Below are 144179 nucleotides of genomic sequence, written 5' to 3'. Positions count from 1 at the left end.
AATGGTCAAGTTTGAGGCCACGCCCCCGCCACACCGTCAGACTTTTGTAAGAGTTTTTGAATGCGTCTATTCCCTATGGTGTCCTGAGTGGACACAGTGAGTTTTAGCTCATTTGGAGGAAGTATGCGAGGCGTGAAAAGTTTTGTAGGAGGGTCACAAATCGCCAAAAATTAACAGAAATTTCAAAATTGCGGACTTCCTGTTGGGTTTGGAGGGGGGGTCCAAGAGACTTTTTTGTGCATCTTGGGGTGATACACTTGTGTACCAATTTTCATGACCCTACTCAAAACAGGCCAGGGGGGCAGGCAGAAAAACCTATGAAAACACAACATTTTGTGTAGCCAGTAGGTGGCGCTCTGTCAAAGCCTCAATATTGTTGTATAGATGTGTTTAGGGTCAGACTCTGATCATACATGTGACATTTCGTACAGATCGGACAGAAAACGAAGAAGTTATAGAGACTTTCTGTGTCCTCAGAAATGGTCAAACTTTGAGGCCACGCCCCGGCCACACCGTAAGACTTTTGTAAGAGTTTTGGAATGCGTCTATTCCCTATGGTGTCCTGAGTGGACACGGCAAATTTCAGCTCGATCCGTTGAAGTATGCGAGGCGTGAAAAGTTTGGCAGCAGGGTCACACATCGCCAAAAATGGCCACAAACCTTCAAATGGCGGACTTCCTGTTGGGTTTGGAGGGGGGGTCCAAGAGACTTTTTTGTGCGTCTTGAGGTGATACATATGTGTGCCAATTTTCATAATCCTGTGTCAAACCGGCCAGAGGGGCTACGCGTTGGGGGCGCTATAGAGCCATTTTTATATGTGCATTTCAAAAGTCAGCAAATTTCAAAATTTTTCGGGCGAATGAATTTTTCTACCAAGTTTGGTGAGTTTTTGGGCATGTTAAGGCCTCCAAAAATGCGATCTCGGAGGGGGAAAAAAAAAAAAAAAAAAAAAAAAAAAAAAAAAAAAAAAAAAAATAATAATCCTAAGGGTTTCAATAGGGCTCTTGCACCATTCGGTGCTCGGGCCCTAATTAAAGCTGCAAGCAGCATTGCGGGCCCTCGTGCACCTTGCGATCCGCGGGGTCATCGCAGTCTTCTCTCCTATGCTCTTGTCTCCTATACTCTCCTGTCCTATGCTCTCCTCTTATTTCCACAGAGATACAACGAACACATGTTTACAACCAAACTTTCCTGCTACCAGTAGGTGGCGTTATGACCGTATCATCCCATTAGCATATATATCTGTTCAGACTCGGGTCCATAGCAGTACTGTAAGATTTTGTCCACATTGCATAAAGTATATGGGTAGTACTGCATAAAACACAGCGAGTTCCTTTGTAATGGCGAATGGTCAACTTTGAGGCCACGCCCCCACCACACCGTAAGACTTTTGTAAGAGTTTTGGAATGCGTCTATTCCCTGTGGTGTCCTGAGTGGACACAGTGAATTTCAGCTCAATTGCATGAAGTATGTGAGGCGTGAAAAGTTTTGAAGCAGGGTCACAAATAGGCAAAAAATGGCCACAAAAGTCAAAATGGTGGACTTCCTGTTGGGTTTGGAGGGGGGGTCCAAGAGACTTTTTTGTGCGTCTTGGGGTGATACACATGTGTGCTAATTCTCATGATCCTGTGTCAAACTGGCCAGCGGGGCTACGCATTAGGGCAATAAATACAGTGAGTTCCTTTGTAATGGCGAATGGTCAACTTTGAGGCCACGCCCCCGCCACACCGTCAGACTTTTGTAAGAGTTTTTGAATGCGTCTATTCCCTATGGTGTCCTGAGTGGACACGGCGAATTTCAGCTCAATCCGTTGAAGTATGCGAGGCGTGAAAAGTTTGGCAGCAGGGTCACACATCGCCAAAAATGGCCACAAACCTTCAAATGGCGGACTTCCTGTTGGGTTTGGAGGGGGGGTCCAAGAGACTTTTTTGTGCGTCTTGAGGTGATACATATGTGTGCCAATTTTCATAATCCTGTGTCAAACCGGCCAGAGGGGCTACGCGTTGGGGGCGCTATAGAGCCATTTTTATATGTGCATTTCAAAAGTCAGCAAATTTCAAAATTTTTCGGGCGAATGAATTTTTCTACCAAGTTTGGTGAGTTTTTGGGCATGTTAAGGCCTCCAAAAATGCGATCTCGGAGGGGGAAAAAAAAAAAATTAAAGCTGCAAGCAGCATTGCGGGCCCTCGCGCACCTTGCGATCCGCGGGGTCATCGCAGTCTTCTCTCCTATGCTCTCGTCTCCTATACTCTCCTGTGCTATGCTCTCCTCCTCTCATTTCCACAGATATAAAACTAACACATGTTTACAACCAAACTTTCCTGCTACCAGTAGGTGGCGCTATGACCGTATCATCCTATTAGCATATATATCTGTTTAGACTCGGCTCCATGGCAGTACTGTAAGATTTTGTCCACATTGCATAAAGTATATGGGTAGTACTGCATAAAACACAGCGAGTTCCTTTGTAATGGCGAATGGTCAACTTTGAGGCCACTCCCCCACCACACGGTAATACTTTTGAAAGAGTTTTGGAATGCGTCTATTCCCTATGGTGTCCTGAGTGGACACAGTGAATTTCAGCTCAATTGCATGAAGTATGCGAGGCGTGAAAAGTTTTGAAGCAGGGTCACAAATAGGCACAAAATGGCCACAAAAGTCAAAATGGCGGACTTCCTGTTGGGTTTGGAGGGGGGGTCCAAGAGACTTTTTTGTGCGTCTTGGGGTGATACACATGTGTGCTAATTTTCATGATCCTGTGTCAAACTGGCCAGCGGGGCTACGCATTAGGGCAATAAATACAGTGAGTTCCTTTGTAATGGCGAATGGTCAAGTTTGAGGCCACGCCCCCGCCACACCGTCAGACTTTTGTAAGAGTTTTTGAATGCGTCTATTCCCTATGGTGTCCTGAGTGGACACAGTGAGTTTTAGCTCATTTGGAGGAAGTATGCGAGGCGTGAAAAGTTTTGTAGGAGGGTCACAAATCGCCAAAAATTAACAGAAATTTCAAAATTGCGGACTTCCTGTTGGGTTTGGAGGGGGGGTCCAAGAGACTTTTTTGTGCATCTTGGGGTGATACACATGTGTACCAATTTTCATGACCCTACTCAAAACAGGCCAGGGGGGCAGGCAGAAAAACCTATGAAAACACAACATTTTGTGTAGCCAGTAGGTGGCGCTCTGTCAAAGCCTCAATATTGTTGTATAGATGTGTTTAGGGTCAGACTCTGATCATACATGTGACATTTCGTACAGATCGGACAGAAAACGAAGAAGTTATAGAGACTTTCTGTGTCCTCAGAAATGGTCAAACTTTGAGGCCACGCCCCGGCCACACCGTAAGACTTTTGTAAGAGTTTTGGAATGCGTCTATTCCCTATGGTGTCCTGAGTGGACACGGCAAATTTCAGCTCGATCCGTTGAAGTATGCGAGGCGTGAAAAGTTTGGCAGCAGGGTCACACATCGCCAAAAATGGCCACAAACCTTCAAATGGCGGACTTCCTGTTGGGTTTGGAGGGGGGGTCCAAGAGACTTTTTTGTGCGTCTTGAGGTGATACATATGTGTGCCAATTTTCATAATCCTGTGTCAAACCGGCCAGAGGGGCTACGCGTTGGGGGCGCTATAGAGCCATTTTTATATGTGCATTTCAAAAGTCAGCAAATTTCAAAATTTTTCGGGCGAATGAATTTTTCTACCAAGTTTGGTGAGTTTTTGGGCATGTTAAGGCCTCCAAAAATGCGATCTCGGAGGGGGGAAAAAAAAAAAAAAAAAAAAAAAAAAAAAATAATTAAAGCTGCAAGCAGCATTGCGGGCCCTCGCGCACCTTGCGATCCGCAGGGTCATCGCAGTCTTCTCTCCTATGCTCTCGTCTCCTATACTCTCCTGTGCTATGCTCTCCTCCTCTTATTTCCACAGAGATACAACGAACACATGTTTACAACCAAACTTTCCTGCTACCAGTAGGTGGCGCTATGACCGTATCATCCTATTAGCATATATATCTGTTCAGACTCGGGTCCATAGCAGTACTGTAAGATTTTGTCCACATTGCATAAAGTATATGGGTAGTACTGCATAAAACACAGCGAGTTCCTTTGTAATGGCGAACGGTCAACTTTGAGGCCACTCCCCCGCCACACGGTAATACTTTTGAAAGAGTTTTGGAATGCGTCTATTCCCTATGGTGTCCTGAGTAGACACAGTGAATTTCAGCTCAATTGCATGAAGTATGTGAGGCGTGAAAAGTTTTGAAGCAGGGTCAAAAATAGGCAAAAAATGGCCACAAAAGTCAAAATGGCGGACTTCCTGTTGGGTTTGGAGGGGGGGTCCAAGAGACTTTTTTGTGCGTCTTGGGGTGATACACATGTGTGCCAATTTTCATGATCCTGTGTCAAACTGGCCAGAGGGGCTACGCGATAGGGCAAAAAATACAGGGAGTTCTTTTGTAATGGCGAATGGTCAACTTTGAGGCCACGCCCCCACCACACCGTAAGACTTTTGTAAGAGTTTTGGAATGCGTCTATTCCCTATGGTGTCCTGAGTGGACACAGTGATTTTCAGCTTGATTGGATGAAGTATGCGAGGCGTGAAAAGTTTTGTAGCAGGGTCACAAATCGCCAAAAATTAACAGAAATTTCAAAATGGCGGACTTCCTGTTGGGTTTGGAGGGGGGGTCCAAGAGACTTTTTTGTGCATCTTGGGGTGATACACATGTGTGCCAATTTTCGTGACCCTACTCAAAACAGGCCACAGGGGCAGGCAGAAAAACCTATGAAAACACAACATTTTGTGTAGCCAGTAGGTGGCGCTCTGTCAAAGCCTCAATATTGTTGTATAGATGTGTTTAGGGTCAGACTCTGATCATACATGTGACATTTCGTACAGATCGGACAGAAAACGAAGAAGTTATAGTGACTTTCTGTGTCCTCAGAAATGGTCAAACTTTGAGGCCACGCCCCGGCCACACCGTCAGACTTTTGTAAGAGTTTTGGAATGCGTCTATTCCCTATGGTGTCCTGAGTGGACACGGCGAATTTCAGCTCAATCCGATGACGTATGCGAGGCGTGAAAAGTTTGGCAGCAGGGTCACACATCGCCAAAAATGGCCACAAACCTTCAAATGGCGGACTTCCTGTTGGGTTTGGAGGGGGGGTCCAAGAGACTTTTTTGTGCGTCTTGAGGTGATACATATGTGTGCCAATTTTCATAATCCTGTGTCAAACCGGCCAGAGGGGCTACGCGTTGGGGGCGCTATAGAGCCATTTTTATATGTGCGTTTCAAACGTCAGCAAATTTCAAAATTTTTCGGGCGAATGAATTTTTCTACCAAGTTTGGTGAGTTTTTGGGCATGTTAAGGCCTCCAAAAATGCGATCTTAGGGGGGGAAGGAAAAAAAAAAAAAATGAAAAATAATACTCCTAAGGGTTTCAATAGGGCTCTTGCACCATTCGGTGCTCGGGCCCTAATAATCCTAAGGGTTTCAATAGGGCTCTTGCACCATTCGGTGCTCGGGCCCTAATTAAAGCTGCAAGCAGCATTGCGGGCCCTCGTGCACCTTGCGATCCGCGGGGTCATCGCAGTCTTCTCTCCTATGCTCTTGTCTCCTATACTCTCCTGTCCTATGCTCTCCTCTTATTTCCACAGAGATACAACGAACACATGTTTACAACCAAACTTTCCTGCTACCAGTAGGTGGCGTTATGACCGTATCATCCCATTAGCATATATATCTGTTCAGACTCGGGTCCATAGCAGTACTGTAAGATTTTGTCCACATTGCATAAAGTATATGGGTAGTACTGCATAAAACACAGCGAGTTCCTTTGTAATGGCGAATGGTCAACTTTGAGGCCACGCCCCCACCACACCGTAAGACTTTTGTAAGAGTTTTGGAATGCGTCTATCCCCTGTGGTGTCCTGAGTGGACACAGTGAATTTCAGCTCAATTGCATGAAGTATGTGAGGCGTGAAAAGTTTTGAAGCAGGGTCACAAATAGGCAAAAAATGGCCACAAAAGTCAAAATGGTGGACTTCCTGTTGGGTTTGGAGGGGGGGTCCAAGAGACTTTTTTGTGCGTCTTGGGGTGATACACATGTGTGCTAATTCTCATGATCCTGTGTCAAACTGGCCAGCGGGGCTACGCATTAGGGCAATAAATACAGTGAGTTCCTTTGTAATGGCGAATGGTCAACTTTGAGGCCACGCCCCCGCCACACCGTCAGACTTTTGTAAGAGTTTTTGAATGCGTCTATTCCCTATGGTGTCCTGAGTGGACACAGTGAGTTTTAGCTCATTTGGATGAAGTATGCGAGGCGTGAAAAGTTTTGTAGGAGGGTCACAAATCACCAAAAATTAACAGAAATTTCAAAATTGCGGACTTCCTGTTGGGTTTGGAGGGGGGGTCCAAGAGACTTTTTTGTGCATCTTGTGGTGATACACATGTGTACCAATTTTCATGACCCTACTCAAAACAGGCCAGGGGGGCAGGCAGAAAAACCTATGAAAACACAACATTTTGTGTAGCCAGTAGGTGGCGCTCTGTCAAAGCCTCAATATTGTTGTATAGATGTGTTTAGGGTCAGACTCTGATCATACATGTGACATTTCGTACAGATCGGACAGAAAACAAAGAAGTTATAGAGACTTTCTGTGTCCTCAGAAATGGTCAAACTTTGAGGCCACGCCCCGGCCACACCGTCAGACTTTTGTAAGAGTTTTGGAATGCGTCTATTCCCTATGGTGTCCTGAGTGGACACGGCGACTTTCAGCTCAATCCGTTGAAGTATGCGAGGCGTGAAAAGTTTGGCAGCAGGGTCACACATCGCCAAAAATGGCCACAAACCTTCAAATGGCGGACTTCCTGTTGGGTTTGGAGGGGGGGTCCAAGAGACTTTTTTGTGCGTCTTGAGGTGATACATATGTGTGCCAATTTTCATAATCCTGTGTCAAACCGGCCAGAGGGGCTACGCGTTGGGGGCGCTATAGAGCCATTTTTATATGTGCATTTCAAAAGTCAGCAAATTTCAAAATTTTTCGGGCGAATGAATTTTTCTACCAAGTTTGGTGAGTTTTTGGGCATGTTAAGGCCTCCAAAAATGCGATCTCGGAGGGGGAAAAAAAAAAAAAATTAAAGCTGCAAGCAGCATTGCGGGCCCTCGCGCACCTTGCGATCCGTGGGGTCATCGCAGTCTTCTCTCCTATGCTCGCGTCTCCTATACTCTCCTGTGCTATGCTCTCCTCCTCTCATTTCCACAGATATACAACAAACACATGTTTACAACCAAACTTACCCGCTACCAGTAGGTGGCGCTATGACCGTATCATCCTATTAGCATATATATCTGTTTAGACTCGGCTCCATGGCAGTACTGTAAGATTTTGTCCACATTGCATAAAGTATATGGGTAGTACTGCATAAAACACAGCGAGTTCCTTTGTAATGGCGAATGGTCAACTTTGAGGCCACTCCCCGCCACACGGTAATACTTTTGAAAGAGTTTTGGAATGCGTCTATTCCCTATGGTGTCCTGAGTGGACACAGTGAATTTCAGCTCAATTGCATGAAGTATGTGAGGCGTGAAAAGTTTTGAAGCAGGGTCACAAATAGGCAAAAAATGGCCACAAAAGTCAAAATGGTGGACTTCCTGTTGGGTTTGGAGGGGGGGTCCAAGAGAGTTTTTTGTGCGTCTTGGGGTGATACACATGTGTGCTAATTCTCATGATCCTGTGTCAAACTGGCCAGCGGGGCTACGCATTAGGGCAATAAATACAGTGAGTTCCTTTGTAATGGCGAATGGTCAAGTTTGAGGCCACGCCCCCGCCACACCGTCAGACTTTTGTAAGAGTTTTTGAATGCGTCTATTCCCTATGGTGTCCTGAGTGGACACAGTGAGTTTTAGCTCATTTGGAGGAAGTATGCGAGGCGTGAAAAGTTTTGTAGGAGGGTCACAAATCGCCAAAAATTAACAGAAATTTCAAAATTGCGGACTTCCTGTTGGGTTTGGAGGGGGGGTCCAAGAGACTTTTTTGTGCATCTTGGGGTGATACACATGTGTACCAATTTTCATGACCCTACTCAAAACAGGCCAGGGGGGCAGGCAGAAAAACCTATGAAAACACAACATTTTGTGTAGCCAGTAGGTGGCGCTCTGTCAAAGCCTCAATATTGTTGTATAGATGTGTTTAGGGTCAGACTCTGATCATACATGTGACATTTCGTACAGATCGGACAGAAAACGAAGAAGTTATAGAGACTTTCTGTGTCCTCAGAAATGGTCAAACTTTGAGGCCACGCCCCGGCCACACCGTCAGACTTTTGTAAGAGTTTTGGAATGCGTCTATTCCCTATGGTGTCCTGAGTGGACACGGCGAATTTCAGCTCAATCCGTTGAAGTATGCGAGGCGTGAAAAGTTTGGCAGCAGGGTCACACATCGCCAAAAATGGCCACAAACCTTCAAATGGCGGACTTCCTGTTGGGTTTGGAGGGGGGGTCCAAGAGACTTTTTTGTGCGTCTTGAGGTGATACATATGTGTGCCAATTTTCATAATCCTGTGTCAAACCGGCCAGAGGGGCTACGCGTTGGGGGCGCTATAGAGCCATTTTTATATGTGCATTTCAAAAGTCAGCAAATTTCAAAATTTTTCGGGCGAATGAATTTTTCTACCAAGTTTGGTGAGTTTTTGGGCATGTTAAGGCCTCCAAAAATGCGATCTCGGAGGGGGAAAAAAAAAAAAAAAAAAAAAAAAAAATAATAATCCTAAGGGTTTCAATAGGGCTCTTGCACCATTCGGTGCTCGGGCCCTAATAATAATCCTAAGGGTTTCAATAGGGCTCTTGCACCATTCGGTGCTCGGGCCCTAATAATAATCCTAAGGGTTTCAATAGGGCTCTTGCACCATTCGGTGCTCGGGCCCTAATAATAATCCTAAGGGTTTCAATAGGGCTCTTGCACCATTCGGTGCTCGGGCCCTAATAATAATCCTAAGGGTTTCAATAGGGCTCTTGCACCATTCGGTGCTCGGGCCCTAAAAAAAATAATCCTAAGGGTTTCAATAGGGCTCTTGCACCATTCGGTGCTCGGGCCCTAATAATCCTAAGGGTTTCAATAGGGCTCTTGCACCATTCGGTGCTCGGGCCCTAATAATAATCCTAAGGGTTTCAATAGGGCTCTTGCACCATTCGGTGCTCGGGCCCTAATTACGGCCAATGTTGTCAAATGCAGATCTAGAGCTGATTATCCATGCTTTTATCTGGTTTCGTTTAGATTACTGCAATTCACTTTTTATTTGTTTTTTTACAATTCTGGACTCAAACGCCTGAAATTGGTTCAGAATGCTGCTGCAAGGATTTTAACAGGATCAAACAGATGGTCACACATTACCGCGAATTTATCTTCCTTACACTGGCTCCCCATTAAATTCAGAATTGATTTTAAAATTTTAACCCAAACTTTCAGAGCTTTAAATAGGCAAGCCCCCCAGTACATCACAGACACGCTGGTGTGTTACTCCCCTAGATGCACTCTTCGATCCTCCTGCCAGCACCTACATGTGGTTCCAAAAACCCACCTTAAAACTCAGGGCGCCCTGCCCCTCCCTATCCGTGAGTCTGTTGATTCTTTTAAACGCCAGCTGAAAAAACTTTTATTCAGACAAGCTTTTAGTTGACTGGGTTTTATTGTGCTGTTTTGTTGATGAAGATTCTCAGTCATCCAGGTCATCATACATAGAGAAGATTGAAGCAAGGCGTCTGGACTTGTAGAGTTTTCTAGAAGATGTTTCGCTGCTCATTCAAGCAGCTTCATCAGTTCTAACTGTTCTAACAGTAAGAACTAGAATTAAAACTAGAATCAGAACTAGAACTAACAGAACTGATGATCGACATACACACAAATCAACATGACAGATCTCAGTGTCAGCTGTCAGTTCACATTCAATAGTACACAGAAATAAAACCTACCAAGGAACATTAAACAAATGGTTCAGTTGGTCACACCTGTTTGGCAAACACTTGACTTATTTGTGTGGGTTCTCTTGTGGACAGTTAAACACTATTTTGTCTAAAACATTTCCACCATAATTTGCAAGAAAATGGCTTCTTATCTGTGAGTTCTCATATGGACAGTTAAGTTACTTTTATGACTGAAACATTTGTCACATGTTTTGCAAGAAAATGGTTTCTCACCTTTGTGGGTTCTCATGTGGGTAGTTAAAGTACCATTTTGAGTAAAACATTTCCCACACGTTTTGCAAGAATGTGGTTTCTCACCTGTGTGGGTTCTCATGTGAGTAGTTAAATGACTATATCGACTAAAACACCTGCCACATGTTTTGCAAGAAAATGGCTTTTCACCTGTGTGGGTTCTCATGTGAGTAGTTAAATGGTTATATTGACTGAAACACCTGCCACATGTTTTGCAAGAATGTGGTTTCTCACCTGTGTGGGTTCTCATGTGAATAGATAAATCATAATTTCGACAAAAGCATTTGCCACATGTGCTGCAAGAAAATGGCTTCTCACCTTTTCTACCAGGTTTACATTTTACAGATTTTTTTCCTGGAGGAGAGTTGTGAGAGACAATTCTGTCACAGCTTGGTTCTAGTTCAATATAGTTCCTTTCATTAGCAACAGTCAATATAGAGGGCTCAGTCTTCTCTCTCAGTTCATGCTGCTCTTCCTCATGACTGCTGCAGAGAACATGCGGTTCCTTTCTAACCTGTGGGAGTTCTGGTTCCTCCCAATCCAGGCTGCTGTTCCTGTTCTGGTTACAGAGCTGCTGGTCAGCTAGAATCAGCTCTTTCTCCTTAAAATTGTGTTGAGTGAGATCTAAAGGGTTAGAAGAAACAAGAAAACATGTTTCACAGTTTTGATCATTGAGCTTAATATAAACGTTGCACAGAACTGAGTAGGATCCTGCATGAGTCACTGGATTCACTGCTTGTTTGCAGTTTCACATACCTGCTCTGTGTAACTTTATCTCAGGTGTCAGCAGTGGGTCCTGATGGTTGATCAGACTGGATTTTTTTTCCTGGTTACAGAGCTGCTGGTCAGACAGGATCTCTTCCTCCTCACAGTCATGTTGTTGAGGGAGAACTGGAGGAACAAATGGACACAAAGCAGAGCTCTCAGGTTTTCAAGTTCAAGCTTAGAGTTTCCCAGTACCCCTTTGGTATACTGCTGCATCACCAACATTGTTATTTAATACTAATACTAACATCTCAAATACCATTGTGGTTGAAAATATCTATGATGTACTTTTTTTAGGGCTGCAACGAGTACTCGAGTAATATTCGAAGGCAAAATTCATTGACAACTAATTTAGCATTCGACAACTCGTTAGTGACGTCATTGAGAATGATTCTCTTGTGGCACAGCGGGATGATCAGTGTTTTGAGCAGTGTTAATTTTGTTGACGAATCATTTTCGTCATAGTTTTCGTTAACGACCTTTTTTTGCTGATAAAAACGAGACGATAACTAAATAAAAACTAACGCACGGTGCCAAAAACGAAGACGAAATGGATTGACACTTTCGTCAACGAATAAAAACGAGACGAAATTATTGATGGAGACGAGATCCAATCAGAGCAAATTTTGTTTGTGGAAAGGGAGGGACGAATCAGGAGACGGCGGCAGAGAGCCAATCAGAAGTGCTCTCTCTGTGTAAGGACGTTGCGCCGCGATGCTGGAAGAAGGCGTACTCATGCATGGTCACACAAAACAGGAGAACAGACACACAGACACGTTTAATTTCAAGACAATCAAGACGGTTTACAAACCGTGCGGAGCGACTATCAGCGGTAAAAACAATAAACCTGAAGCGACATTTGCAGACGAGTCATCTTAACTTCCGTTCAAAGATACACGTGACAAAATCTATAAATGAAGACACCGCTGCTGATGGTTTTACAGCATGCGACCTGTTTCTAAGTTGTCACTGAAGTGTTTTGCTGTAGTTATGGAGTATTCATGAAGAAGGTCATGACTGAACAGTGTATTCAGGGAGAGCAGCTCACTGTTCACTGCTGCTTTTGTGAAAAGGTAATAGCAATTAAATAAAGAGATGTTTGTTTCAAATAACACAAGTTAAAGCTGTGCCTGTTTTTATTGCACAATCAAACCTTAAATATTTCATGAAAAATATATATCATAGAATTTTACTCGACTAAATCCACGGCAGATTTAGTCGACTAAAATTATTTGATATTTAGTCGACTAAAACTAGACTAAAACTTTAAAAATGTTGATGACTAAAACGTGACTAAAATCAAATGACATTTTAGTCACAAGACTAAAATAAAAACTAAATCCGAAATTGCTGCCAAACTTAACACTGGTTTTGAGTGCAAGAGGTCCTGGGTTCAAAAGCGAGTGAGCAGTTTGCAGGTCGGACACATAGACACACGGTTTTGGCGCCGGGTATGGAAGAGTGACGGACTGAGTGATATGGCAAAAAATTTATCATGATCATTTATTTCCATATCAGCCACTATCGATAATTAACACGATATGTAAAATCTATATTTATTTCACATTTAGAGGGGAACAGTTTGTAGAAACCAGATGGTTAATTGTGGTGTTAAGCTTCTCTTTATTTGTCAAAACATGACATGACCAATTCTTCAAAAAAACTAAGGTGTATATCTCTTAATAAAAATCTCCATAAAATCAATATTACAATCTATATCTTTGTACTAAAATGTAGAACCATAACCCATACAAATTTATTACACTAAAAAATGTGCCATTCGCTCTATTGTCTTTGATGACATTCCAGCTGAGGTAACGGGCGGCTACGTGTCTATTATTGCATTCAGAGCTGCTTTTCAGCCGTGTAGACGACCCAGCTAGTCAGGGGTGATACGTCTCTTCAACCATCTTTGATATACCACGTGAGAGCAGAAAGCTCTACAATTGGAGTTTGAGCACCTTGTGATCTGGTTCAATCGTCCGATTGGACACTGACTTTCCCATAGACACAGCCTGTAAACAAGACAGAGACATGGCGGAGTATACTAATAGAAAGCCTAAAGTGTCCTCTTTTCGGAGAAAAATAAAGTTGAACTGTAAGCGACTTTGTAAAACATGCGTTTGTCGACTCCGAAGGGGCAATATTATAAAACACAAGTAACGTGGCTGCGTGTGCAAGTTCTAAGTGCTTTAGGTATAATTTAAACAAACAAAAACAAAATAGCCAAAATATCTCCACACTACAGACGTTTTGTGACCTTTCTTTCCATGTTGTCTGTGCCGTTAATTTTTCTCTCACCACTCCTCCAAGTCTCAGCTCCTCACAGTGATGGTGCAGCTCCACATGTAGCACTCGAGAGCCCAGCATGCAATGCACATGTGCAGCGTCACACAACGTGTACACATTTATTGAGCATTATCGAACTTTTGTCATGTTGTTATTGAAAAAAGTTATAAAGTTATATACTTATCAGATAATTTTCGTTATCGTTTTTATCGCCCAGCCCTAGACTGAAGCAATGACGCTGCAGCCGTTTCCATGAGAAAACTATGACATTTAAGTGTGATCCGAGTACTTGAATAATCGCTAAAATAATCGGCAAGTATCCGAGTACCAAAATACTGGTTTTTCCAGCCCTAACCTTTGATTACATTATGCCATCCCCAACCCAAAAATGTGTTCCGGTCCACCGGGCATTGCCCGGTATGCCAGTCCATACCTGCTCTCAAGAGCCCTGACTAATGTGTTGATGGATAGATCTAAAACCTTGAACAACCAAATGACCTAAACCAACATTAAAGTTCTAATAAACAGAAATAATAACAAACATTCAGGTTCTGACAAAGAAAAAAAACACTTTTAATCTGGTTATGGACAATATTTTCCACAAGTTTGACATTTTAGAGACGTTTTACCTTGAGGAGCGTTGTGAGAGAGAACCATGTCATGGTTTGGTTCTGGTCCATCATAAGCAGCAGTTACTATAGAGGGATCAGTCTCCTCTTTCAGTACATGCTGCTCTCCTTCATGACTGGTGCAGACTTCCTGCTGTTCCTCTTTAACCTGTGGAGGTTCTGGTTCCTCCTGGTCCAGAATGGAGTTCTTCTTCTGGTTACAGAGCTGCTGGTCAGCCAGAACATCCTCCAATTGTAAACTGTGTTGTTGAGGGAGATCTGCAGGTCAGAGGGTCAGAAGGTTCACAGCACACAGAGAGATGTATTTTCTATATATAGAGAATTCTAACATAGAAATACCATCAGCTTTTCAGTAATATCATGTCAACAGACATTCAGCAAGTCTAACTTAGGGTGCAGTAACAAAACATTAGGCTTCCCTGTGTGGGACATTCACACACTACTAACTACTGTTGTTACATCATATTCCACACTTACCAGTGTTTCCCTGCCATTATATAGGGAGCAGCTGTTTTCTATAGAGAGCAGATCATAACAGAAGTAATTTAAGGTCACCTTTCCTATAGAGCAGGTCTTTGTTCTTTTTATTAAACACAATAAATAGCTGCCCCATGCACGTACACGGCAGTAACAGTGAACGTAGTGATGTCGGCCAGCATGTGACAATTAGACAATTAGCACCTGCTAGCTGTGATCAGGTAGTTTATATGTGCTGTAATTGAGCGAGTCTTGATTCCTGACCCCCAGAAACCAAACCATGGACTTTGTTTAAATAATACTGCTGTCTGTGTCTGTCATTGGCAGACAGGAGGGTGTTAAGCTGTCACATCTGAACCTGGCTGTGGTCTGTGGAGGTGTGCACCACGGCACTGGTGGAATTCAGCTACCAGCCAACATGTAACGATCATATCAGTGCTGCACTGTTTACTTTTTAAACATGCAGGTTAAACCACAACTCAGCAGTGAACTACACAAACCATGACGATGATGACAACATATAATGATGTCCGCGCATTCTAAGCAGCTGTTGTCTGTATGGATTGTTTAGTGCTGCAGTATTTTGATCAGGCAGATGCGCGGACACCAAAAACCTCTGTTGACGCCGCTAAACTTTTGGTTGTGAACAAAAACTCATATTGTTGTTGTTCAGGTCACGTTTGAACGGATGAACCGCAATAAATGAAAACGTTTATCAACTCGGGCTACATCGATGATGCTCAGCTCAACGACTGATGACGTACACAGTGGTAATGAGCGAGCGTCTTCACCAGCTCAGCTCCAAGTCATGAAGTCAGTGTCCTCCTGTCAGAACCACTATGTGCTGAATGTCACTCTTTTCACACAGAGCCGTTGTTGTTCCGTGACATTGTCATGTTTACATACCTGTTCTGTGTAGCTTGATCTCAGGCTTCAGGAGCAGATCCAGCAGTTTGCGCTGACGGTCCAGCTCTCCCTCGTACTGGACGATAGTTTGTTCAAACACTCCCAATATTTCAGCAGCAGCAGCAGTTAGCCGCTCGCTGATAAAAGCTCTCAGAGACTCCGCAGCAGCCATTCAGATGATGAAACACTCACAGTAGTTACACTTCTGTTCAGCTAGCGAACAACAAACTCCTTCTTCACATGTGCTGTGGCTGTGCTCGTCTTTTTCTCTTCCCCCTCCTTCCTTCTTTTCTTCTTCTTCAGTTTATTGGTGGTGGGAGCCACCTTGTAAGGCGCATTACCGCCGTCTACCGGACTGGAGTGTTACAGCAGCAGAACAAATAAGACAATGCAGTGTGCTACTAGAGAAGCATAAAAACTAGAAACAGATAAGTAACAAATAACCTAGATTTAAAAATACAATTAAAAACAATGATAAAAATTATTTTATCTTTTAATTAAAATAGAATTACAAATAAAAGAATAAAAATGGAAAATTAAGAATAACAATGTTGGGCAATTAGAAGTCATTTGTTTGTATTTTGACTATATTTTGTTCTTTACTCAAATAAAGTGAGAAAGAATATTATTTTTTCCTATTTGTTTAAGGTTCATGGAGAAACCCTGGATGTCCTCATGAAGGGAATGACTGTTGGACTTCTGAGTGGGTATGAAGGCATCCTGCATGATGCTTTCCCTGTTGAAATCTTCAATGTAGCTGTGGTGCTAGAGGAGACGACCGTGACATCAGAGACCGTCTGGCTTTGCAGACTTTTTCTGGCTTTTTCCATGAAGTACACGTTTGAATTCCTGCAGAGGGTCAGCCTGAAGGTCAAAGCTGACCAGTGTTCAGCTAGGATACATGGACTCAGGAACAACTTTCAGATACTGATACTGATACTGATGTATCCTGTATAGACTGCTCTGTACGTTCTCTAACCTGCTAGTTAACTGGTTGGGGTGCTGAAAATGTTATAACAGATGGTAACTGATACTGTTGTTTGAAACATGATCAGGGAATGTGCATAGAAGTTTTGTTGTACTAATCCCACTTTGCATCATTTGTTGTTAAAGAAAGGCTTTGTTTTGTCTAGTCGTTTGTTTTACCCGATGTTGCTGCTCTTCTCACTGCAGGAATGGGCATATATGTAAGAATATATATGCCTGGAAGCTTTTATATTGTACCTCCTTCCTTGTAGTGAATGTTATTAAAAAACAGATTTTTTGTTTGAATAAATCATTTGAACATGAGTTGTAAAATCATTGTTGTAGAAACTACTGAAAAATATGAGTCCACATAATTTATAGTGACATTTTTATTATCTATAAGTGAAAATTATGAGTTGAAATAGTGTGGAGATCTTCATTAGTTTGACACATTAAAGTAAGTTCAATTACAAGAAAAATACACCAAGTAAGTTGTTGTAACTCACAGCATCAAGTTTTAAAAATGAACAAATATTAGTTTACCAGAATGTTCAATTTACACTTTTGAGTTGAAACCAAGCTTATCTGAAAGTTGTATTTACTCACATTTTTAACTTTTGAACTTTCATTTCTAAGTTGAACAGACTTGAAATTTATTACAGTGAAGAGCTTCTGTTATTCACACATACACTCTGACTGTGCTTGTGTTGCAGCTACGAACTGAACATGGCAGAAGAAGCTCCAGCTCCAGCCGCCGCTCCGGCCGAAGGGCAGAAGAAGAAGGTCTCCAAGCCGAACAAGTCCGGCCCCAGCGTCAGCGAGCTCATCGTGAAAGCTGTGGCCGCTTCCAAGGAGCGGAGCGGCGTGTCTGCAGCCGCCCTCCAGAAGGCTCTGGCTGCTGGAGGATACGATGTGGAGGCCATCAAGAGCCTGGTGGCTAAAGGGACCCTGGTCCAGACCATGTTCACTGTTGTTGGCAGAAAAGTCAGAGAGCAACAAACTGCTGTCTTACATTCATCCTTCAGCTCTGTGTTCTAAGAGTCTGAGAATATGTGGTTTCCTTTATTTACAGTGGTGCATGTCATGTGACTTTACTTATGCAACATGTATGATAATGTTCTGTCTCCTCTCATTTCCAGACGTGCAGCCAAAAACATGTGCAGTGATGATATGTGACGGTATCATCATGGTGTCAGAGAGAAGAGCTGAGTGTGTCTGTTCTGATCTGTGGATGCTTGTGTCTCTTCTCCCCTGTAGTTTCTGCTTGTTGCTCCGTCACACACCCTCTGCTGGTGATCCGCGTCATTACACACAACCGGTCATGTAATGAGGCGAATTTATAACTTTTGACTTTATGTGAGACTTTTGACTTTTAACTGAGGAACATGTGAGGGGACATATATTCACCTTCACATCTATGCTGTTGTTCAGTAAGTTGTTTTTATATGTGTTAACAGACCTATCTGACTTCTGTTAACATCACTGTGACATACACACAGAGGCACTACACTTCACAGACGAGCTTCAGTGGTACAGTGCACATCACATTTGAAACAAGAGCACTTACCATCACTGGTAGTGAAGGTGTCACGGGAAGAATTACTGTGATGTTTTACCTTTAGAGCCTTTTTATAGAACACACTCATTTGATTTAAATTAAGAATGTTTGTTGGTGCAGTAGCCAGCGTGAGCACTGTAGATGTCTTTATTTAAAGAAGAAAAAGAAAAAAGACCATATTTCATGTATACCTCTTTCTGAGCCTCGTTAGTGCAGTAGCGAGTCAGTCTCATAATCTGAAGATTGTGACTTCAACCTTCACAAGGGGCACTTGTTTTAGAGCCAGAATACAGATCACAAAGAGCACACTGTATGTTTACATGTCATCCAGGTCATATTCATAGAGACCACTGAAGCAAGGCGTCTGGACTTGTAGAGTTTTCTTGAAGACGTTTCTCTGCTCCTCCAAGCAGCTTCATCAGTTCTAACTGTTGGTGGGAAACATGGTTTATATGTGGTGGAGGACCTCAGTGGGTGGGTCTGGGTGACACTTACAAACAATAGCACTAAATGTTTCCATACTTACCTGTGATGTTCTGGCTGACTGGGCCAGGTGTGTCTAACGACTGGCTAACGACTATGAAACTGCCGGAGGGGGACTGGTAGACAGCCCTTTGTTCTTGCTGTGAGTATGTGCAAACTTCCTGGGAATGGATGGAATCACTGCATTGTATGTGGTAGAAAGATGATGTCTGAGGCCACCACCTCTGTTAAGGGAAGGTTCTTCCAGCTCAACATAGCTTCCTTGACTCTTTCAAACCACCTTTCCTCTCTGTCTAAGATGTGGACATTGTTGTCCTCAAAGGAGTGTCCTTTGTCTTTGAGGTGGAGGTGAACAGCTGAGTCTTGTCCTGAGGAGGTGGCCTATCAGCTGACAGGACTGATTCTGGTGTAAACACATGTTGCTTTAATCTACAAAGTGAAATTGTTATTTGTTGCCAGTCATACACTCTCAGACTCTGGATTCCATTTCAGGACAATGTGGACCTCATGACAGTGTTGTATGGAAAGCCAGTTCAGTTCATTTCTAGATATTAAATATTTTATTTCTCGCACTAGTAAGGCAAAACGTTGCACTAGTTAACTAGTGAATGCATTTAGACCTGGTTAGTGTTGGGTGTATGTGCTTCAGGGATGTTATTTTAGGTTTGTTGTTTGTATTCATGTTAGTAAACTTGATTAGTTTTTTTGTTGTGTCTCCTTTCTGTTGGCAACATGTGTTTGCAGATGGCTGAGGGATTAATTGACTAAAATAAAAACTAAATCAAAAATTGCTGCCAAAATTAACACTGATATGACTACACATACTTATAGGTATGCTTACAATGAAGGGTTAACTACCAAATAATGTAATTGTCAGAAACAGAACTCAGCCTCATAAATATACATTTTTACAGTGAGCTCCCAAGGAGCCATGCACAATCACTACCTTCACATAAAATAAACCACATCATAAAGTGCTGCTTACCTTTCAGAGGAATCAAACTTCTGAAAGCAATATGGCGCCCTGTACAAACTTCTCTCAGCAACTACGGTGTCACTGAAGAAAAGTGCAGCATGTGAGCTGTCACTGCAACCAAACCAACCGTGCCTCTGCGCCACCTGCTGGCCAACCGGAACAGACTTACATGTATATCTGCATATCTTGTGGTTGTTCTGTATCGTCTTTATTTTTACTTTATCTATTGTTATGCTGCTCAGGACCTTGTTTTAATGCTGCTGCAATGACTTCATGTTCCTCTGGGGTCAGTATCATCCTATCTGGTGGTAAAAGTCTTTCTGCCCGTCGGGGAATCGAACCCCAGTCTTCCACGTGACAGGCGGAGATACTATCCACTATACTAATGAGGAATGCTGACAACCACCATCTGTCATAGCAGCAGCCACCTGGTGCGGTCATGTGTCAGCTGGGGTGAGACGGAGTGGCTACGTGCACCCAGACACACACACCCGTGGCAGGTTTATTTAGTCCATGTTCAGGCAAACAAACAACAGACAATATTTGTCCGTGCTGTCTCTTAGAAACGCTCATTAGATGCTGCTCTATCAAACTTGTATTCAGAATTCACATATAATCGCATATTCTGCAGACTCAGAAAAACCTCATTAATCCCTGCAGATGCTGCTTTGTTCAGTCACTCAACATCATAAATTATACTGGATAGTATGAGAGATGGATGGATTTCTCATGTTCACAGTCCTCCCAACATCAACAGACAAGTGCCTCATAATGCACCTGTAGGGGCTACTGCTGTAATAAAAGGAATGACGCAAAAATGTGACATGCATCTTACACACACACATTTCCAAGAATCCGTCTGTATGTTATAATACAATAGGCGTATTTTATAAATGCTGTTGCCCAGAACATATACATTGGTTTGTGGTGAAACGGTGCCCTAGCTTCTATATCGTATGCTCACTCAGCTGTAGTTCCTCCTCTCAGTTCCATTGCAGTGTATTATTGTATCTGTCTCCTTCATATTTCATTTCCACTGTGTTTGGGGACTGCCAGGTGAATGCCTGTTTTGTCCATCTGCTGGTGTCGTATGTTACTAACAGTGTTGGGAAGAATACTTTTAAAAAAGTATTCAGTTACTGAATACAGATTACAGGCCCTAAAATGTAATGCTGAATACTTGGATTACTCACACATTGAGTTGTGTAGCATGTATATGATCTCTACAAATGTGGAAGTATTGAGTTGGACTAGTGGCTCGTGTAGTTTCTGGCTTGTATATGGAGTTCTAGGGAGTATTTTAGCACATAACTGTGTGTCTACACACTGTGTGTGTATGTTAGAGAGGAAGAGAGCCATTTGCACACTGACCTTGTTGTACACAGAGGACAGTGGTCCTATACACATACTTAATGAATGTATGTGTTTTTATAGAGGACTTCTACATATTGTCCGAACCTGAGGAGGAGGAGGGGGGGAGTCCTATTCATATCAGCTGACAGGACTGATTCTGGTGTAAGCACATGTTGCTTTAATCTACAAAGTGAAATTGTTATTTGTTGCCAGTCATACACTCTCAGACTCTGGATCAGTTCATTTCTTGATATTAAATTTTATTTATTGCACTAGTAAGGCAAAACGTTGCACTAGTTAACTAGTGAATGCATTTTAGAGCTGCTTAGCTAATTAGTTATTGTATGTTCTCATGGAGTCAGCTACTGCATCCCTGTTTCAAAGATATCGATGGTGCCACACTACTTAACAGTAATATAAATCTGTTTTTATAATAGGACCACCAAGCCTATTAGCCAGTTTACTGATGGACTGAATGCCTTTGGAAGGCTGTGGCATGTGGTGAAGACGAACTGGATGCCCGTCTTCACCAACATGCATGCACCTCCTTCAAAGGCAGCATTCTGAGACATAGTACAACTACAGTCCATCCAACCAGCGTAAAGACGAGGAGGACACAGTCTACAGCTGGGAGATGTTGATCAGCTTGATGTTCATATATGTGTTACACATTATTACCAGATGAGCTGCAGTGAAACATCCAAGCAACCACGTCCCAGCACATCAGAGATGCAGAACAGATGGAACAGTCTTATGGAGTGATGGAGGCCATGAAGCCTCCTAAAGCTTTGAATGGAGCTGAGGTCATGCACTGGTCTTTCTTATATGATGTCTCATAAGTATTTGTTATAATATTGCCCTAAAAAGTCAGTCACACTTGTGTGAAACCAGCCTGTCCAGTTAGTATCAATTGTGATTGATTGTGAATCAGTTTCTGTCAGGGGGTTGTCGTGGATGCGGACACAAATGCTCAGGCACAGAGCGGTTAAAAAATAACAACAGTCTTTAATTATGCTGACAAGGACAGTACCAGAGTCAGTTAACAAAAGATCACCACAAACTGTGGGAGCAAGAGCCAGGCTTGAGAAAGCAGGCTAATCAAAAATCACGAGAGCAAGGCATGATGCATATGAATTACCAGAGAACGAGGCTGAAAGCTATGGGCTGGCAAGGCATGAGAGACGAGACTAAGACTCACTAACATACCAAACAAACTGGCACCTAGTGAAAGGGGAACACACACTAAATACACAGGGAGTAGGGCAGACAAAGGGGCACAGGTGAGACACATTAGGGAGGAGCAGGTAATCACCAGGAGGGGGAGGGAGCACACGGGGAAGGGGAAGTCAAGACACCTGAAACGAGAGGAGGTTCAGTGATTTCAAAAATAAGACAGGAAGTAAAGCAGGAACTAAGGCAAAGCAATAAAATACCAAAATAAAAGCCCTGGCTCAACCTGACTTCCTGACAGTTTCAGCTGCTGTTGTGCAAATGGAACAGACAACAGGTGGAAATGAGGCAGTTATCAAGACAGCCCCTATAAAGGAGGTATGTGCTATAATACTTTAATAAATTATGTCTTCAGCTTTTAAAGGGGTTTTTACTGAAACTTATATATACTATAATATGAGCCGTTGTGTTTTTAAGGGTTTAATATGTGGTATTCTGATTGTTGTTTCTCTGTTTTAGATGACAAAGCCAAAGGACGAAGGAATGTGCCCACTTTGCAACAGAGATGCTGCACGTGGCCCGGCACCTCATGGCTGTGCATGACATTCAAAACATAGAGGAGAGGTGGCTCCTTAACGCCCTGTCATCAGGGTGCTATAAAATGGGGAGAGTAAACTGCCCTGTACTGAACTGCAAAAAAGCCATCACAGATCTGCCAAGGGCGGCAGGAGATGCTGAAATCCATGAGGAGGGCATGCATTCTGCACAATCTCTCTATTCTCAGAGCTAGCAACCCTCAGCCAGCCATGAGGTCCACACTGGACCTCACTGAAGAGGGGGCAGAAGAGGAGCCAGAGGAGGAGGCAGAGGTGGAGGCACAGACAGTCTGCCAAAAGTGCCCCCAAAGAAAGAGGACCATCAGGAAGCTGAAGGCCGAAGTGGAGCGCCTGAAAGCCCAAAACAGGCGCTTGAGGCGGGCGTACAAATCCTTTGTTGTGTAGTATGTGTTGTGTCGCTGCAGTGTTAATTTTGGCAGCAAATTTTAATTTAGTTTTTATTTTAGTCTTGTGACTAAAATGTCATTTAATTTTAGTCACATTTTAGTCATCAAGATTTTTCAACTTTTAGTCTAGTTTTAGTCGACTAAATATCATAGAATTTTAGTCGACTAAATCCAAGGCAGATTTAGTCGACTAAAATTCTATGATGTGTGTGTGTGTGTCATGAAATTAAGGTTTTATTGTGCAAAAAACACATACACAGCTTTAACTTTTGACACAAAATTTTTATTTAAGTGCCCTTATCTTTTATGAAAAGAATTTTTAAAAACGCAACAAAAAAATGTGACCTGCTCTCCCTGAATAAGATATACACTGTTCAGTGCATGACATTCTTCACTGTCAGTAGCTGGAAATGCAACAATTCCTTTTAAGGATCTTCAACTACAACATAACTGCAAACCTCCAGATCTTGTGGTGCATGGAGATAAAAAAAAATCTGTCAACATCAAAACACCTAACAAAAATATAACATTGCTTTCAGAATAATTATGCAACTTGTTGCTATAATTTCAGAAAACAGATTTATTTGGTTCGATTCATCTTAAGAAAAGCACTTCGCGCCAATGTGACCCTTGCTCGGTTGCGCCGACCTCGAGCGAGATCACCTGTGACACTAAATACCCTCTCTGCAAATGCTTGAGAAGCTGGCATAGCCAATATGTCTAATGCAAAAGGTTTTAAGTTGTGATATAAGGTGTCACTTTTTTCCAGCCAGAAGTCAGTCCCTGTGTCACATGTGATGGGCTGTGAAAGCTGTTCCTTATACTTTATGATCTGCTGCCTCATGCTGCTTGTGGAGGTCCTCTGTTTGCACTTTGTGCTGCATTTTGAAAGAAACCTGAAGACTGGCTGCTTTGATGAGGACGGTGCTGATTTGGAGTCCTCTGCTTCCTTCCTATTCTCCTCTCCATCATCTTCAGACAGATCCTCGTGTTGGGAATGTGACTGAGTGGACTGGACCAAGTACTCCTCTGCCTGTTTCAGAAGTTCCTGGATATTTTCATTATCCACATCAACAAGAGTTTCACAAACGGTAGGGTTGACAAAGCAGGCAGCCGCTACAAGTGGTAAGAACCTTTCATCAGTTGGATCCAAGATCCATGCAAAGCGCTGGTTCATACTTCCTGTCATTTTCCGTGCAAGAGCAGCAAGGTCTCGGTGACTAGTGCTTTTTCAAAGTCAGCAAGGTGGCTGAGGAGGTCAAAAAGAGCAGGAACCACAAGGGACATGGACATGGTGTCACTCTGAAGGGTTTGAGTGTGTTCTGCAAAAGGCAGCAGTAGTTCATGCAGTGACTTCAGCTTTTGCCACTCACTAGGGAGCAAGCTGTCCCATCCCATGTCATTTGCAATTTTGCAGACTGAGTCTTTAATTTTAAGGAGTCTTGCAACCATGTTTAATATGCTTGACCATCGTGTAAGGCAGTCATTTACAACAGTAAGGCCACATTCATCCAAAATCCTTTGTGTTGCAACAGAGGACTTGCGGAAAAGCTTCACCACTGACCGTGCTTTATCAAGGACTCTCTTGACACTTGCCTCCTTCTGTATTGTGTGGACGACGAGCTGTAATGTATGCACCACACATGGCATTCGTTGTATATCCATGTCAATATGTTGGTATCTAAAAAGGACGAACACAGACAAATGAGCATATTAATAAATAACATAAAAAGGCTTCCATTTACTGTAAATTACAAACACTTTATGGTGGATTACTTGTGGGATTAATAAAGTATTGTAATTTATTAAGTAATTATCTTAGATTACAGATCTTGTGGGGAAAATGCAATTCCCTTTCATGTAAATGTAATGAAAAAATGGGCTCACCGCATGTCATCAGTTTCAGGCTCACAGTCACTTTCAGCCATTGGGGAGTCTTCTGAATCCTCAGTGGTGGCTTCTCCCTCTGGTGTGATGCGTTTAAATGCTGCCACCATATTACTGCCATTGTCTGTGATCACAGTGATGATCTTCTCGTCTGATATGCCCCAATCTTGCATACATTGATCCACACATGCTTTGATGGATTGTGCAGTGTGTGGATGTGCCACTTGTTCCAGGGCCAACAATATATGTTCTGGCTTATTTTGTTCTACACAAAAGTAGCATGAACTAATAGCCAGGAAAGAAGCAGTCAGTCCTTTTTTCGTCCACAAGTCAATGCCAATAGCTATTCTTCGGGCAGCAGCCAATCTCCTTCTGAATTTTTGTACTTCACCTTCATAATATTTGTCTATCAGATTGCTTATTTTTGTTTTCTTTGGAACGGTGAGCTTCCTGTCCACTGTTTCCATCATAAGAACAAAGTCCTCATCTTCAACTGTAGTGACTGGTAATCCTGTGCAACCAATCCATTTTGCTATAGCCTCCTCCTTAGTCTGTTGCTCTTTAGAGTCACTTTTGTACTTTGCAGCACTTAAAAGAGCTGCTGAAATATGCTGCTGGGACACCCTCCCTTTCTTTGCACTCGGTGGTCCACTGTTATCTTCTGAGGTCTTCTGTAACTGTGACGTGATAACAGAAAAAAAATGTTCTCGTCAACTAAGCTAACAACTTTTTTTAATTCACATTAAACATGATTCAGATTCTTTTAAAAGTAGTGTTAACTTTACAGGACAGCAGTGATGTCTTAATTTATAGCAGAAACAGAGGCTTGCAATTAAAAGAAGACATTTTGTTATGTTTACCTTTGCATGGATGTCAGGATGACTCGCGTGCAAATGTCGCTTCAAATTTGTTGTATTCTTGCCGGTTATACTCGCTCCACGTGGTTTGCAAACGGTTTTATTTGTCTTCACATCAAACGTGAAATGCGTCCATATGTCTGTTCTTCTTTTTCTCCCAAGCGTTGTCATTTTTGGTCACCATTCACGAGAAACTGAGTACTGAGTCTTCCATGTGCTTTGTCTTGCATCGCGGGGTCACATCAGTGGGGGGCAAGGCGAAGGATGCAGACCCTGAATTGGAACACAGCTAGAGACACACAAGGAAACTACATCTTTCCACATAAAACAGGAAGCTAGAGACAGAGAGGAAATGAATCAAAGCATGTCAAAGCAAAAGCAGGAGAGGAACAAAAGCTGAACTAGGAAACAAAGAAGCAAAAGAGACTCATTATTTTCTACTAAAGGAACAAGAAAACACATCAGGTTTTCTAAAGGAGCAACAACAAGCAGCAGCCCTACTAACAAAAGGACAAATGTCCCTCTGTGTCTCATCTTCCCTCCTTTGTCCTTTGTCTCCTGATCAGCAAGTGGAAGCAGGTGAGCTCAGTCAGAGAGGAGGACTGGGAGTGCCTGGAGGAGCACAGGAGAAGAAGCAGCAACTACTCTTGTAACAATTCACCAGGAAAACGCCACAACGCACTATTCTCACGGGCGGGTCTTATTCTGCTGCTGCTGGTTTATCTGTTAATAAAAACCGCCAGGCTAGGCCACACACACCACACAAAATCCTAATAATATTTACAAAAACACAGGAGTCAGAAATCGATTGTTTAGAGTTCACGCTGTATTGCAGGCAGAGCTCAGGTGATCAGCTCGCACACACAAGCAGCGCGACACAACCGGTCTTTTTCCCACAAAGTTTGTCCCCTGTAACCCCCAGAGTTTAGTGCAACCCGATCAGTTCCCAAATAATATATACAGAATATTTATAGTTCAGAGTTCGAGAGAACGGTCCAAATGAACCCGTGTCCCTCCGTGAGGACTAGATCCGCAGTTCCTCGGTGAGACGTCGCTCCATTAAAAAAGAATAAAACTCCAGTCGTTCGGGTAAAATCCTTTTTTAGTCCTGGGGTAATCCACTGTCTTTGGTAAATCCACAATGTCCGTAGATTCCACTTAAATCGCGGTAAATCCAGCCAGGGAAAAGGCCCAAACGCTGCTCCACATGCCGGCGTCTTTCAGGAAAAGGTCCACTCGTCCACCTGTGTCTTCCGTGTGTCCTCCATAGAGACATTTAAATGTTCCGCACAGGGATCCCACACCTCCGCAGCGTAGATTGGCAGGTGACAAATATACATACATGACATTTATACGTGATGAGAAATAATATCCTCTTTTCTCTCATTTCTAACAGCCATGTAAAAAGGTGATTATGAGGCAACCTTTACACTCTCTAGGAAGCTTTGAAGTGTTCAACTTTTGCTGTTTGTGTTTCCTGCTTTTGGTTTATTCAGGCTTTTGCTGCACTTGTTGACTTGCTTTAGTTTGCTCTTTTATTTGGAACTGGATTGTCCTTGTGTGTCTCCATGTGTGTTACTTGCTCTGGTTTTCCCTCCTGTGTAATTGTTGGCCGCCCTGATCATTTTCACCTTTTTGTTTTTCTCCTTGTCCAGACAAGACGGTAATTTATACTAAAAACATGCTAATGATTAGAAACGGTTGCAGTTGTTTTCAGTCAGAAATGGTGTTTCTCCCTGTGTTGCAGTTTGTTCTTCTTGTGGGGGACTCCCATTTGCGATCCTCTGCAGATGGGATTGTGAATATGCCAGAGGGTTTGGTGTCATGTCCACACTAGGAGCATGTGCTGATATGCTCAGGACTGAGGTTGTGCATGCTGCGCTTCCTGCATTATGTGATACTCCTGCTAGAGCCTTCATATAAAAACACAAAGGCTCACAATGGATATCATGGATGTGACAAGTGTTGGCAGCCAGAGTTTTGTGACATCGCCAGATCTTCCTCTCGCACAGATAAGACTGTTATCAGAAGTTGAAAAACACAGTTCCATTCAAATGCCCTGTAAAGCAGCGGTCCCCAACCTTTTTTGCACCACGGACCGGTATCATGTAAAACAATATTTTTACGGACCGGCACAGAAAAAAATATACAAAATAAAAACAAAGTGCATACAAAGACAACTTACTCTTATGCTTAATTAGTGGGAGCCTTTGAGCTTTCTCAGCAATGAGGCGGTCCCATCTGGGGATAATGGGAGACAATGACACCCGAAGAGTGTTTCTTATGTCCAGTCCACTCCGTAGTTTTTTTGACCGTCATTAATTGCTTCTGTCCTTCTTGTTCACGTTTTCTTCTTTCAAAAATCGCTTGGTCTTAAGTGCCAAAGCAGTTTTGAAGGCTTCGTTGCCTCATTTGTGAGTCTGTCGCCACATATCACTCAGAGCGGACTTGGTGTGTGAGAATCACCTGATGCAATAAATCCGTATTTTAAATAGGACTCCTGATATAGTCTTTTAAATGCAGGTTTCTTTTTCTTTGAAGGGGAAGGCTCCTCTTCTTATGTGTCCTCGTTAGGCCTTTTCCCCTTTCCGAAGAAGCTCTCCAAAGACGTTTGTTTTTTATTCATTTTTGCTGCTTGTGGGCTTCATTTTGGGGGCCGTATCCTGTGACCGAGGCAAGCGTCTGGGCAGGTGCTTAAAGGCACAGGCGGATGAATCTGATCGATTTATAAATGAAAGATAATGAATAATATATTTTTTTGCTCAGTCTTTCTGTGCGGCCCGGTACCAAATGACCCACAGACCGGTACTGGTCCCCGGCCCGGTGGTTGGGGACCACTGCTGTAAAGCATTAAAACTGCAGCATTATGTTGGAACTGTTCCAGAGGGACTTACAGTACAGGGAGCTACAGACAGAACAGTGGTCAGTGAAAGTTTCCACAGGTGACAATGTTTCCTATAGGCAGATACATACATACACACTTCTATCAGCTCCCCCACTGGTCCACGTTTCTTTTTTTTCACCCAGTTATGTTTTTTTCTTTAACCATCCCATGCTGGATTATGTGCGCTGATCCTAACCTCTTCAAAACAGCATTTTGTGCATTGTCGTCTCATGCACTAGTCATTTTCAGTGCTGCAGCATGTTGATGATAGTAGTGTTGGAAGACTTGCTGTTGTGATTAATCCTCTCTTTGAAACAGTTGTAGTCTAAAGCCTCATGTTTCCATGTTGATGGCATACACAGGTGTTGTGATCAGTGATGTAGAATGGTTTGTATCTGATGAGCTGCCGGTCAGACATCCTGTGCATTTCATCACTGTTGCCATTATATGCTCTGTCAAGGTCTTGAAGAGTGCTTGTTTTTTGTTTTTTGGGTGCTCTGGGTCAAAAAGTGTTAACGGATTTTTCAGTAACTGTATTCAGTAGTTGTTCTTTCAGTTTATTGACAGATTCCTGATTCTGCCTTTAAACTTTCCTCTTCAGATTTTCATCCTGAACTATCCACTTGCTTGGGATAGACAGATGTACCTTTTCAGGGGGCTTCAGAATCAGAATCAGAAATACTTTAACAATCCCAGAAGGGACATTGCTTATGGCAGGGGCAGTGCTGGAGGCATGTGAAGAGACCGAAGGCTCTGGAGGTGTGGAGCTGTTTATTGGTGGTGCAATGTCATCATTTAATGAACCCTCAGGAGATGGAGGGGTCAAGTTTATTAAGGCATCAAGCTCACCTTTTCTGGAAAACCAGTCACACTAAAGCTGCAATCTGCAGCTTGGACAATATATGTCAATGAACTGGGAACAATAATGACCACAGTTTATGACAGAAGATGATAAGTTGTAGCTCAAAATGTTACACCACTGAAGAAAGTAGAGGAGTTCTTCATTCCTAAAACCTTCCCACACCTTATACCTGCAGTGAAGAAGGCAGCAGGATACGACCCCAAAACCAACACATATCAAACCCAAAGTCTTCAGTATTGTCAGTGACAGCAGCGCATCAAGTACATACTAAGTTTTGCATGTTTTCTTGGAAATGCTCTCATTGTGTTACAGATGATTATATTATTATCTATTATTATACCACTTGCTACATTTGTCATCCTTCTCCTGCTGCCCAGCTCATCCCACCAGCAGGAAGGGCAAGACCCCCCTCAAGGCCTGCATCCAGGCAGGATGGGGGCAGAACAAACCCACTTGTGCAGAGGTGTTGGGAGCCTGGGTCCTGTTAAAGTCACTCCCCCCAAAAATCCCAACATTGCACCCCGCACGAGTTTGGTGGATTTACCCGGTGGGCAGCAGGAAGTCATCCTGTTTGCAGCGCTAAGAATGTCCACACTGGTGATGAGCTGCTGTGGGACTATGGGGTGACTAGGAGGTGCTTTGGGGGGGAAGGGAATGATTTGTCCTGCTTCAGAGCTGAATTATTATAAATAATTATGACAAAAAAGACCTGACCTTCCAGCTCCAAGATATAACCAATAAAACAAGATAACTGAGCACATGTTAAAAATGAAGCACATGCACTCGCACCAGATCAAGTGAGCTGAACAATCTGAATACATAGCAGTTTCAACTTGGCCCACTAGATGGAGCCAATGGTTTCTCAGCCGGTGTGCCGCCAAGTGGAGAAAAGTGGTTCAGTACTGGAAGTGGCTGCTGTTGAACAGGCCTTTATGCATCTATATGAACACCTTCAGAGCCGAGGTTTCAAATAAAACAATTACGGTTAAAAAAAGAAACATTTTAAAAATGTCTGTGAATTAAACTGTTTTTTTTGGAGACTTAAAAGTGAGTTCATAAACTTCCACACCAAAAAAGAGAAACTCAAATAACAAAAGAAATAACATGGAAAAAAACTGTGAATCCAGGAGAACAACTGCAGACACACAGAGTGAGACGGGAACAAAGAGGACACACAGAGTGAGACGGGAACAAAGAGGACACACAGAGTGAGACAGGAACAAAGAGGACAGAGTGGAACAGACACACTGACCAAGGACCAGGAGAAGCTCGGGGATTATATACACATGGACACAGGTGAGAACAGCCGATCAACATGGAGTGGAAGCAGGTGAGCTCAGTCAGAGAGGAGGACTGGGAGTGTCTGCAGGAGCACAGGAGAAGAAGCAGCAACTACCAAGAGCCCTGAGCACAGTGTTCAAGAGTTCACAAGACACAGGTGACAACAATCATGGCGGAGCAGCTGACCAACAAGGAGGGACACACAAGAGGAAGGAAAGAGTCCTTTCACAATAAAACAGGATATCCAACAAAACAACAAAGTACATGAAGCAGGAAGATGGAGGACGTAAAGGGAGACAAAGCTGACACAGCTGGCGTCATGACATTAGTAACAGTTCAAATGCAGTAAACATGCTGCAGACATGTGTTCATAGATGAAGTCAAACATCAAATGTGCCGTCCCATTCACCTAAATGTTACTAAGAAGAGGACGTCCTGCTGCTCCTTAAACATGATGGTCTGCTGTGGGTCATGTCTTTGTTCTGCACATGTACAGCTAACATCTCCAGTGTTACACAAACACATCATGTGTTCCATTAGGAAAGCATGTGGAAGTCCCAAACCAGCTGTTTCCCATTCAGGGAATTGGAATCCTCTGGATGACGCAGCCTACTACCCTGCTACCCATTATTAATTATTTATTTAAAAACGAAGTAAATACCACACATTTGGCTCGTTGTATAATAGTCCGCTTTTAAGTCACATAATCACAATTTTTATGTTGTTTCAAGTAAAGATAATTGCATTGACTTTAGTTATTATGTTGTAACTTCAGCGCTGACATACCTGAACCAACACCTTGAGACACCAGAACAAGAAGGTGAGGTTACCTTGCATGTGCATCAGACGGATGGAGCTCCTTCACTCTGTTGGCTGTTGGTTTCTTGCTTCTCTCTTTAAACAGCTTGTAAACAGCAGCTTCCCTGTGGGGAAACTCAGGTAATAAGTGATGCTGCATCAGCTCTCACCTGTTTACAGCTCTGTCCCTTCATCCCTTCCTAGCAGACTTCACTCACATTCAATCTCTAACGATGGGCCGTCAACTAGTCCTGCACATGGCCCAGACACACTTTCTGGTTGTTAACTGACCATTAACCAACTATAGGGATCTTAGTCATGGTAGCTCCTGCAAGATCCACCCACAGAGGTCCTGAACACATAAAACTCAGATTCCAACGATGTGGACTTTGCTTCTTTAGGGAAAACATTGAGATGCATTTTCACACAGGTTGGTTTGGTCCACTGTCCTCTGCACTTAGGAGGCCAGTGCCTTATCCATTAGGCCACTGGGGCTAACATGTGCCTCCTCCATGTGTGTTAAGGTCTTCCCCTTCGTGGGTGATTCACAGGGGTGTGGGGTCAATCAGAGGTGCTGTAACACCGTTGTGATTTGGAAGATGTACTCCAGACATTGACAAGAATTCTTAAAATAGGCACAAAATTCTTGTCTCTGTAAGACTAAAATGCAACTTAAAACATGACAGAAAACCTTCAATTAATCAATTTTGTTCTAAAACCAGAAATGAAAAACCACTAATTTAAGATTAAGTAACTTAAAATTAGAATTTAAGTCTATCTACTAAAGTACCTTTAGGAAATGACACCTTAATCTGCACAAATGTAGTTAAAATAAGACATCATTTCTTAAAGCAGTATAACAAATATAAGTGAAGTTGTCTTAAATCAAGACACCAAAAGTTTTTCATTCAATATATTGTATTTAATTCAAAACAGGACCACTTCCACATTCCAAAAAACATCAACAACAAATGTGACGAGTGTGATGAACTTTTCTTTGAAAATCAAACACAAGCTTCTACAAACAAAGGGGCTCACTCACTCAGGGAAGGACTTCCACCCACCAATCGCTTCTTTGTAGTGGGAGGTCAAATCCTGCTTGTGGACTGAATGGTTGTGTACCTCTGTTTGCAGTACTGACAGGAGTGTAGAAATGCACTTTGGGTATGTGCAGGGCATAGTAATATGCCATGAGGTAGAGAAGTCCCTCATTAAGTCTGTCCATGGTGAAGGTGCTCACTGGAGTGTTTCCAACGGCGATCATGCAGTTGTCCTCAGAAACAAGCAGAACAGGAGAAGACAGGCCCCACTGCTGCATGAACCCATCAGGATCCTCAGAAGTCTGGATGACACAAATAAATGAAGAAGATTAGAAAAACAGAACTTTGACCTGGATGAGGACATTAGTGAAATTCTATGGTCACAATAAATCCCCTTAGCATTCAGCACTGCAAATGCTAAATGCAGCACAGCTAGAGCCAATGAAGTCAGTACTACATTAAGCACACTGTAGAAAACACTTCCCCTTCCCCTGGAACTTTGGAAATGATCAAAGTTTATCTCAAAGCAACTAAACTAAATATAAAATGTATGAAAAACAGGAATATATTATGAACAATCTTACCGAAAGGACATGGAAAAGAGCCTGGCTGCTTGAGCCCAGTTTCTTTGGTGGCATAGTGCTGGACGGACAGAGCAGTGGCAGGGCTCTGAAGACAGCTGTGATATGCTCCACTGGTTGAATGGAAAAGGCACAATACAACGTGGTACTATAAGTAACTGTAACATAAATAACTGAGACATTATTATGTAAAAAGACTAAATGTATCATGACTTCACCTCCATTCAAAGTTTTTGGAGGCTTCATGGCCTTCTTCATCACACCATAAAACTGGACCTTTGAGTAGAAGCTTTTCCATCTGTTCTGCATCTCTGATATGTGCTGGAAGTTGGTTGGTTGGAGAATTGGCTGCAGCTCGTCAAGCACCTGAAAAACAGATTCAGTGAAGAATTAAAAAAAAGTCTAACATTCTATCTAAGATGCTTCACCATCAGGCCAAACAAATCTATAATGTGCGAGACATATGAACATTATGCTATTTATGTCAGGCTACAAACTGAGTCATGTGAACTAAGTGGGACCAACATTACTTACGTGATCCAGTTCCCTGAAACAAGGGTAAGCCTCTAGAATCCTTTAAGACGTCAGAGGTGATGAAGCGTCTTCGAGACTCGGATTCAAGGTTCAGCAAATGAGTTACTGCAGCTTTGTTTGGCTTTTTGGACTTGTACATTTCTTGGAGGGTCTTGTAGTGTCCTGCTTGGATTTTCTGGCTGTCCAGACATCAACTGAACAAGCTGAAGACATTACAGGGACATTATGATGGAAAGAGGACATGAGATATCCAAACAAGCAAGTTGTCAGTATAATAAACTGAGTAAGTGGTAGCATTAATTCATTAATGTTTGTGTTACTTGATATAAAAGTAAAATATTGGCCCAGAGTACAGACACTCTTGGACACATAGTGAAACATTCCAAAGCTGCTGAATGTCCAGAATGTGCCATATGAATGAACTCAGCCACAATTATATTTAATACAATACATACATTCTTCATCACTGCTGTCCCGTTTTGCACTGGGGTGCTGGCTCTAGGTGACACTGGGATGCCCATAGAACTAACAGGTGAATGTTCCAGAATAATGGTGGATGCACTGGAATCTGCAGAACTGACTTCTTGCCGTGGTTTCTTGGAAGGTGGAACTTTGGTCTTCCTTGGACTTTTCACATTTGAGAGTCTCTTCATGAACTTTTTGGCAACATGCTCCTGCAAGGCATACATAGTAAATGAAGAAAAACTTATACTGATGGCATGCATCTCATGTTTGGCAGGGTATCTGGAGTCCTCTGTGGCTCTTGCGATGGAGATCATATCAGTCATAGTGTTTCTTATGAGTCAGATTTAACCATGTGCTGTTTATCAGTCCTGTTATACTGTGACAGACAGATCTGACCTTTTCATTTTGATATAGCCCGGCGCCTCCAGAAATGTTCAGGACCAGGAAAGAGGTCTTTAACGTCATCTCGGGAAAGCGATGGGATCAAGTCTTCTCCAATATTAGCAGCTGTAAAACAGAAAAGTTAGTCAGGGCCAAGAAACAGAGGTTATCATTAAATTCCTTCAGATTTTTACATAGTAGGTGAGGATATTTTGTCAGCACCTGTTTCCACATTTTTTATTTCTTGCTACTTCTACTTCAAGAGTAGTATGTGAACTTAACATCATGTATTCATGTCTTACAAATGACCAGTTGTTGCTGTATTTTCAGTGTTTACAGTCCTTGACATTGAGAAAATGGCCCTAAGCTCAATGAGACATAAGCTATTACTAGATTAGCCCGTTTTATGTGTTTTAGCTGCTAAACTTTAGCCGCGAATCCACAACTTGTTAAGCTAGGCTAACTACATTAACTCACCATTAACACCAGCACAACATCAAAGTAACCCTTGTAGCATACCTCTGACTGTGGCAGGTGTAACCTCGTCCAGTTTGTCCATTTTATGAGTCTGACATCCACAGTTTGTTGAGAATTATGATTTCACAGCAGCAGCAGGTAACCTCTAGCTTAAAGTTTAGCTTAACGGACTCCAAGTGGAAAAAAACGTGCCACAGGTGGAATGTACCATATTCCAAGAGGGAGCGGGGAGGGGCACTAAGCCTAAATACCTTTAATTTGCATTTTTACAAACTATATTCACGTAAATAAGGTCATATTGCTTCATAATATATCGGCATATCTGGATAATTGATAAATAGTAAGTGGTTTCTGTTGTTATAAGACATGGAATTGTGGTACGTACCTTCATCATGACGTGTCAGCAGGTCGGCTTCATGCAGAGCAGGCAGCTAGCTGCTAGCTAAGGCTAAAAACAGGGAATGATTTGGCGCTGTGTTATCTGCTTTGTGTTTGTAGCTCTCACTCTCAAGTCTTTACTGAGTCATATAAATACTGCTCATAGTCGTAGTCCGGACTTTGTTTGTGGAATTGATGGATGCACCAAAGAATATGGAGTCTACAACTCACTATGGTCACATTCGAAGAAACCACCGCGAACACCTTGAACATGGCAGCAACCATTCACAGGGAGAGAAGACAACAGCAGCTTCATCAGGTGAACAGAACCGTGTGGACATACAGTCCAGCTGAGCGACGGGGGAAACCAGTGAGCGAACGGATGAAGCAGTGCTGGAAACAGGGGGTCATGTCTTCCTGTAGACTCTCTGCATCAAGTCAGTCAGAGGTGAGGCCTGTCCAGTTTAATAACAGCATCATGTTTTGTGTGGAGGAACAGTGATTTTCTTTTTTAAGGAGGACATCAGGTGTAACCGTCTGACCAGACAAGCTACTGCTGTTATGTTGACTGCAAGAGAAAGCACCATCTTTCACAGGTCTGTCTACATACAACATTATTACATCTGTTTTGATTTGTGGCTCTGTTGATTATCTGCATGTCAAGGACAAGCCTAACTCTCACTGAATGGTGCACATCTGGGCTGATGCCTGCAATTGAAAACATTGTGTTTCAAATATTGTGTATATATATTGAAAATAAAACATACATTTACAGTGACCCTATTAGTCAATGAGCTGCAGCATATTTCTCTATGAGATGTGATGTTTAATAATTCCTTGTATTTGCTCTCTGCTATCTAATTAGGATCTGAATGTACTTTGAATGCCTTAATAATGAGTTAAATAGCATCATTGTGTGGATGTTAATATAATACACTTTGTAATAGAGATTGCATGCTAATAAATTAAAAACATGGACTGTTTGTATTTAATTTGCTCTTATTTCTTGTCTGTTCTGCAGAGGTGTGGATGATGTCTTGGCAGCAATGCAGCAATATCAAGCTCTGTTGGTGACTAGTCTGAGGAGTCAGCTACAAACTGTATTTCAACATCAGGGAAGTGAACTTGAAAAGGAAGCGTTGGCAGTATTGGACCGGATTGAGGATCCATTCACATCTGTTTGGACAGCATACAGGCAGGACAATGTGATTAAGAACAATGTCAAGTGTGTGGAGTCAGAGGAGCTTTCTGTTGGCTATACCGCCTGCAGCAGAAAAAAGGGACAAAAAGGGTTCTTGCCACAGTTCCTGAATGTTTTCATTACATACCTCTGATTACAAGTTCAGAACAGTTATTGTCCCATCCAAAAGTGTTAGAACTGATAGATGAGCCACAAAAATACAGAAGTGGCTCTCTCTATGACATCATAGATGGAGAGCTCATGAAATCACAGCCTTTATTTTCAGCCCCACCTTCTGCTTTACAGATCATTATTTGAAATCTGCAATGCACTTGGATCTCATGCTTCCCAGAATAAGTTGCTGATGTTTTATTACACATTAGGAAACATTCATCCAAAATATAGATCAAAACCTGCTGCAATCCGTCTACTGGCTGTTGCAAAGAAGAGTGAGTTGTCTGATTGTGGAGTGGATGGAATTTTGGGCAGGTTGTATGAGGACTTGAAAATGCTATATGATGGTGTCAATATTCAGACTGCAGCTGGTGAATGTGAAATATCTGGAGCATTAGTGTCGATGTGTGGAGACACCTTAGCACAACATGAGCTTTGTGGATTTAAAGAGGCTGTTGGTTTCGCCTAGAGTAAGTGCTGGCAGTGTGAATGTTCATTTAAGGACACGCAAATGTATTTTGACGAAGACAACTTTGAACTAAGGACACTAGAAAGACATGTTCGGCAGTGCAGTGACATTGAGAAGCAAATACAGAGGATCTTAGGAACAGTTTAAAGACTACATTTGGCATCAACAGGAAGAGCAAGCTGGTAGAATTTCCAGCCTTTAACTTGATTGAACAAACACCTCAGGATATGATGCATGTAATTCTTGAAGGCATTGCTCCATTAGAAATAAAGTGTGTGTTAAACATTCAGTTCTTTTAGGTCAACTAGACTTGGATGCCCTCAATACTGCATTAACCGGATTTCCCTACTCTCCGCTTGATGTCAGAGACAAACCAAGCCCTATAGCTTACAGCACATTAGCTTCAAGTGACAGTAAACTGAAGCAATCCTCAGGCCAAATGACTGTTCATTTATTATTGATACAGCTAAAGATACTGAGTACTACAAATTCATCCTTGAACTCATAGAAAGTGTTCAGATGTTGTTTGCTCCTGTCATTGGTCTACAGACAATTAGCAGGTTAAAGAGACTGAACAGCATTTAAAACATCTGAAATGTCTTTTCCCTGATAACAATATTTATATCTGATTCATGCTCCATCGCAGATAGAACTCCTGGGACCGATGGTCCGTCACATGTGCATGAGGTTTGAATCAATACATTGTTTTTTCAAACAGTGGGCTGCAAAGGTCTTTAGTAAGGCATAATCAAATGTATGAGTGTTGTCAAAATGTAAGTCATCCTGAACACCCAATGTTTTTCAATGAGTGTGCATCGGGACCAACTTCAGAAATACGCAGCATGTCATATTTGAAAGAAAAACAGGGGCTTTCCTCGGAAATGATGACACAAACAATGCAGTGTCTGTTGAATGGATTCATCTAAATGGTAATAAATATGTACGGAGAAGACATTACTTGTAACTGCTGTTAATTCCAGTGATTTACCTGAGTTTGGACTCGTGAGCAATATCTATGTAATGAACTGGTCGTTATATTGTTTTGAGCTGCAGCAGCATAATACTGTCTGCTATGATAGAAATTACATGGCATATTCAATAGAGAGGCCAAACATGGCACAAGCAACTGAACTCATAACATCTGAGGATCTGTTAGATTCCACTCCCTGTTATAGTTCTACTCACAAGGATGTGACATGTCCCCACAAAATATTACCTGGCAGCTACACAGAGCCTCATCTGAGAGGTTGTAACAGGTGCAGTTTTTAATCGGTTTGATTAAGAAGATTAAGATTAAGAAACCTTTATTAGTCCCACAATGGGGAAATTGCATTTTTGCAACGGCATACAGACAGCAAGGGATAAGTTAGGAAAAAGATATATACAATATAAAATAGGCTACCAATAAAAGATATATACATTATGAACAGTTTACATATTTAACAGTTATTGCACAGGTGAGTGGAGGTAGAAATGGTATATAAACTGTACATAGTGCAACTAAATAAATAACAGTAAAATAAAAGCACACTGTGGTGTGTAAGTATTGCTCCTATCAGAAGTGTTTATTATAGAGTCTGACAGCAGCAGGAAGGAAAGACCTTCTGTATCTCTCCTTCACACACCGAGGGTGGAGCAGTCTGCCACTGAAGCTGCTCTGCAGGGCTGACAGGGTGTCCTGCAGGGGGTGGGACTCATTGTCCAGCATGGATGTTAGTTTTGCCAGGACCCTCCTGTCACCCACCTCCTGCACTGAGTCCAGAGAGCAGCCCAGGACAGAGCTGGACTTCCTGATGACTCTGTCCAGCTTCTTCCTCTTCTTCCACCATCTCCTTGGTTTTCCCTGCATTGATCAGGAGGTGGTTTCGCTGACACCAGTCCACAAAGTTCTGCGTCAGTCCTCTGTACTCCGCGTCATCGTCATCACAGACCAACAATCGCAGTGTCATCAGAGAACTTCTGCAGCACACAGCCGTCAGTGTTGTGTCTGAAGTCCGACGTGTAGAGGGTGAAGAGAAAGGGGGCCAGGACGGTCCCCTGAGGGGCACCCGTGTTACAGGTGAGCAGGTCAGACACACAGTTCTGGGCTCTCACAAACTGTGGTCGGTTTATGAGGTAGTCCCTGATCCACTCTGACAGCAGGTGGTCCACCCCTGTCTGCTCCAGTTTGTCCTTCAGGATCGCCGGCTGGATGGTGTTGAAAGCACTGGAAAAATCAAAGAAGGTGATTCTCACAGTGCTGCCGGGCTTCTCCAGGTGAGAAAGAGCTCGGTGTAGCAGGAAGGTGACAGCATCCTCCACTCCAACATTAGGCCTGTAGGCTGTTGTGACCTGATCTGGTCACCCCGGATTCCCAGACTCCGTCCCCGATGCACAGAACATTGAATGAAAACCAGTACTGATCAGTTTCAGTTTCGCCTTTATATAAAGGGAGAATGCACAGCTCAATACAGACCCCTCGATCTGCTCCTGCAGCTGACCATTTGCATTCTGTCCGTCCCATGCATTAGGCTCGTTTTATTAATCTGACAACAAGGTGTGGTTACATTTACATAGAAAGGCATAAAAGGTAATGTTTTTCAGTGAAACATGCATATTCAATAATCACAAGGTGGAGGGCGTATACGAAACTCAAAAGACATTGAAGTTCTCCCACTCACATCTTTGATGTGAGTGTGTGTGTGTATTCTCACAGGTCCTCCTATTACGACCTTGAGTATATCTTATCTCTTTGGCAAGCTTGTGTTTTCATCTTTGGGTCAACTAAGGGGTTTGCAGTTCGAATTTCTAAACTAACCATTAAACATCAGAATACTTTATGGCCTCAGTCAGAGGTCTCGATCTATGAGCAACCATACACTTTTACCATATGTGCAAACAAACATATATTTTGACCAGGTTTGACCATATATTTCCACAATTCCCCCTTTTGGACTCTACTAAGAGTCCAACACTCAGAAATATAAGGAAAAAGAAACAATAAACGGTCACATCAGCAAATAGGAAAACACTGTGTGTAATCAAACAAAACTATGGGTAAAAGTGACATCTATATGTAACAACACTGTGAGTAAATGTCCAAACACCTGGTGTGTGCGTATGTGTGTCAAAACCATAAATGAAGGTGCAAAAAAGAAAAACTCTGTGAAAAATGTAGTGTATTAAAAAAAACATATCATGTGAGTACATAAAACGAAACATGTTATACATCATAGTATGTGGGGGTATTTTAATCGGTCGGTCTTTCACCGTTCCCGCCCCCAGATACTCCTAACAGCTCAAATATAATGACAATTGTCAGTTAGAATGTACAAAATTGTGTTTTTATCAGTTCATGTATGTGTTCCTGTCCGTCTGCCTCATCGTCCAGCCCCCCGCCTGGTTCTCTGGTCCTCTCGTCCTCAGGATGTGTCTTCTTTCTTCGGATCCCTGGGGTTAGACTACCCGGGATCCTTGATCTCTGTCAGGGGATTATTCTGCCCCTTTTGTGACAGGATCTGTGTCTGAATCAGCCGATTCAGACTTCTGTGCCCTCAGATCAGTTTGGACGTCCTGTAGAGAGCGTTGAGGCTCCTCTGCGCCTGCGCACTGGCTCCAGTGATACCAGGTGTCCCCCTTTCCTCTCAGCCGAACCGCGTGAGAGGTGCGTTCCGTCACCTGATAGGGACCGGTCCACCTTGGTTCCGACCACTTCCTTTTATCACCTTCAGGAGGACCCACTCAGCTGTGTGTGGCTCCTTCTGGACTCACCATCTCTCCTTTCTCCTGTAATACAAATTCTAACACCAAAGCTTCAAATTCATTATATTATGGTTAATATTAATACCATACTGCATGCTTCTTCAGTCTCAGCCGGCCAGCTGGTCCAGGAAACTGTCGACCTGTAAGAAGCTCATAGGGTGTGGATTATATGGCGTTATTACTAGAACATCAATACAATAGATAATACTTGAACCCATATAAATTTGGTCTGTGCACAGATTTTAGCCAATTTTTGTTTTAGGTTTGATTCATCCTTTCCACCTTTCCTTGAGACTGTGAATGATAAACAGTACCAAAAGCATGCTTCTTTTTTTTTTTCGGTTAACCATGTCTAGGGATGTAGGTGTTAATCAGAAATTTAATGACAGTTTGTCACGACACCCCACATGGCCTACCCCATGTGCTTCTTCCATGGCAGTTTGTCTCAGTCCAGCTGGCAGTATGGGGCGTCCGTCAGGCCCTCTCCATACTCCTCCTGTGTCAGTCGCCCCTCTGGCTTTCCACAGTGTTTTTTCCTGTGGAGAGGCTTTGTTTTGCAATTGCATCAAATCAGTCCAATCAACAGGGGGAGGCAAGTCTGTTTCTGAACACATAAAAATCATTCGCTCAACATAGCCTGCTGCCTGTTTTGCTGCCTGATCTGCTGCATTGTTTCCTCTTGTGACCCTGTCAGTTCCTGCTCCATGACCTTTGCACTTAATCACAGCCACTTTGCTAGGCAACAACAGAGCTTCAGCAAGCTCTCTCATTTCAGCCTCATGCCGTATAGGTTTGTTAGTTGCAGTGAGAAAACCTGCTCTCAGCCATTGCCCTAATTCCACATGCACTGCTCCTGCCGCATATGCTGAGTCAGTAAAAACATTGATGTCCTGTCCTTGACCTATCTTTAGTGCCTCAATCACTGCCCTCACCTCGGCTCTCTGCGCTGACTGCTGTCCCTCCAGTCTTTCTGCTTTCAGTGTTCTCATTTCTTCCCCTGTGTCTTCAACAACTGCGTATGCTGCTCTGAGTCCTTCTGTGTCATGTCTAAAACAGCACCCATCTGTGAACAGATTTCTGGCCTGTGAAAGAGGTGTGGCTTGTAAATCCATTCTGACTTTTTCTTCTCTGGTTACCCTCTCTACACATGTGTGTGGCTCTCCAGCTCCTATCTGCTCTGCCATGTTTATACCATCATGTGTGAAGGTGATGTTTGGTGCTTCTAAAATCTTGCTCAACCTCCTCTGTCTCAATGAGGTGAGTGTGAATGTCTCTGAGTTCACGTATGCCACTACACTATGTGTTGTCAGTACATACAGCTGGTGTCCCATGACCATGTGTGCGGTTTTTTGAATTAGCTTAGCTATTCCTGCTGCGTGTTGTGTGCACTGAGGGTGTCTTTTCTCCATGTTGTCCAGGGGGACACTGATGTACATCAGTATTAGTCTCTCTCCCCCTTTTCTCTGGAACAGGATGCCATTGATGCAGGCATCCGTTCCAGAGACATCCAAATAGAAAGGTAAAGTGTAGTCAGGTGTGGCTAGTTCTGCTGCAGTGGCCAAAGATTGTTTAAGAGTAATGAATGCTTGTTCCGCGGCCTGCGTCCAATTTAGGCGATCTGACACATTACGCATGCCATGTTCTTTGACAAGGTCTCTGAGAGGTTGTGTGAGGCCAGTGTAGTTAGCAACAAAGTTTCTACTGTAGCCAGTCAGACCGAGAAATGAGAGCATGTCCTTCACTTTATCAGGACGCGGATGATGCAAAATGGTAGATTTGTGCGAAGGCGATATGCTGACCCCCTTTTGTGAAACAATGCGTCCTAAGAAAGCAACTTGTTTCCTGACTAATTGGAGTTTAGATTTGCTGACCTTAAAACCAGCTGTGGCCAGATGTTGCAAAACAGCCTGCGTGGCATCCAGGCAGATTGCTGCCGTTGGAGCTGCGATAAGAAGGTCATCAACGTACTGAATGAGTGTAGTGTTTTCTGGGAGGGTGCAGTGACTGAGTATCTGTTTCAAAACCTGATTAAAAATTCCGGGGGAGAGCGCAAAACCTTGAGGTAGCCTGGTGTAGCGATACTGCGTTCCCTGATATGTGAATGAGAAAATGTCTCTGCATTCAGGTGCCAGAGGGAGACAAAAGAAAGCATTAGCTAAATCTATGCAGGTGAACCAGCTCTGTGAAGGATCCAGTTGGGCCAATGCCACGTATGGATTCGGAACTGGTACCGTGGGGGTTGACAGTGCAGCGTTAATGTCCCTCAGATCATGTGCCATGCGATATTTACCTGTCCCTTTCTTTTCTACAGGTAGGATGGGAGTATTCCAATCTGAGTGAGAGAGTTCCAGCACGCCGTTTTCAAAGAGTCCATGAATAGTATCTGCAATGCCAGCTCCGGCTGCTGGCTTGTGGGGATACTGTGGTATCCATAAAGGGCCTGGTGTGTTAATCTGAAACGTCACAGGTTCACAGTCCACCAGACCCACATCAGTGGGACCGTCTGCCCATAAATGTGGTGGCAAGCTGTCAATCACAGCCTGTGCCAGAGGATGATCAGTTTTCTCTCTACCATGATGTCTAGCAAGCAGTTCATGTGCCAGAGTGACAGTGTTCGTAGTTGAAACAGTTATTTTGTATGCTTTAGCAGATGGAGAATACATGATTTGAGGTAAAGGTGTGGGTTGCCAGTCTGATTGCCCCATGGCACGTTTAACCATGCCACCTAGTTCTTTGGCCTGGTGGTTTGGATGTACAGCTAATGAGACGTGGGGATGCCCTTCGTCACTCATCATGTACCAAGACATTTGTTCTGGAGTGAGGTCCACACAGGCTGCCACGCCCTCAGGTGCCACAAAAATGTCTCGGACTGTAATAGACCAGTCCTGTCCCTCTAGGGAGTGCGCAAACTTCTCATGGTACCAATCAGTTTGCTGCCTGTCATAAAATAGAGTCACATGAGGGGGGTCAGGGGGAGAAACATATGGTTCGACCTGCGCTATCCAGGGCTTCCACTGCAGGTAGGCAGAAAGGATTCCTGGGTTCTGGGGAGTTTCAGGATGTAACATGCCCCAGTAGATGTCAGCACATGGGTCAGTCACAGGTCTCATCAGATATTGTCCACCTGTGTCTGCAACATTACAGTGGAACATGGTGCCGTCCGGCAGTGTCACTGTCAGCCCGTCTGGGCCACACAAAATAGATGCTCCAAACTTAATCAGCAAGTCTCTCCCCAGTATATTCAGAGGCAGAAGAGGTGAGTGTACAAAACAGTGTGAAACAGTCTGATGTCCCAACTGAGCAGTCATGGGAGTGGTTATAGGCAGAGTCTGTTTATCCCCAGAGAAGCCCATCACAGTGATAGAGTTGCTGGACAATTCCATAGAAGATGAGTGAAACAATGTAGAACAGGTGGCGCCAGTATCCACCAGAAAAGGCAGTGTCTCATCCTCTACTTGCATAGATAACATCGGATCTGCCGTAACGATGTAATCTGAGCTGCTCTGTGGGGTGTGTCATTGTTGTGAGAAGTCACAATCCCACTGTTCCCAGCCGGAAACAGGAAACTGTCCAGTGAATGGAGGTCCTGGGGGGCGGGAGGAAGCCCTCCGTGGACCAGACGCTGCACGTCCTCGGGCATACTGTCCCTGTCTGTGTGGACAGTCTTTGGCCCAGTGTCCCAACTCCTCACAGTAATAGCAGCGGTCACGACCTGGGTCTCCCCTCGGCTGTCCCCTAAGTGTTCCACCCCTTCCGCGCCTGCCTCTCCATCTGCCCCTTCCTGATCCGTACCCCCTGTAGGACCCCGTAGGCTGCTGATAATCAGGAGAATAAGGTGGTGGAGGCACCCAAGGTGTGACAGGAGGTGCGTCAGAGCTTTCAGTGACAACCATGACTTTATTATTTTTATCTTTCTTTTTGTCACTGGCCTTCTGTCTGGCCTCAGTCAATTGCAGTTTCAATAATTGTGCTTGCAAATCCTGGACATCCTTACTGTCAGCTTGTGCTGCCTCTTGGGCACGAGCCAAATGATGCACTAGATGTCTCTCCCACACACTGGAATCACACCCTGCCATGTCTGGGTTATTATCCATGGCAGTTTTTACGGTCTCAGGAACCCCGTTTAGGACGGCGGTCCTGTACCACACCCTCTGAATGCCTGGGTTACCAGGGTGGCACCCGGTGTGTTTGATCCATGTGTCTTTGCTTTGATTAAGATATTCTCTTGGACTCTGTTTGGGGTCCCATTTCAAAGTGGGAACGGCGGCTCCAGCAGGCAGAGGATATTTATTTCTTAGTGCTCTGCCTATTTCAGTGCTGACCTGAGTGAAAAGTGTGTCATCTCTCTGTCTAGTAGTGGCGGCGTCCTCCTCTATGTCCCTCACTTCTGAAGCTGTAAGACACCTAGAAATAACGGCCCGAAAATCACCTAGAGCGAGTCTGTGGCCTACTGTCAGACTGTCAAGTTGACTCAGCCACATTGCTCCACCTTCGGCCACTGGAGGTAATTTATCCACTAGTGCCTGTACATCACCTAGTGGGAATGGACGATATTTGATCTGGTGTTCAGTTTGAATCAGTGGTAACTGATGGTTGAGTGTCTGTGTATTATCATGTCCTTGAGATCTAGTTGTCATGCGGTGTGTTCTGCTTCTGTGTGCTAAGTGTTCAGCTTCATGTGTTTTCAACCACTCCTCAGTAGCCTTGGCCTGTCTCTGTAATAAATCAAACATGTCTCCCTGCTCCGCGGACCAAACACCCTCGACCTGCATCTGTAACTCAGCAACTCCAGCTGTCCTCCCTTCCTGTGATCCATCTTTCCACATGCCTCCCACCTGAAGTGTAGCGTCTCCCAATTGGGGGTTAGCATGTGCATATGTGTGTGGTGTTAAGTCCTGAGCTATAGCAGCCCGCAACTCCTTTAATTCTTCCTGCAACTGTTGCACCTTGTCTATTTCTCCCTGCTTTGTGTTCACAATGTCTGGTGTCTGTATTCTGTGTGACAGCGGGGCTTCAGCTGCAACACATAGTGCTCTGTCGCAGCTCGGTTCTCTCTCCTTTCGCAGCTGGAAAGGTGAGAGGTCAGGGGCCTCTGGAGGCCCTTCACGGGTGCTAACTCCCGAGGGTAAAGCAGACACACTACTCACTTGGGACGTGTGAGAGCTGTCATCAGACCACGCCTCAGGGGAATCAGGCATGTCTGTTATGGCCAGTGTGCCTTGAGTTATTTGTAAAACTGGATATAATCCAGGGGACGAATGACAGGATGGTGGTGCAGTAGGAGGGGGTGGTGTATACGGTGGGGGATCCTTATGTTTTTCTGCTTTGGCATCCTGTGTTTTGGGCTTCTCAGTCATGAGGTGAGTTACACCCTGACCTATCAAAGCCCATCGCGCCCACTGAGCTCTCTTTTCCTCTGCTTTTTCCTGCTCCCTCTTAAATCTCCCTTTCTTAGACCAACCACACTGCTCTGCACTCTTCCTGGCCTTCTCCCTCTCTGCCTTCGCTTCACCCTCCTTTCTCCAAAACTCCTTCTGTAAACAACCTCTATCTTTCATGCCACGGCCTATTTCTCCCAACAAATTAATGACTGCCTCCCTCATCTGAGTCATCTCTTCAGATGCGGTTTTAGAGTCAAAAGCCTGATGCAGCGCTTTCTCTAAAATAATCAGTTGAGCTTCTACTGTTTTAAGTGGGCTGTTCGGACCCCACCCATCATCAACAGTGTCTCTGTTAAAATCTCCGTCCATGTCGTCAGTCATCAAAGTCTCAGTCATGTGATTACGTGAAAATTAAAAACTAAAGCTTAATACGTTTGTGTTATTTGCAAAACTGTGCTCAGAAGAATTAACAAAACTATATTGTTAGAAAAGTTCACAAAACTATGTTCACATCAGAAATATATACAAAAGCATGTGCACAACAAAAACACTAATCCAGTTCGTGAGTGAACCTACTTCAACAGGCCACTGCTTTACGTTTACACCAATTAAGGTTTCCAGCAGTGCTGCTGCTTCAGTTCACCTCGTCTCTGGCATTCATACACATTCCACACTCATGCTTTACCCATTTATACTGCGAGCTCTGTGTGTGTGTCAGTACTGTATCTTCACTTCTCTTTGTTTCTCTTTAGGGGTGCTTCATGAACTCACAGGACTTATTCTCTGGTCTTGCCGTCCAGTGTAAGAACGGCTCACAGTTATTTCATTATTTATTCTCTACTCTCTGGTCTTGTCGTCTTTATCTCAGACGACTCACAGTTATGAGTCTCAGAGTTCCTTTCTTTTCTAGATTCTGGCCGACTGAGAAATATGGCACGCTGTGTCCCTGGTACTCAGTCCAATGGATTCGAGACTAGCCTCTGTCCGTGACACCAGAATCTTATATATCTGTAATTTGGAAGCCTGTAGACTTACTACAACTCCCGCCTAACTAGTGCGGTCATTGTTTCAGTTTCCAGTCAGTCCAACATGCATACCATGTGTTTTTGCCTGGTCTTGTTCCTTTTTCTCTCTTTTTTGTAGTGATTTAGGGTTCCTCAAGCCCCGGGCCTCAAACCCAGCTTTTCCGGCCTCTCGTCAGAGCACCGGTGGAGTCGCCACACTTAGGATTTTCTGCTACCCCTTTTTCTCTTAAATTCTCTTAATCCTCTGCAGGCATCATTTACTTATCTCTTAAACAGCTGTAGTCATTACTCATTCACCGTAGTCATAATTCATTCACTTACGGTTATTTCACTGTAGTCATAATTCATTTACTTACAGTTATTCTCTTAAATTCATTCAGTCAATGTTCTTTTTTACTTTTACAGACAGATTACTACTAAGACTCGGGACACGTTACATTTTAGAGTAGTCAATGCAGATATAAAAGGTCTGCTTACCTTATTGTTGCCGGCACGTGTCCTCTGTCTGTTCGTAATCGGCCCCTGTGTTCAATTGACGGATCTGAGGATGATTTTTGCCCTTGATCCCATGGACGAGCCCCCAAATTGTTGTGACCTGATCTGGTCACCCCGGATTCCCAGACTCCGTCCCCGATGCACAGAACATTGAATGAAATCCAGTACTGATCAGTTTCAGTTTCGCCTTTATATAAAGGGAGAATGCACAGCTCAATACAGACCCCTCGATCTGCTCCTGCAGCTGACCATTTGCATTCTGTCCGTCCCATGCATTAGGCTCGTTTTATTAATCTTACAACAAGGTGTGGTTACATTTACATAGAAAGGCATAAAAGGTAATGTTTTTCAGTGAAACATGCATATTCAATAATCACAAGGTGGAGGGCGTATACGAAACTAAAAGACATTGAAGTTCTCCCACTCACATCTTTGATGTGAGTGTGTGTGTGTATTCTCACAGGTCCTCCTGTTACGACCTTGAGGATATCTTATCTCTTTGGCAAGCTTGTGTTTTCATCTTTGGGTCAACTAAGGGGTTTGCAGTTCGAATTTCTAAACTAACCATTAAACATCAGAATACTTTATGGCCTCAGTCAGAGGTCTCGATCTATGAGCAACCATACACTTTTACCATATGTGCAAACAAACATATATTTTGACCAAGTTTGACCATATATTTCCACACATGCTATATTCTACTCTAATCTATGTATGTTGATGAAGATTCTCAGTCATCCAGGTCATCATACGTAGAGAAGATTGAAGCAAGGCGTCTGGACTTGTAGAGTTCTTGAAGACGTTTCTCTGCTCCTCCAAGCAGCTTCGTCAGTTCTAACTGTTTGGTGGGAAACATGGTTTATATGTGGTTTACAGACCCATGTGGGTGGGTCTGGGTCAAACTTAAAAAACTTAAAAACAATAGCACTAAATGTTTCCATACTTACCTGTGATGTTCTGGCTGACTGGGCCAGGTGTGTCTAACGACTGGCTAACGACTATGAGACTGTCGGAGGGGGACTGGTTGACAGCCCTTTGTTCTTACTGTGAGTACGTGCATACTTCCTGGGAATGGATGGAATCACTGCATTGTATGTGGTAGAAAGATGATGTCTTGTTTACTTGCATCCCTACATCAGAAGCCACAGAGATGGTAAGGACGTGCCTCACACAAGACAGCACACTCAAGGAGAGAACCAACCTAACGCCAGACCACATCTGTGACCTGCTGGACCTCTGCCTGACCACCACTTATTTCCAGTACAATGGGAACTTTTACAGACAGAAGCATGGCTGTGTGATGGGATCACCTGTGTCAAAGGAAAAATGGTTTGCGTTCTGATGGTGTCACTCTTAAAACTCAACACCAAACCGTTTTGCCTGTAGAGCCAGCTGTTCGGGAAGAGTCCCGGACTTTTCCTCATTTACAGCCCATATAAACGGTGAAGCGACTGGAAAAGAGCAAACCTATTTTATAACTCGCCACGATTTCCACATATTTGACTGGATCAACAGGAAATCGCACACATTTGTAGAGTAAACCTTGCTAGTGCCCTCGGTTGTGGGGTTTTTTTTGTCTGAATGCTGTTGCAGGTTGCACCCCCATTAAAATACATAAGACCTGCCCTGAGAGGAGTAAAAGGAGAATCACACAGGTGTCTTAATTAGGGCTTAATTAGGCAGGCAGGGCTGTTTCCATGGTGACAGGATGACACACAGAGGCATACAAAGCAGCCATATTTGTAGTCTTTTTCAGATTTTAAGCATTATATCTGTCATGTTGATCATCCTTCAGCTGGATACTACTTTTCCACATTCAAATCCACGTCTCTCCCTGTGAGCAGTATTTATTAAGCACAAATAATAAATCATGGTTACATGGGCAGGCGTTATTAAAGTTACATGGGTATTGATATTTTTTAATGAGCCCTTTCATCATGGGAGTGCATGTGCCTCACTCCCTTCTGTGGCCTTGGCTGGCATATGAGTGATAAAGAGTGGAATGTGCAAAGATCAGAATATACAGACTAGTTTTCTAACACAGAGCAAAATATGATACAATTTACCTACATAGCCCCAACAGTTATGGTATTGTTCCAGCCTCAGACCTTTCATATGGTAAATTGACAGGCTATTCTTTCAATGGCTTCATACTGTTATTGTTCATTTCCAGGCTTCTCATATGTTGTATTTTAAGGTATTATTGAATACCCTAAAAATATGAATATTATATTTTTCTTGTCTTCAGCATTTTCTGTTCGAGGCCGGTTCTAGGCAGGGGCAAGAGGGGGCAGTGCCCCCTCAAATCAAAGTTTTAGACGTTGAGAAAGCACATGTTAATATACTCACAAATTTAATATATTACGCGTTGACAAAATTATCATCGGTAGCGGAAAAATCTGACAAGAAGGGGCACTTTTTATTAGCATGTCTGTCCGTCCACTGTGTGTATTCACAGGCTGCAGCGCACACACACACACCCTGAGTAAACATCCAATCAACGTCCAGAGCCGTCGCAACACGGTAGGCAAACCAGGCTATTGCCTAGGGCCTGAGCATGAGAGTGCTCGGGGCTCCCCCCCTCGCCCCCACGGGGCCCTGTGACAGCTGCTGGAAGCAGAGAGGAGCGGCTCGTTCAAAATAAAGGAGGAAGCACACACTCTGCAGGCTGCAAGGGAAGGAGCAGAGGACAAAACAAGAGAGGGAAGAGTCTGTAACACAGCTCAGCCTCATCTTACTCCACCACTGTTTGTCTTTTTCACATTGTATCACTTAACCCTCATGTGTTGTTCGGGACATTTTTGTCCTCTGAGAGAAATTTTTCTGTTTATTTTGGCCATAACTTTGTCAATATGTGGATAAATTGAATCATTTTTCCTCAATAAGCTTAATTTTACATAAATTTTGTTAATATGATTTTAAAATTTTTCATAGGTCAACGGTACACTGTGGGCAAATTTTACCCCCTAATGTGTTGTTCGGGGACAAAAACGTCCCCTAACTTTAACGGTTTTAAAAATATATTAGATAAATATTTTTTTGAATTTTTTTTGCATAGACCTTTTAATTAACTTCAGTTCTAATCAACAGTAGTGAAAAAATCATTTTCCCCCAGGATTTTAACCCTTTAATCACCAATTTTATAAGGGGTGGTGCTGAAAATTGAAAAAAAAAAAAACACACAAAATGGCTCATTTTTAATAGAAAAGGTGAATGTGGACTGGATTTTTTTAACCTTTATTACAGTCTTGGTCATGTCAAACATCAGTAAAAAAATTGACTTTATTGTTAATGGCTCTCTTCCTCTCTTCCTCTCTAACATACACACACAGTGTGTAGACACACAATTATGTGCTAAAATACTCCCTATAACTCCATATACAAGCCAGAAACTACAATACATGAGCACAGGCCTGCAGGTAAAGGGTTAATATGGTAATTAAGTTAACTGTAAAAATCACAAATGTTACCTCCTACCAACAGGGTAAACCACCAACAATCAAGAATGCATGATTATGTAGTGCCATGGCTGTGCAGTCAAAAAAGGTGTGTTTATAATGTAAGTCTATGGGACAAAATGGGAGAAAAAAAGAAAATCCAGTGCTGTGCAAAAACTAATAATGCAATAAAGTCCATTCTTCCAGAAAGAATCCAGTCCACATTCACCTTTTCTATTAAAAAATGAGCCATATCGTGTGTTTTTTTTTTCAATTTTCAGCACCACCCCTTATAAAATTGGTGATTAAAGGGTTAAAATCCTGGGGGAAAATGATTTTTTCACTACTGTTGATTAGAACTGAAGTTAATTAAAAGGTCTATGCAAAAACATTTCAAAAAAATATTTATCTAATATATTTTTAAAACCGTTAAAGTTAGGGGACGTTTTTGTCCCCGAACAACACATTAGGAAAAAAAAAAGAAAATCCAGTGCTGTGCAAAAACTAATAATGCAATAAAGTCAATTTTTTTACTGATGTTTGACATGACCAAGACTGTAATAAAGGTTCAAAAGAATCCAGTCCACATTCACCTTTTCTATTAAAAAATGAGCCATATCGTGTGTTTTTTTTTTCAATTTTCAGCACCACCCCTTATAAAATTGGTGATTAAAGGGTTAAAATCCTGGGGGAAAATGATTTTTTCACTACTGTTGATTAGAACTGAAGTTAATTAAAAGGTCTATGCAAAAACATTTCAAAAAAATATTTATCTAATATATTTTTAAAACCGTTAAAGTTAGGGGACGTTTTTGTCCCCGAACAACACATTAGGAAAAAAAAAAGAAAATCCAGTGCTGTGCAAAAACTAATAATGCAATAAAGTCAATTTTTTTACTGATGTTTGACATGACCAAGACTGTAATAAAGGTTCAAAAGAATCCAGTCCACATTCACCTTTTCTATTAAAAATGAGCCATTTTGTGTGTTTTTTTTTCAATCTTCAGCACCACCCCTTATAAAATTGGTGATTAAAGGGTTAAAATCCTGGGGGAAAATGATTTTTTCACTACTGTTGATTAGAACTGAAGTTAATTAAAAGGTCTATGCAAAAAAATTTAAAAAAAATATTTATCTAATATATTTTTAAAACCGTTAAAGTTAGGGGACGTTTTTGTCCCCGAACAACACATTAGGGTAGTGTTTGCGAACAATGCATGAGGGTTAAACACTTTTAGAGACGCAAGCTTCACGTCACTACAGCCTCCTTCATACTGCAGCCTGAATGTTCACTGTGAGTCGCTCTGCATACAAACATCTGCTAAATGAGTTACAAACGTCAATATAATGACGTGATATAAAACTTAAACGTATAAAAACGTAAATGAAGCTGTAAAGTAGCTTGTTAGCTCATGCAGCAACAGTATGTAGCTGCTATGCTAATGATACTTTAGCTTGTTTAGCATTAAGCTAAGTGCTGCTGTTACAACTTACTGTTAGAGTTAATGAGCTCTAAACCACAGCAGGAAAAACTAATGTATATATTTAGTCTATGTAATGTTTATTAATGCTCAGGTGTTTCTCTGTAAAGGACAAGCTAGTTAATTATTGTCATATAGTTGTTATTTTATGGCTTTTTTAAATGTTTTTCATCAGGTGCTGTGCTTAAACACCTGTCTGTGTCTCCTCATGAAGATGCCACAACCTCCACATAATAATCTGGATTATTTACAGTGTTAGTTATCAGGCTGATCATTATGGTCTTATACCACACAGGCCATGTGGAGCCCTGTGAGGAAACTCCAGAGGACGTCCCAGCAGCAGTCCAACACCTGAGAGCCTCCACTCCTTCCTCTGCTCCTCCAGCACCTGACCTGGTAACAGAGGAAGGGTCCAAGGTGTCCAGGTCTCACTGATGATCCTGCACTGTGGACAAACTTAATAATAACAATACTAGTCATCATATCTTGTGTTGTCAGTGGTGGAGGAAGTACTGATGTTTAGTACTTAAGTGAAAGTACAATTACCCAGCAAAATATATACTCAAGTAAAGTAGATGTGCTACATCAATGAGCCTACTTAACCAAAGTCTCAAGTACTTACTTTCAATTTCCAAGAGTTTAAATCAAGACAATTGGACTCAAGGATTGTTTTTTTTTTTAACATGGGGATACATAAAAAATACATGAAAAATTACCTAAGTACAGTAACAAAGTACAAATACTTAGTTACTTTCCACCACTGTGGACAGTCTTCAGAAAATATATATTTCTATGATGAATTTTGATTGTGTTGTACAGGTTTTTTATATTTCCTTAAGATAATATTTTCATATGTGTGTTCCACATTATATTAATAAAAAGGTTGCTTATATAATCATCACTGTACATGTCTTTGTGTTTGGGGCGGCATTTCCATAGGATCTAGTAGCCCGTAGGGCCCCAGTGTTACCTTCTCGCCTAGGGCCCCTATAGTGTCAAGCAATGGCTCTGTTCAAGAGTTAACAAGACACAGGTGACAACAATCAAACCCTTTGCAGTGCGCAGTGCGGACTTTGCAGTGCGCAGTGCGGACCAGTGCAGCCTTTGCAGTGTGCAGTGCGGCCTTTGCAGTGCGGACTCTGCAGTGTGCAGTGCGGCCTTTGCAGTGCGCAGTGCGGACTTTGCAGTGCAGACTTTGCAGTGCGCAGTGCGGACTTTGCAGTACGCAGTGCGGACCAGTGCAGCCTTTGCAGTGTGCAGTGCGGCCTTTGCAGTGCGGACTCTGCAGTGTGCAGTGCGGCCTTTGCAGTGCGCAGTGCGGACTTTGCAGTACGCAGTGCGGACTTTGCAGTGCAGCCTTTGCAGTGTGCAGTGCGGACTTTGCAGTGCAGACTTTGCGCACTGCAATGTCCGCACTGCGCACTTGCACTGTGCACTGCTAAGGGCGCACTGCACATGCAAAGGCCGCACTGCGCACTGCAAAGGCTGCACTGCACACTGCAAAGGGTGCACTGCACATGCAAAGGGTGCACTGCACATGCAAAGTCTGCACTGCGCACTGCAAAGGCCGCACTGCACATGCAAAGGCCGCACTGCACACTGCAAAGGCTGCACTGGTCCGCACTGCAAAGTCCGCACTGCACGAGCCGATATTTTGTGGCCCCCTACTTGACATCAAAGTTTAGTGTTAGTGCGGCCCGCATATTTTTCTCACACGCACTTATTTACTGAGTCCGCACTGCGCACTGCAAAGTCCGCACTGCACACTGCAAAGGCTGCACTGCAAAGGCCGCACTGCACATGCAAAGTCCGCACTGCGCACTTCAAAGTCCGCACTGCACACTGCAAAGGCTGCACAGGTCCGCACTGCACACTGCAAAGGCCGCACTGAGCACTGCAAAGTCCGCACTGCAAAGGGTGCACTGCACATGCAAAGTCCGCACTGCGCACTGCAAAGGCCGCACTGCACATGCAAAGGCCGCACTGCACACTGCAAAGGCTGCACTGGTCCGCACTGCAAAGGCCGCACTGCAAAGTCCGCACTGCAAAGGCTGCACTGGTCCGCACTGCGCACTGCAAAGGCCGCACTGCACACTGCAAAGGCTGCACTGGTCCGCACTGCGCACTGCAAAGTCCGATTCGTTATACTCTGTTTATAGTCGTATTCATCTTGTGCATTTTTATCACCAACACCTTGCAGCTGTGGAGCTGACTGACTGTTAAAGGTGAACTGTTATCAGTGTAGTATTCTAGTGTGACCCATTTCAGGGTAAGTCTGACCTGGAAGTGGTCGAGCTGCGGGCAGAGTTTGTCCTGAAGCTCCGCTGGGTGGAAGGAGTTGAAGGAGGAGGTGGAAGAGACACATTGGCCTGTGAGGGGTAATAGAGAGGAGCATTAAAGGGTACGCTGCTGTGGCTGCATTAGTCCTGCTGTTTGAGCTGTTTGAGCTGTTCTGCACCTGCAGGAAGTATTTCTCCAGCGCCGGTCTGACGTCTGGGTTTTTCTCCATGGCCTCATTCAGCATCTTGTCAATAACCTTGTTAAATTCCTTCATCTCTGTCACTTTAATGTCCTTCTCTTCAAAAGTCTCACTCTTGGTGTTTTTTGCTGAGCGGATCTGTTTGGTCAGCTTGGAGCACTGGAAAACAGCAGGACATTACAGAATTAAACAGGTGGTGTTCTGTATACACACACAACACCCCCTGTGTTTACTGCCGCATCATGAAATGAGCGGTTGATTTTAAACCTGTTTTGTGGCTCTGTCGAGTTTCTCCTTCTGAAATGTGATGTCTTTGTTCAGTTTCTCCAGGAGTGTTTGATTTATTCTCATCTTTTCTCCCTCCTCTAGTCTTGTTCCTTTCCTAGAAACAGACACACACCCATGAATACACTAAAGCTGAACATGCACATACACAGAGATTCATACGAGATCAATGTCAGGCAGATAGTTTAATAGATAGTTAAAAGTTTATTTTTGGTCTAAAGCTTTCACAGGGGCGCTACATAATACACCCTCTGTATTCCCTGTAGTATTGTGCAGTGATGGCTGCACAAAAGAGATGCAGCTTTAGGCCACATGGTCTGTGGGCGACTTCTACAAAGGAGGGATCTGTGTGCTCCATGGGTGCTGGACTAAGTGTGTAAATGATTGATTCTCTAACTTGGCCCAAAGCATATCCATCACTGTGTTGCAGTGATAATACACTGACTTACAACAAAAAAACAGTAATTTAACTATTACTGCCTGCTGAATGTTGACCATTATGCTAATGATATATGAGCTAACAAAGTATTTGCATGGTTAAGATCCAGTTAATCCAGAATCAGTCTGAATGTAACCTGAGCCGTCGAAGACTAATTGCTTCGTTCTCAGTGATCTGCTCTACACTGGCTATAAACAACAATAACCTGCATGTCCTGTTGGAGCTCCTGGATCATTTGTTATCCTTCAGCTTCACTTCAGCAGCTCTCAGCTGCTCCTCCAGCTTCAACTTCTCCTGATAGTCCGGACCTAAAACGAAAACAAATTACATTGTGGCCAATTAAAGCTGCCACCATCATTTAACAATCAATCAATCAACAAGTATACAGTTGAAGAGGGCTGTGGCTGGTTTACATACTGGATTCTTCAGCTTTGTTGAAAGATTTGCGGTATACAGAGTTAGAGTTGCTGAACAGCTGGTTGGTGTTCTCCAGAGCTCTCTTTTCCTGCTCCAGCTTGTGGATTTTAGCATCCAGCTCATCACCCTTCTGCTTAAGTTCCCCTTTCTCTTGTGCAACCTGGTGAAAAGCACACACAGATGATGCAAAAGTCTGGAACCATGGTGTGTGCTTCAGTAGACTATGTGTGAAGAGCTCCGACCTTAGTGATGTAGTAAGCCTGTGACTGCTCCCCCTCCGCCTCAGGACCTGCCTTGGTCAGGGTCACAACCTCAAAATGTTTCTTAATGGTTTCAGTCTTGGACAGTTTCTCATTGAGTTCAGCACTGAGACACAATGATTGACATTGAGTGATGTGACAAACCTTTGAGAACTGAGTGATTTGTTTTTTTTTACCTGAGTCTCTGCCTCTCCTGTTCACCGAGCTTCAGCTGCTGGCTGAGCATTTCTTTGTACACCTTGATCTCATCCTCCCTCTCTGTCATAGCTTTCTGCAGGTTCAGCTTCCTCTTCTCCAAAGACAGCACGCCGTCTGCCTTGTTGTACAGCAGATCCCTCATACGCTCCACCTCTAGCTTCATAAACTTGTGCTCCACCATGCTGTCCTGATAGGGAACCCATGAGTTTAAAATCACAGTGCATACAGCCTTTCTGTCAGGTCCATTCTTAGCTTTGAGGAAAATCTACTTCAACCTTCAGTTTCTCCTCCAGCGCAGCATTGTGGATCTTGGCTTCCTTCAGTCTAAAATACACAGAAACATAAAACAGACATTGTGTAGTACATTACCACAGCTCCAGTCAATACACACACAGAGCCCTGCTGTGATACACTGACTTGTCATTGTAGTCCTGGATGTCCTTCTTCATCGTGGATATGTGGGACGTCAGCATCTTCACATCAGAGGTTGTTCTCTCTAGGTTGCCTTTGCAGCTTTTCAGCTGCGGGACACACGAGAGTCAGTTCACTTATAATAATATCAATATGAAGGCAGTTTATTATTAGTCCACATTCAGCACCTCATCCTGCAGCCTGCCACAGTCACTCTCCTGCTCCTTCAGCTCCTGCTGCAGTTTTACTGCCTGTTTGTTGGCCACCGCTGACTTCCTCTCGGTTTCTTTCCTGTTGTTCCTCTGGATCTCCATCAGGTGCTTCTTCTCCTGTTTTCCCTCAGCTTCTGGTTGGCTTTTGCAAGTTGCTGCAATAATAATTTAAAAGAAAAGACTCCTGTGTGAATTCACTCTAGAATGAATGACCAGTAGATGTTTAATGTCCCATGCTTTACCAGTGCACACTGCTGCATCTCAGCATCTTGTTACTTCATGTTCTTGATAGTGTTTTCCCACAGGTGGGTAAGCTGCTGTGTCTCCAGGTGAGCCTGCTGCAGATTCTCTGTCACCTTATCCAATGCAAGCTGGTACGACAGCAGAGGGATTTTAATGGGAAACCACAACTGCCTACACATACTGTTAGTAATAACACCATGGATGTGCTGTGTTTTTACACATTACCTGGGCTAATTTTGTCTCAGTCTTCTCTTTATCGAGTGCTTTGAGCTTTTCATTGGCCTCCACAGACTTCTTCTCTATCGCCAGAATGAGCGACTGCACCAGGGGAGGTTAGACAGCTGTTAGCTGATGATAACTCAAAGCTGTAAGTGCTGCAGAAGAGAGATGTTTTCATCTCTTTACCTTGATCCTCTGCTCATCTTGCTGAGCGTATTTGTTGATGGCCATCGTGTCCTCATATTTGCCTGCTGACTCCTCCAAAATGCAATCCATTGTCTGCTGGTCCCAGTTCATCTGCTGCCTGAACTCCTCCAGCTTCTGTTTGGCCTTGAAAATGTTGTTCTGGGGATACAGATACATGTTATTGTGGCATCACAATCTATAGCTACTTCTCTTTTCTATTTTTTATTTATGAAAGGCTCGGACCTCCAGCGTGTTTTTCCTCTCTCCTAAGGAGCTTCTTAGCCGTGTCCTGAGTCAGATGGCTAGTTTCTCTCTCCGCGAGGGCTGTCAGGTGTTTCTCTAACTCTATCTCTCTCTCCTTTGCCTCACACAGAGCCTAGACAACACAAATAACACACACTGCATAACCCACCACAAAACAAACATATCACAACTCATAGATACTGACCTCAGTGTTTTCCAGCTCTTCTTTAATATTCTTTAGGTAATTGGCCATGTTCTTCTTTTGTTCCTTGTTTTTCTCCAGTTTGTCTTCCAGTTGTGTCCGCTCTATCTCTTTTCTACAAATCTGTTGACATCATCATGACACAGCACACAGTGAATCAAAATTCAGATACCGAAAACCGATGTGCAATAACATTAAGAAAACACAATCTAAATTGTAAAGTGAGGACCTTTTGTCCATACATACATATCTGACACTTAACAAGAAAAAAAGATTCAAATGTTACATTTTATTTGGAAATTTCAGCTGCTCTTAAATATTTAAAATAATGAATTGAACAGTGACCCTGGTGTCACTGCAGGAGGACCGTGTGCACAACCTGCACTCAGTCAAAACAAACCTCATCAACGGTTTGTGTTACAACATTATTCTTCAGTGAGTAATTTTGAACGACCCACATGATGACACCCAAAAACAAACAGAGAAAAGGAAGCTAAACACGTCTGTGCCATTAAACATGTTAATAATAAGTTTCCTCACCTCCTCCAGTAAGGCTTTGTTTTCAGCGTTGAGCTCGGGGACAGCATAACGGCTACCCCACCCCACTTCAGCCAAAACTGGGTCGAGAACTTCAGACATAGATTCCATTTTAACACCGCGCCTGACAAATGCTATGGAAAGCAACAACACAGTAATTCTCAGCAATATCTCTTGACTCCGGCTTTATACAGCGTCTCTCTGCCGGTTGCTAGGGCTCAGGTCTGTTGTCAGTCGCCCCTAGCAAACCCCTCGTTCGCCACAAGGAGGCAGCGCGAGACCAGAAGTAATGCTTCCGGTCAGCTTGTAAAATACATTTAAGAAGTAATTTCATAGTGTGTCATATAACTTTGTTTTCTGCAGTTCAGGCTGTGGCAGATGAGATCAGTTGTTTTTATGCTCTCCGGAGCTCCGGTTGGTACGAGATGGTCATAAATTCAGACTAAGGACAGCAACACCTCTGATCTGATAAAAGCCAGATTCTAAAGGAATGTGTTTTTCTCCTGAGTGCCCCATGTTATGGTCATCCCTAGATCAGACTCACAACCTATGAGTATTGAATTATTGAATGAGTACTATCAGTACTTTATCAGTATTTAAAATACTTTTTATGTAACTGTTCATTATACAAGGTCCAAACTCATTTTAAGATGATATGTATGTACAAAATGTACTGATGCGTACAAAAATATATGGAAGTGTGATGCGGTGCACCTAAATTTTGTGCCGGTGCACCTAAGAAAAAAAGTTAGGCGCACCAGTGCAACCAGTGCAAAAAGTTAGTCTAGAGCCCTGTCCTCCCCGCCGTCAAAGTCAGGCACCTCCACCTCTGCCGGCACCGCCACACCCCTATTGGATGACGGCTGAGGCTGTAAAAGAAACATTAGATCAGAGCCTAGCATTTTCCTGCCGGTGACAGTGAAATTCTTGCTGGGGAACAATTTGTCTCAGTGGCTGAAGCAGAGGGTTGGTTCTTCAGGAGGCATGGCTCCACCTCCACCGGTGCCTGCACAGCCTATAGATGTGCTAACTCTGCCTCCTGCTGCACCTGATCCCACCACCCCTCCTCTACCATATAATCTTCACCAGAGCTGGATGATGACTGAGGCTGTAAAAGAAACATTAGATCAGAGCCTGGCATTTTCCTGCTGGTGAAATTCTTGCCTCAGTGGCTGGAGCAGAGGGTTTCTTCTTTTCCAGCCCCCTGCAGCTTTCTCTGTAGAGAGAGAAGATGAAGTGCATTGTATGTGAATACAATTTACGTAGAAGTGAAGCCATACTGTTACCCTTCACTCACCTCCAGCTGTGCCAGCTTCTCCCGAAGAGCCCGGTTTTTGGCCGCCAGCTCCCTGCAATTGGTGCAGGCCGTCCCCACTGGCACTGCACACAGCCAAGGGCTATATGGCCTGTGGCCAGACCATTGACCAGGGTGCACTCCTGTGTGTTCTGTATGTGGTGGGCCTTCATTAGGTGCCTGGAGACGTACCAGAAGGTCCCACCACATACAGGACATGTAAGCATCTGCTTAGGCTTTGTCATCTGAAAGAAAAAGGGGTTCAAGATTGATTCAGCATTAATATATCATATATCTCTGCTTCTACTTGATGCCTGTTGACATCAAAGAAAAACTGGGAGAAAGGTTGCAATCTGAAATTAATGCAGCAATGCAGGTGGCCTAGATTGGATCATTTGACTTTTTCTGCTACAGAAAAGTTTTTCAGCTGTAATTTTACAGCTACAGATCCTGCAGAATCAAATCACTGAAGCTGTATAAAAGTACATGCATCAACACTGGTAATATGAGCTGTTTTGACCTGCACAGGGATCTATGTTAAGCTATTAGCATGAAGAAGAAACTAGCTTAACTTACAGTTGCTGGAGCTCTCAGAATGGTCTGCTCTCTCCCTCTGTCTGCAGCAGAATGAGCTGCTGCACTGTCTTTCCCTCCAAAAGCACCCGGCCGCGCCCGGCCCCTCCCTCTCCCCCGGCCAGATGTCCTGCCTGTCCCCTTTGAGAGGGGGGCCTGTCTGCACTGTGGGACTCTCTGTCCTCTGGGTCCTACAGAGACCCTGTAGGGATCCAAACATGACTTCCAGCACTAACTCAGAAATCATGTGACACACCTCAGGCCTCCTTCCAATGAAGAAACATTCTCTTCTTCTAGGAATGTCAGGCTGATATTTGACTAGGTTGTTCAACTCCCACCACTGAGTGACAAAATGTTTGTTCCAGCTCATTAGCCACTTGCTAAAGCTAAGTAGCTAACTGAGTGGCCTAGAGACATGAAACTTTGCAAACATGTCCAGGGCCCAGAGCTAATGTTCTGAGCCAATTTTAGAGGTTTGGCCATTCTGTGTCTGAATGGCACAGGCTTGAATGTGGAAAAGCCAAACCTGATTTACCGTATTTCCAGCAATTTCTCAGCAATACTTTGACACACAGGCACCAAATTCACAGGACTCAATCGCAGGAATATACATGTACATACAGTACAATATACATACAGCCTTATACATGTGTGCCAAGTTTGAAGGATTTTTTTAGGCCTGAATATCTATATATGTTGTGTGCTGGGGCAGCAGACTGGAAGCAGTGGACACAAACAGACTCAATAAACTGATCAGAAGGGCATGATGGTCTGCTGTGGGTCATGTCTTTGTTCTGCACATGTACAGCTAACATCTCCAGTGTTACACAAACACATCATGTGCTGCTTGACTTGTTCCATTCATGGTAGGAAAGCATGTGGAAGTCACACATGTCAAATCTGTGCTAGTCTCCCTTCATTCAGCCCATATGAAGACAAAGAGTCTGCAGGTCCAGGAAGTTATAATTAACTATCATTAAATAACAAGAACTTATGATGCAGCCAGCACATTTATACCATGAAGACCCCTTTAAAATAATAAACCTCAAAAACTGGTGTTTTCATCAAAAAGTGACTGTGGCCCCACAGTGAGTCCAGGGGCTTATTTCTGCCTCAAAAGGACTTGATTTCACTCTGGTCTGTGATATTAAACAGATTATTGTTGAATCCAGGAACACTTCAAACAGACCGGTGCTGTAGGTGGACTGACTTGCAGCCACCCTTTGAAATATCTTAGAAATAAAGGTGAGGTTGAAGATCACAGCAGTTTAAAAGCCTGTGGTACTTAATCTGTTGCCAGAGACAGGTTGATCTGGCCACAGTTGTGTGAAATCAGCCTGTCTAGTGTAGGGTGAAAGAATTGATTCTGCAGTGTGTGTTCAGATATATAGGAGTGTGCCCCTAACATGAAGTATTCATGTTTAAATGTGTTTATCACTTAATAATGTGATTTTCATAAGTGTTTATGTGTTAGGAAGTTTTATAGAAAATCAAAGTAATTCGAGGATACTGAATGTATTAAGAAGTAATTTCATAGTGTGTCATAACTTTGTTTTCTGCAGTTCAGGCTGTGGCAGATGAGATCAGTTGTTTTTCTGCTCTCTGGAGCTCCGGTTGGTACAAGATGGTCATAAATTCAGACTAAGGACAGCAGCACCTCTGACCTGATAAAAGCCAGATTCTAAAGGAATGTGTTTTTCTCCTGAGTACCCCATGTTATGGTCATCCCTAGATCGGACTCACAACCTATGAGATTTGAGGAATTGGAGCTTTACCTTATTAGGGAATAAACACTAATAGTCTATTCGCTGTATGACCCAGGGTCTGCAGGGGGGATAGTAGATGCCCCTGTGGGCCGGCAGGCAGGAACGCCCATGTGGTATATCAATGTGTGAATTCCATGTCCAGTTGTTGTTGCGTTGCTCGTTGTTGCTGTGTGGTTGTTTGTTTTTGTTGGTTGTCCTGTTCTTGTGTTGTTCTTCTTTGGTTCTTTGTGGTCAACAACCCAGAGCTCTGTGACTCAGAATCTGCCTCATTGTTCAATAAATTGTAATCTTGAGACCAGAATTTATCCGCTCCTTCCTCATAAACCAACTCGGGAGGGGATCAGAAGAAACAAGGGGAATTGACCGTTTTTGACCTCCCCATTTTTTCCAGTTTCTCACTAATATTGCTTTATTTTTTACAGACCAGACTGGAGCTCTGCCAAGCAATTACTGGGAGATTTCAATTTCCTTAGGCGTCTGACAGACTATGACAAGGATAATAGCAAACCTCAGATCCTGCTGAAGCTGCAAAAATGCATCAACAACTCTGAGTTCCTACCTGAGAAGGTCTGTTTGAATTTCATGTCCAACATTCGGACATGATCTATCGGATCTATCAACAGAACTTCTCTTATCGTTTCTTTTACTTAAAGTAAAAAAAGATTAGAGTTCAGACACTTGGGCAGTTTTGTAGTAAATGTCATAATGTCAGTATTGGAATGGCAATGTAATTTACATCCTTTATCCACTGTACTGTAGGCTATGTAGATTTAATGATATATATTCTGAAAAAATAGATGGAATTTGACACAGTTTGTTTCAGTGTGCTGGGTGTAATACTTTATCATGTGCTGCTTTTAGGTGGAGAAGGCGTCCAAAGCTTACGGGTCGTTGTGCATGTGGGTCATAGCTATGGATCTTTACTCCAAAGAAAGAGAAAACGTGGTTAAAGCACAGGTCAGTCATAAAGAGTGCAGTTTATTATTACTGATACACATGCACATTTGCAATATTTCTTCACAGTCTGTTCCTTTGTCACTTTGGCTATTCATCTGCCATGCACCGCTCTGTGTGACTGGTCTGCATACTCTTCTCCCGCTACCCTTACCTACGCAGGCAGAGCTGGATACAACCAAGAAAACACTAAGGGAAAAGCAACAACAACTTAAGGAGGTGGAGGATCAGATGAAGGACCTACAAAATGGCTCTGACACAGGCTCGACTGGACAGAGCAGGGAAACTGACTTCTGCTCTGGGGGACAGCAGATACGCTGGGAAAAAAATGTTGCAAATCTTGAGCAGGACATCAACAGTGTTGTGGGAAATGTATGCATTGCAGCTGCCTGCATTGCCTACTATGGAGCCTTCACTTCCCACCATAGACAGCTGGTAGGTACAGTGTGATGGGATGGTTTAAAACCTATAGGGCCTCTGTGATAAAGTGTGCAGCTGGTATGGCCAATGTGAGCCTGGTCTAGAGTTTTTTTTTTTAGAAACATATTGTGAAAAAGCAGTAACAGCTAGTACCATATACCCTGTTTACTCTTGTTCCCCAGTGGATTAAGCAGTGTCAGAAGCTAAACATACCCATCAGTTCCCCCTTCAGCCTGATCGACTTTCTGAGTGATCCATATGACATCCTCCAGTGGAACACTGAAGGGTTGCCCTGTGACACTGTATCTACAGAGAATGGAATCCTGGTAACCAAAGACCGTCGCTGGCCTCTTATGATCGACCCACAGGATCAGGTGGCGTAAATTAATTCAGAGGACATATGTATTCTATGAAAATAGAACCTCCTTTCAGACACAGTCAGATAAAGTCACAGACTGGCCTCCGCCCCAGCATACCTAACGCAACAATACCAAGCTTCCCTTCATACAGTAGAAAGGACACCAACCAGCTCGTTCAGCATTGCAAATTTGCACTAAATTAAGATATTTTCACTGCTTCTTTATTGTGTTTCCATGTCTGATCATGTTTCCTTGAATGCTGTAGGTAATACACTTGGCATCAGCAAGTGTGCACCAGAGACAGTTAGGTCACTATGGAGTCTTGGAATTCACAAAATCCCAAACGGCTATCAACTATAATAGGTATTTATGTGCTTTCCAAGAAGCACACGTTTGGAATAAAAACAGTATCGCACACAAGAACCTTTGTGAATCCTTCTGCCATTGAAGCTACATATTGGGCAGTATAATGAACGCCTGGCATCAAACCATGTTTCTGCAGACATTAAATCACCTGCCAGCTACACCTGTGTGCAATGCCCTTTTGTTCAACACCAGCCAGGAGAGCAGAAGGACCCTGTGAATGCAAGGGTTTACTCCAGTGTTTATTCAAACCAGGGGTTGCATGGTGACTGTAACGGCCGAATAAGTCTGAGGAGCGTTTTTGTTAGACAGAAAAAACAAAGGCACTGATGATGCAGAGTGACATGACAGTTAAATCTTCATAAATTAATGAGTGTTTCATTAGAATTGTAGTGTGTGTGATCCTGGCTTCGATTGATGTAAAATGTGTCTTTTGGCATGTACATTTTTTTCTGTTTTCCAGAAATGTATTTAAGTTACAATCATCAATTTCACTGTGACTGAGTCTGGCCTGGAGGACCAACTGCTCAGGTAGACACAAGACAGATATTGAATTCTGACCAAACTTTAAGACTCTCACAACCTTACCCAAGCAGCTTCATCAGAACTGATGAAGCTGCTTGGATGAGCAGCGAAACGTCTTCTAGAAAACTCTACAAGTCCAGACGCCTTGCTTCAACCTTCTCTATCGTTTTCCTAATTGTAATTGAAACTTTTTGTTGTTCTTGTTCTAGTTGTCATGCTCCTCTTTCACTTCTTTTGTCTGTTTTTTCTCCACTATCTCCAGGTGACATCAGAGGCCATAAAGCATCACCTGAAGGAGGCAGAGGGGGACTCCTTCCTTGTGTATCTTGGGGAGTCCATACAGGCGTGGAGTGGCTTCCCCAGGATACAGTCGGAAGTAGAGCTTGCGGTTGATGATTTGGTCTCAGTTCTACAATGATTGCTGCTGGGAGTTTGAGCAGACAGCTGTTTACAGGGTCTAAGTTGGAATAAAGATTAATCCTGTAAATGCAAACATCCAATCTACTGAAGTTCAAAGATGTGGGCTCGTCCGGGATTTGAAAACAGGACCTGTGAGGAACTGGAACCACTTCTTCATCTGAACCATGGGGATGCCAATTTATAACACCTGAAACCACCTCCACTGTCTGCACACACAGGAAGTTCACCCTGAATCAATGCTCTCTGTTTCAGTTAACCTGTCTGCACAGAATTATTCTCTGTAACAACATGTAGAGCCCGGATAGTTCAGGCTATCCATATCTGTCCAATGAGAGACAATTATCAGAGGAGAGGTTCTGCTTCTCAGGAGGGTCACACCCTAATACAAGACCACTTCCTGTTATGCAACAAATAAACTTTATGATTCAATGTTGAGCTAATGCCACAGCCACAAAAAGACATTTCTCCCAGCTGCTAGACAGCAAGCCTTATCTAGACATGGAGGACAGCCTCCTCATGGAGGACAGTGATATGCAAAGTGTTCAGTCTTTGTTGACACAAAGAAATCTTTGCACGTATCTTTACCAATGTCAAACTGCTGACAGTCGGCAGGGTAGAGGAGGAGAAGAAGACCAATGAGAAGCAGGTTCCGTGGTGTAATGGTTAGCGCTTTGGTGTAATGGTGTAATGGTTAGGACTTTGACTCCAGCGATCTGAGTTCAAATCTCAGTGGAACCTTTAGTTTAGTTTGGACAGTAATACTGGTGTCCTTTCTACTTTCTCTAAAAATTCAGGGCTCATTTTGCAGATTTCCAGTCAGCATGTTGTAACTGAATAACTATCAGAGTGTATCAGAAGGAGAAGTGTCGTGACCTTCCCTGGTCACCCCGGATTGTCAGATTCCGTCTCCTGTATTCAGAACATTGAGTGAAAGAAAATACCCTGGGTTTTGTAGTTTCACCTTTTGCAAAAGGGAGAACACCCAGTGAACACAGGCCTTTCAGTCTGCTTCACTCCCCTCCATAAGTGTTCTGCCCCTCCCCTGGACACAGGCTTGTTTTATTGAAAGTTGAGGTACATTTGCATAATAGATAAACAGTTCTTCAAGACCCTCGTAGGTATTCCCATATTGGGACATGTTGCCCCTTTATCTCCACCTACTAATTATCATAATTGGTCTAACATATTTATGACTATGAAACCCTTTGTCCCTTCTATGTTGGATGATTTATCTTAGTCCATGCCTCCTAGTGCTTCGGCCTTCACCGCATCAAAGAGTTCCTCCCTAACTCTCTGTAAGAGTTATAGATGTGTTTTTCTCTAAGTGTAAGCTTATATAATCAAATACATACATGGTCTGTATCATGTCATTGCGTAAATAACCTTGTATACTTCACAGAAGTTACATAAAGATATAATTTAAATCTCTCTCCTAAATGACACCTTAATCTGGGATTAATAATGAGTATAAAAGTAGCTGAAGACATAATTTAGTATTATAACACATACCTCCTTTATAGGGGCTGTCTTGATAACTGCCTCTCATTTCCACCTGTTACCTGTTCCATTTGCACAACAGCAGCTGAAACTGATCCACAATCAGTGTTGATCCTAACTGGACAGGCTGGTTTCACACAAGTGTGACTGACTTTTTGGGGCAATATTATAACAAATACTTATGAGACATTATATAAAAAGAAAGGTCAGTGCATCATGACTTCAGCTCCATTCAAAGCTTTAGGAGGCTTCATGGCCTCCATCACTCCATAAGACTGTTCCATCTGTTCTGCATCTCTGATATGTGCTGGGACGTGGTGGCTTGGATGTTTCACTGCAGCTCATCTAGTAATAATGTGTAACACATATATGAACATCAAGCTAATCACGTCATGCTAAACCGAGTCCTTGGAAGAGCAGAAGCTGTGAACAGACCTCATGGAGCAATGGTAGCACGTCTGAGTCCAGATCAGAAGGTTGCATGTTCAAATCATGTCAGGGTCACTGGTTTTATGTAATTTAGTCCTCTTTCTGTTCACACCAGGTCCACTAGAGCTCTCAGACTCCTCCACTGCACTGAAGTCTGGGTAGTTTTCACTTGAAGCAGAATGTCGGCTTTCTCCTGTGTTTTCTGGTTAAATTACTGCACATTCAGGGAAAATAGAGTTAGGGTTAAACAGAGCAAAAAATCCTGAGTCATCGATCTGCATTCGTTTAGAGGGCCGAAAGGGAGCAAGTGTGAAAACACCCTAAATTTTAATCTTAAGTGGGACCAACACTCCCCCGAGTAGCTTCTTCAGTTCTGCAGTGACAATGTTCTTCCTCAGCCAGTTGTTGTCTTTGTCTTGTTGTCTGTGGGTCTTGTTTTTGTGGCTTTGATGACAGCCCAGCTGGGATAGCCACAGGTTTGCAGGGCCTTCCTGATGTGATGTTGCTCCTTCTTCTTCTCCTCTGAGCTGGTCGGTACAGTTTGAGCTCTGTGCTGCAGCCATTGCGACAGCCATCGCACCTCAGAGTGATCCAGCAGTGCCTCATGTTCAGCAGCATACAGTGAGCAGCTTTAATCTCTGGATTGACAGACTTTATCTATGCAATAACTTGCAGAACAGAAAGTCTTCCAAAATATCTCCTTTCCAGGGATAGCACACTGTCACGCCTGGCTCGCAGAAGGCGGACAAACAAAACACCAAATGGGAGGGATGCCAATCAAAGTGCAATTTATTAACATAAAATAAAGTATAACAAAATGAAACAACCCAAACAAGTGCCTAAACAAAAGAAAAGGTGGCCGCTGGCGAGCAGGCCAACACAACCAATGCAGGGCAGGGCTGGCAGGGCTGAGCAGAGAGAGGCATCAGTGCTGGAAACTGGCTTTTAAACCTAGCCGACCACGCCCCCGCCAGGTGGCACCGTAATCAGGAACACCTGAGAATAGGGAGAGAAACAAAGGAAGAGGAGGAGGCAGAGCTGGGAGCAAAGTTAAAGGCCCCAGACACAGACGAGATCCAGCCCACTCAGGGGCCGTCACACCCCTCCCCTTAAGCTGTGGACCACTAAGGTTCACAGTAAATGACCAGCGGTTACATCTAGTCACCCACCAACTTCTGCCCAGTACTCACCTCTCCGCCACCAGGTACCTTGGAGCATATTTAAGAGAGACTGAGAAACAGAGATTAAGTCAGCAGAGACAACAGCAAACAACCACAGACCAGGACAATAAACCCTATTCACTCAGTGTCCATGTTAACGAACCCTAATCAAGAGAGGCCAATGGGGCCCGGGACAGAGCATCTGCCAAGATATTATCATGCCCTTTAATATGTCGGATGTCCAAATCGTAGCCCTGTAAGAAGAGGGACCACCTAATCAACCTCTGATTAGGAGATTTTAAACTCTTCAGAAAAGTCAGGGGGTTGTGATCGGTGTAGACCACTAGAGGTGCCACACTGCCCACATAGACTTCAAAGTGCTGCAGCGCCCAGACTAATGCAAGCGCCTCCTTTTCAATAACAGAGTAATTGCCCTGGTAGCGATTAAACTTTTTAGAGAAGAAGCATACTGGTCTCATTACCCCATCGTCACCCCCCTGGAGCAGGACGGCACCAGCCCCAACCTGGCTGGCGTCCACCTGGAGCTCAAAAGGTCTGTCACACCGAGGGGCCGCTAGAACAGGGCGAGAGCACAGAAGTGTTTTAACATTTTCAAACGCTTGTTGGCAATCTGACGACCAGATAAATTTTACTCGAGCTTTTAACAGCTCTGTCAGAGGGAATACTACCGTCGAGAAATTTCTGCAGAAGCTCCTATAATAACCCACAAGACCTAGAAACCGTTGAAGTTCTTTTTTAGTGGTGGGCTGGGGAAATTCAGCCACTGCCGCTACCTTGGCACCAACAGGCGCAACCTTACCCTGGCCAACCACGTGTCCAAGGAACGTCACAGTCGCTTGGGCAAATTCACACTTTGCCAGATTTACTGTTAACTGTGCCTCCGACAGCCGCTCAAACAACGCTTTAATCCTCTGCAGATGAGAATGCCACGTGTCACTAAACACCACCACGTCATCCAGGTAGACCGAACATCCATCCAACCCTGCTGTAACTCGATTCATCAGACGCTGAAACGTCGCTGGAGCATTTTTTAAGCCAAAAGGCATCACAGTATATGAATACAGGCCAGAGGGAGTGACAAAAGAAGCGATCTCCTGGGCCCGCGGTGACAGCGGCACCTGCCAATAACCTTTAAGCAAATCAAACTTTGAGACAAATTTAGCTGAGCCAACCCGATCTATACAATCATCCATCCTAGGCAAAGGGAATGAGTCAGTTTTTGTGACTGAATTAACCCTCCTCATATCCGTACAAAAACGAAGTGTCTTATCAGCCTTTGGCACCAGAATGCAAGGGGAAGCCCAACTAGAGAAGGATGGAACTGCAACATTATTTTGCAACATGTACTCAATCTCCGTATTCAAACACTCTAGCTTCGCTGGTGGCATGCGGTAAAACCGCTGTTTAATGGGCTGCGCCTCTCCCACATCAATGTCATGCACAATCCAACTGGTGCGGGACGGCACGTCGCCAAAAAGCCCTGGAAACTTTTTAATAATCTCAGTCAATTCGGCACGTTGTGACATGGACAAATGGGATAACAGCAAATCAAGATTTTTGAGTGACTCAGAATTTTTCAACCGGCCAGACAACACACCATCATCAGGGTCCGAGACCCCGTCTCCCTCCTGTGCAATAATGCAAGTATCAACCGCGAGGGCTGGACAGACTGTGTCCTGTACGCTGCTGCCCTCTGCGGAGCGTTGATAGTAAGGTTTTAAGAGGTTGACGTGACAGAGTTGTGTTCTCTTTCTACGACCAGGAGTAGTTATTAGATAATTTAAATCTGTCACTTTCTCCTTCACAGTGAAAGGACCTGAATATTTTGCCTGAAAGGGGGAACAAACCAGAGGAGTCAGCACAAGGACCTGGTCCCCAGGACTAAATTCTTGACGCTTTGCATGGCGATCATATTTCACTTTCATCTTCCTCTGGGCTAACTGCAGTTTCTCTTTAGCCAGACACCCTGCTGTATACAAGCGGTGACGAAAACCATTTACAAAGTCAATCAAATTCTTTGGCGCTTCAGTAGAAACTAAATTATATTTCAAAGTCGCCAAAGGGCCACGCACTGTGTGTCCAAAAACGAGCTCGTTCGGGCTGAAACCCACACTATCCTGCACAGCCTCACGAGCCGCCAACATCAACCATGGAATCCCCTCTTCCCAGTCTCTATCCAGCTCAGTACAATATGCGCGTAAAAGCGATTTCAAAGTCTGGTGGAAGCGCTCCAGTGCTCCCTGGCTCTGTGCATGATACGCTGTAGAACGTAGAATTTTCAAAACGTGGGCAAACATGTGTGAAGAAAAATTTGACCCACGGTCACTTTGTACAATCTTAGGAATCCCAAATACAGAAATAAACTGAGAAAGTGCTTTGACAACAGCCTTTGTGGTGATTGAACGCAGAGGATAAGCGGCAGGATACCGCGTACTTTGGCACATCACTGTCAATAAATATTTACAACCCGATTTTGATGCAGGCAATGGCCCCACGCAGTCAATAACAAGATATTCAAACGGCTCATTCACTGCTGGGATTGGCTGTAACGGTGCTGGTTTAATGCTCTGGTTCGGTTTGCCGGTCAGCTGACACACGTGACAAGATTTAATATAGGACGCCACATCTTTTTTGACACGAGGCCAGAAAAAGTGCTTTAGAATGTGCATGTATGTTTTACGCACCCCAAAATGACCATTTTGATCATGTGCAGCTTTCAATACATCCGTCCTAAACACTTCAGGTACCACCACCTGAAACACAGGGTCGCCTACCATTTCACTGCCAACCGGAACCCATTTACGCATTAACAAATCATCCTGTGCAAAGTAACCCTGCGCAGCATCCATAATTTGATCAGCTGACAACATCTGGTCCCACAACGATGACAAGATATGATCCGCTTTCTGCGCTTTAACCCACTCATCCCGGGACACGGCCACAGGCAGACTAGACCACAACGCAGGCCCAACTGCAGGTTTAACAGAGGGTGACTCCACCAAATCGCCCTCCTTTTTACTCTGTGCGCGCGTCACAGCACAAACCGGAAAAATCTGGCTGTCACAAGACTCTTCAGGTAGCAAAGGCTCCGAGGAAACCACGGGAGGCGGAGGCCCACTCGCCCACACGGCACTCCCACAGATGTCATTACCCAAAATCATAGCCACATCTCCTAAGGGCAAGGCAGGACGTACACCCACAGGAAACACACCTTTGACTAAATCACAGTCCAAAACAACATGATGTCGAGGGACCGGGACAAAACCAAGCTCCATGCCATGCATCACAATGGAATCACCAGTTAGTGTATCACTGGAGAACGGCAACACAGAGTCAATGATAAATGAGTGCTTGGCTCCTGTGTCACGAAGCACTTTAATGTTTACGCCCTCATCACTACCAGTTAGAGACACCCTTGCGCTTGTAATAAACGGATCAAAGCCTGAGCTATCGCCGGACTCTGGCATTACTGTCTCTTCACCGCACGGCACAGCGCACAGCATAGCTGGTGCCAGGGAAGGCGCACCACCTCTTTTTAACAGAGGGCATCGATCTTTCCAATGGCCTTCTCCGCGACAGTAATTGCACACATTTGCATTACCAGATCTCACAGGACGCCCCATTTGAACAGACCTGCGAGAGGAGCCCCGTTTAACAGACGCAACGTGCGCATCAACAAAATCATCGGATTTATTCGCAGACCCTGAACGCAATCCAGCAAAATTGATGCCACCTTGGTGTGTCAAGACAAAATCATCAGCCAACTGAGCAGCTTTGAACACACCGTCTGGCTCACGCTCGTTCAAATAATTAACAACACGACCTGGTAAGGTATTCTTAAATTGCTCCAAAACAATAAGCTCACTAAGCCCGTCAAAGGTATTAACCCCCACAGCCGAACACCAGCGCCGAAAATGGGACTTTAATTCCCCCACAAACTCCACATGTGTTTGTTTCTCCCGTTTAACCCACTGCCTAAACCTCTGCCTATAAGCCTCTGCAGTCAGCTGATATGCTTTTAACACCGTAGTCTTTACCGTTTCATACGTCAAACCCTCCTGCGCGCACACAGCAGAGTACGCCTCCTGCGCCTTACCCGTAAGTACGCATTGAAGCAGCAGAATTTTTTCAACGTCTGGCCACTGTCTGGCCTCAGACACACGTTCAAACAGAGCGAAAAACGTGTCAGGATCTCGCTCATTAAACTTAGGAACAAGACGGAGATTAGCAGTCATATCCCCGCCTTCATGAGTACGCACAGACCCAGACCTGTCTGCCGCCCCCGCGGTGGACAACCTAAACTGACCGTCCAAAATTCTGAGCTTAGTCTGCTCCAATTCCAGCTGCATCTGACACAGCCGCTGCTGGTGCTCAAGGAGCTCTCTCTGCTCTGAAAGGATCTCTCTCTGCTGCTCAAATGTGAGCGCCTCCATGCGCATCACTGATGCCCCTGGCGGCGCCGGCTTCACAGCCGCTGCACTGCCCGGCTCTTTCTGCAGCACACCTCTTTCAAATAATGACAACAAAATAAATGTTTTGATTTCATCCTTAAGCATCCCATCCCTCAGATCAATATTATAATGCCCTGCTACCTCTAATAATTGATCCTTTTTACAAGTTTCTAAAAACGCAGCGCTAGACACCAGTCAGATCTCTGTCCACCTGTACAGTCACAAAGCCGGGGGCAGCGACGCTGTTTTCCAGGATGTCTGAGTGCAGTCCTTTTTTTCTAGCTCTCAGGACGGGAGCTGTATCCACCCTGAAGGAAGGCGCCACAGGAAGTTAAAAGGCACTTTGACTCTGGTGGGACTTGAACCCACAACCTTTGAATCACTTCTCCTGTGTTTAACTAGAAGTCCAATGCACTATCCATTGTGCCACAGAGCCACAAAGAAGTCCATTTTTTGTCCTAGAATGAAAGGCAGAAATCCGGAATAAGCAGCAGCATTCCAGAATAGTCATCAGTATTCCGGAATTATACGTAGAATTCAGGAGTAACAGTCAGTATTCTGGCAAGTCAGCAGTCCAGAAGGGAAGCTAACATCAGCAGTGGCTCAGTGGTAGAGCAGGGTTGTGTGTCCTTTACCCACATTGCCTCCAGTGCTGGTCATTGTATGACACTGCTTGGCAGCAGCTTTAAGCAATTTCCCTTCTGGGATTATTAAAGTATTTTTTTAAAAAGTCAGCATAACAGAGGTTACAGCATCACTGATTTTCCCCTCAGGGAAGCTGCTTTTTTTTATTGCCACCCCTGGATATATGCAGTCCAGTGCAGTGCGGCATGCTCTGTTCTGTACAATGGAGAAACCAAACAACTACTCCAAACACTGGCCTTCAATGTTTGTCAAAGTTTGTCTTCAAACAAGATGCTTATGTTTAAGGCAAAAGCTGTGACAGAAACAAGTTCTTCGTCAAAGATACACAACTCCAACATCTTTGTGAAGTTTGTGGACGACACAACTGTGGTGGGTCTCATCTCCGGTGGAGATGAAACAAACTACAGGAATGAGGTGCACCTTCTGGCCGAGTGGTGCAGAGACCACAACCTCTCCCTGAATGTGGAGAAGACAAAGGAGATGGTTGTGGACTACAGGAGAGCACACAGTCAGCACACCCCTCTGACCATCGACGGGGTTCCTGGGTGTGCACATCACTGAGGACCTCTCCTGGACTAACAACACTGCATTCCGGACCAAGAAGGCACAGCAGCGCCTCTACTTCCTCCGCAAGCTCAAAAGAGCCAGAGCCCCTCCCTCCATCCTGTGCACCTTCTACAGAGGGGCTGTTGAGAGCATCCTGTCCAGCTGCATCACTGTGGTACAGAGCCTGCACCGCCACCTGCAGGAAGACGCTTCATCGCATAGTGATGATCCTCTCATAGCTGAGACGATCATCTGCGTCCCTCTCCCCTCCCTCCAAGACCTCTACGACAGCTGTCTCACCCGAAAGGCCCTCCGCATCACAGGAGACCCCACCCACCCTTCACACCGCTTCTTTAGTCTGCTGCCATCAGGAAAGAGACTGCGCAGGCGGGGCCAGGACCAGCAGACCAGCAGAGGGACAGCTTCATCCACCAGGCTGTCAGGAAGCTGAACTCTCTCCCTGCTGTGCCCCACTCTCTCCCCCTTCCCTCTACAAAAGTTTTTTTGTACCAGGCTGTAAACATGTTCATTTCTGCTGTGAAGTTGGACATTTTAACATGGGAGCCTATGGGTAATAACACACATGAATTACAATTTTTCACACATGTCGTAAACATTCCAATTTAAGACTAGTGGTTAAGACCTTCAAAACTCAGTGTGTAACATTGTTGGTAAAAACTGTTTGATTTGGCATGTTTGTAGAGAAGATTGAAGCAAGGCGTCTGGACTTGTAGAGTTTTCCTGAAGAGGTTTCACTGCTCATCCAAGCAGCTTCATCAGTTGTTGATCTGTTGGTGGGGAAACATGGTTTATATGTGGTTACAGACCTCAGTGGGTGGTCTGGATAAAACTCACAAACAATAGCACTAAATGTTTCCATAATTACCTGTGATGATCTGGCTGCCTGTGCCAGGTGTGTCTAATGACTGGCTAACGACTATGAGACTGCTGGTAGACAGCCCATTGTTCTTGCTGTTAGCATGTGACTTGGAGTGAAACTTCCTGGGAATGGATGAAATAACTGCTTTGTATGTGGTAAAAAGATGAGGCCACCACCTCGAGAAGGTTTTTCCAGCTTAACATAGATGGCTTCCTTGACTTCCTCTCTGTCTAAAATGTGAACATTGTTGTCCTCAAAGGAGTGTCCTTTGTCTTTGAGGTGGAGGTGAACAGCTGAGTCTTGTCCTGAGGAGGTGGCTCTCCTGTGCTGAGCCATTCTTCTGTGGAGTGGTTGTTTAGTTTCTCCAATGTACAGATCAGAGCATTCCTCACTGCACTGGACTGCATATATGATATTGCTGTGTTTCTCCCTGGGAGTTTTATCCTTTGGGTGTACCAGTTTCTGTCTCAGGATTGTCCTCCAGTGGAGACTGCAACCTTAACACAGCGCCTAGGACGAAAAGCAGACTTGCAGAATGAAAGGCAGCATTTCGGAATGAAAAGCATTCCAGAATGAAATTCAAATTTCCGGAATGAAAGGCAGTAATCCAGATTAAGTGGCAGCATTCCAGAATAGACATCAGTATTCCGGAATGACAGGCAGAATTCCCGATTAACACTCTGTATAGTGGAACAGAAGTCAGCAAGACATCATTCTGGAATGAAAAGCATCCCAGAATGGAAGAAAGCATTCCCAAATGAAAGGCAGAAATCTAGAATGAGAGCATCCTGGAATAGACATCCATCCACCCACTCCAGAATGATAGGCAGGATTCCGGAATGGTAGACAAAAGTCTTGGATTAAACCCCTAACCTGACAGCGGCCTGTGATGTCATGGAAGCGTGCGTTCCAAAATGGAAGGCAACATTCCAGGACAAAAGTCAGCATAACAGAATGAAAAGATTTGCGGAATGAAAGACACCATTCCAGAATGAAAAGCAGTCCATAATGAAAGACAAAATTTTGGAATGAAATGCAGAAATCCAGAATAAACAGTAGCATTCCAATATAGACATCAGTATTCCGGAATGATAGGCAGAATTCCCGAATAACATCATAACATCATTTAATCAATAGGGCTCGACCGATTAGCTCGATCCCCATACGGCCAATCTGTGTTTTCATTGTTGAAGCGTGGACATGCCTGTTTCACTTACTGTGTGCTGGTTGGTACATTGGACTCAAGGATTGGTTTTTGAAGACACTCCTCCAAGTGGTGTCTTCAGTTCTGCTACTATTCTGGTTGGGAATCTGAGTTTTATGTGTTCAGGATCTCTGTGGGTGGATCTTGCAGGAAATCAGACTTTTAATCTGAGGGCCCAGGGTTCAAGTCCCTGTTCAGGAGCAACACTATATATTCCTAACCAGAAATCTTTGTACATATCTTTACCAATGTCAAACTAAGAAAAACATGTGCTTTGTGTTGTTCTTCCACCAACTGAAACATGAAAAGCAAGAAGTCACATGTGGCTCGTTGGTCTAGGGCAGACCTGGGCAAAGTACGGCCCGCGGGCCACATCCAGCCCGCTTGCGTCTTAATAATAATAATCTCTAAGGTTTCAATAGGGCTCTTGCACCATTCGGTGCTCGGGCCCTAATTATAGTGCAAAGTCTCCTTATCGATACGTGTGTGGAGAGGAAAGCAAAAGATCAGCTGGCTCTGTGACTTTCTCGGGAGAAAACAAAAAAACCCGACAAAAGTGATAATACTGAAGCAGCCTGGAGGTAGATGTCAGTTAAGAGGGCTGTGACATGGAGCGGATTGTCCCACGGATAGCATCAGGTGTTTCCAGCTCTTCTTGGTAACTCTGCTGTCTAACTAAATACATTTGGGACCCATTCCTAAAAGCGCTGCCTCTAACCCCACCCAGTTTTCTTTAGTGCGTTTCATCTTCTGATCCAGCGGCCTCTCTTCTTGCGTTTTCCCCCCTTTTCGGATGTGGTCTTCACGACGGGGTCTAGGACGCCGATGCACATTCAAACTTTGTACTTAATAAATATTTCTCATTCAGTTCGCTGAGTCTCTCATGATTGAACTGTTACTGAGATCCATCCTGTCCAACAGACAGGCAGCAGCTCAGAGGACAGATGCTCCACAGACAGGTGCAGCCTCCTGACAGCTTCCACTTGTGTGTGTGTGTGGCTACAACCAACCGGAAGACATAGATGACATAGATAAATGGTCAAATATGCACTGTGTGTTCAATATAGGGAGAGGAACTTCTCCATTTTTCTGTTATGTTCACGTACATTTCAGAGGGAAATACTGTTACTCTACCCAATATTTGTATAACTTTAAAGTTACTTTTAAGCGTAAGTTAAAACAAATATTAAAAGATCAGGTTACACTAGTGGGTCAGTCTCTGAGCAGTGTGTAATATGAGTTGTTATATCCCCTAAAATAGTAATCTTTCCCTCTTAATTTATCACATTTCATTCATATTCAGCATCCTTTTGTAGCACATATATCTTCACACACTGCCACTGTACACACTTACAGTTAAAGAAAAGCTGGAACTTTATTCATAAATAAGTTTTTAATGTCTTTTCACATAAGGCACTTCCTCATGTTACTCAGACTTTTCCTAGTAGCTCATCTACAGGGAAATGAAACAGCGCCATCTCAAGTCCAACAGGAGTAGTAAGAGTAAAATAAAAATAAAACAGGTTAGAAATTCTAAACGTTAATAAACATTCAAGTAAAATCCAGGCAAGTGAAGACTGATAGTCATATATAACACAACTAAAACTGTGTGCAGTAAAATCTTGTCTACTATAAATCCAATATGGGTATAATTACAAGACAGTGCGTTAGATTGTCTGATCTCAGAGGGAGGAGTTGTACAGTTTGATGGCCACAGAAAGGAATGACCTCCAGTGGCACTCAGTGGTGCATTTAGGAGGGATCAGTCTGGCTACTGAAAGTCCTCCTGTTCCTCAGCAGCACGTGGTGCAGGAGTACTTTCAGTGCCAGACTGATCCCTCCTAAATGCAAATATATATAATAATGTTACCTCCATTAAAGTGCTGATGCTTAATGACATCCTGTCTATTTACCTGCAAACAATATATATCTTAAAGAGGAGTCTTCACAGTGCAAAATGTTTGAGTTTGGCTCACGTCCTATGAAGTGGCCGTTTCACCACAACCGGCCACGTAGTAAGCGTAGGTGAGACTTTCTGATGCGTGTCCAGCTGAAGTGACTACAAAGTCCTGCAGGTCCGAGAACAACGTTTATTTTAATTCAACATTCCAGAGAATGAACCCAATCCACTATTGGGTTTATGTGATGCAGACAGGAGGAAGGCCACTGTCGTCACCTCCAGCGTCTCTCACCCACCCTCCTTCCTCACCAGCTTTTTGACCAATCTGTCTGTCAGGACTGACAGGTAACTGCAGCGGCACCACAGGGGTAATGGTTGCATCTTCATCCTCCTCAGTGGTGCAGACAGGAGCGGGGCCACGAATACGCGCAGACTTGGCTCTTAAACGTGTTTTGAGCGTATCTTCCTTTGACTGAAATATCAAGCATGTGAGAGAGAAGACATTAGAAGAAGGTGGTTAGTACACACACACACACACACACACACACACACACACTACCTTGCGTCTCTCATCAGCGAGCCTCATCTTCTCATCAATCTGTTCTCTGGTGCGGGGAGCTTTTTTGCCCCTCAGAGACTTAAGTCTGGCAGGGTACCTTCGCCGGAACCCTTCACTGTCATCCAGCTGACACACACACACACAATGTTACATATTTTATCATAGCATTGATATTGTGAATGGAGCATGCTAACCAGGTGCCCACCATGATGCTGTAGGCCTCTCCTGCGCCACTGCCGGCCTCTCTTTCCCCTTCTACCTGCTGCATCAGTTCCTCCAGGATCTCTCTGGCCTTTGGACGGTTCTGTTCTGTGCCATTTTGCAGCAGCTGACCTGGAGCAGCAGACAGAACATAAACACATTTTAAGACACATGTTTTCTCTCTCCAGCCTGTGTGGAGCACATCCTCACTGTGCTGTGTTTCTTTGTTTCCCTCACTTTCTGTGACGCTCACTGATGTTAGAGGAGGAAGGTTACTGGGCACTGTGTCGGGTAAGTTGGGGATCTCTGTGTTCTCCATCACGATCATAACATCTTCTCCATCATCAAATCTTCTTGATTTTTCATCATCTTAAGACAAGCTGCTGTTGGTACAACAAACATGGGGGATGTAGCTCAGTGGTAGAGCGCATGCTTCGCATGTATGAGGTCCTGGGTTTAATCCCCAGCATCTCCACAGGAACATTATAGTTCTCAATCAGCTGGAAGATTTGTTTGTTTACACTTTAGCACTCGTAGCATGACAATAGATAGAAGATTAGTACAGCTGACTGCAGAGCAGACCTCTGGGATGTGTGTTTCATTTTGTGAATGTGTGGATGACTGTCTGGAATAATATTTCCTGTCTCCTGGTGTTTAATGTGCACATCCAGCCACTGTAACACTGTGATCAATACTGGGATTCATTTCTTAAAACGCAGGCATCGCCACTTTTTGGACAGACGCTCTCCTGTGTGTTCCTAGAGTTGTTTACCAGCTGCTCATCTAAACTGTCCGTCTTTGTTGTACTTCCTTCTGTCTGCGTAGAAGCTCTTGTTCATCACATTCATCACGTCCACCAATAGAAAAGAATGTTAGCCTAACAAAGGAGTGTTAGCTAAAACGTTATGCTAGCAAAACAAAATATCAAAAATAGAAAAGAATGTTAACTTAATATAGGATCATTAGCAAAAAAGAAAATACTGTTAGCTTAACCGAGTAGTGTTAGCTAGAAACCCATGCTAGCAAAACTAAATATAAAAAATGTTAGTTTAATAAAGTGTTAGCTAAAACATATGCCAGCTAAACAAAATACGAAAAAGAAAATGTTAGCTAACAGCTTTGCCTAAACCTTATGCTAAAAACAAAACAAACATCAAACAGAAGAACGCTAGTTTCATCCAAAGTGAAAAACTACTAAATTTGAACTAGGTAAAAAAATACAAAAAAGATAATAATGTTAGCTTAACAAAGTTAACTAGCTAGAAGCCCATGTTAGGAAAACAAATTACAAAGGAAAATGTTAGTTTAAAAAGGTGTTGGCTAAAAACATATGCTAGCAAAACAAAATATCTAAAAGACAAAAGAATGCTAGTTTCATAAAAAAGTGTTACCTAAAAAACATGCTAGCTTAACAAAGGAGTGTTAGCTAAAACATTATGCTTGCAAAACAAATATCAAACAGAAGAATGCTAGTTTCATACAAAGTGTTAGCTAAAAACATATGCTAGCTAAAAAAAAAGAAAGAGCAGAGCTAAAGAGCATCGGCTAAAACCTGGTGCTAGCCAAGCAAAGAATGCTTTCAACATATTAAAGTGGCACAGCCTGCTTTTCTGCCTACGCTCCGGTGTGTAATCACGGTCATTTACTTTTTCTGGGACCATGTAAGAGTGGATGTGTTGAGTTTTGGTCATTATTTACCCCAAGAATCCCTCTGAATGTGTGGTACCAGTATATATTTCATCAGCACACAGAGACAGGTGGAGGTCAGTGTTTGTTACAGGTGGAGCTCATTCTGCTGCTTCCACCAATCAGGAACTGGAGAAGACAAAAGCTGAACTCCATCTGTCCAGGATCATCCAGAACAAGAAGATCCATCAGTGCAGTTTTTGCAGGAGTTCAGTGGTTAGGAGCTCATTTCACTGCTTCTAAGACAAAAACATGTTCTGACCTGAAATCACAGTCAGTGATTCAAATGAAAGTGAAACATCATCAACATTTAAAGCACAAAGTTGAAGCTGCTGTCACTTCCACACACTCTGCTTCTAAACACAGCACAGACTCACTGAGGAACCAGAACCCAACCAGAACCCAGCATGTAGAGGCTGAGTGAATGTGGTGCTGAAGGTGTGGAGGTGGATCAGTGTGTCAGAGGAGACTCTGTAGAAGGACAGAGTGCCAGCAGGACAGTCCACATACACTGCTGCTCTGTGAGAGCCAGAGGAGGAGGAGATGGATGTTCCTCTGTTATTGTGACAGACATAGTAACCATCATCAGAGCAGATCAGACTCCAGGACTGATTGTTTCTTCCAAACCTGCAGTCAGCTCTGCTTCCTTTCCTTCTGATTCTTCTGTAACTCACTGATATATGAACCCATCCTCTCCACTCGACCTCCCAGTAACAGCGACCAGTCAGAACATTTCTACACAGCAGCTGATAGTAGCAGTCAAATCTGTCTGGATGATCAGGATATGGCTGCTCCTCCTCCACACGTGTCACCTTCCTGTTGTTGTCAGACAGTTTGAGCTTTGTGTTCACTGAGTTTGTGTCGACTTCAAGTTGACAGAAATCTGATGGAGAGAAAAAGACACAGCTGCAGTTTATCATCTGACACATCTGATGGCTTCATTCTGTCTTTACTGACTGATGTGTTGTTCATTCATACAAAGTTTATCATCAGACTTTTTGTCACTAATGTTTGAATGAACAAACACACAACTATCAGCTTTGTGTTCAAACACAAACTGGATATTTGCAGCAATGTGAGTAAAGACAGACGACACATTTAGAACATGAGAAGAACAGCAGCATCAACTATATCATTGTATAAAGAGCATCATCCAAAAGCTCCTTCATCAGAGTCTGGAGGAGGATCTGGACTGAAAGAACAGACTCAGACATCCTGATCTCCTCTGGAAGGACCTCCACAGCTTGGAGCCTCTGAGGACAAACTCTCTGTCCTCTTTGTTTGAAGTCTAGATTTGGATCCACCAGGAGAGCCACATCTGAGGGCCTCAGGGCCGTGAAGGTTCACGGTGTGTTCAAAGGTCAGAAATATAATGTGGCTTCAAAGCATTTAGTCCTTTAAAAGAAGAAATCAAATGTTGGAAGCAGCTGTAAAAGTCAGAGGCAGCCAGTGCAGGAAGAGAGTGTGGCATGAGAGATGTTTGAGGCATTGCTGTGATCACTGATTGTTTTTGCTTCATTAGCATAGGTGGGCGGGGCCTACATGTATTTAGGTGCCTGTCTTCCCCCCCTCTTCCTCTCTTCCCACTCTGTGCGCCTCATGTCCATTTCCTGTCTCCGGCTGCTGCAGGTGGGCTACATGTGGCTAAGTGCTGTCCATCTCCTTATTCTTTTGCTGTGGCTTTATAAAACACGCTGTTACACATTCCCTTGTCGCTCGTGCTGCCATTGGCCGTGGCCGTCCAAGCATCGTGCCCATAGTGTGGCTGCGTTGAACGCCACATGCCAGTTCTTCCTCTGCCACCACGCTGCCTGTTTGGTATGTAGCCTTTCCAGCAGTACTTCCAGCGTAATGCCATGTAAACCATTGGATTCAGCCACAGCTAACTGTATCTGACACATGATAAAAGGCTCTTTTTGTGGCAGGGATGGTGGCCCTGCATTGGCCAAACTAGGCCTGTGGCTGCACCTGCCCTGTGAGTCCACGTTGGGGTTGCGTTGCTGCTGTTTTGCCTTTAAGCTCAGAGCTAACCACTGCTTGGTCTATCATCCTAGTGCGGCTCACTGCTGGCCTTAGCTGCAGTTGGTGCCATCTGAGCAGTGTCCCCGTGCATCATCACCTTGTTTCAGCAAGTGTCTTATTTATTTATTAGTCGGCACTAATTTAGGGTATTTTAGCTGCCCTTTTAGTTGCTGGGGGCTCTCCCTATGTCACCATTGACTGCCTCATCCTTAGTGTAGCTTTAGGCTGTGTGTGTTTGTGCTTTTTCTGTTTATTGGTTTCTTATCTTCCTTTCTTTGGGTGGGATTGTTGCTGCATTATCTTTGGGGCTGATTCTGTTTTCTTTCTTCCTGTAGAAGCTGAGCCTGCAGTGGGTGGTCAGCATCGGTGGTGGGTCTTTCCAGTGTGCTGTTTCTCACCAGTGGGGTGGTTTTCAGGAGTGTGCTGTGTGTGTGTGAGCCTGAAGGTGTGTGCCTCACCCCGGGTGTCCTTCTGATCTCTGTCCCTTGCTGCTGCCTCCCCCCTCCCCCCCTTAAGCCTCAGCTTCTGATAGGGTGTCCACTGGGTCTTAGAAAGTCTTAAAAGTTGATCAATGAATTGTGGGAAAATGAAGGCCCTTAAAAAGTATTGAAAAGTCTTAATCAGCATTTCTCAAGGTGTTAAATGTTATTGTTATTCAAGCTCTGACTCCAAAAAGTACCCATGAATATTTATTTTCCTCCTTGCAGCTATTAAAACCATGTGATGGTGGCTCGTTGCCTCGGGGCCGAAGCGTTGCATCGATGGGCATAAATGCAGTAAAGTAAAGCTCAGGCACTGGTCCAAAACTTTGATCATGATGTCATAAGTAAAAGTAAAGTAAAAAGTACTTATATAAAGTAAAAAGTACATATATAATATAAAGACCTGCGGCTGTATTCACAAAGATTCTTAGAATCCACTCTTATCTTAGCCTAAAAACTCTTAGTAAGGACTCCTAGCTTTAAAGTGATTTAAGAACATTCTCAGAGTGACTCTGAGGAAGGAGCAGACTAAAGGTTTGATCTTAGTGAGGAGGCGGGTTTGACCCCATTGCTAAGTGTGACGCATTGTTTTATGAGATGTGATTGGTTGACAGAACAACATGAGAATACGTTCCTAATATATAGGCAGCATTGATTGGACAGTGACAGGGGCCGCATGCACAAAGACTATTTGTTTCCATTAGGAGTGAAATTCTAACAACATTCTTAGAATTTACTCTTACATTTAAGCCTAAATCCTAGTAAAGATAAAAGTGACTCACAGGCCTTAAAGAGGTCTTAAGGTGAGAAACTGTTAGGAGCAGAGAGGAGGGCTTCTAAGAGCTTAAGAGTTCCTCAAACAGGGAGGACAGAGGAGAAACCTCCAGACTATGAATGAGTGAGCTACAGGCGCATCATGACTTTTGTAGTTCTTTGTTTAATAATATTATATAACATCAGTGATATTCTTACATAGAAAACATAACATTGACCTATATGCTTAATGCAGATCGCTCAAGGACTTTAAACGGTCTCTGGCACTTGGGACAGCTGTTTAGGGGGTGGCGACCTCCTGAAAATAATCCATTAGGCTTTAAGGGAATATGTCGTTATGCTTCATGTAAACTTTGTTCAAAATACGTGCATACAGCCATCACCTGTACGAGCAGATCCCCGTGTATGTGCAGCGATCTCCCCTCATCTTACAGTGCAGGTGTTCCAGCGCTTTTACTCACAAACCTGTCAAAGTGCGCAAAAGGAAGCGTTGATGTGCTGCACTCTGTCCTCTCACCCCGTGTCTCGTAGAACTGTGTGTCGTAGGACTGTGCTCAGACTGAGCTCTGCTGCTCGATCCAGTTCAGTGTCTGCGTTTTTCCACCTGTTTCCATGTTGTTTGCAGGTAAATCTGCTCCAGCCAGTGCCTCCATGTAACAGACAGCAATCACAGAAAGTTGGTGACAGCTGAGACCAGTCGTCCTGCATTAATATCCTACAGGCTGAATTCCATCCAAACAGTTTGTGTTTAAGATCACATCATCATCTGAGACTACAGCCTTCATGTCACCATCCATTCTATACTGTTTATATTATTAGAAACGCAATCTCATGTTTTTATTCTGTCAACCCACCACGTCTCCTAAACAATGCTTCATGCTTAGCAATGGGGTCAAACACACCAACTCACTAAGATGAAACTTTCAGTCTGCTCCGTCCGAGACTTTAAAGATAAGAGTCCTTACTAAGATTTGTAGTCTTTATGTTCAACCACAAACGTTATTCCTGCTCCTTCTAATCTATATCGTTTGATGTGTTCAGCGTCATTCAGCTTGGAAAACGTTTCTCTCTGTCGCTCCGTCATGCTCTCCCTGTTCAAGGAAAGATGAAACCTCTTAAAAGTCCTAGTCTCCACTTTTAACAGTTTTTTACCTGTAGACCTCTTTTATCTTTACTAGGATTTAGTCTTAATTTTAAGGGGAAATTCTTAGAAAACATCATAATTCTAAGAATTTTCTTAGAATTTCACCACTAAGGGAAACTCCTAGCGCTAAGAATCTTTGTGAATACGGCCCCAGGTATTTGTATGAGCAAACTCATTCTACTGGCCTGTAATGTATGGAGTTGAGGCAGGGGAAAGTCCAGGCAGGGTTCTAGTAAAAAAGTTTGTCTTATCACTCAGAACTGACTGAGAGAATTAGGACTTAACTGAATCAATTCAAAATGCTTCTTGTAGCTTTAAAACTCATTAGATAAGCATACAGTTGTATATTTAACCTGTAGAAACCCAGACGACTGACTCGCCAACCCTTATGACACCGGCGCCAAGATGCCACCACAAATTGCCAACTGGTCTGTGGGAAACACTGGACCTTACAGACTTTTTAACGCTGTCTGTTCAGAGCTGTCAGTCAAAGCTTGTTTATCAAGAATGCTCAGCTGTCCCACCTAACAAATATTACACTGTGTATATATGGGATATATACATGCTGCTCACAGCTCACTGTCTCAGTGCCTTCACTCTTCAGTGCATCAGTCCAGTCTGACCCTTTGGATGAGATTCTTTGTGTCTGAGTCCTGCCTGCTTTTTGACTGTGGAGCTGTTTATTCCTGTGTTTGGACCTTTTCAAACCTTTTGGTCTCTTATTGGATTTTGTCTTTTGTCTGCTTTGGTTGTTGCAGGGGACAGTTCACCTCTGGGTCTCCCAAATGGAATGGACAGTGGGTCTATGGGGGATGTGTCACTCTCTCCTGATAGTGTGCATCATTGTGTGTTTGTGTATAGAAGCGTGAATGATCAAAGGAGTGAGAGCTCTTACCATTAATACAAGATCTTTAAACAACACACAAGTTTTTGGGCCATGTCCACAAACCACACAGACCGCTGAGTGCTGCGATTCAGTACAATTGGAACATTGTAGTGTTCAAGCCTTGTATGCCTTAAATAGATAATGAGGGATGTCTTTTATTATTTGGCCATTTACTATCATCCATGTAGCAGCCTTTCTCCTGCTGAACAGCTCTGATGGACTGATAGAACACTGACTCATGCACAATAACATGAGGAAAGACTGAGTCAAACTTACACTTCCTCGGCCCAGGTTTTAACCTCTGCTCTCCACCATGCTCCACCCTGCAGGAAGAAACACAGTCAGAATGATTTTCTAACCAACATGAGTCCAAACTGCTGATCAACATGAAGCAGAGTTCCTCAGTTTGTCAGAGACACACAAACAGACTGAAACTCATCTGTGTCGACTCCAGAAGAGTCTCTCCTGATCTGCTCTGTGTTTATTCATGTCCTCCATTCTGTGAAATATTGCTCTCTGTCAGTGCTTTACTGTAAAATCCTCTTCATGCAGCAACAGTGTAGGTTTGATCTCAGCATTGTGCATTTATCCAAAGCAGCAAACAAGCCACACTGTCTCTGACTGTTTGTTCCTTTCACTCTATATGCAAACACAGGCCTGGTTCACATGTGTCATGGATGGAAGAGTTTCTGACACACTTCAAATAAATACATTCACTCATGTCTGTGTGTAGTTTTTACAGTGATAATATTGTAGTGTCTCCCTGCTCTCTGTCTCTGACTGAAGGAACTCCTCCTTCTACCATTGTGTTGTTGTCTCCTCTGAAGCTTCACATATGGATTGTTTCAGGAACATTTGTTTGTGGAAATAATTCAGTGGTTCTTACAGCTGAGGACATTAATAAGTAGGGCATCATTTTGTATTTGATCTGCACTAAGTGTGACTGAAAATCAGTCTGTATGTATTTTGATATGAAGAACGTGTATAAAGAAAAGTGAGGTTAACATGATGGACACTTAATGATGGAGGAAGATGAACATCAGGGATCAGTGATTATTTCTTCTCTGCAGTTTCAATCCATCCATTAACAGCTGTGGATATATGACCTAAACTGACAGACTGAGGAGGACTCATGCTCTGTGGTCTCTGTGTACCTGAGAGTCTTCAGACTACAATCTGGACTGTTGAGTAAAGCACACAGCAGCTCCACTCCTGAGTCTCCTGGATGATTGTAGCTCAGGTCCAGCTCTCTCAGATAGGAGGGGTTGGAGGTCAGAGCCGAGGCCAGAGGAGCACAGCCCTCCTGTGTGATCAGACAACCTGACAGACTGGAGGTACAAAACATGTCATGAACTCAAGAAGAAAGAAGGAAAATCCAACAGATCTTGTAAATAAATTTAACTGATGATCAAAAAGCTGGATCCTGACCTGAGAGTCTCCAGTCTGCATTCTGGAGTCTCCAGTCCACGAGACAGCTGCTTCACTCCTGAATCCTGCAGGTCATTGTTACTCAGATCCAGCTCTCTCAGACTAGAGGACTGGGAGCTGAGAACTGAGGACAGAGCTTCACAGCTTCTCTCTGAGAGGTTACAGCTGCTCAGTCTGAGAAAAAAATAATAATGAACAATGAAGTCAATGTTTTATTGTTCATATAAAAATCAACCATGTTTGAAATGGTTCATAAATCCACCTACAGAACTTTGTTGGAGGCTTTGACCACTGGCAGCAGCCTCAGAAGAGCCTCCTCTGAAGCAGAGTATTTCTTCAGGTCAAACACCTCCAGATCTTCTTGTGATGACAGTAAGATGAAGACCAGAGCTGACCACTGAGCAGGAGACAGTTCATCTGTGGAGAGACGTCCTGATCTCAGGGCACGTTGGATCTCCTCCACTAGAGAACGATCATTCAGTTCATTCAGACAGTGGAACAGATTGATGCTTCTCTCTGCAGACACATTCTCACTGATCTTCTCCTTGATGTACTGGACTGTTTCCCGATTGGTCTGTGAGCTACTTCCTGTCTGTGTCAGCAGGCCCCATAGAAGAGTCTGATTGGTCTCCAGTGAAAGACCCAGGAGGAAGCGGAGACACAAGTCCAGGTGTCCATTTGGACTCTGTAAGGACTTGTCCACAGCACTCTGGTGGAGATGTTTTAGTTCAGGTTTGTTTCTAAAGACTTTAAACCACAGAGATGTTCTTTGTTGTTGTTCCAGCAGGTTGACAGCAGAGCTGATGAAGGTCAGATGGACATGAAGAGCAGCCAGAAACTCCTGAACACTCAGATGGATGAAGCAGAACACCTTGTCCTGGTACAGGCCTCTCTCCTCTTTAAAGATCTGTGTGAACAATCCTGAGTACACTGAGGCTGCTCTGATATCAATGCCACACTCTGTCAGGTCTGACTCATAGAAGATCAGGTTTCCTTTCTGCAGCTGATCAAAAGCCAGTTTTCCCAGAGACTGGATCATCTCCCTGTTGTTTTTGTTCCAGGGTGAATCTGTCTCAGCTTCTCCATCATACTTATCCTTCTTCATTTTGGTCTGAACCACCAGGAAGTGGATGTACATCTCAGTCAGGGTCTTGGGCAGCTCTCCTCCCTCTCTGGTCTCCAACATGTCCTCCAGAACTGTAGCAGTGATCCAGCAGAAGACTGGGATGTGGCACATGATGTGGAGGCTTCGTGATGTCTTGATGTGGGAGATGATCCTGCTGGCCTGCTCCTCCTCTCTGAACCTCTTCCTGAAGTACTCCTCCTTCTGTGGGTCAGTGAACCCTCTGACCTCTGTCACCATGTCCACACAGTCAGGAGGGATCTGATTGGCTGCTGCAGGTCGTGTGGTTATCCAGAGGCGAGCAGAGGGAAGCAGCTTCCCCCTGATGAGGTTTGTCAGCAGCACATCCACTGAGGTGGACTCTGTGACATCAGTAAGGGTCTCATTGTTGTGGAAGTCCAGAGGAAGTTGACACTCATCCAGACCATCAAAGATGAAGACCACCTGGAGGTGCTGAAAGCTGCAGATTCCTGCCTCTTTGGTTTCAGTGAAGAAGTGATGAACAAGTTCCACCAAGCTGAACTTTCTCTCTCTCAGCACATTCAGCTCTCTGAAAGTGAATGGAAATGTGAACTGGATGTCCTGGTTGGCTTTGTCTTCAGCCCAGTCCAGAGTGAACTTCTGTGTTAGGACTGTTTTCCCGATGCCAGCCACTCCCTTTGTCATCACTGTTCTGATTGGTTCCTGTCTTCCAGGTGAGCCTTTAAAGATGCCTTCTGGTCTGATGCTTGTTTCTGGTCTGTGTGCTTTCCTGGATGCTGCTTCAATCTGTCTGACCTCATGTTCCTCATTGACCTCTGCAGTCCCTCCCTCTGTGATGTAGAGCTCTGTGTAAATCTGGTTCAGAAGGGTCGGCTCTCCTGCTTTAGCGATCCCCTCAAACACACACTGGAACTTCTTCCTCAGGTTAGACTTGAGTTTACGTCCACACTCAGCAGCACGAGTTCCTAAACAAACAATAAATGTCATTAATAAATGAGCGCTACAATAAATGTGTCAAATAAATATTTTCTGTCTCCATGAAATCTGTTCATCAGTTGTAGACAAACAGTTTGTGTTTTCAGTCAGAAGAATTCACAGATGTCTGCATCATATTAACAGCAGAGTGTGTAAATGTAAACTGTAAACATTTCCTCTTTCCATCATGTTAAAGCTCTTCAAATCCTCTTACTGCTCTGCAGATGCTCAGCCAGCTCCTCCTGCTTCATCCTCCTCAGGAAGTGCACTGTGATCTGCACTAATGACTCTCTGCTGCTCCTCTGCTCTTCATCCTCCTCATCCTCCCTCTGACTCTCTGAGCATTCTGGGTAATCTGGACTCAGGAGCTTCTGGATCTTCTTCAGCTCATCCTTCACGAACCTGAAAATGTTCTCCTCCAGCAGCTGGATCAGAACAACAGAGTATAAACTCTCAGACTTTTAGGAGCAGAATAACAGTTTAGTGTTTCATGATATTACAGCTTATGTTCATACATTTATTACTTGAATCTACAACATTTGATATGAAGTGTTGTGTATGCACAGCTGCTGTAGTTATAAGTTTTGCTACCACAGTTCTGTCTCTGAGCTCTTCAGGCAGCTCCTCTGACCTCATGATCCTCATGTGCTCTAACATGCACTGTGAGCTGTAAGGTCTTATACAGACAGGTGTGTGTCTTTCCTCATCAAGTCCAATCAGTATCATCAAACACAGCTGGACTCAGATGAAGGTGTAGAACCATCTGAAGGATGATCAGAAGAAATGGACGCATCTGAGTTCAATATATGAGTCACAGCAAAGGCTCTGATACTTAGGACTAGGGATGCACCGAAATGAAAATTCTTGGCGGAAACCGAAAACCGAAACACTGGAAAAAACTTGTTATGCCAGTTATTAGTACCATTGCATTTATGGCTATAACTGTGTACTAACCTCACTACAATCAAGGCATTGCAAATGCACAACTGAATATTTATGTTTCAAAGAATAAATCATTTACAAAATTATGAAAATATTTATTCAGCACATTCAAACAATGCACAATATAAAATAAATAACTTAGCTTGACCCCACTCATGTGTACATTTTATTTAAATAGGGCCAGTGCATAAATAAACATTTGGTCAAATTAAAAAAAATGTCCAGCAGAAAAATAAATCTGAGGTCACATATACAGTGAATCAGAACAGAATAGCCTGTCTATGATTTATGAGGCGCTCTACTGCAGGATCTGACTGAACACATCAGACAGCGAGGGGGCGCTGTGCGCTTCCCCGTCTCCAAGAGGTTCTACGCCTGGATCATTTCTCGTGTGCACTGCTTTATTCCCACATCCAAGTATGATCTTTATAATGCAGATCAATACCGTCATGAGGAAGTGCAGAGGATCTGACCAGTGAAAAGTGTGCTGATGGACTACGAGTCTACTTTTTAACGTTTTCACTCCGCGGTCCGTCTCCACCGCTTTAGTGCTGCTTAAAAGAATAACGTCAGTTGCAGCTGCATCAGAGGAGCGGATCTCTGTAGTTATCTGCTCACATGGAGCAAGAAAAGACACCTCAGACATGCTGGAGCGTCCAGACAAACCCATGTTTCGGCCGAGTTGTTTCGGTGAAAAAAGTGTTTCAGCTGAAAACCGAAGATGCACTTTTGGGCCATTTTCAGTGGCCGAAAATCCGGTGCATCCCTACTTAGGACCATGTCATATTTCACTTTTTCTTTTTGAATACAAAAATGCAAAAATGAGGAAAAATGAACTTCAATGATTTTAGCAAATGGCTGCAATATAACAAAGTGAAACATTTAACGGGGTCTGAATACTTTCTGTACCCTCTGTGTGTATATATATATATTAAATCGAGGCAACTGGACTCAAGGACTGTTTTTGAAGACGCCACTCCCCCGAGTGGCTTCCTCAGTTCTGCTGTCCAGCTGTTTTTACTCACCATAAATATGGCGTCCTGAGCAGGAGTCTGAACACTGGGTTGCTGCAGTCTGTGACAGAAACATCAGCATTTAACAACACAATCACTTCACTAAGTGTTTTGATGTGTTTTCACTTTAAACAGATACACAACAGTCAACAGACTGGTGACAAACAAGCATTGTTGTATTAAAAAATGAAAACTATCCCACCTCCACACATCCAGCTCATGTTGAACCTGTTGCTGCTGCTTTAATGACTGAAGCACAGCTTTAAGAGTTCCATTCCACTTCCACTGTCATCATATGTTTACATTGATTTAGACCAGGGTTCAATTAAAGTCACTGAGGTCCAGCTGTTCACATTTCCTCCAAGTCAAAGGTCTGAACTGATGTCTAGCTTGTGTCTTATTAGCTTACCCTATGTCCACATGTTCATATGTTTCAGTAATATCTATTGTCAGTTTTCAATGCAGGTTTACCAGTTTACCTGGGGCACAGCTAGCTCTGTTACCATGAATAAAAGTAGTCCCAGGCAAATACATTGAATGCCTTTATTTCAGATGAAAAAAACTGAAACCTCAGACTGAAATAAATAAAAAGTGCAAACAAAGCAGAATAACCCTTGTTCCTCTTGAACTACAGAGGTCCAGTCTAAACAGCTGAAGGCCTCACACTAAGAGCTGGACATTATCAGCAACATCTGCAGACTCATCAATGGCCAAACTGTCAGGGTCCCAGCGTGAGCCAGGGCGGTTGCTTTGTATTTTGTTTGAATGTTTGCCTTTAGTTCCGGCCTTATTTTGAAATCACTGACTCCCCTCTCATTTCAGGTGTCTTGACTGCCCCCTCCTCGTGTTCTCCCTCCTTGTCCTGGTGATCACCTACTCCTCCCTAATGTGCCTCACCTGTGTCCCTTTGTCTGCCCTGATCCCTGTGTATATAGTCTACGTCTTCCCCTCACTTGGTGCCAGTTCGTCTCGTCTGCTACCTGACTTCCAGCCGTCCTGTTCTCAAGTAGCCTGAGTATTTTTCTGAGCCTAGTATTTTTGTATTTTGTCTGCCTGGTGTGATTTTGAGACCTTTTGGGTTTGTCCTTTTGAGAACCGTGGTGACTCAACCCTGTGTGTTTTTTTTCCCTCCTGCCGGCTTGTGCCGCGCTTATGTTTTGCCCTGAGATCTGGTACTTTTGAACTGTGTTCCCTGAGTTTTTGGGCACAATAAACTACTTTAATTTAACCTCTGCCTGTCTCCCGTCTTGCGCTTGAGTCCGTCTGCAACCTCCCTGACACAAACAGGCCTGGTGCACTCTGAATAGCTGCTTTAAGCTGTGCCAGCATCTGCTGATATTTCTGATTTATGGCCGATGTTGAAGCTGACTGTAGGATTTTCCAGTAGAAAACTTTATTTCCTGATATGGGTGTGGGAAGTTTAAGATACTGTGTTTGACTGTAATAGATGTTCATGACTATGATGTATGCATGAATGATGCAACTGCGGAGTATGCGCAGTTGTAGTGTAGCCATAGCAACGCTTGTTGCTTTGAAGTGCAGCTATAGCAACAATTTGTTTATTATTTCTGATTGACCATCGGAACCCGCACAACACGTTGGTTTACAACCTGAACGTTGCTAAAAGTTTCTGATGGTTCTAAGACTTACTAATGGTTCTAAGAGTCACTAAATGTTCAGCTGGAAGTTAGTCCAGCTCACAGTTTATGTAGTATGTGTGCGTGTGAAATAAAGAGTGTGGAAACTACGAGTTGTATCCGCCGTGCTTGTTCCGACAACCCATCCAGAGGGGAGACTAACAATAACAATAATGCTAATGCTGCTGTCTGTAACAAGATGGCTGCAACAGCTCTGCTCTGAAGAAACTCCTTCATCTGTTTATTAGGAATGGAAATAAATACACCCATGAAATACATTAGCATTAAATATATACATTCTTATTGATTGATTGATTACTGAAATGGCTTTCTGTACTTTAGTGTGAATGGGTTCTCTGTGAGGCAGATTTTATTGATGCAGAAATAAAGAAGATTTTAAAGGGTTCATAAACTTGTATGAGGGACAGGCAGCCCCACATACAACCCCAAGAGTCCAGCAGAGCTCATCACAGCATGGAGACACTTCCAGAGTGATTCTTACCTTTGATCATCAGATGGCTGATCAGCTTTGAAACTAATGATCCTACCCATCAACCAATCACTTTTCATGGACACACAGCTGGGTCCAGGTCCAGCAGAGTCTGCTCTCACATCCTGGATCCTGATAGAATCACAAACACTGACTCTGAGCTTCTTCTGGAAAAATGATGCTGAACATCACGTTACACTTTAAATGGTTTAATAATGATGGAAACAAACTGCAGCTGTGACATTAACTCTGACCTTTGACCCACAGATGGATCAACATCTTTGAACTCAATGGGATGACCCTTTGACTGATCACTCTTCATGGACACACAGCTGGCAGGTCCAGGTCCAGGTCCAGGCCCAGGTCCAGGTCCAGGTCCAGCAGAGTGTGCAGTGTGCTGCTGCTTTGGTCTTGAACACACAGATGTGTGAATAATGTGTGTGAGCTCTGACATGGAGAAGAGTCATGGACAGTTAGAGACGGTCCTCTTACCTCTTAGCTTTGGTCCGGCTCTCATGGTCCCCACACAGAGGTCTTTTAGAGGGAGGGACTCCCTCCTCTCTGTCCTCACACTGACTCATAGCAGAGCTCACACCTTCACACAAACACAGCAACATGACACAGAAACACACAGTCAGCATGTTGTTATTGATCCTTCATGTAGATGCTAACAGGCTAATCATGCTGTTAGCTTAGCATCAGAGCCTCAGACCAGGTTTGGTTCTCAGGCTTTTATTTTGGTGAGTCTGTAAACACACCAACATCTCTGATGCTGTTATTATTGATGTCACATGCTGTAAGTGGAACAGTGCACACACACATTCAGTGTTTGCTTCAGAATTCTGTCACTTCTCTCCATGTGTGAACATGTGAATAAATGAACATGTGTTCATGTGTGTTTCTGTCACAGTGTGAACAGACTGAGTGAAGCACTGAGACCTTCCTCTGTAACAGTCTGTGGACTGTTTTCTATAGAAAGGACAAACACATGAGCAGCTACTGTCTGAGCTCTGAGGACTGACACACTTCTCCTCATGGCAAATATTAGATACACATAATGCTGCGCTCTGGTTTTCACTGAAACCTGGCTCTCAGAGAACGTCCCAGATTTCACTGTTCAGCTACAGACACACTCCATTCACCGAGGAGACCGGACAGCAGCCTCCGGTAAGGCGAAAGGGGGAGGTGTGTGTGTTCATCAACAACAGGTGGTGTGAGATGTACGGACTGTTCATAAGCACTGTTCGCCTGATGTGGAGTTTTTAATACTGTGCCGTCCCTATTACCTACCAAGGGAGTTTACATCTGTGTTTCTGGCCACTGTTTAAATTCATCAGTGAGCCAACTCTACACCGGCACTCAGCAAGCTCCATGACATCATCAGCGCACTAGAGGCGGCTCACCCTGAAGCCGTTTTCATTGCAGCGGGCGACGTTAATCAGTGTAATTTATGGACTGTATTTCCCAAATAACACCAACATGTTGACATGTCAACATAAAGGGTGCATACAGGGCAGGGCTCTACACTAACTTTCTGCACTGGTTGCACCGCATCACACATCACGCAGCAGTTTGTTTTTTAATCGCTGTCCATATATTTTATGGATCAGGCCTTAACTTGACACCTATCTTAACGCAGTTTACAGTTTTTTCTGATTGCTTACAGTTTTTTCTGATTGCTTAAACAATATCAATGATTCTTATAGCACAATTTCTAAAACTATTAATAGTTATAGCAAAATCACTCACTGAGTTTGCAAAACTAAAAGCCAAAAAACTGCTTTACACTCAATTTGCACTTTTGTAACACACAATTTGCAATTGTATAAATATAATCAACTTCACAGCACTGTTTTTGCTGAACTGTAAACACAACTCACTGCTTTACACACAATTTCCAAATGATCAACACACTCCTAGTAAAACTACACACATTTATGGCTGGTATTTACACTATTTTGCCAACTGTCTGGCTACACTGTCACATGTGAGAACTGTTTTACATCATTAGTTCACTTTGCAATCAGCATGAGCACTGTGAATAAGCCACAGGTAAGCTTCAGTGTGGAGAACAATGGAGGGAGAAGGAAACTGAGAAGAGTGAGAATTAGAGGAGGAACATGAGGAAGAGGAGGAGGACGAAGACTAGGAGGTGAATTTAGAGGAAGAGGACGAGGAGGTGAAGAGGAAGGAGGAAGGGTAAGAAGAAATAGAATTACTGATGTCATCGGAGCTACAATAGTGGATCATGTGATGAACCATGGATTGACCCTGAGGGAAGCTGGACAACGGGTTCAGCCTGAGCCGCGACACTGTAGCAAGCATCATAAGGACATATTGATGAGAATGGGTTAGTACAGTTCCCTCACACTAAGTTTTGTAGGTGTACCATACTCTAATGAGAAAAACAACAATACTGTACATGTAAAACTGAAACTGTTACTCCACAGAATTACTAGACATCCAGCATCTGGAAGGAGGCATGCGAGGATATGGACCAGGCATCATGTCAGGCCTGGATACGGCACTCCAGGAGACATGTTCCCCGGTGCCTTGGACTAGAAGACATTGCATGCATGTGATGTTGATGAAATTCTGTGGCCAGACCCAGAGAGACAATGAGACTGATTTTCTCTCTCTTTCAGTGAAATTGTATGTTTTCTTGTGTTTGTTTTGATGTGTGTGAATAAACATTCATACTTGAAATTTGAATCCCTGTGTGTTTATAGAACTATTTATAACAAAGGTTTGACCTCACATGGACAGACCTTGTGCACGGAGAAAGCAAAAGCCAGATGTGTTTTCAGTTGATACCATCAGTGTGTAGTTGGCACATTGTGTGCTTAGTAATATGATGGTTTGTGTTAACTGTGTGGTACAAAAATACCATTTTTACAAAGGTTTGAAGAGTTAAGCAAGATGTATTAGCTTTTGCAAGAGATCTACAATGTTTTGCTGATTTGGTGTAAGGTTTTTTTATTTGTGTGTAGAGTTTTGCACAAATAGCCAATAGTTACAGAAATGTGCTTAAGCAATCAGAAAAAACTGTAACTGTGTGGTACAAAAATACCATTTTTACAAAGGTTTGAAGAGTTAAGCAAGATGTATTGGCTTTTGCAAGAGATCTACAATGTTTTGCTGATTTGGTGTAAGGTTTTTTTATTTGTGTGTAGAGTTTTGCACTAATAGCCAATAGTTACAGAAATGTGCTTAAGCAATCAGAAAAAAACTGTAAGCACATTTCTGTAACTATTGGCTATTAGTGCAAAACTCTACACACAAATAAAAAAACCTTACACCAAATCAGCAAAACATTGTAGATCTCTTGCAAAAGCCAATACATCTTGCTTAACTCTTCAAACCTTTGTAAAAATGGTATTTTTGTACCACACAGTTACAGTTTTTTCTGATTGCTTAAACACTAACAATGATTCTTATAGCACAATTTCTAAAACTATTAATAGTTATAGCAAAATCACTCACTGAGTTTGCAAAACTAAAAGCAAAAAAACTGCTTTACACTCAATTTGCACTTTTGTAACACACAATTTGCAATTGTATAAATATAATCCACTTCACAGCACTCTTTTTGCTGAACTGTAAACACAACTCACTGCTTTACACACAACTTCCAAATGATCAACACACTCCTAGTAAAACTACACACATTTATGGCTGGTATTTACACTATTTTGCCAACTGTCTGGCTACACTGTCACATGCGAGAACTGTTTTACATCATTAGTTCACTTTGCAATCAGCATGAGCTCTGTAAATAAGCCACAGGTAAGCTTCAGTGTGGAGAACAATGGAGGGAGAAGGAGACTGAGAAGAACGAGAATTAGAGGAGGATGAGGACATGAGGAAGCAGGAGGAAGAGGACGAGGAGGTGAGGAAGGAGGAAGGGTAAGAAGAAATAGAATTACTGATGTCATCGGAGCTACAATAGTGGATCATGTGATCAACTATGGAATGACCCTGAACGGGTTCAGCCTGAGCCGCTACACTGTAGCAAGCATCATGAGGCTTATTGAGGCATATTGATGAGAATGGGTTAGTACAGTTCCTTCACAGTTTTGTAGGTGTACCATACTCTAATGAGAAAAACATCAATACTGTACATGTAAAACTGAAACTGTTACTCCATAGAATTGCTAGACATCCAGCATCTGGAAGGAGGCATGCGAGGATATTGACCAGGCATCATGTCAGGCCTGGATACGGCACTCCAGGAGATATTTTCCCCAGTGCCTTGGACTAGAAGACATTGCATGCATGTGATGTTGATGAAATTCTGTGGCCGGACCCAGAGAGACAATGAGACTGATTTTCTCTCTCTTTCAGTGAAATTGTATGTTTTCTTGTGTGTGTTTTGATGTGTGTGAATAAACATTCATACTTGAAATTTGAATCCCTGTGTTTATAGAACTATTTATGACAAAAGTTTGACCTCACATGGACAGACCTTGTGCACAGAGAAAGCAAAAGCCAGATGTGTTTTCAGTTAATACCATCAGTGTGTAGTTGGCACATTGTGTGCTTAGTAATATGATGGTTTGTGTTAACTGTGTGGTACAAAAATACCATTTTTACAAAGGTTTGAAGAGTTAAGCAAGATGTATTAGCTTTTGCAAAAGATCTACAATGTTTTGCTGATTTGGTGTAAGGTTTTTTTATTTGTGTGTAGAGTTTTGCACAAATAGCCAATAGTTACAGAAATGTGCTTAAGCAATCAGAAAAAACTGTAACACAAACCACCATATTACTAAGCACACAATGTGCCAACTACACACTGATGGTATTAACTGAAAACACATCTGGCTTTTGCTTTCTCTGTGCACAAGGTCTGTCCATGTGAGGTCAAACTTTTGTCATAAATAGTTCTATAAACACACAGGGATTCAAATTTCAAGTATGAATGTTTATTCACACACATCAAAACAAACACAAGAAAACATACAATTTCACTGAAAGAGAGAGAGAGAGAGAAAATCAGTCTTGTCGTCTCTCTGGGTCCGGCCACAGAATTTCATCAACATCACATACAATGTCTTCTAGTCCAAGGCACCGGGGAACATGTCTCCTGGAGTGCCGTATCCAGGCCTGACATGATGCCTGGTCCATATCCTCGCATGCCTCCTTCCAGATGCTGGATGTCTAGTAATTCTGTGCAGTAACAGTTACAGTTTTACATGTACAGTATTGTTGTTTTTCTCATTAGAGTATGGTACTACTACAAAACTTAGTGTGAGGGAACTGTACTAACCCATTCTCATCAATATGTCCTTATGATGCTTGTTACAGTGTAGCGGCTCAGGCTGAACCCGTTGTCCAGCTTCCCTCAGGGTCATTCCATGGTTGATCACATGATCCACTATTGTAGCTCCGATGACATCAGTAATTCTATTTCTTCTTACCCTTCCTCCTTCCTCTTCACCTCCTCGTCCTCTTCCTCTAAATTCACCTTCTAGTCTTCGTCCTCCTCCTCTTCCTCATGTTCCTCCTCTAATTCTCACTCTTCTCAGTTTCCTTCTCCCTCCATTGTTCTCCACACTGAAGCTTACCTGTGGCTTATTCACAGTGCTCATGCTGATTGCAAAGTGAACTAATGATGTAAAACAGTTCTCACATGTGACAGTGTAGCCAGACAGTTGGCAAAATAGTGTAAATACCAGCCATACATGTGTATAGTTTTACTAGGAGTGTGTTGATCATTTGGAAATTGTGTGTAAAGCAGTGAGTTGTGTTTACAGTTCAGCAAAAACAGTGCTGTGAAGTGGATTATATTTATACAATTGCAAATTGTGTGTTACAAAAGTGCAAATTGAGTGTAAAGCAGTTTTTTGGCTTTTAGTTTTGCAAACTCAGTGAGTGATTTTGCCATAACTATTAATAGTTTTAGAAATTGTGCTATAAGAATCATTGATATTGTTTAAGCAATCAGAAAAAACTGTAAAAGTTCTTTTCATCTTCTCTCATCGTCTGCAGCTACATCTACCGTTTACCTGACGGCCTCGCAGGGCTGTAGCCAAAGATTTAAAAATACTGAGGTCCAAAAATTGATCTCCAGGAAATATGAACGGGCTTAATAATCACATATTGTCACGACCTGGTGTTTATTTATGGTTTTGTTTTCCTTGTTTTGGGTTTTTAGTTTAATCTGTGTTTAGTTATTGTTATTTTCCTGTAGTCCTGGTGTTTTGTTTCCCTGGGTTTGTGTTTAGTTGTCTAGTCTTGTCTTGTGTTTCCTGTTTTACTTTGGCAGTCCTGTCCTCCCTGTGTATTGTCTTGTGTTTTACTTCCTGTGTTTTCCCTCCTTGTTGATTACCTGCCCTGCCCTCATGTGTGTCACCTGTGCCTCGTTTTCTTCCCTGGTCCCTTTGTATATAGTCTGTGTCTTCCCCTCTGTCTTTGCTAGTTCATCTTGTCTGTGTGGGCTTTGTTTCTGTCCATGTCTCGTCCATGCCATGCCATGCTTTGATCCAGGTAGTTGCTTTGTTCTTGTTAAGTTTTGTTCCTGCCTTTTTACGCCCTGTGCCTGTTTAAGTAGTTTTACCACGCTAAGTGTGATTTTTAGTTTGTTTTGTTTGCCCTCCTGGCTTAAATAAAAGACTCTTGAACTTTGAACCGCTCTGCGTTTTGCACCTGTGTCCGCTCCTCTGACAAATTCCTGACACATATCATCCTAAACTGACTTTGGACCTTGCTTAATGAACACAGGTAAATGAATAAATAAATACATGTACCGATAGTACTCATTCAAATTATGGACAAACTATCCAACAAGTCTGCCTGTCAGAAATCCATCATGAAGATTCAAAGTTCATACAGCACTCTTCAGTTCCCTGTTTGCTTTCTCTCTGTATTTTCTGGCTGTCGCTCCTCACTTATCTATCTGCCAATGGGAATTAAAAATTATTAAAATTATACACACCTGTATTTATTTAATAGTTGTGATCGAGATATATATTTAGTTTTCTTCAACACGTTTCTAATGCAGCTACAGTATCTCTTCTCTCATCTTCCTCACCTCTCTTCCTCTCTGCCTCAGTGTCTCCTCTCTTTCCAAAGCTGAGCTCCAGCTGACAGACTTTTCATTCTGTCTGTTACAGTTTTAGCTGTATGCAGATATCATCCTGGCAGACAATGGTCCGCTATAGCAGGATAATAACAATACTTTTTAAATGGGCGTTCGTCATGTAACCATGTTCTATAACTCCTTAAACCAGCTGACTGCTGTCAGTCAGTGACTCAGCCTTCATGGATGAACCACACAGGTCAGAGAACACTGTCCGTCAGACCTGCTGTTCAGTCTAATGCTGCGAGTGCGTCACGTTCCACGTTACTCCCACTTCGAGACCTCCACTGCCCACACAGATAGGAGACCCACAGACATCTGGACCACTGCACCCCCCTCACCCCCACCAGCCGTCTTCAGCCCAGGTGAACAAAGCTCTGAGGAGGATCCACCCCTGCAAAGTGGAGCAGGATAGGGAACAGGACTTCAGCCAGTATCATCACAAACATTGGAACACCACAGGGCTGTGTCCTCAGTCCCATCCTCTACACCCTGTTCACCCATGACTGCGTGGCCTCCCAGACAGACAACATCATCCTAAAGTTTGCAGACGACATCGCTGTGATAGGTTGCATCACAGGCGGGGATGAAGCAACCTACAGGAGGGAGGTGGCTACTCTGGTGAGATGATAGTGGACACAAGGAAAGAGAGGAGACCTCATCAGCCACTGTTTATCCAGGGACTAGAAGTGGAGAGGGTGGGCAGCTTCAAGTATCTGGGGGTCCACATCATGAAGGACCTCACCTGGACTCTCAACACCACACAGCTGGTGAAGAAAGCTCAGCAGCAGCTGGACTTCCTGAGGAGGCTGAGGACGTTTGGCATGTCGCCAAAGATCACAGGAATGTGAAGTGCAGGACCACCAGACTCAGGAACTCTTTCTTCCCCTCCACCATCAGACTCCTCAACAGCTGACAGGAGTCTGTAACAATGGACTGTACCCCGCACACACACACTGACTGTTTACACACTGACTGTCCACATGCAGTAACAGTAACTGCAATACTGTTTATCTATTTATTTCTTTATGCACCTTAATATAAAATCCAATAACTGCACATGTACAGCTGTTTACCTCCTGACAGTTTTTGTACTATGATTCATTCTCTGCTCAATTTGCACAACAGCTGATGCAGCACACATGCACATTTATATTTATATAGCTTCATTTACTTCCATAGTTTATATTTTTGTGTACTTATTTGCATCTTTTTGCTCTTCAAATTGCTCTTTTGCAAATTATTCTATTTTGACTTCTTAAACCTTTATGGCATTCAGTGTGAGCAGCAAAGTAAGAGTTTCATTGTACAGGGAAACCAGTTTCTATACTGTGCATATGACAATAAACGCTTTGAATCTTGAATCTATATCCCAAATCTGACTGTAGAGGGCAGATACACCCAGGGATTTTGTGTGTATTATAACGTTTCTCAGGTTTTGCCAGGTTTATTTTGAAATGCTTTAATAATCCCAGAAGGGAAATTGCTTAACTGCCAAACAGTGTCATACAATGACCAGCAAGGGGCGCCACACCAGCAAGTACACTGGAGGCAATGTGGGTATAGTGTCTTGCCCAAGGACACACAACAATGACTTAGGGAGGAGCTGGGATCGAACCACCAACCTTCAGGTTATTGGACAATCTGCTCTACCACTGAGCCACTGCTGCCCAATTTAGCCCATTGGTGTTTATAGCACATTACTAGATACTATATTAGACCATTACATGTAAAAGAGAAATAAGAACTGGGTCATTAAAATTCTTCTTTTTTTCATTTTTTTTCCTTTGGCCCTCAGTCCAGTGTTGGGTTCATAATTTGTCCAGCATCAAAGGTTAATGTGTACACAACTAGTTATGCAGCCTGCAGGTAGTGCTAATTTGCCAATTCTCCACACAGTGATCAATAATATAATATAGAAAACAGCTTAGCAGATGATTTTCCTGCCGCTGTGTAAACCTGTGTCACAGGTTTTCTGCTGTTTGCTGCTTTATATACTTCTGTAATTCACACAACATGAAACCAGGAGATACAATAAATCTTCCAAATGAAGCACAACAATCAAACACTTGAAGTCACAGTAACACAACAACACTCATCAATAAACTGCTGTTTGTTACCTCCTGATGGAGAAAAGAATCTGGATGAAGCCGAGGAGTGAAGGTGACGTCCATCAGCAGGAAAACAGCAGAGAAAGAACAAACATGGAACTCACAGCAGGAGCTTTTCAACGCTCTGTTGATGCACAGAAAGGCTCAGCTCTCTGGATTCACCGTCACACTCAAGGCTTCTTTAAGGAAACATGATGACAGTGTTCTGACCTTTGGAACAAAGAGCTCAGGTCAAACATTCACAGACTGAACCAGCACAGAGTTCTTATCAGTTACAGTTACAGACCTTGATCTGACTGTAAGGAAGGAGAAACACACCTTCTTAATAAAGTGTGTTTCAGTGAAAACAAATCCATCAGCTCCACACATGTAGGTAAACATCATTTACACAACTGTGTTAGAACTGTGTGCAGGTAGATTACAACCCACAGTGACACTCTATTAGTGGCAAAGAACAGATTTACAGAAAACCTTGTAGTTATTATTTGACAAAATCAGACACACCCTACTGGTCGCTGCATAAACATGTTGACGCTGTGTGAAATGTAAATAGAATCAGATCTGCTGATCTGTCAGTCTGCTGATTAGTTGTGAGTGGATGAAAACAGTGGGCAGATGAGATATTCTCAGTTTTCATAATCCTATGCAGGTTTCTGGAAACACTTCATTTTATGCTGTTAGAAATGTTGATTCCTGAACACCATCTGTGCATCATAACTCTCTACAGCTGCATTGGATCTCTGCTTGTTAATCAGTGATGGATGATAACATGTTACTGCACAGGTTTCCACCATTTTATGGCTGCATTAAAGACTTTGAACCTGGCTGCTGCTCAGTAAAAGCTCCATCTACAGACCAACAGGAATGAGTGACACAGTGAGAACATTACTTGAAGCTGATGGGGAGCTGTGTCACTGCACAGTGTTCTAGTGAACAACGCTGTCTAAATGAAGAGACGTTCATGTAGTCACTATTATACTTAGGTCGAATGGTGGATTAAAAACAGACAGCATGCCAACACATTTTATACAATTATTATTAAACTCATCCACCGTTTAGTTCTCCAGGCTTTACTGACACCTAGTGGAACACATCAGTCCTGCCTCTACCAGCTTGGTGCTTTCTTATTAAAGGGTGTTTGTGCCTACATTAAAACCTGTCATATATGTCGACTGACATAACCTGATCAAACATTAAGGCATTCATTTTTCTACAGCCTAAAGTTTAACCTACATTAATTTGGTGCCCCAAAAAACAGCAAATGAGGAGCTCAGAGGAAACAAAGCTGCCTGATGTGTGAAGAAAGACTCACCGTCCAACAGGAAGATAATCTGAAGTGTGATCACTGGACTAAACACAGAGAACAGAAGGACACAGGGATGCCACACATGTACAGAGGTATCTGCCCCTCCCTGCTTCCCTGCTCTGTCCTCTGCTTCCTAATATGGTCACAACACAGAGCAACAAGACAGACGAGTGTGAAGAAACACAGGTGAAAATGATCAGGGCGGCCCACAATCACACAGGAGGGAAAACCAGAGCAAGTAACACACATGGAGACACACAAGGACAATCCATTTCCAAATAAAAGAGCAAAGAGGAGAGGCAGCTCCGGCGGGCTGAGCAGAGAGTCCCTGGCGGTGCTGCTGGAGCTTCTACACCAGGAAAGAAGACATGGATGGGGTGCCACAATAGAGACCTTGGTCTTCCTCTTCTGGCTGGCGAGTGGGACATCCTACAGAGTGGTGGCAAGGGTGTTCGGGATGCCCTGCACCACTGTTTACCGCATAGTCCATCGAGGTGGTGGCTATTCGCCACAAGGTCATCTACCTCTCCAAGACCGCAGAAGACCTGGCAGCAGTAAGCAGGGGCTTGCAGGGCTGGCGAGACACAGAGCTTTCTGCAAAGCTGCTGGAGCAATCGACGGCTGCCATGTGAGGATCAAGCCTCCTGTTCTTCTTGTGGGGGACTCCCATTTGCAATCCTCTGCAGATGGGATTGTGAATATGCCAAAGGGTTTGGTGTCATGTCCACACTAGGAGCATGTGCTGATATGCTCAGGGCCGAGGTTGTGCATGCTGCGCTTCCTGGGTTATGTGATACTCCTGCTAGAGCCTTCATATAAAAACACAAAGGCTCACAAAGAATATCATTATTATTATTACATTATATTGTTCAGTCAGTGGAGGAAATATGTTGTGATTAATCCTCACTTTGAAACAGTTGTAGTCTAAAGCCTCATGTTTCCATGTTGATGGCATGCACAGGTGTTGTGATCAGTGATGTAGAATGGTTTGTATCTGATGAGCTGCCGGTCAGACATCCTGCGCATTTCATCACTGTTGCCATTATATGCTCTGTGAAGGTCTTGAAGAGTGCTTGTTTTTGTTTTTTGGGTGCTGTGGGTCGAAAAGTGTTAACAGATTTTTCAGTAACTGTATTCAGTTGTTCTTTCAGTTTATTGACAGATTCCTGATTCTGCCTTTAAACTTTCCTCTTCAGATTTTCATCCTGAACTATCCACTTGCTTGGGATAGACAGATGTACCTTTTCAGGGGGCTTCAGAATCAGAATCAGAAATACCTTAATAATCCCAGAAGGGAAATTGCTTATGGCAGGGGGAGTGCTGGAGGCATGTGAAGAGACAGAAGGCTCTGGAGGTGTGGAGCTGTTTATTGGTGGTGCAATGTCATCATTTAATGAACCCTCAGGAGATGGAGTTGGAAGTTTATTAAGGCATCAAGCTCACTTTTTCTGGAAAACCAGTCACACTAAAGCTGCAATCAGCAGCTTGGCAATATACTGTATGTTCAATGAACTGGGAACAATAATGACCACAGTTTTTGACAGAAGATGAGAAGTTGTAGCTCAAAATGTTACACCACTGAAGAAAGTAGAGGAGTTCTTCATTCCTAAAACCTTCCCACATGTGATACCTGCAGTGAAGAAGGCCTCAAGGCCTGCATCCAGGCAGGATGGGGGCAGAATAAACCCACTTGTGCAGAGGTGTTGGGAGCCTGGGTCCTGTTAAAATCAGTCCCCCAAAAATCCCAACATCGGAAGTCATCCTGTTTGCAGCGCTAAGAATATCCATACTGGTGATGAGCTGCTGTGGGACTATGGGGTGACTAGGAGGTGCTTTGGGGGGGGGAGGGAATGATGTGTCCTGCTTGAGAGCTGAATTATTATAAATAATTATGACAAAAAAAGACCTGACCTTCCAGCTCCAAGATATAACCAATAAAACAAGATAACTGAGCACATGTTAAAAATGAAGCACATGCACTCGCACCAGATCAAGTGAGCTGAACAATCTGAATACATAGCAGTTTCAACTTGGCCCACTAGATGGAGCCAATGGTTTCTCAGCTGGTGTGTCGCCAAGTGGAGAAAAGGGGTTCAGTACTGGAAGTGGCTGCTGTTGAACAGGCCTTTATGCATCTATATGAACACCTTCAGAGCCGAGGTTTCAAATAAAACAATTGTTACTTTAAAAAAATGTCTGTGAAATAAACTGGTTTTATTGGAGACTTAAAGGTGAGTTCATAAACTTACACCCAAAAAAGAGAAACTCAAATAACAAAAGAAATAACATGGAAAAAAACTGTGAATCCAGGAGAACAACTGCAGACACACAGAGTGAGACCGGAACAAAGAGGACACACAGAGTGGAACAGACACACTGACCAAGGACCAGGAGAAGCTCGGGGATTATATACACAAGGACACAGGTGAGAACAATCAGGGTGGCCAATCAACATGGAGTGGAAGCAGGCGAGCTCAGTCAGAGGGGAGGACTTTTTTTTTTTTTTTTTTTATCTTTTATTTATTAAAATATTAATTTAAAATATTTACAGAAAACAAAATACAATAATTCATTCGTGTCCTAAGAGGATACCTCAAAACCCCACTTTAGTTACACCCAAGTGAAAATATTTTCAGAAACAAAAATACACAATTTCATTCTCTATGTAAAATAAATTGTGCCCATCCAAAATCTTTGCCCGAAGGCGTGCTCCCCTCCCCACCAGTGCTCTTACATATTGTTTTAGTGTCAATGTGAAAAAATCCCAGGTGTTCAGTTTCCGGTTTTCCTTCAGTTTTGTGTTTCTTGTGATGTATATTGCATGTTTTGCGAATTGTCCAGTCAGGTTGATTATTGTATTGTTGCTTGTAGTTGGATGTGTCCCCAAAGAGGAGGAACAGTCTCCACTCTTCCTCCTCCTCCCATGCCATGCCTGTTCCTCCTTGAGGAGGGTTCTCAGCCTCCTAAGAAAGGGGGTGAGTGCCGGACAGTCCAGGAACATGTGCTCTATGGTTTCCTCCGCTGCTCCGCAGATAGCACAGCCCCTGGCAAAGACCTCCTTATTTATCTGATGCAGCACGATCCCAGGGTGTGTCTTTCTGTGTCTTTGTCTAAAGTCGGTGTTATAGACATTGCCAGGGGCTGTGCTCCTCCTTAGGGTGGCCCAGATACGTTCTCCCCGCAGGCCGGGGAAGGCCCTCCCCCACGCCCGGTCAGCTGCTGGGGCTCTCCGTCTGCCGTGGACAAACATCTGGTAGAGGGCCTTCGTCTTGATGTCACTAAGGTTGGCTCCGGCCTGCGGGAGAGAGAACTTGCACACATTCTCGTTAGTTGGTGCTGGCTGCCTCTTCTCCCCCAGCAGCTTAAGCCACCGCTGAGGGATGGAGGCAGCCAGCTTAGCACACACCTCCTGGTCGGTCACCCCCACGCTCACGGAGGAGCGCCTCTGGCAGAGTGCCCAGAGGCCCAGAGGCCCAGAGGCCCAAAGGTGGCCCGAGATGCAGGTCCTGCATGAGAAAGTGTTTCCATATGAAGCTGTTGCTGTCGGGTGTTATGATTTTTTTGACCAGTTTGACTCTTAGTGCGTGTTTTCTGCAGTCTAAGCTGACTAGCCTCAGGCCGCCTTTGTCCTCCGGCTGGATCATGACATCGTGGGCTACCTGGTTCATCTTTGACCCCCACGGGAAGCTGCCGATGACCTCGTTGATGTTCTTTTCCCGCTGCGGAGACAGGGGACCCACAGCCAGCACATGGTTCACCAAAGAGAGCACTAGTGAGTTTATGACGGTGACCTTCCCTTTTATCCCCATCCTTCTCTGTTTCCACATGTTTATTACCTTTTGCGTTTTTCCCTGTACTCCCTCCCAGTTCTTTTTGTTTGCCTTCTCTTCGTTCTTCCCCATCCATACTCCCAGTATTTTAACCATATCTCCCGTGTCCTGGAACCCCCATGTGTTCACCGTGCTTTGCTCCGCCCCACACTTCATGATTTGTGTCTTTTTTGTGTTCATTTTAGCTCCCGATGCCTCACAGTATGATTTTACTTTTCCCACCACCCTCTGAACGCTATCTTTATCCACCACTGTGATATTTGTGTCATCTGCATACTGCACTATTTTGCAGTACGCAGAATCACCCACCTCTACGCCCTGGATGCCCTCGTCACCATTGACCGCTGCCGCCAGAGGCTCCGTGACCAGGGTGAAGAGCATGGCAGACAGCGGGCATCCCTGTCGGATGGACCTGCCCAGCGAGAACGCACCGCTGCACATGCCATTCACTTTAACGCAGCTGGTGGCCCCGCTGTACAAAGTCCTGATCCATTTAATGTACCGCTCTCCGAACCCCAGCCTCTCCAGGGCTCGCCACAAAAAGGCGTGTTCAACACGGTCAAACGCTTTTTCAAAGTCGATGCTAATCAAAAAACACCCGGTTGTGCACATGTGTCTGATCAGCCAGGACAGAGTCCGAGATGTCTCTGCCCGGCACGCCGTATGCCTGACCAGGACCCACCACCCCCTCTATCACCTGTTTTAACCTATTTGCCAGTGTTTGGATTATTTCAAGCAGTTCCCTCTCTTCCTGCTTTTCCTCCCACTTTTTCCTTTTACGGTATCTGATGCACAACTTTTTGATTCTTTCCTTCACTCCCTCCCACCATCCCAGTAAGTCATCATTTTCTATCATTTCCTCTCGCACATCGTTCAAAAATTTTCTAGTTTTGTTAATGAATGTTTCGTCTTTTAAAATACTGCTATTTAAAATCCATAACCCCCCATTCCTGGACCTGCCGGCCATCCGTATTTGGATCTGGAGAAGTGAGTGATCCCTCCATCTGTTCTGTATATATTTGACTGAGTTTGTGATGGGGACTACTCCAGGAGACACCAAAGCCAGGTCGATGCGCGATTGCTTCAGCTCCCCTCTGACTCCCCTTCTGCCTCCTGGAGTAGTCCCTAGTGTCCGGGTTGAGTGTTCGCCAGATGTCTGTGAGGTTACGGGTTGAAATTAGGTGGTTGAGCTCTTGCCTGCTGACGTCATTTTTCAGTGTATTGCCGTTTGAGGTATCGTTTGCTGTTAAAATAATGTTAAAATCTCCCACCAACACGCATTTCCCAGTTATCCATTTATTTAATTTTTTCCTAATAAATTCTTTCCTTTCTGTTTCCTCATTACTTCAGTAAATACTCATGATTCTTAGTTTCTCTCTGTTCTTCCCCAGATCTGCCACGACTAGCCGGCCCCCGTCGCCAGCATGTACGCAGGACACATAGGGGAGGCCCGGTTTGCACAGAATTGCTGCGCCTGCCTGGCCCGTGGGTCCAGGGGCATAAAAAATGTCCCCTCCCCAGTGTTTTTTCACCGTTTCCAACAGGTCGGTGCCCCATCGTACCTCTTGCAGGCAGAGGATGTCTGAGTGTGTGTTGTTTAGTATGTCCTTAATTTTTTCTATTGCACTTATGATGTTCAGTGACGTTATAACAATCATGATGATAGTTAATATAGATGGTTTTATTTTCATTTCCTTGTTCTCCAAGTTACTCTCCCCGGTTTACTGTCCTGCGCTTTCTTCCTGTGTAGCAGTCTTGGTCCTATTTCTCTTTCTAAATCTGAGTCTGAGGAGATCTGCTTGTGGCCCAGGAGGGAGGACCCAGGCGTGCTCTCCTTCGCTCTCGCCCTGCCAGCGAGCAGGGATGCGGTAGAGCGCCAGGCGGGTCTCAGGAAGCCGTCGCCTGACACAACGCTCTCGGCTTGGGAGACTAATTCCGGGCCAACGTCATCAAGGCTGGACCCTAAGGCCAGATCCACCTCGTCTCCAGGCGGCCTCCGGGCAGGGTCTGTTGCCCCCCCCATCTACACCCGCCTGCGTCCTGACCCCTGCGCTACCCCTCTCAGGGGCGCCTTTTGGCCTGTCAACCTCAGGGACCAGGGCAGGGCCCTCTGCGCGAGCCCCCCCTGCCCGCTCGGGAGCAGAGCCCGCCATGGGAGCTCCCTCCTCCGCTGGGAGAACGCCCCGTTCCCCACCTGCTTCCTGCTCTGCCACGGCACCAGGCGCCATGGCCTGGCCCGCATCGACCTGCATCCCTGCAGCAGTGGCACTGCCCTGCGCCCCTCCCTCCTGAGCCACTTCCTCCTCCATGCTGGACTCTTCCTCTTCCCTGTCTGAAAAAAGTTCCCTGTCCTCATCGTTGCTTTCCTCTGCGCAAATACAATCCTCCATTTTATTATAGCATATTTGACATTTCTGTATCTTTTTATTGCATTCCCGGGCGTAGTGCCCCTGGACCCCACATTTATTACAAAAAAACTCCGGGCAGTCCCTCACGATGTGCCCCGGCTGTATGCAGATCCGACAGACGCGGACCTGCCGGTCATGGATGATGCGGAAGAACTCGGGTCCTGCTGCCGTACTAAACTTTGCAGAGTAGGGCAAAGACTGAACCGTCTCATTAAATTTTACTTTTACAAATCTTGTACCGTCTGCCACCCTGGTCCCCGGCCACATACGCCGCTTTATTGGGGACACTGCTGACACCTTCCAAGATTCTAATTTCTCCAGAATCTCCTGATCCGTCACATAGGCCGGCAAGCTCAGGAAAGAAACCACCAACTCATCAAATCAAATCTCCCTCCCCTGCACTGATGTGTTCCCAATCTTAAATCCATCCAACAGTCCAACAGTCCTAGGACCACGGGGAGCGACAAAACACACTATAAAAGTAATAAAGTAATCTAAACGAATAAGGCCAAAAACCAAAAAAGGAACTCTGTCTGTCTCCGTCTGCTCAAAGCTCGCGCTCTCTGCCACTCTCTCTCTGTCAGTTCCGTAATCGGGCGTGTTCAGGGTTCGGGACTGGTCTGCATACTCTTCTCCCGCTACCCTTACCTACGCAGGCAGAGCTGGATACAACCAAGAAAACACTAAGGGAAAAGCAACAACAACTTAAGGAGGTGGAGGATCAGATGAAGAACCTACAAAATGGCTCTGACACAGGCTCGACTGGACAGAGCAGGGAAACTGACTTCTGCTCTGGGGGACAGCAGATACGCTGGGAAAAAAATGTTGCAAATCTTGAGCAGGACATCAACAGTGTTGTGGGAAATGTATGCATTGCAGCTGCCTGCATTGCCTACTATGGAGCCTTCACTTCCCACCATAGACAGCTGGTAGGTACAGTGTGATGGGATGGTTTAAAACCTTTAGGGCCTCTGTGATAAAGTGTGCAGCTGGTATCGGCAATGTGAGCCTGGTCTAGAGTTTTTTTTTTTAGAAACATATTGTGAAAAAGCAGTAACAGCTAATACCATATACCCTGTTTACTCTTGTTCCCCAGTGGATTAAGCAGTGTCAGAAGCTAAACATACCCATCAGTTCCCCCTTCAGCCTGATCGACTTTCTGAGTGATCCATATGACATCCTCCAGTGGAACACTGAAGGGTTGCCCTGTGACACTGTATCTACAGAGAATGCAATCCTGGTAACCAAAGACCGTCGCTGGCCTCTTATGATCGACCCACAGGATCAGGTGGCGTAAATTAATTCAGAGGACATATGTATTCTATGAAAATAGAACCTTTCAGACACAGTCAGAGACAAAGTCACAGACTGGCCTCCGCCCCAGCATACCTAACGCAACAATACCAAGCTTCCCTTCATACAGTAGAAAGGACACCAACCAGCTCGTTCAGCATTGCAAATTTGCACTAAATTAAGATATTTTCACTGCTTCTTTATTGTGTTTCCATGTCTGATCATGTTTCCTTGAATGCTAATACACTTGGCATAAATTAATTAGTGTTTCATTAGAATTGTAGTGTGTGTGATCCTGGCTTCGATTAATGTAAAATGTGTCTTTTGGCATGTACATTTTTTTCTGTTTTCCAGAAATGTATTAAAGTTACAATCATCAATTTCACTGTGACTGAGTCTGGCCTGAAGGACCAACTGCTCAGGTAGACACAAGACAGATATTGAATTCTAACCAAACTTTAAGACTCACATTCACAACTTTACCCTTTTCCTTCTCTTTTCCCCCCTTTCTTCTCCTTTCTCTACCTCCAAAACCCTTGAAAATTACAATTACCCTGCAACTTGTTTCTCTCTTTAAAGTGATGTGGTGCGTCTTGAGAGTCCACATCTTGAGGAACAGAGCAATAAGCTGATTGTTCGCATCAACGCTGACCGCAATCAGCTGAAAGATATCGAGGACCGCATTGTTGAGCTTCTCTCTAACTCTAAGGGGAATATACTTGACAATGAGGAGCTCGTTCAGACTCTCCAGGAGTCAAAGGTGGGGATCTGGCAGAGATCATACCTGTCATCATTTTCAACTTTCTGATCGTTTTCCTAATTGTAATTGAAACTTTTTGTTGTTCTTGTTCTAGTTGTCATGCTCCTCTTTCACTTCTTTTGTCTGTTTTTTCTCCACTATCTCCAGGTGACATCAGAGGCCATAAAGCATCACCTGAAGGAGGCAGAGGGGGACTCCTTCCTTGTGTATCTTGGGGAGTCCATACAGGCGTGGAGTGGCTTCCCCAGGATACAGTCGGAAGTAGAGCTTGCGGTTGATGATTTGGTCTCAGTTCTAGAATGATTGCTGCTGGGAGTTTGAGCAGACAGCTGTTTACAGGGTCTAAGTTGGAATAAAGATTAATCCTGTAAATGCAAACATCCAATCTACTGAAGTTCAAAGATGTGGGCTCGTCCGGGATTTGAACACAGGACCTGTGAGGAACTGGAACCACTTCTTCATCTGAACCATGGGGATGCCAACACCTGAAACCACCTCCACTGTCTGCACACACAGGAAGTTCACCCTTAATCAGTGCTCTCTGTTTCAGTTAACCTGTCTGCACAGAAGTATTCTCTGTAACATGTAGAGCCCGGATAGCTCAGGCTAATTTTCATATCTGTCCAATGAGAGACAATTATCAGAGGAGAGGTTCTGCTTCTCAGGAGGGTCACACCCTAATACAAGACCACTTCCTGTTATGCAATAAATAAACTTTATGATTCAATGTTGGGCTAATGCCACAGCCACAAAAAGACATTTCTCCCAGCTGCTAGACAGCAAGCCTTATCTAGACATGGAGGACAGCCTCCTCATGGAGGACAGTGATATGCAAAGTGTTCAGTCTTTGTTGACACAAAGAAATCTTTGCACGTATCTTTACCAATGTCAAACTGCTGACAGTCGGCAGGGTAGAGGAGGAGAAGAAGACCAATGAGAAGCAGGTTCCGTGGTGTAATGGTTAGCACTTTGGTGTAATGGTGTAATGGTTAGGACTTTGACTCCAGCGATCTGAGTTCAAATCTCAGTGGAACCTTTAGTTTAGTTTGGACAGTAATACTGGTGTCCTTTCTACTTTCTCTAAAAATTCAGGGCTCATTTTGCAGATTTCCAGTCAGCATGTTGTAACTGAATAACTATCAGAGTGTATCAGAAGGAGAAGTGTCGTGACCTTCCCTGGTCACCCCGGATTGTCAGATTCCGTCTCCTGTATTCAGAACATTGAGTGAAAGAAAATACCCTGGGTTTTGTAGTTTCGCCTTTTGCAAAAGGGAGAACACCTAGTGAACACAGGCCTTTCAGTCTGCTTCACTCCCGTCCACAAGTGTTCTGCCCCTCCCCTGGACACAGGCTTGTTTTATTGAAAGTTGAGGTACATTTGCATAATAGATAAACAGTTCTTCAAGACCCTCGTAGGTATTCCCATATTGGGACATGTTGCCCCTTTATCTCCACCTACTAATTATCATAATTGGTCTAACATATTTATGACTATGAAACCCTTTGTCCCTTCTATGTTGGATGATTTATCTTAGTCCATGCCTCCTAGTGCTTCGGCCTTCACTGCATCAAAGAGTTCCTCCCTAACTCTCTGTAAGAGTTATAGATGTGTTTTTCTCTAAGTGTAAGCTTATATAATCAAATACATACGTGGTCTGTATCATGTCATTGCGTAAATAACCTTGTATACTTCACAATTCCCCCTTTTGGACTCTGAGTCCAACACCCAAAGAAAACCGTGACAAAGGTTATATGTATCAAAAATATAAGTAAAAGCTCATGAACAATCAAACAGTAAACATGTGTTCAAAGCTAATAAAAAGTTAGTGAAAAGTTAGTGATCATTCACCATGTCTCCTTGATCTGTCCTAAGCTTGCACCTGTAACAGTAAGGTTAACACAAGAAAAATCTCCAGAGGCCACATTTGTGGAAAACAGGATGTTTCTCAGATAGCTTGGTGATGGGGAATATAACATCCCATTCCATGCATTTTTTAGGGGGAACCGAGCGAGTCATAACTAGTATAAAACAGTCGGTGGTCAGAGAAGCTGGCACCACCTGTAACTAAGGTCTGGGTCCCAAGCAGACCACACAATCAACTTGGAATGCATTAGCTGACTGTTCAGCTAATAAAAGCCAATTATTCCTGTAGCCAGTGACACCTGTAGCAACCTGAAACCATTGATCAGTATACAATCCTTCTGTTCCTGATACAATAACAACCCCTCCTGAATTAGCATTATTCTTACCTGTCACTAAGCTTCTCTGCACTGCTGAACTCTCTGGGATTGTGGAGGTGGTTGTATTAGGCAGACTATGTGTTTGCCAAAATCCCACCTTCCAACAGGGGTCATGACCTACAAACACAGCACAGACAAGGAACCATGTGCCATTCTGTGTTTCGGGAAGTATTAGTGGAGTTAGTGCATGGATCTGATAGTACAGTGTGTTGACCTATCTGTAGCAACACATAGACCGTCAGGAGGAATAGAACCACAACCATGATTATAACCAATAGGATAATATAAAAGTAATATAAGTACAAGTAGAACAGTATAAAGATTAATATAAAAATTAATATGTAGTTTTACACCTCTGTCCAGGGAACTCGCAGTGTAACCAATAGATCAAAGAAATTATGAACAACCCTAATATGGTTATCCCAACAAGAAAACAAATACATGTTATACATCATAGTATGTGGGGGTATTTTAATCGGTCGGTCTTTCACCGTTCCCGCCCCCAGATACTCCTAACAGCTCAAATGTAATGAAAATTATCCTACAGTAAGAATGTTCAAAATTGTGTTTTATCAGTTCATGTATGTGTTCCTGTCCGTCTGCCTCATCATCCAGCGCCCCGCCTGGTTCTCTGGTCCTCTCGTCCCTCAGGATGTGTTTTCTTTCTTCGGATCCCTGGGGTTAGACTACCCGGGATCCTGGATTCCTGTCAGGGGATTATTCTGCCCCTTTTGTGACAGGATCCGTATCTGAATCAGCCGATTCAGACTTCTGCGCCCTCAGATCAGCGTGGACGTCCTGTAGAGATCATTGAGGCTCCTCTGCAGCTGTGCACTGGCTCCAGTGGAACCAGGTGTCCCCCTTTCCTCTCAGCCGAACTGCGTGTGAGGTGCGTTCCGTCACCTGATAGGGACCTGTCCACCTTGGCTCCGACCACTTCCTTTTGATGACCCTCAGAAGTACCCACTCGGCTAACACCAAAGCTTTAAATTCATTATGGTTTATATTAATATCATACTACATACTCTTTCAGTCTCAGCCGGCCAGCTGGTCCAGGAAACTGTCGACCTGTAAGAAGCTCATAAGGTGTAGATTATATGGCGTTATTACCAGAACATCAATACAATAGATAATACTTGAACCCATATAAATTTGGTCTGTGCACAGATTTTAGCCAATTTTTGTTTTAGGTTTGATTCATCCTTTCCACCTTTCCTTGAGACTGTGAATGATAAACAGTACCAAAAGCATGCTTCAGTCCCAACATAGCCTCCACCTGCTGGAGGTCTTTATTTTTGAAATGTGTTCCATTGTCAGATCTGATTTTTTCAGGAAAACCATGTCTAGGGATGTAGGTGTTAATCAGAAATTTAATGACAGTTTGTCACGACACCCCACATGGCCTAGCCCATGTGCTTCTTCCATGGCAGTTTGTCTCAATCCAGGTGGCAGTATGGGTCGTCCATCCTCCATACTCCTCCTGTGTCAGTTGCCCCCCTCGCTTTCCACAAAGTCTTTTCCTGTGGAGAGGCTTTGTGTTGTAGTTGTGTTAAGTCATTCCAGTCAACAGGGGGAGATAAGTCCGTTTCTGAACACATCAAAATCATCTGATCAACATAGCCTGCTGCCTGCTTTGCTGCCTGATCTGCTGCATTATTTCCTCTGGTGATCCTGTCAGCGCCTGTTCCATGACCTTTGCATTTTATTACAGCTACCTTGCTAGGCAACAACAGGACTTCTACAAGTTCTCTCATTTCTACCTCATGTTTTATGGGTTTGTTATCTGCAGTCAGAAATCCTACTCTCAGCCACTGGCCCAACTCCACATGCGCTGCTCCTGCCGCATATGCTGAATCAGCGAAAACATTGATGTGTTGTCCTTCCCCTATTTCAAGTGCTTCAATCACTGCTCTCACCTCTGCTCTCTGTGCTGACTGCTGTCCCTCCAGTCTTTCTGCTTTCAGCGTCCTCATCTCTTCCCGTGTGTCTTCAACAACTGCGTATGCCGCTCTGAGTCCTTCTGTGTCATGTCTGAAACAGCACCCGTCTGTGAACAGATTTCTAGCCTCTGTTAGTGGTGTGGCCTGTAAATCCATTCTGACTTTTTCATCTCTAATTACCCTTTCTGCACATGTATGTGGCTCTCCAGCTCCTATCTGCTCTGCCATGTTTATACCATCATGTGTGAAGGTAATGTTTGGTGCTTCCAAAATCTTGCTCATTCTCCTCTGTCTCAGTGGGGTGAGTGTGAGTGTCTCTGAGTTTACATATGCGACTACACTATGTGTTGTGAGTACTTACAGCTGGTGTCCCATGACCATGTGTTCAGTTTTCTGAATTAGCTTAGCTATTCCTGCTGCATGTTGTGTGCACTGAGGGTGTCTTTTTCCATGTACATCAGTATTACTCTCTCTCCCCCTTTTCTCTGGAACAGGATGCCGTTTGCACAGGTATCTGTTCCAGAGACATCTAAATAGAATGGTAAAGTGTAGTCCAGCGTGGCTAGTTCTGCTGCTGTAGCCAAAGATTATTTCAGTTCAATGAAAGAGTGTTCAGCTTCCTGTGTCCAATTTAGGTGGGCTGTTAAATTACACATGCCATGTTCTCTAACTAGGTCTCTAAGTGGCTGTATGAGACCAGTGTAGTTTGCAACGTAGTTTAAAAAATATCTCTACATTCATGAGCCAGAGGAAGACAAAAGAAAGCGTTAGCCAAATCTAATTCACAAAGGTTCAGATGTGTAAACCCGGAATGTCACAGGCTCACAGTTCGCTAAGCCTACATCAGTGGGGCCCTCTGCTCATAAATGTGTCGGTAAGTCATTAATCAAAGCCTGAGCAAGAGGGTGATCTATTTTTTCTCTTCCATGATATCTGGCAAGCTGTTCGTGTGCTAATGTAACAGTGTTAGTAGCTGAAACATGTAGGTGTAGGTTGCCAATCTGTTTGAGCTATGGCACGTTTAACCATGCCACCTAATTCTTTTGCCTGATGTTTTGGATGTACAGCTAATAAGACGTGGGAATGCCCTTCATCACTGATCATATACCAAGCCTGTTGTTCTAGTGTAAAATCCACACCAGCTGCTACGCCCTCAGATGCCACAAAAATATCTCAGACTAAAATCAACCAGTTTTTCTCCTCTAGGGAGCATGTGAAGTTATCATGATACCAATCAGTTTGCCGCCTGTCATAAAACAAAGTCACATGAGGGGGGTCAGGGGGAGTGACATATGGCTCGAGCTGGGCTATCCAGGGCTTCCACTGCAGGTAGGCAGAGAGGATTCCCGGGTCGTGTGGTGTTTCTGCATGTAACAGACCCCAGTAGATGTCCGCACAAGGGTCAGCTACAGGTCTCACAAGATACTGTCCACCTGTGTCAGAGGCATTACAGTGGAACATGGTGCCGTCCGGCAGTGTCACTGTCAACCCGTCAGGGCTGCATAAAATAGATGCTCCAAGCTTAATCAGCAAGTCTTTTCCCAGTATATCCAGAGGCACTGTGGGTGAATATACAAAACAGTGTAACACAGTCTGATGTCCCAGCTGAGCAGTCATTGGAGTGGTTATAGGCAGAGTCTGTTTCTCCCCAGAGAAGCCCATCACTGTGATAGAGTCATTTGACAGTTTCTTAGAAGATGTATGCATCAGAGTAGAACAGGTGGCCCCTGTGTCTACCAAAAAAGGCAGTGTCTCATCTTCTACTCGCATAGACAACATCGGATCTACCGTAACGATGTCATCAGAGCTGCTCTGTGGGGAGTGTCATTGTCGGGAGATGTTATCCCCTTCCTGTTCCCAGCCGGAAACAGAAAACTGCCCCTTCCATGGAGCTCCAGCAGGTGGAAAGAAGCCCCTTATGGACCAGATGCTGCACGCCCTCGACTGTGCTGTCCCTCTCAGCTGTACTGCCCCATAATGTATGGACAGTCCTTTGTCCAGTGTCCGAGCTCCTCACAGTAGTAGCAGCAGTCACGACTGAAGTCTCCCCTCAGCTGTCCCCTAGGCGGTCTACCCCTTCTGCGCCGGCCTCCCCAGCTGCCCCTCCCTGGTCCCTTGCCCCTGTATGACCCTGTGGGCGGCTGATCATAATTAGGATAAAATAGCTGTGGCACCCAAGGTGTGTCAGGTGGTGTAGTGGAGCCCTCTGTGGCCACCGTGACTTTATTAGTTTTGTCTTTCTTTTTGTCATTAGCTTTTTGTCTGGCCTCAGCCAGTTGCATTTTTAATAATTGAGTCTATAATTCCTGTACATCCTTACTTTCTGTGTGTGCTGCATCCTGGGCACGAGTCAAATGATGCACTAAAAAATCCATGTATCATATATTGTCCCCATACTGCGTACTATACTCTGATTTGGATTATAGTGACACTTATACACTCATACTCTGTACTTAACTGCATTTAATGTAACTTGATTCCTCTGGCACAAGAATTTCCTTCCAGATTAATAAAGTTTTATCTTATCTTAGATGTCTCTCCCATACATTGGAATCACAATCTGCCATGTCTAGTTTACTTTCCATGGCATTTTTCACATTCTCTGGGACCCCGTTTAGGACGGCGGTCCTGTACCACACCCTCTGAATCCATGCGTCTTTGCTTTGATTAATATATTCTCATGGACTCTGTTTCAGATCCCATTTTAAGGTGGGGCAGGCTGCTCCACTAGGCAAAGGATATAAAGGGCAGTATATCAGATTGTGTGTAGGGGGAGGGTCGCTACTCTTTTCTGTTTTCCCTTTCTTTGCTTTGGGCTTTCCTGTCATGAGGTGAGTTACACCCTGACATACCAAAGCCCATCTTGCCCACTGAGTTCTTCGCTCCTCCGCCTTCTCCTGCTCCTTTCTAAATTTTCCTCTCTTAGTCCAACCACACTGCTCTGCACTTTCCTTGGCCCTCTCTCTGTCTTACCTCGCTTCTCCCTCTTTTCTCCAAAACTCCTTCTGCAAACTTCCTCTATCTTTCACCATCAACTTTCACAACATCTTTCTGCCAACAACTTATCTACAGCATCCTTCATAAGAATCACTTCTGCCGCTGCAGTCTTAGAGTCATAAGTCTGGTTCAGTATGTCGCCTAAGACCGTCAGCTGTTTTTCTACCGTCTTTAGTGGGCTGTGCGGACCCCACCCGTCGTCAGTCATGTCTCTGTGCACACTTAAGTCCATGTCGTCAGTCATTAAAGTCTTAATCTCGTGCTCACGTAGGAATTACAAAACTATAGTTTAAATTCAAATTTACAAAACTGCAGTTACAAGGTTTCTATGTCGTCTACCAAACTGTGTACACATCAGAAAAAAACTAATCCAGTTCGTGAGTGAACCTACTTCAACAGACCACTGCTTTACGTTAACACTGGTTAGGTTTCCAGCAGTGCTGCTGCTTCAGCTCACACGTCCCTGGCACTCATCCACATTTCTCATTCATGCATTACCTGTAATATGAGCGCTCAGTATGTGTGTGTGTGTTACAGCTTCACTCTCAGCTGTGTGTCTCAGTAAGGGGTGCTTTTGAACTCACAGGACTTTCCTCTGTTCTTGTAGCCAGTCCGACTACTCACAGTTCATCTGTTCTTGCCGTCTCTCTTTTAGAGAGGCTCACAGTCATAAATATCTAGATTCAGGCCGACTGAGAAATATGGCACGCTATGTCCCTAGTACTCAGTCCAGTGGATTTGAGACTAGCCTCTCTTCCACGACACCTGAATCTTATATGTCTGTAATTTGGAAGCCTGTTGACTTACTACAACTTCCGCCTAACTAGTGCGGTCGTTGTTTCAGTTTCCAGTCTTTCCAACATCCATACCATGTGTTTGCCTGTTGTTCCTTTTCCTCTCTCTTTATGTAGTGATTTAGGGTTCCTCAAGCCCCGGGACTCAAACCCAGCTTTTCCGGCCTCTCGTCAGAGCACCGGTGGAGTCGCCACACTCAGGATTTTGCAACCCCTTTTTCCTTTTTCCTTTCTCTTATTCTTTATCTTTACTCTTACAAGAATTCTTTAACCTCTTTTTTCCATTTCTCTTATTCTTTTGTTTCAGTCAATGTTCGTATAATTTACAGGCAGATTACTACTAAGGCTCGGGACACGTTAAACTTTAGAGTAGTCAATGCAGATATAAAAGGTCTTCTCACCTTATTGTTGGCGCGCCACATGTCCTCTGTCTGTTCGTAATCAACCCCTGTGTTCAATTGACGGATCTGAGAAAAATATAATTACCTTTTATCCCCGTACGGGCCACCAAAATGTCGTGACCTTCCCTGGTCACCCCGGATTGTCAGATTCCGTCTCCTGTATTCAGAACATTGAGTGAAAGAAAATACCCTGGGTTTTGTAGTTTCGCCTTTTGCAAAAGGGAGAACACCTAGTGAACACAGGCCTTTCAGTCTGCTTCACTCCCGTCCATAAGTGTTCTGCCCCTCCCCTGGACACAGGCTTGTTTTATTGAAAGTTGAGGTACATTTGCATAATAGATACACAGTTCTTCAAGACCCTCGTAGGTATTCCCATATTGGGACATGTTGCCCCTTTATCTCCACCTACTAATTATCATTTTATCATTTTTTATTATCAATTATCATTTATGACTATGAAACCCTTTGTCCCTTCTATGTTGGATGATTTATCTTAGTCCATGCCTCCTAGTGCTTCGGCCTTCACCGCATCAAAGAGTTCCTCCCTAACTCTCTGTAAGAGTTATAGATGTGTTTTTCTCTAAGTGTAAGCTTATATAATCAAATACATACATGGTCTGTATCATGTCATTGCGTAAATAACCTTGTATACTTCACAGAAGTTACATAAAGATATAATTTAAATCTCTCTCCTAAATGACACCTTAATCTGGGATTAATAATGAGTATAAAAGTAGCTGAAGACATAATTTAGTATTATAACACATACCTCCTTTATAGGGCTGTCTTGATAACTGCCTCTCATTTCCACCTGTTGTCTGCTCCATTTGCACAACAGCAGCTGAAACTGATCCACAATCAGTGTTGATCCTAACTGGACAGGCTGGTTTCACACAAGTGTGACTGACTTTTTGGGGCAATATTATAACAAATACTTATGAGACATTATATAAAAAGAAAGGTCAGTGCATCATGACTTCAGCTCCATTCAAAGCTTTAGGAGGCTTCATGGCCTCCATCACTCCATAAGACTGTTCCATCTGTTCTGCATCTCTGATATGTGCTGGGACGTGGTGGCTTGGATGTTTCACTGCAGCTCATCTAGTAATAATGTGTAACACATATATGAACATCAAGCTAATCATGTCATGCTAAACTGAGTCCTTGGAAGAGCAGAAGCTGTGAACAGACCTCATGGAGCAATGGTAGCACGTCTGAGTCCAGATCAGAAGGTTGCATGTTCAAATCATGTCAGGGTCACTGGTTTTATGTAATTTAGTCCTCTTTCTGTTCACACCAGGTCCACTAGAGCTCTCAGACTCCTCCACTGCACTGAAGTCTGGGTAGTTTTCACTTGAAGCCAATGTCGGCTTTCTCCTGTGTTTGCTGGTTAAATTACTGCACATTCAGGGAAAATAGAGTTAGGGTTAAATAGAGCAAAAAATCCTGAGTCATCGATCTGCATTCGTTTAGAGGGCCGAAAGGGAGCAAGTGTGAAAACACCCTAAATTTTAATCTTAAGTGGGACCAACACTCCCCCGAGTAGCTTCTTCAGTTCTGCAGTGACAATGTTCTTCCTCAGCCAGTTGTTGTCTTTGTCTTGTTGTTTGTGGGTCTTGTTTTTGTGGCTTTGATGACAGCCCAGCTGGGATAGCCACAGGTTTGCAGGGCCTTCCTGATGTGATGTTGCTCCTTCTTCTTCTCCTCTGAGCTGGTCGGTACAGTTTGAGCTCTGTGCTGCAGCCATTGCGACAGCCATCGCACCTCAGAGTGACTCGAACCCACAACCTTTGAATCACTTCTCCTGTGTTTATCTAGAAGTCTAATGCACTATCCATTGAGCCACAGAGCCACAAAGCAGTCCATTTGTTTGTCCTAGAATGAAAGGCAGAAATCCGGAATAAGCAGCAGCATTCCAGAATAGTCAACAGAATTCCGGAATTATACGTAGAATTCAGGAGTAACAGTCAGTATTCTGGCAAGTCAGCAGTCCAGAAGGGAAGGCAACATCAGCAGTGGCTCAGTGGTAGAGCAGGGTTGTGTGTCCTTGACCCACATTGCCTCCAGTGCTGGTCATTGTATGACACTGCTTGGCAGCAGCCTTAATTAATTTCCCTTCTGGGATTATTAAAGTATTTTTTAAAAAAAGTCTGCATAACAGAGGTTACAGCATCACTGAGTTTCCCCTCAGGGAAGCTGCTTTTTACTGCCACCCCTGGATATATGCAGTCCAGTGCAGTGTGGCATGCTCTGTTCTGTACAATGGAGAAACCAAACAACTACTCCAAACACTGGCCTTCAATGTTTGTCAAAGTTTGTCTTCAAACAAGATGCTTATGTTTAAGGCAAAAGCTGTGACAGAAACAAGTTCTTCTTCAAAGATACACAACTCCAACATCTTTGTGAAGTTTGTGGACGACACAACTGTGGTGGGTCTCATCTCCGGTGGAGATGAAACAAACTACAGGAAGATGTTGATGAAGATTCTCAGTCATCCAGGTCATCATACGTAGAGAAGATTGAAGCAAGGCGTCTACAGGAATGAGGTGCACCTTCTGGCCGAGTGGTGCAGAGACCACAACCTCTCCCTGAATGTGGAGAAGACAAAGGAGATGGTTGTGGACTACAGGAGAGCACACAGTCAGCACACCCCTCTGACCATCGACGGGGTTCTTGGGTGTGCACATCACTGAGGACCTCTCCTGGACTAACAACACTGCATCCCTGACCAAGAAGGCACAGCAGCGCCTCTACTTCCTCCACAAGCTCAAAAGAGCCAGAGCCCCTCCCTCCATCCTGTGCACCTTCTACAGAGGGGCTGTTGAGATCATCCTGTCCAGCTGCATCACTGTGGTACGGAGCCTGCACCACCACCTGCAGGAAGACGCTTCATCGCATAGTGCTGCTCATAGCTGAGAGGATCATCAGCGTCCCTCTCCCCTCCCTCCAAGACCTCTACGACAGCCGTCTCATCCGAAAGGCCCTCCGCATCACAGGAGACCCCACCCACCCTTCACACCGCTTCTTTAGTCTGCTGCCATCAGGAAAGAGACTGCGCAGGCGGGGCCAGGACCAGTAGACTGAGGGACAGCTTCATCCACCAGGCTGTCAGGAAGCTGAACTCTCTCCCTGCTGTGCCCCACTTTCTCCCCCTTCCCACTACAAAAGAACCCCCCCAAGTTAGGAACTCTGTGCACCAGCCACTTTACCCTGTGCATTCTCTTGCACCCTAGTCATGTCATCCAGTCTCATATAAGCTGCTATAACTTAAACCATTCCTGGACTGTTTACATTATGCCAACTGCACTGTCTTGCACTATACATCTTTTGCACTCCTACTGCATTGTGCCTTCATTTTTGTGCCTTGTATTTTGTGTGTGCCTCATTGTAGGTACATTTTTTTACACTTACACAAGTTTTTAGTTATATGTTATATATGGAGTGAAGAGTAACGCAATTTCGATTCTCTGTATGTCCAGCACATATAGCAGATTTGACAATAAAGCTGACTTTGAATTAAAACAAGTGAGTTGTAAAAAAAAAATTCACCCCCATACAATTGACACTAGAAGAGAACCTATCATTTGAGACCAGAATGTTTTTTTGTACCAGGCTGTAAACATGTTCATTTCTGCTGTGAAGTTGGACATTTTAACATGGGAGTCTATAAACACACATGAATTACAATTTTTCACACATGTCGTAAACATTCCAACTTAAGACTAGTGGTTAAGACCTTCAAAACTCAGTGTGTAACATTGTTGGTAAAAACTGCTTGCTTTGGCATGTTTGTAGAGAAGATTGAAGCAAGGCGTCTGGACTTGTAGAGTTTTCCTGAAGAGGTTTCGCTGCTCATCCAAGCAGCTTCATCAGTTGTTGATCTGTTGGTGGGGAAACATGGTTTATATGTGGTTGCAGACCTCAGTGGGTGGTCTGGATAAAACTCACAAACAATAGCACTAAATGTTTCCATAATTACCTGTGATGATCTGGCTGCCTGTGCCAGGTGTGTCTAATGACTGGCTAACGACTATGAGACTGCTGGTAGCCAGCCCATTGTTCTTGCTGTTAGCATGTGACTTGGAGTGAAACTTCCTGGGAATGGATGAAATAACTGCTTTGTATGTGGTAAAAAGATGAGGCCACCACCTCGAGAAGGTTTTACCAGCTTAACATAGATGGCTTCCTTGACTTCCTCTCTGTCTAAAATGTGAACATTGTTGTCCTCAAAGGAGTGTCCTTTGTCTTTGAGGTGGAGGTGAACAGCTGAGTCTTGTCCTGAGGAGGTGGCTCTCCTGTGCTGAGCCATTCTCCTGTGGAGTGGTTGTTCCAATGTACAGATCAGAGCATTCCTCACTGCACTGGACTGCATATATGATATTGCTGTGTTTCTCCCTGGGAGTTTTATCCTTTGGGTGTACCAGTTTCTGTCTCAGGATTGTCCTCCAGTGGAGACTGCAACTTTAACACAGCGCCTTGGACGAAAAGCAGACTTGCAGAATGAAAGGCAGCATTTCGGAATGAAAAGCATTCCAGAATGAAATGCAAATTTCCGGAATGAAAGGCAGTAATCCAGATTAAGTGGCAGCATTCCAGAATAGACATCAATATTCCGGAATGATAGGCAGAATTCCCGAATAACACTCTGTATAGTGGAACAGAAGTCAGCAAGACATCATTCTGGAATGAAAAGCATCCCAGAATGGAAGAAAGCATTCCCAAATTAAAGGCAGAAATCTAGAATGAGAGCATCCTGGAATAGACATCCATCCACCCACTCCAGAATGATAGGCAGGATTCTGGAATGGTAGACAAAATTCTAACCCAACAGCGGCCTGTGATGTCATGGAAGCGTGTGTTCCAAAATGGAAGGCAACATTCCAGGACAAAAGTCAGCATAACAGAATGAAAAGCAGATTTGCGGAATGAAAGACACCATTCCAGAATGAAAAGCAGTCCATAATGAAAGACAAAATTTTGGAATGAAATGCAGAAATCCAGAAAACAGTAGCATTCCAGTATAGACATCAGTATTCCGGAATGATAGGCAGAATTCCAGAATAACATCATAACGTCATTTAATCAATAGGGCTCGACCGATTAGCTCAATCCCCATACGGCCAATCTGTGTTTTCATTGTTGAAGCGTGGATATGCCTGTTTCACTTAATGTGTGCTGGTTGGTACATTGGACTCAAGGATTGGTTTTTGAAGACACTCCTCCAAGTGGTGTCTTCAGTTCTGCTACTATTCTGGTTGGGAATCTGAGTTTTATGTGTTCAGGATCTCTGTGGGTGGATCTTGCAGGAAATCAGACTTTTAATCTGAGGGCCCAGGGTTCAAGTCCCTGTTCAGGAGCAACACTATATATTCCTAACCAGAAATCTTTGTACATATCTTTACCAATTGCAAACTAACTGTGCTTTGTGTTGTTCTTCCACCAACTGAAACATGAAGTCACATGTGGCTCGTTGGTCTAGGGGTATGATTCTCGCTTTGGGTGCGAGAGGTCCGGGGTTCAAATCCTGGACGAGCCCTTATCTTTGAAATTCAGTAGATTGGATGTCTGTCTCATGTTTACATTTACAGGAATAATCTTCAACCCAAATAGGTTCATATTCCAATTTAGACCCTGTAAACAGCAGTCTGCTCAAACTCCTAGAAGCAATCATTCTAGAACTGATATTGTTTCTTCAAGAGAAGAAGTCTTTGCACTGAGGACTAACGTCGGAAGTAAAGGCTGCACGTAGACATTTTAAGCCAATGACCCCCTCGGCAATAATAAGGAATGTCAACTCACTACTGAATAAGATGGATGAGCTGTTTGCGCTTAACAATCAACAGAGTTAGCGTGAGTGCAGCTTATACATCTTCACAGAGACGTGGCTCACTGATATGAGACCGGATGCTAATGTGGATCTACCAGGCTTTACTGCTGTGAGAGCCAACAGAGACACGAACACTTGTGGGAAGAGCAGAGGTTCATCATATATGTGAATGAACGTTGGTGCGAATGAACGCCCAGGACATGTCTCAGTGAAAAAGGTACTGTGTTGTCAGGACTTGGAACTGTTAGCCTGCGGCCATATTACTTGCCGAGGGAGCTAAGTCATGTGATCGTGCTCTGTATTTATGCCCCACCGAGCGCGGACGCATCAGCTGCCTATGAGAAGATACACACAGTAACAGCAAAACTGCAGACAAAGCACCCCGAGGCGTTTATGGTTCTGGTTCACCTGCAACCACAGTACACCCCCCTGGTCAAAAGGATGTCTAAAACCACACGTTCAATCAGGAAGTGGTCAGCTGAGGCAGAGGATGGTCTGAGGGACTGCTTTGACACCACTGACTGGGATGTAATGCTAAAAACACATGCTGTCCTACCCACCATCCGCCTCTGCTTGAAACTACTGTTGGTAAGTTTTCTGTCTTCTATTTAATAAGTTTATTTTCTTTATGTGAAACAATGTGCATGCCTTAAGATAAATGGACCTTGAGTTTAAGAAGAAGTGTCAGTCATTGTTCACATTGGGGTAGACAGGCTACAAGCAGCTAAGATTAGTTAGCATTCGTTGTAGCTAATGTCTATGGTCGCATCATATAGCTGTCAGAGGTAAGTGGTAAACACGGTTAGGACTTGGAGGTTTCTACACAGGCACGTTGAATTCATCCTTAACACACTGAGAGCGCAGCTCGCCGCCAGCTAACGCAAACCAAAAGTGCTTTGCTTTACTTTTGTAGCGTAGCTGGCAGGCTAACGTTAGCCCAGAGCTAACGCTCTGTGTTAGCCTGAGCAGCACTTGTATGCAGAGGTACAGTGTTAGGGTTAAAATTCCCCTTGTTTCTTTTGATCACCTCCCGAGTTGGTTTATGAGGAAGGAGCGGATAAATTCTGGTCTCAAGATTACAATTTATTGAACAATGAGGCAGATTCTGAGTCACAGAGCTCTGGGTTGTTGCACACAAAGAACATGGGGAACATGCAACAGTTATACCTGCAGTAGCCTCCCCCCCTAATCAAGTCACACCCTCTTCTAGCCGGTCACAGACCCATCTGTCTTCTGATTATACTTTGAAGTTCTGATGTTGACTTCCTGGTGTGTGGGATGCTAGCTCAGGACTCTCTCCACATCAGAGTCTCTTGTATTGGGAAGGTCCCAGACATCAATGTTGAATGGAAAAAGGCAACGGGATTTGTTACTTTAGTGAGAAACAGGAGGTCGGGTGTCCCAGGGAAGTAACAATGATTAAAGGAGAGGCTGCATGTACAGATATTAAAATTTCCATCACGACCCAGGTTGGTTCTGTCCATGAGTGTATGGTCTTGTCCAGTTTGTCCTGTCCAGTTTGGTGTTGGTGCTCCTTTACTTGTTTCCATTTCATTCGCAGGTAAATCTGCACCGACCCGAGTCTCCGTTTGACAGACAGCTATCACAGAAAGTTGCCGACAGCTGAGCAAGTAGTCACGTGCCAACATGGCACACGTTGAATTGCTTCCAAGCCGGCTGTGTTCACGATCACATGGTCGTTTGAGACTACAAGCCTTCACTGTCCATTCTACCCTGTTTACTTTATTAGGAAGGTGCTCTACAATTGTGCCAACAAGCAGGGGGAGCACTGATCATAAACTCTCTTTCTCACATGTTATTGTCATGTGTTTTTGTGAAAGATAAGGCTGACTTGTTTTCTTGCTTCTCTATTTAAACAATCTGAAATCTTCACTGACACTGATGTGGACAGACTGAGAGTGTCTCTGTGCTATCTCAACAAGTCTTGAGCCAGAGATGAGAGTTTTCATCTGCATTCATGGTCACCACATAATGAATCATTCTGACTATTGTGATGCTTTGAGATGAGGTCCAGTATTCTGAAATGGAAGTTAGCATGCCAGAATGGAAGGCAACATTCCGGGACAAACATCGGCATAACAGAATGTAGAGCACATTTGCACAATGAAAGACAGCATTCCGGAATGAAAGTCAAAATTCCAGAATGAAAGGCAGAAATCTAGAATAAGTGGCAGCATACCAGAATAGACATCAGTATTCTGGAAGGATAGGCAGAATTCCCGAATAATAGTCAGTATTCTGGAACAGAGGTCAGTATTCCGGAACAGAAGTCAGCAAGACAGCATTCTAGAATGAAAAGCATTCCAGAATAAAAGAAAGTATTCCCAAATGAAAGGCAGAAATCTAGATTGAGTGGCAGCATACCAGAATAGACATCCACCCACTCCAGAATGATAGGCAGGATTCCGGAATTAAACCCCTAACCCGACAGCGGCCTGTGACATCATGGAAGTCAGCATTCTGAAATGGAAGGCAACATTCTCGGTCCAGCAATTTTAAAATGATAGTTTTTAGAAGTGTCAGATTGACTGTGCCACGGTTTGGTCCTCAGACATGGAGGAGCATAAGGTGATCTTGGAGATGAAAAGATCCGTTGTTGGCAGGATTTGAACCTGCGCGGGGAAACCCCAATGGATTTCAAGTCCATCGCCTTAACCGCTCGGCCACAACAACTGTATGATTTGCTGTACCATTGGGGATACAGTACAGACAATGACATTTATGTAAGCTAGAACAACAAAATCAATTGTGAATAGAAAATAAATCAAATATGTCAAGGTGCTTTAACATGAAAATAAGTTGTTCACTGGCGCTCCTCATACAGACCAGGAGTCAGGTGTGTGCACAGCTTGTTTACGGTGAGGGCAGCTACTGAGAACATGTGTTCTATTCAACTAGCATCCTGATTAAAAAGAAAGAAAGACATTCCAAGTACTTCATGTGAGCTGCGTATTCACAGAATATATTCACATATTCTGACGGAGCACTACTACATGTCAAGTCAAGCCTAAGACAAAAACTTCTCCACCCTAACCAAAAGGCATGGTGCCGTAACATTGAGGATGAGGAAGAGGAGTTGTTCTCAGCTAACCAACGTGCAGCAGCTGATCAATGAACACAGCTGCACTGCTTCCTGACCCAAACTGGGCCAGCTCTCCTCCTGCAGCCGCCTTTTCAGTCTGAATGCACTTCTTTCTTCATCAGTCTTACTATATCCCTGTACAATGTTCTGTTTCTGCCAGGTTTCGCACCAGGGACCTTTCGCGTGTGAGGCGCATGTGATAACCACTACACTACAGAAACTCACAATATGTTTACTTCAGAAAATAGGGTGACCTTGGTGTCACTGATTTCACGTCTGCAGCCAGACCATCACAGGTAATTATGGAAACATTTAGTGCTATTGTTTGCAAGTTTTACCCAGACCACCCACTGAGGTCTGCAACCACATATAAAACATGTTTCCCACCAACAGTTAGAACTGATGAAGCTGCTTGGATGAGCAGTGAAACGTCTTCAAGAAAACCCTACAAGTCCAGACGCCTTGCTTCAATCTTCTCTAAGTATGATGACCTGGATGACTGAGAATCTTCGTTGAGACGAGGTAGGACTGTATTAATGACTGGAAGGAAATTAGGCACAATTTTAAAAATTCCCTGGCCGGGAATTGAACCCGGGCCACGGCGGTGAGAGCGCCGAATCCTAACCACTAGACCACCAGGGACACTGGGTTGGTTTCACTTGAGCAGTTGTTCCACAGACTTCTGATGATGTGATATATGACCTACTTTTGGTATGTCAGGACCATTGACAGTAAAAACTATGGACAGAGCTTCCGTGACGTCACCCGTTTGTTTCTGAAGAGCCGTTTTGAGTCTCAGTGGGAGGTTCCGGGACGTTGATGACCGCCGCCATGTTGGCAGCGTCACGTCCACCAAAACTCCAAATATGGACAAAGAGGGGGGGCACGAGCGGGGTTTAGGGGGGCGGGCGATCGTGGAAGCAGGAAACTCACGCTGTGATACATCAACTGTCTGTCACTCAAGCGGCAATGCCCATAATTAGGCGTAATTTTAAGTCAGAATACAATTGAAACGAGTGAGTTGTAAAAAAATTCACCCCCCCTACAATTGACACTAGAAGAGAACCTATCATCTGAGACCAGAGTGGTTTTTTGTACCAGGCTGTAAACATGTTCTTTTCTGCTGTGAAGTCGGCCATTTTAACATGGGAGTCTATGGGAAATTACTCGCTTTTGGAGCCAACCCCCAGCTGTTGCAGCGTGAATTACAAGTTTTGACACTTCCGCATGGGCTTCAACTTTGAGCCCCGAAGGTTGCCGCTTGGTCAGGACACATCACGGAGAGGAGCTGGAGGATCTGAGGGGCCTTTGTGCTTCATGGTCTAAAAACAGTTCTAAGAGGCAAGTCCGGGTCAAACAGGTTAAGACACACAGCAATGCCTGACCTAACTCTGTGCTGAACATACCTGCACACACAGACAAATCATGTGAAGAGCGCAGGGCCTGCCTACAATCAGACACGGGTGCAGCACGTTAGGGCAGGGCAGCTAATCAGCGGGGGACGAGCACACAGAGGTGGGAGAGCAGAGAGGAAGCAGCAAAACACACGGGACCAGGAGTGGATCTGTTGTTGGACCATGCTGATTTTTGAACAAATGAATATGACAGGAATTGGAATGCTGCCGTTCTAGTCTGCTGCAAGTCCATGCAGAGCTTTATAAAGAATAACAGTCATTACTGTGGAACAGAATTCAGCTCCCCCTGAATGGAAGGCAACATTTTTGGAATGAAAGTCAGCATAACAGAATGAAAACTTTTAGTTTAGAAGCAGCCGGAAATCATGAGTGTGGTTAGTGCTTGCAGCAGTCACACTCATGATTTCCGGCTGCTTCTAAACTAAAAGCATCATATCTGATGTCATGTTTGGCTCACACTGTGTCAATGATCCATCACAACTATATTCAGAGACAAACAGACAAATATGGGTCAAAGAGGAAACAGCTGTTCCGAACTTTGCTCAGATTATTGTTAAGAGCAGGATGATGGTCAAGCTGACATTAACTGTTCGGAGCTAGCTTGTTTTCTGGCCATTCGTATCAATGTAAAGTAGAAGTGGCACATGGATGAACGCTGGCTTTCATTCTGAAAACCTGCGTTTCATTCTGTTATGCTGACTTTCATTCCAAAAATGTTGCCTTCCATTCAGGGGGAGCTGAATTCTGTTCCACAGTAATGACTGTTATTCTTTATAAAGCTCTGCATGGACTTGCAGCAGACTAGAATGGCAGCATTCCAATTCCTGTCATATTCATTTGTTCAAAAATCTTTACAGCTTGAAGAAAGCAGAAGCCAATGAGCTGATTTTGGAGACTCTACACTCAACAAGACTGAAGCTCATGAACAATCAGTCAATCAATCAAGCTTCAGTTGTACAGCAGCTGTCAGGCAGAGCAGCTGCAGTTCAAGCTGCTGTTTACAAGCTGTTTACAGAGAGAAGCAAGAAAACAACAGTCAGCATCATCTTCCATAAAAACACATGACAATGACATGTGAGACAGAGAGTTTATGATCCATCAATTTTAAAGCATTGGATTCCACAAAAAGCATATCAGTATGTTCACGGTATGAGGCTTTGTTTATGATTCTTATTGCTCTTTTTTGAAGCTTCACTATTGGATCAATAATTGTTTTACCAATATTTCCCCAAATTTCTGCACAATATGACATGTATGGTAACAGCAGTGATGAGTACAAGATAAACAGACATTTCTTGTTTAATTCGTTCTTAATTCTATAGATTATGCCTATAGCTTTGCATAGCTTACTTTTGATGTATTCTATATGTGGTTTCCAACAAAGTGTGTGGTCTATTGTAACTCCTAAGAACTTATTCTCATACACCCATAAGCTGACCATGAACTTATTTGGGTTAAAGATTAATCCTGTTAACGTAAACATGTGGCAGCTATCCATTCTACTGAAGTTCAAAGATGAGGGCTCGTCCGGGATTTGAACCCGGGACCTCTCGCACCCAAAGCGAGAATCATACCCCTAGACCAACGAGCCATGTGTAACCTCTTACTCTTCATGTTTCAGTCGGTGGAAGAACAACACAAAGCACATGTTGGTAACGACATGTACAAAGATTTCTTCTAACTGTGTCAACAAAGATTGAACACTTTGCATATCACCGTCCTCCATGAGGAGACCGTCGTCCTCCATGTCCTCCATGAGGAGACCGTCGTCCTCATGAGGAGACCGTCGTCCTCCATGTCCTCCATGAGGAGACCGTCGTCCTCCATGTCCTCCATGTCCTCCATGAGGAGACCGTCGTCCTCCATGTCCTCCATGTCCTCCATGAGGAGACCGTCGTCCTCCATGTCCTCCATGAGGAGACCGTCGTCCTCCATGTCCTCCATGAGGAGACCGTCGTCCTCCATGAGGAGACTGTCCTCCATGTCTAGATAAGGCTTGCTGTCTAGCAGCTGGGAGAAATGTCTTTTTGTGGCTGTGGCATTAGCTCAACATTGAATCATAAAGTTAAGTTATAATAAGTTTATTCAGGTTTGTTCTTTCAAAAAAAAAAAATACAGTATTTTCCGGACTATTAGTCGCACCAGTGTAAATAAATCACTACTTTTTTAGCGTAATGTTGCCTCTTGAATTCCTCTTAACTTAAGTGGTGTGGCTGCAGGGCATTGAGCGAGACACACGCATTCCAACATGTTCTCACGCAGAGAAATGATGAGCTTCACAGCACAGAAATTCCTATAAACATCCTGTAAATGAGTAAAAGACTACTGTGCGCTATAGCTGTCTGGAATTAGCGACCTATCTACCACGCGTGTCACATGTGCTCGGAAAGTGTGGACAAGCTGGAGGTGGAAGAGAACCGGCAGGAGAGGGACAGAACAGCTGCCATGATATTTGTAATGGGACGTCAGGACACAGGCTAACTAGTTGTATATTTTTTCATAGATAAGTTGCACCTGAGTATAAGTCGCATACCCAGCCAAAGGATGAAAAAAAGTGTGACTTATAGTCCGGAAAATATGGTAATATTTATGACTTAATGATTATAATAACATGTACATATGTATGTCAATAACAGTGCACTTGAGTACAACTACACTTGAGTGCAATACAGCATGATCATGGCTGACAGGACACACACATTTACATCAACACACACAGGCGACCGCGTGTGGATGAACACACACTGATCCCTAAAACCAGATAAACACACACATCAAATGTGGTGAGATCACTATCATTAGTCCTGAGTCAGTCTGCTGTGGAGTCCATTTGCTTTGTCATTTACTATTCTTTGTTGTGTTTCCGTCTCTTGCTTCCTGTCTATTTATTTATTTTTATTTACATATTATTGTGTTATTTGTGTCTAAAGGGCCATTTCCATCACGTTGCAGTCAGTTTTGTGTGCTGAAAGCAGTGCAGGAGCTGCTACACGTCCTCATTTGATCAGTTGATATGACAGATTTTCTCATCGCTGTCAGCATGAACTGAACAGCTCTGCAAAGTACATCAGCAGTTTAGTCACAGACGTCTCTTCTCTTATCATTTCCACACTGAAGCACCTGAATGTGTGACAAGTTGTGTTCACTGTCACACTAGTGAGAGCTCTTTAAGCACTTACTCAAACAACTCAGAGTGACAAGCCATGGCTTTCAACAGGCCCAAAGAGCCGTATGCCTCCATAAAGAGCAGAGAGCTCCATTATTGATGAGGCTGAGGTGACACTTGGCGTTTTCTGGTGGAGGTTCATTTTTTTTTAATTATTTTAGATACTTTAATAATCCCAGAGGTAAATTGCTTAAGGCTGCAGCGTCACACAATGACCAGCAAGGAGCGCCACTGGAGGCAGTGTGGGCAAAGTGCCCACACACAACAATGACTAGGGAGAAGCTGCGTGTGTGTGTGTGCGTGTGTGTGTGTGTGCGCGCGCGTGTGTGTGCGTGTGTGTCAGATCAAATATCTTTAACCTGCTTTTAATAATAATTTGTTTTGCACAGTATACCCAATAATAGCTAATTCCTTGGTCTATATCACTATGTATTAACACATACAACAAGGTATTGGTTCCTTAGGAAAATAGAAACTTTTCTAGCTGCTTCTAAAATTACAAAATCCAAAAACATAAGAAACCACCAGAGTAAACTGAATGAACACATTGCAAACGAAAGACACAAAAAGACTAAACCTCTACAAAACAAACAAGACATGGACTGTGTGTAATATAAATATACAAACTAATGTGATTTGATCAGAACATTTTAAAAGACAGTGATGATCTGTTCTTATTGTCTAAACAGGAACAGTTGAAGCTCAGCTTGTAGCCCCTGTATCTCAGGCTTCTCAGCTTCTCTTCAGATGTTTGGACGTTTCTGCTGGAACCTCTCATTTAATGACTCACATTTAGAACTTTTGACTTTATGTGGAGGAGGGATTTTGGAATGAGGAGGCTGCAGCCTGCGATTCCACCACTAGATGTCAGCATTGCACAGCATTGGTGGTTCAGTTCAGATTGAGAGAATGCAAAGAGTGTGCAAAGCTGTCATCAAAGCAAAAGCTGGCTGCTTGGAAGAATGTCAAACATCAAACATATTCTGCTTGGTTTAACACTTTGTGTTCACTGCATCATTCCACATGTGTTCCTTCATAGCTCTGATGTCTTCAGGATGAAGCTACAATGTAGAAAGTCATAAAAACAAAGACAAACCACTGAGTGACTTTTGACTGGTACATTTAAAATGTCATCATATGTCCTAACCAGCAGGGGGAGCACTGATCATAAACTCTCTGTCTCACACGTTATTGTCATGTGTTTTTATGGAAGATGATGCTGACTGTTGTTTTCCTCATCATCCAGCTACACCCTCCCTCCTAAAATGCAGGCTAGAGGATGTGGGCACCGCTACCTCTTGCATGCTAAGCGAGCACTCTACCATTTGAGCTAATCCCCCATGTACAAAGGGTCAATTGCAAGTCAATCAGGACTCACTGCACTACATGAAGTGTACTAGTGACGAATTGGAAGCATCAGACTTTTAATCTGAGGGTCCAGGGTTCAAGTCCCTGTTTGGGCGGAACACTTTGTACTCCCTCTTGCTTGTACTCCCCTTCCCTCTCTGTTAATGTGCTTGGACAGAGCTCTGTGAACAGCCAGCCTCTTTGTGTCTTGCCCTCCTTGTGCAAGGTGTCAATGGTCGTCTTTTGGGCAACTGTCAAGTCAGCAGTCTTCCTGTGGTTGTGCCGCCTACAGAACTAGACTGTGGCTGTGTCCCAATTCAGGGTCTGCATCCTTCGGAGGACGCAGCCTACGCGGTCTCAGGAGGCCGCGTCCTCCTGAGGATCCTCCGGAGGATCCTCCACCATTGGTAAATGGGACGGTCTGGCCTTCAAAGCACTTCCTGATTGTGGCGCGACGTCATAAATTTTGCCCCGGGAAAAACAAAAGCAGCGACAGCGACACAACACGGACTAGACAACAAACGGGACAACAGTGTGGATTTAGACATTTGGAATATTTTAATGTATTTATTTGTTGTTGGAGGAAGAGGAGAGGCGGCTCCAGCAGCAGCAAAACCTGTGACGGCTCATTTTCTTCAGGCTGGGAGAGCGCAGTGGGGAGGTGACGGTAAGCTGCTGTTTAACCATATTATTGATCATAATTAATATACCGGTTACTGAGCAAACGCTAGATATATAACCAGTAGATAGACAAATATGATTAAATGTAATTTATATTTGATTCAATTGTAAGACTTGATACAGGGTCTGTTTGTAATTTTAATACTTTAAATAAATAGCTAAATGTGTACGAACCCTGCAAATAACCCTGAAACCACTGCTTTAATGTGTCATTAAGCATCAGGTCTGTCACTACACCAGAGAATTACTGCTGGGTGGAGGAGAGTGGGGCTCCCTGGCAGGACCAGCTGTCTGTCCTGGAGGAGGTGTACTGACCATCATCACCTTTGGAGGGTGAGGATACATATTTTATAGCTTTTCATATTTTAAGCTGCGTTGGAAGCCGCTCTGTTGAAGTTATTATTTTTATTTTTGCCCTTTTTAAAAACATCTTTAGTAACATGGCAGCCGATCGTCCGCTCTGCAAACCCTGATGGACGATGTGGTGGACAGAGGAGACAGACACCCCCCTCCCCCAGATGATGTCCCACTCACAGCCAGAGGACTCCAAGGTCTTCACCGTGGCATCATCCAGTCCAGCAGCACCAAGGACTCCTGCTCAGCCAAACATTTATATATATATGTTCTTTGTGAATAGTATTTTCTGCTGATCTTTTATAAATAATAAACTGTACATTTTCATAATGCCCACTGGTAAATAGTTAGAAATGTTCAAACTGTGTCTTTGTAAATATTGTACATAACACAACACACACACAATAAATGATTTACTGTGGTCACTGAGAAGTTGTTCAAAAGTTTACTTAAATTATAAATAGGTGATGAAACACCTAAACATTTTAAAACTCTCGAACTACTGCTCTTTACTTACATTTAAATGTGAATTCGGCACTCCTGCCGGTGCCGCTGCCGCTCGCTTGGTCCGTCATCGTACTATTGGACAAAAAGTAGGCCCGCAAAGCATTGTGGGATATTTAAGGCCACGAAGGATGGTAGCGATGCGTCCTCCAAATTCAGGCAAAAGGAGGACGCATTTGAAGGACCCTTCGACTTTTGGCGAATTGGGACAGCCTTCGCGCAGCTTTGTGACGTAAGCGGCCTTAAAATGCGCACTCCGAAGGATGCAGACCCTGAATTGGGACACAGCCTGAGACCATTTAAAGGCCTTTGCAGGTGTTTGTTCATTATCTGGTTAGAGTGGCTCCAGGTGTCTTCAATGTTGAACCTTTTCACATATTCTCATTTCCTGACATACTGAATGTGGGTTTTCCATTAATGCCTACAGCTGGACCAATGCACAGACTGTGGACTTCTCCATAGACTGATCTGTGTAGATAGGACACCAGTATTACTGTCCAAACTGTCTTAAGTTGGAATGTTTATGACACCATCAAGTGATGATCCTGTGTCAGGACGTTGACCTTAAAATACGAAACGACGAGGATGGGATTCGAACCCACGCGTGCAGAGCACAATGGATTAGCAGTCCATCGCCTTAACCACTCGGCCACCTCGTCTGTTTGATTAACATGTTTTCACGGCTTCGAGCGAAAATAAGCTGCAAAACTTGAACAAGGTCACAGCTTTTGCCTTAAACATAAGCATCTTGACAAACTTTGACAAACATTGAAGGCCAGTTTTTGGAGTAGTTGTTTGGTTTCTCCATTGTACAGATCAGAGCATGCCACACTGCACTGGACTGCATATATCCAGGGGTGGACTGCATGTGTCCAGGGGTGGACTGCACATATCCAGGGGTGGACTGCACGTGTCCAGGGGTGGACTGCATGTGTCCAGGGGTGGACTGCATATATCCAGGGGTGGACAGCATATATCCAAGGGTGGCAGTAACTATTGTAATTAAGTAGTTTTTCTGGGTACTTGTACTTTATTTTTAAGCCAGTACTTTTACTTGTACTTAAGTACAAATGTAACAAAATAATGTACTTCGCTATTTTTAACATCACAATTCGTTACTGAGTACACTTATTATTTTGAATAATGACCGGCCTTTTCTTAACCAATAAAGATACCAGTTACAAACTGACCAACATGGCCGACATTTGACTGACTGACTGACAGACAGTCCGTCCTATGACAGCCAGGTGCACGGTCACTGAAGGGGACATCTGATTGGACCCTGTTGTGACCTGATCTGGTCACCCCGGATTCCCAGACTCCGTCCCCGATGCACAGAACATTGAATGAAAACCAGTACTGATCAGTTTCAGTTTCGCCTTTATAAAGGGAGAATGCACAGCTCAATACAGACCCCTCGATCTGCTCCTGCAGCTGACCATTTGCATTCTGTCCGTCCCATGCATTAGGCTCGTTTTATTAATCTGACAACAAGGTGTGGTTACATTTACATAGAAAGGCATAAAAGGTAATGTTTTCAGTGAAACATGCATATTCAATAATCACAAGGTGGAGGGCGTATACGAAACTAAAAGACATTGAAGTTCTCCCACTCACATCTTTGATGTGAGTGTGTGTGTGTATTCTCACAGGTCCTCCTGTTACGACCTTGAGTATATCTTATCTCTTTGGCAAGCTTGTGTTTTCATCTTTGGGTCCACTAAGGGGTTTGCAGTTCGAATTTCTAAACTAACCATTAAACATCAGAATGCTTTATGACCTCAGTCAGAGGTCTCGATCTATGAGCAACCATACACTTTTACCATATGTGCAAACAAACATATATTTTGACCATATATTTCCACACCTTTTATTGTGGGCAGTTTGAGGTACACCTGTGCACTAATCATGATGTCAGATCAGCATCTTGATGTGGCACACCTGTGAGGTGGGATGGATTATCTCAGCAAAGCAGAAGTGCTCACTATCACACATTTAGACAGATTTGTGAACAATGTTTGAGAGGAATGGTAATATTGTGTATCTGGAATGAAGTTTAGATCTTCAAGTCCATCTCATGAAACATGGGAGCAAAAACAAAAGTGTTGCGTTTATATTTTTGTTGAGTGTAGTTTTAAAGAGATTAGTTTAACAAGAGGAAAGCAATTCATTACACTGGTCAATTAAAAAAATGAAATGAATGTGTTTTTTATTTTTTTGTAGACACACACAATTCAACATGACAGTTGTCAGTGACGGGGAATATGTTGTTATGCTTCAAGTAAACTTTGTTCAAAATCCGTGCATACAGCCATCAACTATACGAGCAGACCCCGTTTATGTGCAGCGATCTCCCACCTCATCTTATATTGCAGACACCGCTTTTCACACTCCTCACAAAAAAAGCGTAAAGCATTTCTCTCATCAGCTGTGCTCAGAGTGATATTTGCTCCTCTGCCCAGTTAGGTCTCTGCGTCCTTTCAACCTTTTAAAAAAAATAGTATTTTATATACTATATCAATGACTCAAACAAAACTTCCCAAAGGAACTTTTCCACACAGATGTTTCAGAACATTCTCCTATGGCAAACATGGCTTCTTATCTATGTGGTTCTTCATGTGACAAATGGCATCCAATTTTAAATACTACTGAAACTCTTCCCTCATGTTGGGATAGATAAAGGCTTCTCACCTATATGGGTTCTCATGTGGACAGTTAACTCACCATTTCGACTAAAACATTTCCCACATGTTTGGCAAGAAAATGGCTTCTCGCCTGTGTGGGTTCTCATGTGGACAGTTAACGCACCATTTCGAGTAAAACATTTCCCACATGTTTGGCAAGAAAATGGCTTCTCACCAGTGTGGGTTCTTATGTGGACAGTTAATTCACCAGATTGAATAAAACATTTCCCACATGTTTTGCAAGAATATGGCTTCTCACCTGTGTGGGTTCTCACATGGACAGTTAAATTACTAACATTACTAAAACATTTCCCACATGTTTTGCAAGAATATGGCTTCTCACCTGTGTGGGTTCTCACGTGGACAGTTAAATTACTAACATCACTAAAACATTTCCCACATGTTTTGCAAGAAAATGGCTTCTCACCGGTGTGGGTTCTCATGTGGACAGTTAAACGACCAGCATTCCTAAAACATTTGCCACATGGTTTGCAAAAAAATGGTTTCTCATCTCTGATAATTCTCTGATGTGCCTTACCTTTCCTCTTACATGAAAATGGTTTTACACAAGGTTTACATTTTAGAATTTTTTTTCCTGGAGGACAGTTATGAGAGAGAATCACGTCACAGCTTATTTCTGATTTGATATGATTACTTTCGGAAGCAGAAGTCACTATAGAGGGCTGAGTCTGTGCATTGAGTACATGCTGCTCTCCCTCATGATTGCTGCAGTGAACCTGCTGTTCCTCTTTAACCTGTGGGGGTTCTGGTTCCTCCCAGTTCAGACTGCAGTTCTTCTTCTGGCAACAGAGCTGCTGATCAGCTAAAATCAGCTCTTCCTCATAATTGTATTGGTGAGAGAGATCTGGAGGATTAAAGCAAACAAGAAAACAGAATGTGATGATCAGAAATACATTACAGTTCAAAACAACTGCAGCCTCCACAGTTCTAAAAGTAACTTGACATTAGCATAGTGAATGCACACAGGCAAACATTTTGTTTGTGTATGTAGTTTGAACAGGGCTCTAGCGTGCGATATAAATACTCAATGGTCCAACCAAAAAATATCTGAGGTCGTACCAGTACGACCAGCTGTTAGAGGGGAATACATTCTATGCAAATTTTAAAAGTCTCTCTGTTCTCCAACAACAGACACACATCAGGCTCATATCATGGTCTACACCTCCGTGTGTGTACTGCAGTCAGACTGAGAGCGCAGGAAACCCAGAAGAAGAACATAGACGTTCTGTGCAGAGCTGATGCTGTGTGCTAAAGTTTGTTCCCTATTCCACGAGAACAGAGAAATCTCTTCTTGTTCCCGAGGTGCACAGCGCACACACACACAGACATAGAGCTTTTAAAGACGTTTCACTGTTTAAAAACCACAGTTTAGGTGAACATGGAGCAGAGGAGGATTTGTTGCTACTATGCAGGTTTTGCTAATTTGCTGTTAGACCTGAATGACGGATGATAACTAGCCAGTAGGGCTGTAATCTCCCAGTCGACCGGTCGATTTATTAGTCGATATGTTCAAAATTCTGATTGGTCGACTTTTTGTAGAATTAATTTCATCAGGAGGAAAGTACTAAGTGCTAATGGGGACGTTTTCGGCGCACCCGTTTCACAGGTAACAGTCTATCTTTGAACACCCCCCTTGTTTTCTCTACTTTGGTTTAGCCTGACCCACTAGAGACAGATTGAAGCGTACCGGCCTGGTGGTTTAATCACTGTGTTAGGCTGCCCCGTCCATTATGAGCATATGAACATTGACGTATTTCAATGTTTTAGTCTAATAAATTGTTTTATAAATGTAGGTGCACCCGCTCGCAACAGCGGCAGCTCATCATTCGTTCGTCATTCAGAGAAGCTGCGCTCCTGTGTTCAGTGTCGCTCTGTGTGCAGTACATGTGCAGAGCGACATGATAGTGTCTGTAAATATGAAGGCTGATTAACTCTGACTGACAGCACTCAGGTAGTTTTAAGTAGTTACAGTACATGGTTAAATGACAAACACCCATTTAAAAAGTATTATTTAAAATGTTCGGCCGAAAATGGCCCAAAAGTGCATTTTCGGTTTTCACTGCTTATTATTACATCCGTTTGGCCTGATTATTTTGCGCTGAAATTAATTACACACTCGAGTCTGTCCGCTTTGACAGCATTTTGCAATCCATCTGTCTCTAGTGGGTCGGGCTAAACCAAAGTAGTGAAAACAAGGGGGGTGTTCAAAGATCGACTGTTACCTGTGAAACAGGTGCGCCGAAAACACCCCCATTAGCACTTGGTACATTCCTCCTGATAAAATTAACGCTACAAAAAGTCGACCAAGCAGAATTTTGGTCGAGCCAGAACATGTGGACCAATAAACTTGACCAGTCGACTGGGAGATTACAGCCCTAGTTCAGTCAGATCCTGCAGTAGAGTGCCTCAAAAAATCATAGACAGGTTATTTTGTTCTGATTTATAATATATCTATGATTATCAGATTTATTTTTCTGCTGGACACTTTTTTAATTTGACAAAGTGTTTATTTATGCACTGGCCCTATTTAAATAAGATGTACACATAATGTACACATGAGTGGGGTCAAGCTAAGCTTATTTAATATTGTGCATTGTTTTAATGTACTTCAATTGCTTTACTCTTTGAAACATTAATATTAAGTTGTATTTTAGTGAGGTTAGTACACAGTTCTAGCTATAAATGCAACGCGAGTGCACGTTTGACCAATGTAGGCTAAACACTACTTTTATAGAGTAAGAGTAGCGTTATTTAATTTTATTATATAATGTTATTAAATTTTCACAAATTTACTAGAGTAAAAGTAAAAAGTATCAGACACAAAATTAGTCATATGGGTAAATTTTTCCCAAAAAGTTACTCAAGTAAACGTAAAACTGTAACAGACAGAATGAAAAGGTTCTGGTCAGCTGGAGCTCAGCTTTAGAAAGAGAGGAGACAGTGATGCAGAGAGGAAGAGAGGTGAGGAAGATGAGAGAAGAGATACTGTAGCTACATTACAAACGTGTTGAAGAAAACAAAATGATCTGACGTTTTACCTTGAGGAGCGTTGTGAGAGAGAACCATGTCATGGTTTGGTCCATCATAAGCAGCAGTTACTATAGAGGGATCAGTCTCCTCTTTCAGTACATGCTGCTCTCCTTCATGACTGGTGCAGACGTCCTGCTGTTCCTCTTTAACCTGTGGAGGTTCTGGTTCCTCCTGGTCCAGAATGGAGTTCTTCTTCTGGTTACAGAGCTGCTGGTCAGCCAGAACATCCTCCACTTGTAAACTGTGTTGTTGAGGGAGATCTGCAGGTCAGAGGGTCAGAAGGTTCACAGCACACAGAGAGATGTATTTTCTATATATAGAGAATTCTAACATAGAAATACTATCAGCTTTTCAGTAAAGTCATGTCAACAGACATTCAGCAAGTCTAACTTAGGGTGCAGTAACAAAACATTAGGCTTCCCTGTGTGGGACATTCACACACTACTAACTTCTGTTGTTACATTATATTCCACACTTACCAGTGTTTCCCTGCCATTATATAGGGAGCAGCTGTTTTCTATACAGCAGCAGATCATAGCAGAAGTCATTTAAGGTCACCTTTCCTATAGAACAGGTCTTTGTTCTTTTTATTAAACACAATAAATAGCTGCCCCATGCACACACACACACACACAGGCATGTTTTTTTGTACAAACCAGGAAGTAAACATCAGGAACGTTTCTTCCTTAAAAATACATTTTTCATTATTTCAGCAGTAACAGTGAACGTAGTGATGTCGGCCAGCATGTGACAGCATGTTCAACGGCCTCTGTTGTGTGGAAAATAATATACTGTGAAGCCAAACGTGAAAGAAAGAAACATGATCACATCTGGAACCACTGGAGGTTTGATAACGGATCATTAGACAATTAGCACCTGCTAGCTGTGATCAGGTAGTTTATATGTGCTGTAATTGAGCGAGTCTTGATTCCTGACCCCCAGGAACCAAACCATGGACTTTGTTTAAATACTACTGCTGTCTGTGTCTGTCATTGGCAGACAGGAGGGCGTTAAGCTGTCACATCTGAACCTGGCTTTGGTCTGTGGAGGTGTGCACCACGGCACTGGTGGAATTCAGCTACCAGCCAACATGTAATGATCATATCAGTGCTGCACTGTTTACTTTTTAAACATGCAGGTTAAACCACAACTCAGCAGTGAACTACACAAACCATGACGATGATGACAACAACATATAATGATGTCCGCGCATTCTAAG

General features: G+C 43.7%; 2 protein-coding genes, 1 long non-coding RNA gene and 7 other non-coding genes across 10 annotated transcripts; 1 reads left to right on the top strand and 9 right to left on the bottom strand.

The window, feature by feature from the left end:
* Positions 1-56944: 56944 nt before the first annotated feature.
* On the bottom strand, positions 56945-57324 carry LOC114430285 (uncharacterized). The gene is made up of 3 exons (XR_003669987.1): positions 57265-57324; positions 57083-57186; positions 56945-56989 (listed from the first exon to the last, which is right to left on the bottom strand). It is a non-coding gene; the product is annotated as an uncharacterized LOC114430285 (long non-coding RNA).
* A 16170-nt stretch (positions 57325-73494) lies between these two features.
* On the bottom strand, positions 73495-73586 carry trnar-ucu (transfer RNA arginine (anticodon UCU)). The gene is given in 2 exon segments: positions 73495-73530; positions 73550-73586. It is a non-coding gene; the product is annotated as a tRNA-Arg (tRNA).
* A 5902-nt stretch (positions 73587-79488) lies between these two features.
* Positions 79489-79560, top strand: trnaa-cgc (transfer RNA alanine (anticodon CGC)). Its single transcript has one exon. It is a non-coding gene; the product is annotated as a tRNA-Ala (tRNA).
* Positions 79561-81142: 1582 nt separating this feature from the next.
* Positions 81143-94250, bottom strand: LOC114430305 (NACHT, LRR and PYD domains-containing protein 12-like; the record flags this gene model as incomplete). Its single annotated transcript, XM_028398609.1, has 10 exons — positions 94162-94250; positions 93935-94079; positions 93682-93797; positions 91555-91603; positions 89802-90012; positions 87774-89577; positions 87508-87681; positions 87234-87407; positions 86356-86402; positions 81143-81654 (listed from the first exon to the last, which is right to left on the bottom strand). Coding segments are annotated over exons 1-10 (3321 nt in total), but the record flags the coding sequence as incomplete, so codon positions are not given.
* Positions 94251-129267: 35017 nt separating this feature from the next.
* trnas-uga (transfer RNA serine (anticodon UGA)) lies at positions 129268-129349 on the bottom strand. Its single transcript has one exon. It is a non-coding gene; the product is annotated as a tRNA-Ser (tRNA).
* Positions 129350-129906: 557 nt separating this feature from the next.
* Positions 129907-129979, bottom strand: trnav-cac (transfer RNA valine (anticodon CAC)). Its single transcript has one exon. It is a non-coding gene; the product is annotated as a tRNA-Val (tRNA).
* A 349-nt stretch (positions 129980-130328) lies between these two features.
* On the bottom strand, positions 130329-130400 carry trnae-cuc (transfer RNA glutamic acid (anticodon CUC)). The gene has a single exon. It is a non-coding gene; the product is annotated as a tRNA-Glu (tRNA).
* Positions 130401-132692: 2292 nt separating this feature from the next.
* Positions 132693-132764, bottom strand: trnap-ugg (transfer RNA proline (anticodon UGG)). The gene has a single exon. It is a non-coding gene; the product is annotated as a tRNA-Pro (tRNA).
* Positions 132765-137802: 5038 nt separating this feature from the next.
* Positions 137803-137884, bottom strand: trnas-gcu (transfer RNA serine (anticodon GCU)). The gene has a single exon. It is a non-coding gene; the product is annotated as a tRNA-Ser (tRNA).
* Positions 137885-139537: 1653 nt separating this feature from the next.
* LOC114430269 (gastrula zinc finger protein XlCGF17.1-like) lies at positions 139538-143006 on the bottom strand. Its single transcript, XM_028398587.1, has 2 exons — positions 142969-143006; positions 139538-140774 (listed from the first exon to the last, which is right to left on the bottom strand). Exons 1-2 carry the CDS (start codon positions 142994-142996, stop codon positions 139888-139890), a joined length of 915 nt encoding a protein of 304 aa, XP_028254388.1. The 5' UTR covers positions 142997-143006; the 3' UTR covers positions 139538-139887.
* Positions 143007-144179: the final 1173 nt, after the last annotated feature.

Source organism: Parambassis ranga, unplaced genomic scaffold, assembly GCF_900634625.1.
Source record: "Parambassis ranga unplaced genomic scaffold, fParRan2.1 scaffold_22_arrow_ctg1, whole genome shotgun sequence".
NCBI lineage: Eukaryota > Metazoa > Chordata > Actinopteri > Ambassidae > Parambassis > Parambassis ranga.
The sequence above is the reverse complement of the archived record's forward strand: the minus strand, read 5'-3'. Positions and strand labels throughout refer to the sequence as shown.

What these genes read in the sequence shown, in the direction of transcription:
- LOC114430269 (XM_028398587.1), bottom strand. Translation starts at nt 142,996, where the DNA reads ATGGTTCTCTCTCACAACGCTCCTCAAG. An exon ending in CTCTCACAACGCTCCTCAAG is followed by an intron (nt 140,775 to 142,968) that starts GTAAAACGTCAG and finishes TTAATCCTCCAG; the next exon opens with ATCTCTCTCACCAATACAAT.